Below are 144,179 nucleotides of genomic sequence, written 5' to 3' on the forward strand. Positions count from 1 at the left end.
TGTTTTTTTTCTCCAACTAGACAACTCCTAGTGAAACTCCTAGATAATAAAAGGAGGATAAAGCAGAGAAAAGAAGAGGGGAAATAGAAAGGTCTCTACAGATGGTTAAATTTTATACAGAAAGGTTAATGACTTGCTAAGAAAAATTATATTTAATATTTCAACTAATTTTTAACTGTCCAAAAGTGTGAAGATTGAACAGCACCTATAATCCTGTTGAATTGGCCAAAGAGAATGGGATCTCTCTAGAACAAGTCAGTTCAACTCAGTAAATACGTATTGATACCTGCCCTGTGCCACTCAGTGTGCCAGATGCTGAAGACAAGGGATCCTTGTGTGCACAGAGTTTATAATCCCGGGAGCAGGCAGAATAAGAGAACCACTGATAAAGCAGCAATTAGTGCGAGTTTTCACTTGATAATATAACTCTAAGTTAAATAATATACTGACAGACCTGCAGCATGATGATTTCTCAAGTAATATTTACGTAAGAGTGATCATCTTCTGGCTCTTTTTTTCTTGCATCTAGGGAAAAGGAGATAATAAAGAAAGCTATCATTGTTACCTGCATCTTACTGTGTTCTCATAATTTGTCGTGCTTAATGACCAGATTCAAGTTCTTTCCTGAATAGCTCTCATCTGTTCCCTCAAAGAACATGCCTCAGATGCATTTGGAACACGATTTTGTGTCCGACGCCTGCGATTTCTCAAGATGCTGCCATTAGAAGTTAATAGAGCAGTGGTCTTTCAACGTTTTAGATGGTGTACTTCTTCAGGGGAAAAAAAAGCATTTTTGAGAAACATCCTCAACATATGTTTTGTTGTTTCTTTATTTCCTTATGAAACATATGTATATGTGTGTATACATGTACACACACACATGCACACACAAATATATCAATTAAATTTTAAATGAGATAAAGAGCAAAATACATTTTTGAAAGTATTGATTTATTAACAAAATTAAAAGCCTTCCTTCTCACTAAAAAGTATAGAAAAATCCATGAATTATGCAAGGTTGTTATAACATTTGGTTATAAGAATCTTGTTATTCCTGATATCACTTGTCATTTTAAATTAATGAGAAGCTGCTGCATTTTTGTATTTTTTAACAAATGGTTTCAAAATTCACTGAACTGCTCAATTAAAAGATTGAAACAAAATAGCAAATTGTTTTCAAGTTTTTAAAAGTATTTTCTGTAGATGACAATCATATATTCTTTAGTAAGAAAAACACACTTTAATGGCAACACTTTGAAATATTTGTTTTCAAATGGTCTCCTCTAACAACAATGTGAAAATTATCTTGAAGAAACAACAACAAATAAACCTCCAGGGTTTTTTTGTTCTACAAAAAGATCTTTTAGATAACATATACTGAGAGCCCTATATCAATACAGAAAGGATCAGCAAATTTAGGATATTTGTGGGGTTTTTTTGGTAAAAATAGATAAAATGTCTCACTTTAAGACAACTTTTAAAAACTTTGTTACAAATGATTTTTACCATTATGGATCATCTCGTTACAAAGTAACATTAAGATTCTAGAGTCTACAATTTAAAATATTTCAGTTAAATTATTTATGTAAATTACTAAAGCATGTAAACTACAATGTGTCACAATCCCATAAAGACAATCTACTGTACATTGTTGATTTTAAGATGTACATTTTTCACATTTAACACCTCAAACGTTGGGAGCGGTTTTAAGGTGATGCCCAGAAGTATGTCTGTAGTTATCTGCTTGTTCGGGCTCAGCAAACCTGGATTGGGCTCAGTGGACTAGAAGAAAATTCCAGAGACAAGTGAGCGTGGGGAGGGTCTTACCAAAAAAATTCTATAGATAATACACATGTGTCTAAAATCTAAAAGATATCTCTAAATAAAATTTTAGTGAAAAGGATTCTAAATGTTGAGAAAGCATTGCCATTGTTTACCTGGCAGTTCTTTTTATTTCTTAGTAACGCATAAATAATGGTATGTCTTATAATTAAGGAAGTCTCAGAATTAAAGAAATATTGTTGGCGGGGCACCGAGGCTCAGGCTTGTAATCCCTGCACTTTGGGAGGCCAAGGCAGGAGGATCGCTTGAGGCCAGGAGTTTGAGACCAGCCTGGGCAACAGAGTGAGATTCTGTCTCTATAAATACTTTTTAAAGTAATATTGTCATAAATAAGGGCACAGCTGCCAACCCCTCTGCACTGTGGGCAGTTTTCCCTCTTCCCTGAGAACATCACTTCTAACACGGGATCTATGTGGACTGGTGACACGCCATCTGTTCAAATTTCACTTCTTTCTCATTTTTTAGATAGCAAATACAAAGGTTAGTTCCAGTATGTTCTGTCCGCACTCCAGTGGGTGGTCTTGTGCGCAGCCCACTTTGGAGGGCTAGGCGCTCAGGTGTGGTAAGAGCTGGGCGGTGCAGAGCACAGAGAATGGACATCTGCGAGGAACGTTCCCCGATGGCTGTCAGCAAAGTGCCACTTCTCTGTGGCTGTGAGCGCTGAGAACCTGATCCTGTGGCGTGTATCTTACCTTGGTGCATAACGCAGCTCACCTCGGTCAACCCTTGCTCCGTCTTATGAGACAGGCTTTATTATCCGCATTTTATATGAGGGGAAACTGAGGGTGGAGAGAGAATTACCTTGCTCAAGGCGACACAGCAGAGCGCAAAGGTGGCAGAATCCCACCCGAGCCCGCTTCGACCCCCGGCGTGAAAACCACAGGCGTCCGCCCGGCTGCGTGTCTAGCGCTGAACTAGAGAGCGAGTCCTTTCCGCCTGGTGGCGGCCACTGCCCAGCACAGGCTCCTGCCCCGGCCCGACCCCCACTCGTTGCCAGCTCTGCGCGCCCCGGCGCTGCCGCGCCCACCCCGGGGTTGGTGGCGCGGGGGTGGAGGGCGTGGAGGCGGGAGGGCTGGCGCTGGCACCGGGAAGGGCAGAGCGGCGGAGAGCGCGACACGTGCGGCCCGAGCACCGGGGCCGCCAGGTCCCCGCAGGCCCCGACCGCGCCCGCGGGCGGGCGACAAGCGGTGAGTGCCCAGTGGCTTGGGTTGGGATCCGACTCCCAGGATCCCGGGCCAGCGGGGTGTCTGCGTGCCCGGGCTTCCGTGCCTTAAGACTTCCAATATGATCTAATATGACTTCTCTTCATCACGATCCTAACGTTCTGTGCACAGATGTTCGCTTGGAGGTGCTGGGTTGTAGTCTGGCTAGATGGAGGGGAGGGAGCGGGCGGACTGAGCCTCTAAAGTACTCTTTCAGCCCGGGCAAGGAGTAGTGGGCGCACGCGGAAGGGAGGGGGCGACGAGTGGAAAAGGGCAGAGCACACCCCTGAGGGTCCAGCCTTGGTACAGGCCCACAGTCTTGGCTCCCGTTGCCTGAAAATGGATCTAATGTGAGTAATATATTGCCGGGGGTGGCGGCGGCAGGGGGGTCTTCCATTGTCTTGGATGAGGGTGAACTATCCCTGTCTCAGCAGGCTTTTCTGTGGCCTCTGGACTGACCAGGAGTCCCTGCGTGGCCAGTTACCAGTAGGAAGCTCTGGTGCAAGCCAACTGTCCAGCCTCAGTTTTCTCTTCTGTGAAATGCCTCTTCATTTGTGAAATATGAGGCCCATCTCACCTCCCTGGGACATGCTAAATATCAGCATTGTACGGGATTATGTATCTGTACCATTAGATCCAGGTCTTAGGAATAGTAACCTAAAAGCATACAAATAGACCTGATCTAAGAACAGGGACCCAGCGCGGTGGCTCACGCCTGTAATCTCAGCACTTTGGGAGGCTGAGGTGGGTAGATCACTTGAGGTCAGGGGTTCAAGACAAGCCTGGCCAACTTGGTGAAACACAGTCTCTACTAAAAATACAAAAATTAGCTGGGCATGGTGGCCACGCCTGTAATCCCAGCTACTCCGGAGGCTGAGGCAGGAGAATTGCTTGAATTAGGGAGGTGGAGGTTACAGTGAGCTAAGGTGGAGCCATGGCACTCCAGCCTGGGCAACAGAGTGAGACTTTGTCTTAAACAGATGTGTGTGTGTGTGTGTGTGTGTGTGTGTGTGTGTGTGTGTATCAGGACAAAATTAGTCCCTTTATTCCCATTTTTAAAACTCTAGATAATTGTTATAATCTGCTGTAGAATATGTAGATGAGCATCTTTGTTGAGCACCTACCATGTACTTGGTTCTTGGATATATATTATCTAATTCTTTTAAAACATAGTGAAATTGTTAATTAGTATTCCCATTTTACAGATGTGGAAACTTACATGTTTCACACAGAGTTACAGGTTTCTGGCTCGAAACTGTGTTCCTTCTGTTTCCATCTCTGGCACAGAACCTTGTAACCACCTCTACGTGAGCAAACAAGTGTTGGATTCTTATTCTCCATTAATAGGTGTGGTACAGTGCCCTATTTCTCTGTCTGACACTTAACTGGAAGGGCCTTAGTGGCTAAGAGCTAATACTTTCCTTCCCTATTTTAATGTGAAATCCTCAATACGTTACACTCTGTCTTTGTTAGACACAACAGGTGCTAGAAAAGTTTGCAATATGCTCTTTCCATGTCATGCTTCTTGAATGTTATGATGGTTATATAGGCTGATAAATTCCCAAACTTTGACAAATGTAAGCTTTCCTGTATTAGAATGAGTTTTAGTGTGGAAAAACATTCTAAAGCACACATATAGTTTTTAAGGTGGAATAATCCTCCAATACAGTAGGTATTGGGCCTCATTTCTCAGTTGTGGATTTATTTTTGTAATGCTGCACCTGCTTTGTTCTCTGCCAAATTATTTTTCATCTTTATAATCACACTCACAGCACCGCCATCTACTCCTATGTATAAATTTGTGCAGACTAGCCAGGTGGGGTGGCTCACATCTGTAATCCCGGCACTTTGGGAGGCTGAGGCGGGCAGATCACCTGAGGTCAGGAGTTCAAGACTAGCCTGGCCAACATTGTGAAACCCCATCTCTACTAAAAATATAAAATTAGCCAATTGTGGTGGTGCATGCCTATAATTTCAGCTTCTCAGGAGGCAGGAGAATCGCTTAAACCCAGGAGGCAGAGGTTGCAGTGAGCTGAGATGTTGCCCGCTGCCTGGGTGACAAGAGTAAAACTTCGTCTCAAAAAAAGAAGAAAAAAAATTGTGCAGAGTAACCTAAAAAGAAAGCCAAATTCCAAAAGAAGTCTTGCTCTTGGAAGTTTCTAGTGCTCTTTGCTAGTGTAACAGTGGTTTTGTTTGTTTTGTTTTTTTCCAAGTAAGTATTGAACATGTACATTATGGTCCATGCATTTGCTGGACTTAGACTTAGTGAATATAAAGAAATGTAAGACCCAGTTCATGACCTACGAAGTCAAAATCATTGGGGAAAATGCTGAGAATACTTAATATGTCTTAAATGACACATGGCATGAAGTTAGGAGGTATGGAATCTAGTTTTAATTAAATCAGTCTTTTAGTGGTAAACCAGATGAATGGGCAAAGAGAATCAAAAGCAAGGCCATCTAACGTAATTCTCATAGTGTCACTGAAAAGAAGTGATACTGCCTTTTTTCTTATCATAATCATAATAGCAGGTGGCATTGATTGAGCTCTTGCTACATACCAGGCACTCTGCTAACAGTTTGTCATTTAACCCCCACAACAATTCTGAAAGGTAGGTGCTGTTTTTATTCCCACTTTATAGATGAAGAAACTTAAGCTGAGTGGTCAACTGATTTTTCACAGGCCACACAGTTAGAATTATCCAAGCCAAGCCTTAGGTGTCCTGAGCAGATCCACTGCTCATTTCATTACCACTCTAGTTGCACAGGAGGCTCTCCTAGGAGTTTGGACTGAAGTGATGAGAGTAAACATGGTTCAATTCCTCTTGGAGGTAGTAGCGTTGTGGCTTCAACACGGAAGCCCCGAGGCTTGCTGAGAATAAATGAGGGGGGTAAGCCTGTTCCTGCAGAATTGAAACCAATAGAAAGGGGAACGCAGTTAGATGAATGAGACCATCAAGCATGGGTTTTTATTTCTCAGGTGTTCATGGAGTTAGAAGAAAAGCATAGAATGTAACTCTAATCCAATTGTGGATTTATGTGTTGTTTTCTTGGGCTATCTGGGTCAACTTGCAGATTTTTCTATATGTAGAATAGGATGCTGATTATTACTTTATGTACTTGATCAAATATTAACAACGAAATTATATGCTTTCATAATGATAAATTGCTAAGTAAATGCCTACAAAAAATTATTAAAATTAGAATCTTAACCTCTATTTCATAATGACAAGCAGGAAAAGCAACACATTAAGTAAAATATCAGCAGATACTGAGATGGAAGGTTGTTAGTGTAGAGACTTCAGTTAATTCTTAATTTATATGAGAAACCTTGAGAAACATTGTGGAATAGTTGTCACTACTTTTAGTTTTTTAATTCCCCTCCCAGGTGTGCCTCTAATTATCTTAAAATAATTGTGACATTCTTAGAAAACTCTCAAAACAATGTAATTATTTTAATATGATAATGCCTCATAGTACTTTATGAAAATACTCAGTGGTTGCTTACAGGGTGAAGCAAAACGTGGTAAGAACTTCACCATACCCAAGATCCAAAGGTAAACCTCCTGCCATTATCCACCAACAGAGTCTTCCAGACTGAGGATGTCAAAGAAAAAACCTTTCCAATAAACTAAGGAAGAAAAGTTCGTGAGAGTGGCTTAATTTTCTCAATAAGGGTCAATTGCTTTCCTTTTTCTTTTGCTTTTTTTTTATTTTATTTTGAGATGGGAGTTTCGCTCTTGTTGCCCAGGCTGGAGTGCAATGGAGCAATCTCGATTCACTGCAGCCTCTGCCTCCCAGTTCAAGTGATTCTCCTGCCTCAGCCTCCTGAGCAGCTGAGATTACAGGCATGTGCCACCATGCCTGGCTAATTTTGTATTTTTAGTAGAGACAGGTTTTCTCCATGTTGGTCAGGCTGGTCTAGAACTTCTGACCTCAGGTGATCCACCCACCTTGGCCTCCCAAAGTGCTGGGATTACAGGTGTGAGCCACCGTGCCTGGCCCAATTGCTGTTTTCAAAACAAGGAAAGAAGGCTTTGGAGTATGAAGTTACCTGCCATGGTGACAGAGGCAGAAGTGGAGGAACAAAGGATGGCGCCCGGGGCCTCTTTCCAGAACATCATCCCTCCCAGTGGAAGACAGCTTATTTTATCTGTAGATCTAGCAGCACGCAGAGAGTGAATCAGAGAAGGTTGGAGTTTTTAAAACTTTATCGAACATTTGCCATGAGAGTTTTAGGCTTATAGGAACTATTCAAAGAAAGAAAAGAGGTTTGAAAGTGTCTTGTTTCTCCAAGACTCTATCCATGTCTTGTTTATTTCTTTTTACTGTTATATTGTAGAAATGCTTGTTCAATTTATAGGATAAAATAGTTCTCAGTGCAGATGATTGAGGGGTTGGAGTTGGGTAATTCATTTCAAGTGTGATTTGTTTACACACAGCATTTCAGGAGCCTATTATGTCAAATGGGATCTATCTAAAATGGAAATAAAGACAAACAGAATTGACAGAAACAACATTCCAGAAAAAAATCAAAAAGGAGAGAAATGAATAAAGGAACTTTTAAAAAATATATAAATAGGTCACAAAGAGGGAAAGGAGAAAACACATTGAATTAAAAAAAAAAAAGGAACAAAAATTCAGAAGTCTTGAATTTGAGCAAGAAAACAAAGTTCCTGTACTTGGGTGAAATTAAAGAGGAGCCAAAAGAAAAGCAATTGACCCTTATTGAGAAAATTAAACCCCTTTCACGAACTTTTCTTCCTTAGTTTATTGGAAAGTTTCATTGTTTCATCCTCTTTTGAGGGAGGTGGGCATCAGAAGTAATGAGTCAACCTGCTGACGAGTAAAACATTAGGCATTATAAATGCATTACTAGAGAGGTATCATAAAGATTGTATGTAAGGTGCCTAGCATCATAACTGAAACATAGTAAGAGATTAAATAACCGCAGTGTTAATATTAGTATAGTGTTAAGATTAGCATTATTATTAGTATTATGCTGCTACTGTTGCTGCTGATTACAAGCAATCTTACATCTAAAAGTAATGTTGGATTAGAAATCAGGAGGCTGGCTGGGCGCAGTGGCTTACACCTGTAATCTCAGCACTGTGGGAGGCCGAGGCAGGTGGATCACCTGAGGTCAGGAGTTCAAGATCAGCCTGGCCAACATGGTAAAATCCTGTCTCTACTAAAAATCCAAAAATTAGCCAGGCATGGTGACGCACACCTGTATTCCCAGCTATTCGGGAGGCTGAGGCAGGAGAATTGCTTGAACCTGGGAGGCGGAGGTTGCAGTGAGCTGAGATTGCATCATTGTTCTCCAGCCTGGGCGACAGAATGAGACTGCATTTCAAAAAAAAAAAAGAAAGAAAGAAAGAAAAGAAATCTGCTATTACTGTTTACTTGAATAAATCCCCCCCTTTTTTTAGGCCATGGTTACCAATTTGTAAAGTAGGGAAGATGTAATAAATGATCTCTGAAGTGTTGTCTGTGTGCTGATTTGCTACCAGTAAAACATCTCTGTAAGTAGCTTTGCAGGCAGAAGGGAAGAATTCTGTTCTTTGCCTCGTTCAGTCACCTGATCATTAACAGCATGCATTTATATGACGTTGAGACACACTTGAAACAGCTATTTGGTTGTCTGTGGTAGCCCAGACTGAAATGTCAGCTGTTGGAGGGAAGGGAGGGGCAGGACACAGTAGTTATTAGTAACTTGTATGGCTCCTTCCTCCCCTGATGTTTTATTTGATAGCCTTAAGAATTAAGATTTGTTCATCTGGCCTAACAAAACGAACACTTCCAGTATATTGACAATCATCCACTATTTAGCGAAGAAATACAAATGAGGGAATCAACAGGGGAAATAGGAACTAGCCTCAGTGGGGTTCCTACTTTGTGCTAAGTATTCTTATGAATCCATGATGCCATGAACTGTTCACAATAACTTTGTCTTAATCGTCACAGTAACTTTGTCCGGCTAGGTATTACTGCACCTACTGTAAGGGATGAGGAAATGGAGCTCTCACAGTCAATAGCATACAGCAGAGCTGAGATCCATTCACCTTTTTCTTAATATCACTATTTTTTGACCTTAATTCAGTGATACAGAAGAAAAATTTGGAAGTAGAAAGTGTTCCTGCCAACATGAGATTATCACCTGTGAAAGGAAACTTAAGCATTTCATTTTTCCTAGCCTAGCACAATACAACTTGGAAGTAGCTGCATGCTTTGTGCTTCTCTCTAGAGCAATGGGGAAAGAGGTTGGTCGGGGAGTAATTGTTTCTTCTGACTTTCTGCTGGTTGGTGTATTTCTGGTTTGTTCCCGCCTACCCACTCCCCTACCCACCATGTGAGACGTTGTTTTCACCATCTGGAAACTGTCACAACTTGAGTGATGAGTCAATGACATAGCACGCTCTTTGATTTTCTGATTCAAGACAGAGTTGTTGTTTCAATATTGACCCTCTAGACAGGGTATGTGAAGGATGTTTACAGCTGACAGGAGGTTTCATTTTATTGGAAGATACCTCATTTACTTGAAGGTCGTTGGGGATTCTGAACTTCTCATAAATGGAGAAGCTATTTTTACCTGGTAGTCAGAGAAAATGAGCAAGTTTGTGTTTGGATCGATATACCACTGTATAAACTCAAATTTATCTTTCATCTTACCTATTTCATATAAATATAGATGTTTATATAATATACACATATATTTTAACCTATTTAATATATAGGACATAATATATAAAAATATATTTCATATGTATCCATTTTTTAAATCCTTATAATTACCATCTGAGTTTTTTACTATTTGGAGAATGTTAGAGCTTCACAAATTGTGATGCATGTTGACAATTTCTACTGAGGGGTGCTGCAGATATCTTGTATCCATTCATTCAATTATCTTCCAGTTCAATCCATAATTTTATCTTGCATAAGACTATTCCAAATTTTAATACAACAGCTAATATAGCTACTATAGGGGTAGAAAAACTCCCCTCCATCCTTCTAGTGTCTTGGTTGAGTCTGAAAATTAAATTGACATTAGATTAACAGGAAAAAAATAATACAAATTTACTCATCAAATATTATGGGACACGGAAGCACATGAAGAAATGAAGACCTGAAGAAATAGTTAGTTACTTAAATACTGGATTAAACAAAGAATAGTAAACTATAAATATGTGACTAAATTATGTGGGGATGCTAAAGTCTGTACAGAATTCTTTTGTTCTCATCTTCTCATCCCTGAAGATAAGGAGCTTGCAAGGTAATGAAGGAGACAGACAGGTATCTAAGTAAATTAGTTCCCTTTACGGTATGTGCTAAGACAGGAAGATGCCAGGGTGCTCTGAGGATACTGGTAGGAGGGGCCACTCTGACCTGAAGACTTCCTGAAATCTGACCATTTCTATCGCCACTACTGCACCTGAGGTCCACATCATCATCATCACCTGTGTCTCTGGAGTCGTTTCCTGACTGGCCTGTCTGCATCCACCCTAGTCCCCAGAGAATAGTGTGTGTGTGTGTGTGTGTGTGTGTGTGTGTGTGTGTGTATGTGTTTTAATGTAACGTGTATCTTGTTACACCCTCAATTAAAACTCAATTAAATCAGTAAAATTCCTAATTAAACACCAGTGGTTTCTCATATATTTAAGAGTAAAATCTAGGCTCCCTTTTTGGCAAACAAGTCCATAGTACATCTGGCTCCTGCCTTCTCTAATTTCATCTCATACCATCTCCCTGCAGTCACTTTCTCCAGCCACCCTGCCCTTATTTCTGTACCTCTCCCTTGGCAAGCTCAGTCCTCTGCCACTAGGCTGTGCATTCACCATTCCTCTGTCAGGAAAAAGTGTTCCCACATCTTCAGTTGGCCAGCACCAATCTTAGCCCACGTTTCGCTTCCTACAAATGCCTTCGTTGACCAGCTTCTATCCTCCCTAGGATCTCTCCTCTTTTATATCCTTCTTTTATTATCACCAGAACTCACCAGTTTGTTGCTTATATTTTGTTTTCTGCCTCCATACTCCAGGATGTTGTTTCCATGAGAGCTAAAATCCCTTGTCTTGTTCTCTATTGTATCCCAAGGCCTCGGCACTAGCAGCTGCTTAACACATATTTACTGAATGAATAACTGAATGAAAGGTGTCTGAATTGAGCTTAGATGGATGAGTAAGACTCACCCAGTGTAAGAATAGTGGGAAAGTAAAGAGAATAGCATGAAGGAAAGACACAGAGGCATGACTCAGCATGGAACGGGCAGGGGTATAAGCAGCTCAGTGTCACTAGAGAGTGGTGTCAGCAGAGAATGGTGGCAGATGTGGCTGGTGACAGACAGAAATTAGCTCACAGAGGCCATTGTACTCCATGATCTTAGACTTTTTTGGTTTAGAGGCAGGGAGACCTACAGATTTTGGGTTAAATCTGTGCTTCTCAAACGTTTTAACAACAACTCACAAGAAATACATTTCATGTATCTGTGAACTGAGATCCATCCCCACCTTTTAGAGGCTGTCATATTCATTGGCTCCTGGCTCCTCCAGGAGCCACTTCAAAGCCAGCAGCAGCAGAGTTGAGTCCTTAGTACATCGTATCTCTCTGACCCACTTTCTTGCCTTTCTTTTACACTTTTAAGGACTCCTGTGATTACACTGGGGCCACTTGGTTAATCCAGAATAATCTTCCCATCTCAAGGTCCTTAACTTTAATCACATCTCCAAAGTGTTTTTGCCATTTGAATATGTTCACAGATTCTGGGGATTAGAGCATGGACATCTTTGTTGGGCCACTTTCCTGCCTACCACAGGGATATTTGTAGGGAATTTTCTAAAGATCATATTCCTTTCCCTCCTTCGCATCTTTCTTTCAATAGACATTTATTGAATACTCAGTGTTTCCCAGTGTTCATTGCTGATATTCAGTGGTGAGCAAGATAGTCAATGTTCCTGCTTTTATGGGGTTTATATGCTAGTATAAAAGACAGATGACAAACAAGTAATTAAGTAAAGAAATAAGGTAGTTACAGATTGTGCCATAAAGACAATAATAAGGTGATGAGTAAAAATCAACTGGGGAAGACCACATTGGTCAGGGAGGGTGTGGGAAGGATAGAGACAGCAGTCACGGAGGCGCTCTCTGGGCAAGTAACACATGAGCTGCAATCTAAAGGATACATCAGCCACATGAAGAAACAGGGGAAAATGATTCTAGCAGAGGACATCGAAAACGCAAAGTCCCCTGGGCAGCAAAGATCATGACTGCATTGTTCAAGGAACAGTGAAGGCCAGTGTGAATGGAGCAGAATGAGCCAGGCAAAAATATAAAGTGATGATGACAAGATGGGAAGAAGTGAGGCCATGCAGTGGCTGAGAGATTGTGTGTGGTATGGGCTGTGGATATTTTACTAACTGCAGTAGGTACCTGTTGAAGGGTTTCAAACAGTGGTGGTGTGCAGCAGGTTACAAGATCTGATTCATGTTTTTAAAAGGGAGTCGGCTATGTGAAAATGGCTTAGAAAGGGCAAGGCTGGATTGGAAGGACATGTTGGGGACTAGTGTAGACTAGGGGAGAGATGATAGTGGTTTGAACAAGGGTGAGGAGACAGTTGGAATGGAGAGAAGTGCATTGATCTGTAACATGTTTTGGGGGTAAAGTTCACAGGACTAGAGATGGTTTTGCTGTAGAAGATGAGAAAGAGGTTGGAGTCAAAGATTACTTCTAGATGTTTTTAACAACTTAGGGGTAAGAATGTCATTCACTGGGATAGAAAAGGCTGAAGAAGAACCAGTTTGGATAAGGGGTGCTAAGAATTCAAACTGAACACCTTAATATTGAGAAGCCTGTTAGACATTCAAGAGGTGATGCCAAGGAGACAGATGGATGAGACTGGAGCTCAGGGGCATGTGTGAGTTGAAGATCTGTGTCTGAAATCTTTAGCTTGCAGATGACATCTAGAGCCAGGGGACCAGGTGAGATCCCTCAGGAGAAAGTAGAAATAGAAAAAAGAAACCTTGAGTGTGTTAAGGTCCTCCAAGAGTTAAAAATCAAGAGGAAAAGAAAGAGCAGCCAGCAAAGACTTAGGCTAATATTATTTAGGGTTTTCCTGAATGATGACTAGGCTAGAGATAGAGGAATCAAAGGGTACTTTCCTAGAACCCCACAGGGACAAGACTGCTGTGTCTCCAGCACTTAGTGTGCCTAGCACATGAAAGGCAGCCATCCATATTGAACACATAAGTGACATTGTCCGAAGCTCTTCAATATCTTCTGCATATGTCTAGGTATGGGGTTAAGAGGTAAACTTGTGCTTTGCATTGGCTACCTTTTAGTGGCCTGACATCACAGAACTTCCCAGCCTACTTTATGAATTTTTGGCCTATCTGTAATAGAAATTAAAAAATTTGTTACTGACCAATGGAGCCATTTCTTAGGTTTGAATTAGAAACAAATCAGATATTGCCAGCTTATGTTTTCTGACATATTCAAGATAAAAATCACCGTGTAAAAAAAATAACTAATTAAAAAACAAATAAGTAAATGAGCTTCTCTAGAAAATGCAAACAACCCTTGGAATTCCTTTTTTACTGCCAAAGAGATCAATCTTTTACTACTAAGTTCCAGATGGGTTATGAACCATTTTTCAATATATATTTCCAGAATCACATGACTGGATCAGAAACTCTAATTAGTCAAACTACTCTGTCTGATATGATGATGAAGACTTGTTTGGAAGAAAAAGTAAAAGAAAAAGTGTTGTGTGGGACTAAGGTTCAGACAGGTTAAGTAACTTGCAGATAGTCTCAAGCATTTAAACCCAGTTCTAAAGGACCCCAAAGCCCATTGCTATGGTCTGAATGTTTATGCCTCCCCTCCCAAATTCATATGTTAAAATCCTAACTCTCAAGGCGATGATATTAGGAAGTGGGGTCTTTGGGAGGTGATTGGGTCATGAAGGTAGAATTTTCACGAATGGGACTAGTGCCCGTGAGAGCTCTGTTGTCCCTTCCACCACATGAGGTCACAGCAAGAAGGCCCCATCTATGAACGGTCTATGAAGTGGGCCCTCACCAGACACCACATCTGCTGACCTCTTGATCTTGGACTTGCCAGCCTCCAGAACTGTGAAAAATAATTTTCTGATGTTTATAATCTACCCAGTTTATGCGTATTTTGTTATAACAGCCCAAATGGACTAAGACTTCCAGTTCCTTCTCTAATCCTTTGCTGACCCCAAGAAGTTTCACTGAGATGGGGGTTGGAAGGTGGCTAAGATATTGGATTTACTAGTTTTAAAGGTATATATCATTTTTTAAAATAAGAAACAAAATTTCAACAAAGTGGAGAAAAATAAGGTGACACTTGAAGCTCTTCTGAACTATTTTGGTTCTGGTATTTTCTAAACGTATTTAACATGAATGAATTTGTCTTCTTTTGCAAGGAAGAATACAAAGTTCTATACCAGAATTGATTGTTGATGGCACATAGAGGCTGCTCATTGGCACTTATTTTTATAATCATGTGGCTGTTGATTAAAGCAAAAATAGGTAAGATATTTCTGTAAGTTACTCTGTGGAAGAATTTGTGGTTTAAATTTTCAGTTACAGATGAAGTATTTATTTGTAGTAAATGTTTAGGTAGTTGGCCTTTTGTAGTCAATTCTCTGTCATTTAAATGGATAAGTCTGGTTCTGTCTGTAACTAATAGTTCTATTTAATTTGCACCAATGATTAATATAGGGGTCCAATTATTTTATTTTCTCCTAAGAAAGTGGCTTGGTAATCCAGCTAGGCATCACAAATACATGTTTCACATTTCAGCACATTTTTCTTCCTGCCTCTCACCCCCACAAGTTCTTCTTCTTTTTTTTTTTTTTTCTGAGACAGGATCTGGCTCTGTTGTCCAGGCGAAGTGCAGTAGCACAATGTTTGTAATACTCTTTTAATGCTCCTTTAAAACTGTTTCTTTTTCTTGGTACAAGTATTTAAGTAAAAATTATACATCATAAATGGTGATGGAAACAAATGTGATTTATTCTGGGAAGACTTTAGTAGTCTGGTAAATAATTTGCCTATAAGAGAGGCTGGTTTTTCCCAGAACTGTGTTCCTGAATGTTCTTTCAATCCTGCTTTCTCACCACTTTCCTGGTTATAGGTCTCATTATAGTTCTGATTGTAGTAATACTGTTATGAGAAGGATGCATATTTTCATTCAAATACAGTTAGACTTCAGTATGTTTACCTTCTGTTCTCATTACACATCACCATTATAACCAAAGACATGTAGGTTATTTATATTTGCATAATCCGATGGGGCTAATTTTATCCTGTTTTGGGGAATTACATAAACTCTTCATTTTGAAATGGGTTTATTATCACAAACTAAATATTGCATTTGTACCTTATTGCAGATGAGTGCAGGAGGGGCGATGTGACTGTGAAGCCTTCCCGTGTAATTTTACTTGGATCCACTGTCAATATTTCATGCACTTTGAAGCCCAGACAAGGCTGCTTGAACAATTCCAGACATAACAAGTTAATCCTGTACAAGTTTGACAGAAGAATCAATTTTCACCATGGTCACTCCCTCAATTCTCAAGTCACAGGTCTTCCCCTTGGTACAACCTTGTTTGTCTGCAAATTGGCCTGTATCAATAGTGATGAAATTCAAATATGTGGAGCAGAGATCTTAGTTGGGGGTGAGCATTCCATTTTGAATTTTTAGAACTTGGCAATCTTTTAGTATTTTTCATGTGTTAAGCAGAAACCCAGATACAGGTCCATGTTCTTTCTTTCCCACCACATTGAAGTATTTTATGTTGATAGCGACATGAGAGCTTCAATGTGTGAAGTTCAGAAATTGAAATCTTATTTGGCAAATCTCTCTCCCCCGCCACCCATTAAAACCATTTATCTGTTGTCCTTAACTTTAGTGGCAGAAAAAAATGGATCTCTGCAGTTGGGTCTTTATGCCTTCTTGACTTACAAGAATGTGTTTAAAGCTACAGCCTCTTAAAAAGAAGAAAAGGATGTCTTTTTAGACTTATGCAGCCCAGGATGACTACACAGAGTTGAGCAGCACGTCTCGCCCTCCCTAACTTAATGCCTCCCAAAATAGTTCTTCCATCCATGCTCACCTAGACCACTGGTTCTCACACTGCACAGAAGTTAAAAGAAAACATTGGTCATACTTGTTGTGTTTTCCTCAGTTCTCTAGAAAACTGACTGCAGAAAACAACAACAATGACAAAAAACAAACAAACAAAAAACCTGACCTGTCTAACAATTCATGGGAAGGGGGTGTTGGGTCAGGGGAGTTACACAGCCCCAAGGAGGGAAGAGGGAAGGAGTGAGCCAGGAAAGGGACAAAAGCAAATATTAGGTGGTAACATGACTGAGTTGGCCACAGCTTCAACATAAAATACAGCTGGTTGTTTGTACACTTAGGGACATTACCAGAAAGAGCATATAGAAATCTCATGACAGTAGAAAGAAAGAAGAATTTAACTATCTCCCATTGGTCAAAGTTCACCTGACAGGGGATCAGTTTCCCACACTGCTGGCTTGCATCGCTGGTCCCTTCCGGCAGCTGCTGGGGGATTAGAACTAAAGTGTCAGAGTGGACATCTGCAGCATGAGCCACAGTGCACAGGATGAACCAGCAGCACACCTACTGCAGTTCCCAACCTGCAGCCCACAGCCTTGCACGTCCTACCAGGCAAGCCCATGGGCAAGCATGGGCCCTGAGGGATTCCATGGCACCCTGTGCCTCAGGAGTTCCAGGGAATCTTTGGAGTGGCAGACAAGAGGCATGAAGAGACTAGGAAGAATTGCTATAGCAGGCTGGCTGACCAAGCCTCATAGACATGGTATCTATCAGAAAGGATGTGATACAGAGCCCAGTGAGACTCTGTCCAGGAAAGATGGAAACCTGTTCTCTGTGACCCATAAGGATATATATGTATAGCTAGTGCCAGGCAATTTTCCACCAAAAGCATGGAGCAGAAGACCAAGCAAATGCCAAGCAGATCATTGGTAGGAGGCATAAAGTAGGTCAAGTACTCACCTTCCAGCTCAGGGCCTCCTGTTCATACCACAGTGAGTCGTGTACTCAGCATTGACAGCCTGTGGTATAGCAGAAGTGCCATGGGTTTTGAATGTCAACTCTGCCAGTAGCAGTGTACCTTAGACAACTTAAACTACCTGAGCCTCAGTTTCTCTGTCTGTAAAATAAAGATAATAACATCTACCTCATAAAATGGTTGTAGTCATTAGATCCCCTCTTATATGCAAAGTGCGTAATCCCATGCAAGGCACATGGGAGGGATTTAGGTGATGGCTTCAGGCTTCTCAACAGCAACCTGGAATGTGGAAGGCAACAGAGGCCTGACTAAAAATTCTTTTCGACTTAGAATTCTATACTCAGTCAAAGTATCAGTCAAACGTGAGGGTAGAATAAAGACATTTTAAACCATGCTCAAAATATTTCCTCCCATGCACCCTTTCCCAGGGAACTCCTGGAGGCTATGCCCCACCAACACAAGTCATTCAACAAGAAGGAAAAAAACATTAAATCTAAGAAACAAGAGCCAAAGGAAAACGAGAAAGAACTTAGGAAACACCAAGGATGAGCAGTCCCAGAATGACAGCTGGTTGCCAGGCATGGAGGCAACCGGTCTTACACCGGAAAGTACACAAGCCTCCAGGAGAGCAGTCCTCAAATGAAATGGATAGAAGTCCCAATATATTGCAGTATATTGAACAGTGATTCAGATAATTGACTTGGAAGTTTGAAATTGTATTAACAAGAAAACTAAACAAATGGAAAAGCAAGATAATTACTAATTCTAATATTAAAAGTTGTATAGAAAATGTAAAGTTAACATAGTATTCTATTGGCTCAGTCATGAGTAGTTTGTGTATATGCATAAGTATACACTGTATAAATATATATATATATATAAATATGTCTAAATGTATATATGTATGCAGGTACATATGTATACAAGGAAGAGACTTTTTTGTTTGTAAGATGGAGTCTCACACTGACCCCCAGGCTGGAGTGCAGTGGTGCAGTCTCAGCTCACTGCAACTTCTGCCTCCTGGCCTCAAGCAATTCTTCTGCCTCAGCCTCCCAAGTAGCTGGGATCACAGGCATGCACCACCATGCCCAGCTAATTTTTGTATTTTTAGTAGAGATGGGGTTTCATCATGTTGGCCAGACTGGTCTCCAATTCCTAAACTCCCTGATCCGCCGCCCTCAGCCTCCTGAGTAGCTGAAATTATAGACATGCACCACCATGTCTGGCTAATTTTTTTATTTTCTATTTTATTGAAGAAATTAGATTTAGATGGTATAGCCCAGGAGGACATGATTAGGGTGGGTGGATATAAGTGTCTTGACAGCAAATGTCAGGTGAAGAAAGCAAATAAGTCTGTCTTTTTTTTTTTGAGACAAGGTCTTACTCTGTCGCCCAGGCTGGAGTGCAGTGGCACGATCTCAGCTCACTGCAACCTCCTGCCTCCTTGGTTCAAGCAATTCTCCTGCCTCAGCCTCCCTAGTAGCCAGAATTACAGGCACCCACCACCGTGCCCAACTAAGTTTTATATTTTGAGTAGAGACAGGGTTTCACCATGTTGTCCAAGCTGGTCTTGAACTCCTGACATCAGGTGATCCACCCACCTCGGCCTCCCAAAGTGCTGGGATTATGGGCTTGAGCCACCAAACCCAACCAAGTCTCTCATTTTTAATGGTTTCTAATATTTGAATGGGCATCACTCTAAAAAAAAGTTAATTTATTATTCCCAGGGGTAATGGAGCTAACATCAATAATGGAGCTAACATCGATGCTCACCTGTCAGGGAAAATGGTAAAATATGGAGTAAAAGGCTTGGACTTGAGTTAGCCATGCCTGAGCTGGAGCCTTGATTCTGCCGCTTCATTATTTTATAATCTTGGGCCAGATATTTCACCTCTCTTAGTTTCCCCTCTGAAAAAATAAAGATAATAATGGTATCTACCTCATGGGGTTCTATGCTGTCTAATTTGGAAAAACTGCACATAGCACTGGGCTAGGTGTATAGTAAGTATTTGATCCATATTTACTACTATTATTACTGTTTCTAGAAGAAATTTATGCCTTAATGGCAAACTGGGACTTGGATGGAATCTAAAAAGCTTCTTGTTTACCTGGGTTTATGGCATGTGGGGGAGGTATTGTCATGTTGTTGGCAGATAATAACAATTTGGTTGAAGTATCACCTGTGTGATATATAAAGTTTTGTCTTTTCTTTTTAAAGTTGCTCCAGAACAGCCTCAAAACTTGTCCTGCATACAGAAGGGAGAACAAGGGACTGTGGCCTGCACCTGGGATAGAGGACGAGACACCCACCTATACACTGAGTATACTCTACAGTGAGTGAGAGGCTGTATTTTTGCAGCTGTTTTGTAGATCGTCTCTTAAATGATATTTAGAAATATCTGTTTTATTTATTTATTTTGAGATGGAGTTTTGCTATGTCACCAGGCTGGAGTGCAGTGGCACATTCTCAGCTCACTGCAACCTCTGCCTCCCAGATTCAAGCAATTCTGCCTCAGCCTCCTGAGTAGCTGGGACTACAGGCATGAGTCACCACACCCAGCTAACTTTTGTATTTTTAGTAGAGACAGGGTTTCACCATGTAGGCCAGGGTGGTCTTGATCTCTAGACCTCATGATCTGCCCTTCTCTGCCTCCCAAAATGCTGGGATTATAGAGGTGAACCACCATGCCTGGCCTATCTGTTTTATTTTTACCAGAAAGAAGAAACAATAGATATCTCTAGATAATTAAATACTTTTAAAAAAAAGTTTCTAGTGTTTATAGTTAAAACTGGTTCATTCATCTACAGTATGAGAGACCTAATATCTTGGGTTTTAGTTCTAACTCTGAGTTCTCTTCAGGGCATCCAAGACCCAAGTTATAGCTGTTCTTTCCCACTCTAGTAGGGTTAAACTGACTGCATAAGATCTCTTCTTTTATTTGCAACTGCAGATTCTTGGGGTCATGATACATAAATAAACTCTTCCTTGTGGTAGTTTTCCATTCCCTTGGAGAAGTTTCTTTTTAAAGCACATTGGCTGGCCTAAGAGTCCATGAGAAGAAAGAGTCTGGGAGATTCTGTTCCTTGAAGTAAATTTCATGATCCCATTAAAGATCCAGCTGATTTGTGCTATTCTTGAGTGAGGAGGAGATGGAGGAAAGGAGGGGTTCTGTAGTACATTTGTGTTGTTTTAACCTAAAGGAAATAACTACCTACATGCAAGTCTCAGTATTAGGGTAAAATAGCCCAGGATTCTACTTTGGCCACTGTTGTACTAGGAACTGACACTTCTGTGCCATAGATGTTAAGGTGGCCATGGTCCTTAGGATGATGTTTGGAACTGCCGCAGGGAGCCAAGATGACAGCAAGGTTTGGGGAATTTCAGCAGCATAGGCTTGGTTACCTATCTATCTACCCGAATATGAAGAAACATCTCAGTTCTACCAAAAAAGGGAGTTGGGTGAAGTGTAGTCTTATTTATGACCATATAACACAAATATTCCTGGGGTGTATTCCCTAGTCATAGATTGACCTTTAAAAATTGTCTAGAATTCTAAATATTTAAACATTTTGTTCTTTTGTACTAAAAGTAGAAAGTAGTACATAAAACATCTTGCTACCCATGTTTGTGTTTTGTTTACAGGTTAAGTGGACCAAAAAATTTAACCTGGCAGAAGCAATGTAAAGATCATTATTGTGACTATTTGGACTTTGGAATCAACCTCACCCCTGAATCACCTGAGTCCAGTTTCACAGCCAAGGTCACTGCTGTCAATAGTCTTGGAAGCTCCTCTTCATTTCCATCCACATTCACATTCCTAGACATAGGTACATTTTATTTCACGTTTTGTAAGTGTCATTCATTGGTACTTCATAATTATTTTTAAAATCACTCAAGTCTTTTTTATATGGTTGTTTCAAGAAAGAGATTGATGGAAACTGGCCAACAGGTATAGGCAAAAGATAGAAGTTACTTTGACACAAGCTAAAGCGTGCATGATTCTAGAGCTGTGTAAAGATGGCTATACAAAGTGGGATGTTCAACATTATTCTCTCTATCAGAGAAATTAGTCCCTGGATTCAAATCCTATGAAAGAACCAGCTAGTAATGATCTGACTAGGGAGGGTCCTGTGAGGTCATTCAAGATGCTCAGTGCAAGCCCTTCTTGGAGGACGTGTCCTTTCACCCCCATGGCTACTCCCATTGTGAGATAGGCTATCTGTGGGCCTACTAGGCTAGAGCATTGAGGTGCAAACTATAAATTGTGTTAAGTCACAAATGCATCTTGCTCTGAGAATACTTACCTCCATCCCTGGGACTGAGAAATGCCAGTCCCAGTACATTTCTGCGCAAATGTAATTGGTCCAGTTGAATCAGAGCCCAGTCTAAAGCATTCCAAGTTCTGATCATCCAGGTAGAACTGGGCTGCCTGAAGTTCCGACCTCACACTGTGTGCTTCTCTCCTCTTTTCCTACAGCACTTCCTTGCATACTTCTTTGCATACATACCATGAGTCTGATCATTGGTATTTACTACACACTTTTCCACCACATTTCCTTTCAGGCTTCCTCTCAGTTTTTTCAAAGACTGTTCATCTCTAGGCCACCTCCTTGCCCCACTATTATTTTCCTCTGTCCCTTTGCTGTGTATTTTCCTGCCAACATTTCTTCTCCTCCTGAGGCAATCATCACTAGCCACCTCTGGCTTCTCAGTCATTGGAACTCTTGGGTTTGGCACAGTGGTTTTTTAAAAACCACTGGATTAAGTGGAGTTGAATTTACCACTAACATTGGTAGTAGTGATGTGGTAAGAATGATATTTGATTGGGGGGATTACTTTAAAGACCCAGAAGTGAATCCAACTTTTTAAAAAATTTTTTCAGTTTTGTATATTTGGTGAAATATACAAAATATACAAACTCCCTTGTATATTTTACCAAGCTGATGGTTGTACATCTCAGAACTGAGTTTTACCAAACTCTTTAGAGCTCATGCCAGACAACTGCTGATCACAGATCCTGAACTACACTTGTTTGTTTGTCCTGGTTACTAGTGAGGCCTCTTCCTCCGTGGGACATCAGAATCAGCTTTCAAAAGGCTTCTGTGAGCAGATGTACCCTTTATTGGAGAGATGAGGGACTGGTACTGCTTAATCGACTCAGATATCGACCCAATAACAGCAGGCTCTGGAATATGGTAATGATCTTTAGAGTGAAGTTAAGAACATTGTGGGGTTCTTAATATTGCTGCGCAGGCCTCTGTGTTTTCATACAGCAAAATATGGAGTTTAAGAATATTTATCCCAAAAGTACACACTTGAGAACTATCAGAAAGTTATGTACATCCTCTATTGATTAAGAAATATCTTGGGCTGGGCGCCTGTAATCCCAGCACTTTGGGAGACTGAGGCAGATGGATCGTGAGGTCAAAATAGCAAGACTATCTGGCCAACATGGTGAAACCTAATCTCTGCTAAAAAAAAAAAAATTAGCTGGGCATGGTGATGCATGTCTGTAGTCCCAGCTACTCAGGAGGCTGAGGCAGGAGACTCCTGGGAGGCAGAGGTTGCAGTGAGCCGAGATCATGCCACAGCACTCCAGACTGGGCAACAGTCTCAAAAAAAAAAAAAGAAATATCTTGAATTTTGATCTCTGATTCTGAAATTTTTAAAGCATTTGTAAACCAATATTAATTTTCTGTAGTTTATTTCTAGTAGAGGATTCATTTCTCCTTATTATTTACCCCCTGTCCTGTTATTACTTGTTAGCATTTTCAAAAGATATTGAAAAGAGAAATATTAAGGAATGTCCACAGAGATTTATATAGAATTTAATATTCCAAAGGAAAGGCCTATATGTTAATATAATATTAAACATTACATGTTTTAAAATAAAAGGTATAGGATTATGATTCTTTCCAGGATTTTTATAAAATTCAATGGCTTATAATAACAAAGGATCAGGTCTACATATAGTCTATATTTAAGAGAGTGTAACTAATTAAAGGGTTTTTTTTAAAAAGCCAGTTCTATGTTTGTGTTAAAACATTCATCACATTCTAATTGTAATCAAATACAAAAATAATCTCTAGTGTAGAAACCTCTCCAAGGCATTTTGAAACTTGATAGTTTTCTATTTTTTACTTGTTTTTCAGCTGGTTTCAGGATCCCTGCTGAGAACCTTCATAGATGGGTTCTTTCCCAGGAGATTTTATTTTACTTTTAATGAGAAGCTATTATTTCAGATTAATATCATATCTACTTAGTAAGACAGTCATTGAAATTTCTTCTCATTGAATGGTAGGTCTGAAAAACAAATAGGATCAAATGGCCTGGGTTTTTTTTTTTCATTTTATGTTAAAATTATTTAAATTAGCAATCTAGTACTGATAGGCACTTAAAAAAATGTCTCTTTCAAGGTTAATGTTACAAAGGCCAAAGGAAGACATGATTTGCTGGATCTGAAACCATTTACAGAATATGAATTTCAGATTTCCTCTAAACTGCATCTTTTTAAGGGAAGTTGGAGTGATTGGAGTGAATCATTGAGAGCACAAACGCCAGAAGAAGGTATGTGTCCAAAATACACATACATAGCAGGGAGGAATTGAGGAAGAGAGCGGGAAGATGTAATGATTTCCTCGGAATAGAATCTTTAAAATACTGGTGCTCAATCAAAAAGTATGATTGCATTAGGTAACAAGTTAATTTTTATATTAACTTAAGTATTGCTAGGACATTTTTAACATTGGGTAAGTTCTTCTCCTGTTTGCTCTCAGCGATGTGGGTTACAGTGGTTGGTTATGACTCTTATCTCTCTTACTATCTCAGTAACTTATTTCACAGAGTTATAACCAGTAATTGATCTCATTTCTTTGTAGTTAAAGCTTCATATTTTTTTTATTTTTGATTCTTTGAAAAGTAATGTGGCTCAGTAAGCCAGATGAGAAAGAAAGTAGGCTCTGGAGACATATATTTCAAAAGAAAATTTAGCATCCAGCAATCCTCTCTTCTCCAAATATTATGACATCATACTTCAAGCGTTTGCTATTCACTGCTCAGATGAGAACCACCTGACCATCCAAAGCTACGAAAAGGATATCAAATGTATTTTTCAGTCTGATGAATTTTTCTTTTTTGGTAATTATTCAGAAAGGAATGTTACTGAAGTATAAGAAAATATTTTATTGAAGCAAAAATGCCTATATAAACTTTATGCCAATATTAAATCTTTGGAGACACAAGAAATAGCCATCTGAATATTAGTTTTTAAAAGCACTCATTTAGTAATACAGTTGAGAGCTTTTCATAAGTTATATAAATTTGGCTCAGAGGAAAAATTTTTGGCATAAAAATTTATGGTCAGGAGGTCTCAAACTCCTGACCTCAGGTGATCCACCTATCTCAGTCTCACAAAGTGCTGGAATTACAGAACTGCATTTCTTTATATTAAAACATTATCTAAAAGTGAATTTATTCAACAAATGATAATTTATTACCGCTTGTTTTATAATAAAATCTCTTAAATTAATGTTGAACGACTTGTTCTCTGGTTGTCACTTTTATAATCCAGAGCTTACTCATCATGTCCTTTTATTATACATAGTCAAAGTAATTTTTTAAAGACTATCTCATGAATTATATTTCGTTTATATATGTGATACAGATAAAATTTCTGAAAATGGACTATATTTTATATCCAAGTTCAACATAGTAAGTAGGCTGGGAAATATTTAAGTTATATCACATTAAGGTAAACTATAAACTAGGGAAATGCTGTGCTTATGAATTCTTGTCGTTCTCACTCACATATGATAATGACCTAGTTAGAGATGTGTGAAAATGTTTTTCTTTTCTTTTCCTTAAAGTGTTTTTCTGTTGAATTAAATATCCTTCAAGGCAGCACAGTAACTTTCTCATTTCCTATAAAATAAACCATCACAACAATGATGCAACTCATTATGGTTATGAACGCATGGATAATTATGACTTGAACCTAGGAAGCTGGCTTATTCAGTCATTGCAGGTATTCATAAGGAAAGAAACCCATACTCTGAGACACACCGCCTTTACCAAGCTCTGCTGGCTTCCTTTCTATGTCTGAATCTCCCTTTTCTATATTTGATTTTTCTGTGGGCTGTCATAGGTCTTTTTTTCTCTTACTCTAAGCTGCTTGGTTTTCACCCCTTACCCGCTATTTCTGTCATCAGTTTCTTTATGAAACACCAACTGATGTAAACCTAAAAGGTGTGAATTTTTTTTAGCATGTCTTCCTTTAACTCTTTCAATATATACTCATATGTAGCTTGGCATTTAAAAAATTACTAGTGAGCTTTTTTTTTTTTTTTAGGCACTCTTTAAAACTGTGAATGATTCTATAATAGAGCTCTTTTTTTTGCAGCCTTTACTTCTCAAACTTGAGAGGAACATACATCTCTGGATGGATCGGGTGCAGTTGTTTATATCATTTGAACAGTGGGCGAGGGCTTCCTTTACTCCACAGGGCCCTTTCCTATGTCATTAAATTCAGCTCCTATCACTGAAAAACACTTTTTAAATGACTGCAAAATGAGGGGTAGGAGGAAAGAAGCTACGTTGCTGTGTTTAAGAGGACAGTCTTGAAATCAAATCCATCAAAGGCAGGCCTGAAAGTGACACTGGGAAGAGAGCAGCCACATTTTTCTTCTAGTGGGAAAACATCCTTGAATTTGGGCTTAAGGTGCCCAGACATGCTTGAGAATATGCACAGGTATTAAGGGAAGGTGATCTCTCACCACTTAAAACACCAAGAAGAGATACAAAAATACCCATGAATCAGCTGTTCCTTAGCACTCTCTTACCAATATGTGTCTCTGTTCATTCCGCATTTTAAAAAGTCTTATTTGCAGTTTTTGATCTTGCTCAACGCTAATACAGCTAATAAAAGAAGTGTTGCATGTTCATTCATACTTGGAGCAGAGTAGTAAGGGAGAAACCCTCCCCCATCGTGGCAAAGGCAGAGGTGAGGGGTGAAGGTTCCCTGAAGTGGAGAGAAAATGAAGAGTTACCAGCTGCAGCCACCTCTTCCCACATTGAGAAGCTAGGAAATTCATGCACTCATTTGTAATTTAAAAATATTTATTGCCGAGATAAGACAGGTGGGAACAATGAAATATTAAAGGTTATTTTGGCATTTAAAAAAATTACTAGTGAGTTGGTTTTTTTTAAGGTACTCTTTAAAACTGAATGATTCTGTAGTAGAGCTCCTTTTTGGCAGCCTTTTTAAATGACCACAAACATCTCATAACAGTCTAGCTTGGGGGATCGGCAAACCTTTTCCCTACAGGTCCAGACAGTAAATATTTTCAGCTTTGCAGATCACATGATCTGCTACAACTACTAAAATGTGCTGTTGTCATACACAAGCAGCCATTGACAATACCTAAACAAATAGGCATAGCTATGTGCTAACGAAACTTTATTTATGGATGCTGAAACTGGAATTTTATGTAATCTTCACATGTCACTAAAAAGGATCTTTTGATTTCTTTTCAACCATTATCAGACCATTTGCTTACAGGATGTATTAAAACAGGCAGAGGGCCAGATATGACCCATGGGCCATAGTTTGCTGATCCCTAAGTTAGCTATACGTGAAAGCATCATATCTGTGTCATTTTGCTTAAGGCTTGAAAATGAATGATTCTTTTCTCTTCTAAAGAGACTTATATCAAACACTTTCACTAACAAGTAAATGTTATGTTTGAGATTCAGTAACAGTCCCCACTTCCTTCTCTCCTTCATTTGTTCTCCTCTAAGCTCAACACCTATCTTGGAAGAAAGGAATGATTGAGAACTCTTTTCAAGGAGTTATCTCAAGAAGAGCAGAGATATCAAACAATCTTTTGTTGTTTTTGTTTTTAGGATCTGAGATAATAGTGTCTTTGCAAAGGGATGAAAAGGGTCCAGCAGGGAAGCACAGGAAAGGTGGGGATGATGGCTTGTGATGGATCTTTGATAAAGCGAGAGGGAGTGCACCCAGAACTCTAAAGAGCTGGACCATGATGGAAGATGGTTCATCCACTGGGACATCAGTGGCAGTGCTATGTTAGGGAATTGGTTAGGGTAGTTTGAACGTTTTTATAATAGAAAGAAGCAGGAATTTCCATCTGATTTCTTCCTTTTGCTCAGTGCAATCTGAGGCAAGGTTGTCTCTTTTTCATATTGGTGACTTCTTCCACTTCAACCCTGCAGTTTTTTTCTTTACAGACAAAGTAGTTTCATCTGACTTCCATTTCTCATATTTGTATGTTTAGTCATTTGTACTCATTTTTTTTTAAATCACTTGAACATATTGGCCTTTGGCTTTTTTTTTTTCTCTCACATGCCTATAATAGTTTTATCTGTATTTTGCCAGATAACATTGAGGTTAGAACTTTCAGTGATTCCGTGACAGCTGAATGTCAAAGATTCTCCTCACTATTAGCCCTTATGTTGCTTTAAGCAGCAGTGATTTGACACCTCTGGTCATGAAATGTTACACTTTGCAGATTCAACTAATGGTGTCTCCCCCATAGAGTATACGCTGCTCTATGGGGTTAATATATGCCCCATAGAGGGCACAATTAACATTTCAGTTTACTTGCAATTTACCTTGTGAAAAGAGTATAATTCTAGAATTTCATTCTTAACTCTGTAATGATCTGTTAGGTTGTGGATTTTTAATGAGTCAATGAGTGTTCCCTTTAGATTTCTTACCAATATGTAATTAACTGAAAACATGTACTGCTGTGGTTCAAGTCAGCTGGCTTTGACACTGAGCACACCCAGGTTTCCAAACCCTGACTGTGCAGATGTCTGGATTATCTAGTTTATGGAGTATTCAGAGCTCTGGTCAATGTAGTGAACTGTAATAGGAAAAGCAGAGTCTTTGGAGAGAGCAAGACCTGGCTCAGTCCTCAGCTTTGCCATTTACCAAACCCAAGTCTTTTGTAACTCATTTAACCTTTGCCAGCCTCCTTGTCCTCCCTTATAAGGCAGATGTAATCATAGCACCCTCGTGTTGTATGAGGGTTAAATGAGATGATGGATATAAAGCGTCCAGACACCACCTGATAGTAGGTGGTTAGTGAATGTCACATCCTCTTTCCTTTGTTGCCTGTGCTTTTTTTCTTTTTACATCTAAGCTAGCAGATAGAAGTCCCCGGCTTGACTCCTGGGCCACTTTTAATACTCCTGGAGAATTTAGAGCATTTTCAAAATGTTTTACATAAGCATTTCTTACCTCTAAGTCCTCACTGCAAAGGTAAACACTACCACTACTGGAAAAAGAGAGGAAATAAAAGAAGTGAATGTTTAGAAAAAGCAAAAAAGAAAGGAGAGCAAGAGAGGCAGGAAAAGGAAGTGAGGAAGGAAGAGGACAGAACAAAAAGGCCCACCTGATGGGGATGGAAGTACTGCAGAGAAACCATCAGCCTTCTCAGAGCCAGGCACCTGAAAGGTACAGAGCCAAGGCTATGGGCTCTGGGATAAAACTGATTTGTGTTCAAGGCCTGGCATCTCTGATGATGAGTTCTGGGACCTTAGCAAGTTCCTTAACCTTTCAGCACTTCAGTTTTCAAATGCGGGCAACAACAAGAGCTACATGTGCTGAGCACTCACCGGGTGTCAGCACGCTCCCCTTAAATTCCCACTCCGCCCATGTGATGTGTGGAATTCTCACCCTCATCTGACAGATGAGGGACTAGCAGAAGGACGTGGTTAGCATTTGTTCAAAGTCATAGAGCTGGGTTTACCCCGCAGACCTGGCTCTGAAGCTCACACTGACTACTGCACTGAAGTGGCATCCTGGGTTTGAGGAGGGCAGGAGTCGGAGCTGTGGATGGGCCCACACAGCACCTGCTCCCTTTCTTTCTCTTTTGCTCTTATCTCCTATTATTCAGGTGGTGGGACTTAACTTTTTAGAAATTTCTATCTGGTTAGATGGAAATTTCTTTTTTTTTCTGAGATGGAGTCTCGTCTCACCAGGCTGGAGTGCGGTGGTGCAATCTCGCTTACTGCAGCCTCCGCCTCCCAGGTTCAAGTGATTTTCCTGCCTCAGCCTCCTGAGTAGCTGGGACTACAGGCACGTGCCACACACCCAGCTAATTTTTGCATTTTTAGTAGAGACGGGGTTTCACCATTAGGCCAGGATGGCCTCCATCTCTTGACCTCTTGATCCGCCCACCTCGGCCTCCCAAAGTATTGGGATTACAGGCGGGAACCACCTCACCTGGCCTAGACAGAACTTTCTTATCCAAAAAATAACCCAGTGCAGCCTCACCTCAAATACACTCTAAGTTTCACTATTGAGGAAATTAGCTTGGCACAGCTGAAGCCTGTTTTCAGGAGTTGTTTCTATTGGGGCCACTCCTGGCTGTAAATCAAAACAAATCTAAGTGACTTGAGAGTAGATAAAATTACATCACCCACTCACATGAGCATATGCACACACACATGCTCACACACAGGAGTTGATTATTTAGTCTCTTTGCAAGTATGTTTGGTTGAAATTAAGCTGGGCCATATTTGACCATTGTCTTATAGATTGGTGGTTATTTATTATCAGTTCAACCCGGGTTTTGGCATGAAATAGATAATATCACCTGATATGCATTCACTATTAAACAATTATTAGGAGCCCATTATATTCTAAGCACCGCACTGGGTGTGTGGCCTATTAAATGAAATAGGCCTTCCCTTTAAGTAGATCATAGTCTAATGATCGCACATGAAATAATTATAACTACAACATGATAAGTCCAGGAATGGAGATGAACACAAGGTTTGTCATATGTATTAGTGTATTTTTTGAAGACCAAAAAGTGTTTTTCTATATGAGTTGTATCTTTCTCTGTTGAGAATTCTTTCTGCATTTTAGTTAAAAAAAAGAACCACATATACTTTATTTACTTATTTATTGCTCTGTCTTATGGTGCTAAAGCCACTTTCCTTGGGTCACTTTAATAATACATGTTTTAAGAGTAAGTTAAGTTCAGGGGCAGTGGCTTAAGCCTTGGGAGGCAAAGGTGTGTGGATCACTTGTGCTCAAGAGTTCGAGACCAGCCTTGGCAACATGATAAAACCCTGTCTGTACAAAAAATACAGAAATTAGCCAGGCATGGTGGCACACACCTGTAGTCCCAGCTACGCAGGAGGCTGAGGCAGGAGGATTGCTTGAGCCTGGGAGGCAGAGGTTGCAGTGAGCCGAGATTATGCCACTGCACTCCAGCCTGAGCAAAGAGTGAAATCCTGTCACCCCAAAAAAGTAAATTAAGAAACAAATTCCTCATCAGTTTTTTAGAAATTTGTTTTTAAGGTAACCTTGTTTTTTTTTGACTTTTTGGCCAAAGATATATATGTTCATTGTTAAACAAGAAAAAGAAAAAATACTGGAACACACAGACAAAAATTGAAATTGTCCTCTAATGCTACTCTTTCAGAATCATTTAAAAACGTTTAAAGCTTTTCTACTGAGTAAATATGTAAAAATGTCTTTTTTTCTCCTTTGAAACAGAGCCTACTGGGATGTTAGATGTCTGGTACGTGAAACGGCACTTGGACTATAGTAGACAACAGATTTCTCTTCTCTGGAAGGTAAGTTCTCAGTGTCAACTTAAAACTCAAGGGATTAATATTAGTTTCAAGGCAGAAAAATACCTGTTTGCACAGTGGCTTGATAGGAGGCTTCAGTGACTGCTAGAGCCCATTTTCTCAGACATATTCGTGACACAGCACACAGTTTCATGTGCCCTTGGTGGATAAGGATGAGAGCTGAGTTCCTTCCTCCACACAGTCACAACGTTTCAATCCCACTTGCTATAAGATCAAGGTCTCTTTCCATCCTCAGCATTTCCACCTTCTGGCCCCAGCTGCATCATCTCTTCTGACTCTTGTCCCTTCTCTGCCCACTCCCATCTCTCCTACATAAATATACCCAGCAGTGACCACGTCATCTTACTCATTCACTCTTTGGGAAATAAAAGATGAGAAAGCTGTGGATGGGGATATTTAATAATAGTTTTAAGTCATTGAATAAGGAGAAAGAGGAAAGGAAGCTACCCTACTGTAGGAATACTAATAGTGGTAGAAAATAATACAAAGAGGCCAGGTGCGGTGGCTCACGTCTGTAATCCCAACACTTTGGGAGGCTGAGGCAGGTGAATCATTTGAGGTCAGGAGTTAGAGACCAGCCTGGCCAACATGGTGAAACCCCATCTCCACTAAAAATACAAAAATCAGCCGGGCGGGGTGGGTACCTGTAATCCCACCTACTGGGGAGGCTGAGGCAGGAGAATCACTTGAACCCAGAAGGCAGGGGTTGCAGTGAGCTGAGATGGTGCCACTGCCCTTGAGCCTCGGTGACAGAGTGAGATTCTGTTTCAAAAAATAAAAAGAGAAAATAATATAAACAGGAGTAGAAAGCAGCCCTTTCTCAGGAATGGTAGTAAAACAGTAGTAAATTAAACAACCTTCCAGAAGACAGTGAAGCCTGACGTTATAGAATGTGCAAGTTTCACAAAGCACTGAAAGCTGGCATTGCCATTTTATTTAATCTTCACAAAAACCCCCTGAGGTAAGTACTGTTATTCCCACTTATCAGTAAATGAGAAAACAAATGAATGAATGAAAAAAACGAGTATCAAAGAAAGGAAGTTCTTGCCCAAAGTCACCCAGCTACTAAGCACAGACCTGAGACTGAAACCTTATCCAGAACTGCTGCATCGTGACTCATCTTTGTTGAAAGAAAAGGCTGTGCGATTTGAACTCAGCTACTGATTGGCAATGCTCATAGGAGGTTTCCAGGTTGACTGCCCTCCTCTTTATTTCTCAAAACTCACATCCTCTTCACTACACCTCTTCAGTTAAGGATAGAAAGTAAGTTTTGGAATTAAGAATCTGAATGAGCACAAAACCAGAAGAGTAGGAACAGCAATTGTAAAGTCCTCTGATGAGGTTCGCATGATGGATTTTGATTACTGCAGTCTTCTTCAGTTTTAAAAAAATGAGTTATTTTTTTCTTCTTTTTCTCCCTGTCTCTCTCTCACACACATAAAATGTCTGGTATAAGAGAGGACTACTATAAATAGCTTGGTGAACCATAATCAAGCTCTCCACTTTGAAACTAACACTGCAGCTCAAAGTTTATTTTAAAATAAATCTACTTTTAATAGCAAGACAATTCTCAAAATAGGACATTTAGAACAGCCATAATTTGTGAATATTATAGAAAAACCTAGCTCAATTATTTCCTTTTCATTAGCAAGTGGCTAGTTAAAATCAAAATTCCTCCTCTCGTGTAAAGATGTCTCCTCCAAAAGTGTCCTCAACAGGGATCTGGAAAGATATGCTACGTGCTAATCTATGCCACGCCCCTCAACTCAAGGGTTTCTCTCAGTAGAATGAGGGTAATGATACTGGTATCTGCAAAGCTGACGAAACCATTGTGGGGATCAGCAAATGAGACGACACAAATGTACAAATCACAAGGGCCACCAGTGTAAAAATCAGCAGTGCTGCATGATGCATGCTTATCCTAATGGTGAAAGCTCCATGCCTGCATGATTCTCACTGTAACAAAGCGAGTTTATAGCAGATGTCATCTTGGTTCTCTGAAACCAGCATCAGAGTGAAGTCAAAATAAGTATTTGCTAGCCACAAGTGATGCTTGGTAAATGTGAGTATGCGATTTCTTCTCTGCTGCCCTGATTTTATTTCTAGCTTCACAAAGCTTAAGTTCTAAAATGAGGTCTTGGAATTTGGAGGGACTTCAAGGCTCTTCTAGTTCAGCCTTCCTTTCATTATAAACATGGCTCCTACTCCTGCCAGGACAGACAGATGTCTCAGTGGGGACATTCTGGGACAGGGAGAATCTCACTTTGTAGTCTGCCCATGCCATGGTTGAACATCTCTTATTGTTTAGAAAATATTTCCTTCTATGTAGCCAGGATTGTGGGCCCAAGAAGAATGCTTAGGGTTGGAACTGGCTTCCAAACCTAAGAAACCAAAAAGATAAGAAACCAAAAAGACCAGGTGCAGTGGCTCACACCTGTAATCCCAGTACTTTGGGAGGTCAAGGTGGGCAGATCACTTAAGGCCAGGAGTTCGAGACCATCCTGGCCAACATGGTGAAACCCCATCCCATGGTGATGCCCAGCTAATCTCAGATACTTGAAAGGCTAAAGGTAGGAGAATCCCTTGAACTTAGGGGCAGAGGTTGCAGTGAGCTGAGATGGCACCACTGCCTGGGCAACAGAGCAAGACTCTATCAAGAAAGAAAGAAAGGAAGGGAGCAGAAGGGGAAAGGAAGGGAAAGAGCAAAAAGGTAAGCGCTAGAAGCTTCTACAACTTGATGTCAGATGGTGGTCATCACAAGTGAACCTCAAAACCTTCAGTGACTCTCTAGTCTCAGAGGCTCCCCAACGAAAGTTGGATCCAGTCCTAAACTGTCACAGGATTCAGTCCTTTCTGTAAAACCTGGGCTTCTTCAGTGGCCCCAAACAGGCCACTCAACTGGAGATAGGGGAATGGAAACACTAACCAGAATTAATGAGCAGTTGTGCTTTGGACCACAGAAGCACACAGTTATAGACCTCTAGAGCCAAAGGATTTAACTGGCATGTAGTCTCACTCCACATTTTAAAATACAGAAACTCAAGTGTTAAGAGGTGATTTCCAATGAGGGGATTTCAGGTGATTTGAGTCCGCTCTCATCCCAGCCTCTAACAGGGATTCCTCATGCCGGCTTGGGAAGTCAAGGGAGTGCCCGTGTACAAGGGACTAAATGTTAGGCTAGCAGGAAAGCTCTGCAGCCAGATCGCTTTGTGATAGGGCCCAAGTCATATCTCACTGCAGAAAGGGAGCAAGGACATGTGTGGTGGGTTTTGTGGTTTTTTTTTAATTTGAGCAACTCTGGGAAACCAAATGTAAGAAACACCCACCACTGCAAGGAAGAGAATTTCATGTCTTGGCATCAAAGGAAGCCCTAAGTAAAACCCCATTTGCCTGTGAACAAAGTGAGAGCACGTTTCTTTTACATATGGGGAAATGTGAGACGACCTTTCACTTTTGAAGGATGTTGACATTAGAGGAGAACAACTCTATGTTGACAGGCACAGCCCCCGGGTTGGGGGTGGGAGTGGGGAAGTGTGGGTGTGAATGGATGTGAGTGTAAGGATGTGTGTGTGTGGAAGGTGTGGGAGGATGGGTGTATGTGAGGAGGCTGTGAATGTGTGTGTGTGTGTGTATGAATGGAGCAGGTGTCAGTGTGTGAGGGTGTTGGTGAAGGAGACCTTTGCTTCGTTATGGTTTGTCATTCCTTTTCCCATGCCGTAGTTTCTCCTAAAAGTACCATTTTCTCAAAAATATCTTGTACTACTTTTTAAAATCTAGCTTTTTTGTTTGTTTGTTTGAGATAGGTCTCTCAGGGTGGAGTGCAGTGGCACAATCTCTACTCACTGCAGCCTTCACCTCCTGTGCTCAAGTGATCCTTCCACCTCAGCCTCCTGAGTGGCTAGGACTACAGACCCGCCTCACCATGCCCAGCTAATCTTTGTTTGTCACAGAGACAGGGTTTCACCATGTTGCCCAGGCTGATCACACACTCCTGGGTTCAAGCAATCTGACCACCTCAACCTCCCAAAATGCTGGGACTACAGGTGTGAGCCACCACACCTGGCCCACAGATATTTTTAAGAGGACAAATACTTTCAATGTTGAAGCCAAAAAGTACAGCCTAATCTATGAAGTGAAACAAAGACACCTGAGTATTGTTAAAACCACAAATGCAATAAAAGCAAAAAATGTTGCTTGGTCACAAACAGCCCCAGGATTAGACCCCTTTACAAAAGGGGGCTTTTAGCAATTCTCTCCCTCAAACTTCCTTTCTCCTCTCCTATACTGTTTTAATTTGTGTCCTTTGCTTTAATTAAGCATCTCAGTCCATGATTCCAACATACTTCTTTTCTAATTAAAACATCATGTATCTTCTAAGAAAACCACCTTTCCTATGTATATGAAAAAGATATAAGAACCAGGTAAAAGCCACATGAACCTTTCTATAATTTATTGAGTGTCCTCTCATTATCTTGATCATAGCAAATAACAAACTTTCTGAAATTTGTTTGAGGTCATGAGTCTGGAAGAGAAACATTCATGTTAAGCTCATTCATTCATTCAAGCAAATAGATGAAAGCTCGTGTGTAGCTGGGATATGAAAGTGAATAAGACAAAATCCAGTCCTCGTGTCCTGGAGCTTGCAGTCCAGCAAGAGGACAGGAGTAGGAGCAGGATGCTGAGGACACTTGGGTGTTAGGGGGCAGTTCCAGGTTCAGCTGAAGGGATGATGGTTGGGCTCACCCAGTGGAGTCGGGGAGTGGTGAGCAATCAGAGAGGGCCCTTTCTATGGATTTGGTATGGAAAGGATTACTTTAGTGAAGCACTGTTCCATCGAAATAGAAGCAAGCCACAAACCTGAGCCATATGCATGATTAAAAATTTTTATATAGCCAAATTTTAAAATGTAAAAAGAAACAGGTGAAATTAATTTTAATAATTTTTCTTTGAGATGGAGGCTCCCTCTGTTGCCCAGGCTGCAGTGCAGTGGTGTAATCTCAGCTCACTGCAACCTCTGCCTCCTAAGTTCTAGTGATTCAGAAGCCTCAGCCTCCCATGTTACTAGGATTACAGGCATGCACTACCATGACTGGCTAATTTTTGTATTTTTAGTAAAGAAAATATTTTGCCATGTTGGCCAGGCTGGTCTCAAACTCCTGGCTTCAAGTGATCCACCCGCCTTGGACTCCCAAAGTGCTGGGATTACAGGCATGAGCCATGGCTCTCCGTCTAATAATACATTTTATCTAACCCAGTAGATCCAAAATATTGTCATTTCACCATGTATTCAATTTTTTAAATTATTTAGATATTTTATAACCTTTTTATCCTACTAAGTCTTCAAAAACTGGTGTGTCTACTCAGTGCCAATAAGGGCACACTGGTTAAGAGTTCAGCCTCCAGAGAGTAGCACATCCTGGTTTGGAGCTATGTTTCAAGAGCTCCCTGGCTTCCTGCAGCTAGGGGCTCCCTCCCACATTTAACAGTGCAGCTCCTGTGTTCTGAGAGCAATACAGAGAGAGTTAAGAAATCTCAGGCCAAGCCTAGGGCTCACGCCTGTAACCTCAGCACTTCGGGAGGCTGAGGTGGGTGGATCACCTGAGGTCAGGAGTTCAAGACCAGCCTGGCCAACTTGGTGAAACCCTGTCTCTACTAAAAATACAAAAAAATTAGCTGGGCATGGTGGTGTACACCTGTAAATCCAACTATTTGGGAGGCTGAGGCAGGAGAATTGCTTAAACCTGGAAAGCAGAGGTTGCAGTGAGCAGAGATCGTGCCACTGCACTCCAGCCTGGACAACAGTGTGAGACTCCATTTTGAGAAAAAAAAAGAAAGAAAACTCTTGGTAACAAAAGTGGGGAAAAGATTTGATGTTTTTTATTTGTTATATGGGGTAATTCATTTTGACAAACAGCTACCCTCAAACCACAGAAGATAGAAAGAAAGAGATGATAGCAAGCCCCGTATACCAATTTACGGCACAGCCTCAGAGCGACTGCTGTGAAAGGAACAGCTGATTCAGCACATTTGGTTTGTCTCTTTCTCCTTGCATTTCTCTTTGATATAAAGAATATTCCAACCTATATCACATTGCACCGAAGTGATAAATTCTTTGGCCTCCCCATATGAAAAACGTATTAAAAGTGGAAAGTATTATTTGGGACCTGATTTATATTAATGTAGGACAACGGTCTATTGTAAATCCATAGTGAGGATTAGCTGCCTCGCGCTTGGGGCATTTATATAATTGTAGGAGCTATCCAATCTCAGAATCAATATTTAAATACAAAAGCAGCAGATGGTACAATTTAGATTGTTTTGTTGTAATATTCAACTCTATCTCCCCCTTCCCAATCCTGGCCCATCACCGGCTGGCACAGCTTTGCCAAAGATATTTTCAGAAAGAAAGGGCTGCTTTTCCTTGCTTACTAGTCACACATGTTACGCCAGCTGGAAGTAGGGAATTTGGGTTGGATAGCAGAATGTGGCCAGTGCGAAACACAAGAGAGTAGGTAGCCAAGAATCAAGAGAAGATAGAAAGCAGAGATGGGAAGGGCATTTTAAAGTTTTGCTTTCATGAAAGTTTCTCTTATTATTCTGTTTTTCCAGCTGCCAAACAAAATAGAAATCATTATGCCTATCGGAGAGGTCTATCAATTAAATCAGCTCAGTATAGCAGAACACTGGGGAGTATCTAGGAAGTGCTAGCACGCTGCAGCAGTTAAGAGCTCACCTCTTGGCAGAGCTGTGCCACCTGGGTTCAAGTTCCAGCTTCACTACTTACTGACCAGGTGTTCTTGGGCAAAATACTTATATACTCTCTGTCCTTATTTTACTCATGAGTAAAGTGCAGATCACATGAAGGTGTTGTGAAGATCAGTGAGATCGTTGTGAAAAGTTATTGTTATGAGGCAAACATTGTGCATGACATTGAGGGTGCTAGTGGGAAAATAGATCCTGAGATAGACAATTTCAATGAAGTGTTTTTTAAAATGTCTTTTTTAAAAAAAGACATTTGAGTGAAAGTTGTCTTCTTTTTTTTTTTTTTGAGACAGGTTCTCACTCTGTCACCCAGGTTGGAGTGCAGTGGTGCCATCTTAGCTCACTGCAACCTCTGCCTCCTGGGTTCAAGCAATTCTTCCACCTCAGCCTCCTGAGTAGCTGTAATTACAGGCATACACCATCATGCCCAGCTAGTTTTTGTATTTTAAGTAGAAAAGGGGTTTCACCATATTGGCCGGGCTGGTCTTGAACTCCTTACTTCAAGTGATTTGCCCACCTTGGCCTCCCGAAGTGCTGGGATTACAGGTGTGAGCCACTGTGCATGGTTGAGGGTTGTCTTTTGAATCAGTTCTTCATTTTGGACTGGAGTTGCAGAAGGCAGTCATGAGTTCTAAAATCAAGATGCCCCCAAAAAGCTCACATTACATGTATTTTGTAACCAACCAAATGGCATTGGTGAGACTTCCATACAGAACTGGAGAGTAAGCCAGGAGTCAAGGTAACCTAGCTCTTCACAGACTGGTAGAAGAGTCATGTAAGTATATCAGCAAAAGTGCCAGTCATGATGATGTCTATATTACTTTAGAGTAACTGAGAGAAGGGAAGTCGCCAAGAGTCTTAACATGTGCCAGCACTCTTTAAAGCAGTTTACCTCCCTTAACTCATTGAAGGCTCCAATAAGCCTACATTTTATAGATAATGGCACTGAGGCTCAAAGAGGGAAAATAATTTGCCCAAGGTCATACAGCTGCCATGTGGTAGAGCAAGAAAGCAAAAGATCTGTTCTAATAAGAAAAAATCAAAGTCAGCAGTATTCCAAAGCCAAAATCAAAAGAAAGAGAAGCTGTGGTTAATAGCGTTCAGATTCCCCTAGCATTCTAAGGTCTAAATTATAGGCCCTCTTTGATATAGGCTAAGCGCTGACAGTTTTTTTCTTGATTATTTGCATCAGGGAAGTTCAGAAGTCGAATATTGCTTTATGACAAATCAGTACTTTTTTAAAAATCTTAAAAGGAAATGTTGTATCAATTCATGGAGACACCCCTCCTCTAATAGATCTTTAATTAAAAATAAAAGAAGATGCATTGCATTCTGAAATGTGCTGGATTTTGTCCTGCCATGGCTTTGATTTACCATATTTTTTAATGCTGAAAGCTTTTTCAGGCAGCAGAATTCTTACAGTAGGTTTACTGAGAGAGCTGTTCACTCTTCAGTTCTCAGACAAAGCTAAGTCCGAAAAGCTTTCCGTAAGAAGTTTAAATCCTTTTCCACAGGACAGAGCAGAAAGAAAACTGAAGGAGAGAGGCAATGGGACAGTGGTTCCTTTGTAGCATACTCTTACCAATAGGAGAAGGTGACAATGACAGTAGGAACGCTGGCCTGAGACCCATTCTCAGCACTGCCAGGGAAGGTACAAGACATTGCAGGTCTTGTCTTGGAGACACTCCCAGGGATACCAGGCACGTTCTGGAGAGCGTGCACCTCTCTCACATCCACCAGAGGGCACTCTAAAATCTTACAGGACTTTTCTGTGGGGACTATTTGAAACAGTTCCTTAACTTCCCCAAGCTTCAACATCCTCATCAGAATGGAGAGTTATAAGAGCTAAATGCAACATTGAACATAAAGCTCCTGGCTCACGGTATGGCCCAATAAATGTTGGTCTCTCCTTTATCACTCACCCAAACCAACAGCACCAGCATACAAATAAGTTGGTCTGGGAAGAGTCGGTAGGCTCCTCCTATCTGCAGTTCTGAGCTTGTCTCCTGTGAGTCAGAACCTGCTAGCTCTAGAAAAAAAGGGATTCTCCGTCTCCACCCTCCCCAAACTGATGAACTCATGCTGACTGTTGGTGCTGCATGTCAGAATGTATCAAACCTCACAAGTAGAGAAGTTGCTTTGCAATTTTTGGCTGGAAGGGTGGCTGGGTATTTCGACTATCAAACGCAGCTGCCCACACCTGCCAGTTCACTGTTTCCGGCTTGTCTATATAGGGAGCAACATCATAACAGAGGGAACACAGGCCTAGAAGTCGAGAACTCTGGATTCTGTGCCTACCTTCTTCATCTGTCCATGGCCTTGAGCAAGTCACTTCATGTCCCTGAGCCAGTTTTCCCACTTATAAAATGAGTCATTGAATTAACTGTTAATCTGTAGACTTACTTCCAGTTTGGAGGGTTCCTTGATATTCCCTTCCATCAGGGCAAGGCATATTCCAGGAGAGATGGACTACATACACCATTTGCAAACTTTATGTTGCCTTAAAAAAAAAAACAAAAAAAAAAACCTGAACTGATTATACTGTTTTCAGTTGCTCAGGAGACTAAGTGGCTAAATATCTGTTTTCCTATTGGCTCATTGAAGTTTTTGTCCCATGGACCCTGTTGGACCAGTTAGGCTTGTTTTTCAGTTTGGTTAAGGAGACCAATTACCTAAGAAAGGATAATCCTCGTTCCAAAACCTGAGTTCTACATCTTATATCAGCCTAACCCATGGGATACCATGTTTACTTCTCCAACTACTTCCATCCCACTCCCACCTTTTCACTGATATTTTCAACTCTAAAATATGAGGTGCAAAAGGGAAAATGTAAGAGTCTGGGTCCATGCCCTGTGGAAATCTTCGTGATCCTTCAGAGCCACACCCCTATTTACTAGCTTGCTGTGATCGGCTAGATTTTCATAGCAATCACTGTGCACAGTCATTGGATCCAAGATGACATTTCACCCCTTTCTTCAGCACTTCACTATTGTATTAAATGAGATTTCTGGGAGGTCTATGAAGGACAGTGAGAGCAAGGTGATGAAGACTGCTTTGCAATGTTAGAGCAGGACTAAAGCCTCTTGGGTCCCTGGCCAGAAAGAAGACTTTTGTGAGCTCAGATAACTCTTGGGAAGTACTTTAGAGCTGGAAAACTTGGGGTGTGAGTGGAGTAACAGTCCTATCTCTGGACTTGCAGAAGAGACAGATAGGGAAGGATGGAGTGAGAGATCGCTGAGGGGATGGCCTTCCTTCACCAGAATCTGCTTTCATGTATTGTTTTTCTCCTCTGACAAAGGGCATATTTAATAATAATAGTTTAGAACATCATACTCTAAAAAGCACTTGCTTATTCTAATCCATACAACAGGCCTGAGATCAGCTGTGACAGACGTTTGAAAAGCTGACTTTAGAGAAGGGCAGGATGTCCACACAAACGCCCACAGCAACGTGGCATCCTCCTGGGGCACTGACCATGGTTTAAGATCTAGTTTTGGGCCTTTTGGATCCAGAAGGTCACCAGAATGGACCTGCATTAACCAAGCTTCCAGAAATGGAAATATAAAAAACTAGATGCTCATGGATTAATTTCAGCAAAAAATGCAGCTGTGGGGCCAACCAGAAAGCTTGAGTCAGCAGATTGGAACCTTCTCTCCCAGTATGCTACTTGTTTCAGAAGCCAAATTATAATCAGAAGGCCAATTTATTCACTTCTGTGAACCAGATGTTCATGTTAGCCCAGCCTTTCCTGACAGATAAACGACATAGGAAACCAAATTATTAGAAGAGTGCTTGGTGAACAAGGGACCCAAGCAAAGGGCATTTGCTGACTACAGGGTGTCTTTCAGCAAAGGCAGCTGGAGGTCCCCACTCATGGAAGGGACAGCCTTGCCAAGAAAACTGTAGTGCTTAAGTCTGGTGAGCAAGCCTTCCTCTCCTTGCATTACGCATGGACGGCAACTACCAGTGCTAGACTTGGCAACTCTTCGTATTCTATGCTTCTGTTTCCCATGGTCCTTGTCAAAACAGGGTTATAATACAAATAATTAGTTCTCTGCTTACTTTCTGGGATTGCTCCCAAATGATCTCAATTGAAATTTTTGCAGTTCCAAAAGTTGTTAGACACACGTTTATGAACAGAGTCTCAGTTTCCCAGTACAGATGGCTAATTCAATTCAGCAAGTGAAAATTTTACTAGTTTAGCTCTTGAAAATCTTCTGTTTGATGTCTTGAGCAGCAGTGCACTTTCTGTAGAAAAGGTTATCTGTGCATGTGTGATCTACAAATTTAGAAATGGAGACTCAGGGGCTGCGTGCCTTGCCGTTGGGCTGTGTTATCAGTGGAGCTGGTACTCAAATCTAGATCTTCTGAGTTGAGATTCTACACTTGTTCTATTGGATGTGACCAAGTTGTCTATTATTAGTAAGTTTCATTTTAAAGCAAAAAAGGAAAATCAATGTGTTCTTAAGAATTATCTTTAAAAACATTAAGTGAGTTTTTTATTTCCTAAATGGCAGGGAGAGAAGGGTGGGTGTTGCATAAATGTGTGTAACGGGGCACTTGAGATGATATGAATAAGAAGGTCACTCGGTGTAGCTGCCTGCTACATCTGGACCCATGAGGTCCAGGCACAGAGTATCAGAGATCTTGTCTGGGAGTAGACAGTGAATAAATGTGTCTTGTTACAGAATCTGAGTGTCTCAGAGGCAAGAGGAAAAATTCTCCACTATGAGGTGATCTTGCAGGAACTGACAGGCGGGAAAGCCATGATACAGAACATCACAGGACACACCTTCTGGTCCACAGTCATTCCTAGAACTGGAAATTGGACTGTGGCTGTGTCTGCAGCAAATTCAAAAGGCAGTTCTCGGCCCACTCGTGTTAACATAACAAACCTCTGTGGGGCAGGTAAGTTCTAATTTTTTCTTTGATATTGCCTGTGGAAAACTGTGTCTTACTCATCTCTTAAGTCCTGCAGGCCCAACCCAGGGCCAAAAATGAGTAGCTAGGAGTTCAGACTTTGGAGTCAATAATACATGTTGTTAAGTTTTGACAGCGCCATGATGCCATTGGGACTCTAGGCTCCTTCTTTCTGTTCCCTCTGCCAAGTCTGGCTTTCATCCTCATGATGGAAATGGTCCAAGATGGCTGCCAAGGCTCTAGCTATTTCCTTCTAGACAGCAGAAAAGGAAAAGAAGGGCTCAGCCCTTACTCTTAAGGAGCTTCACCCCGGGTCTCACAACAACACTTGCATTCATCAGCCTACTGGTAACCTGATCACACCCAGCTGCAAAGGAGGCTCAAAAATATACTAAGCCTTTCAGAGGCTTTTTTTTCCCCCAATCAGCCTATGAGTAGCCTTGGACAAGTGAATGAACACCTCTGAGCTTCAGTGCCTCCTCTCTAAAATAGGAATTATATTACCTGTCTCGTAGGTCATTTTGAAACTAAATATTAATACATAGCAGGTATTTAATACATTGTAGTTAAGGAAGTAGTAGTTACATTAAATTGAACACCAATACCTGACCAACTTTTATAGAAGCAGGAATAATACATGTTGTTAAGTTTTAGAAAACATTTTACACCTACAGTCAAAACCTATTTTAAAACCAAAGCTGGGCATGGTGGTGTGTACCTATAGTCCCAGCTACTCAGGAGCATGAGTGGGGAGGGTTGCTTAAGCCCAGGAGTTCCATGCCAGTCTAGGCCTCACAGTGAGACCCTCGTCCACTTCATGAAAAACAAATAAATATAACCAATAATATTGAAATTCTGACTCTAAACTATAGTAAAATTGTGTTTTACCATCGCCCTTTATTGTACAAGTTTAGACATGTATCCAATTACTTTTATCAAAAAATTCCCAACTAGATATAGAGTCTCACATTTTATAGTCAAATTCTCTGAAAATTAATTTCTCAGGATAAAAGCTCATGATTAGGCAAGGAAATTGATATTAATCCTATTTCTCAAGATCTGTATTATGAAAGAATTCCATATCAGGTTCATTGGCCTAACTTCAAAAAATGCCTAACAGAGTAAAACTCTATAATTAGATCCGTCCTTAAAATTCAGTATAATGATTTATCTACCAGTGGGTTTAGTAATCTTCATTTTGAAAAAGTCTCTACCAAAATACTATTATATAATATACACTGTTAAATCTTGGTTATATATCTTTTCAGTCATATATCTGTACACATAGAGATAAAGTAGTAGATAAAATACTTAGAAGAAAATACAGGTAAATATTAATGTGTGTATATATATATATACAAGTAAACAGTATATATATTATATGCATATAACCTTGGGTTGATGTATGAGTTAGGAATTTCTCTTGGAATTAGGGTTGTTCTTACCAAAGGCCCGACTATAGGAACTTATTTAATCTCTCAAAAAAAGAGAAGTCCAGAGGTAGACAGCATAGGTCTGGTGTGACAGCGCCATGATGCCATTGGGACTCTAGGCTCCTTCTTTCTGTTCCCTCTGCCAAGTCTGGCTTTCATCCTCATGATGGAAATGGTCCAAGATGGCTGCCAAGGCTCTAGCTATTTCCTTCTAGACAGCAGAAAAGGAAAAGAAGGGCTCAGCCCTTACTCTTAAGGAGCTTCACCCCAGGTCTCACAACAACACTTGCATTCATCAGCCTACTGGTAACCTGATCACACCCAGCTGCAAAGGAGGCTCAAAAATATACTAAGGCAGCAATGTTCCCTTGCTAAAAATGATGAGGAGAAGGTGTTTGTAGGCAACTGGTAATCTCTATCTCATGTAGGGAAGACACCTAAAGCAGGAACCTTGAAGGAAAAAAAGTATTAACTAAAGAGAAAAACACTTTGACTTCATGCATAGAAAATAGGTTTTTTAAAAGCCACCATAAATAAAGCTTTAAAATACAAATAGCAATGTAAAAAAACTGTATGTCACATTTTTAGCAGAGGGAGGGTTGATTTCTATATATCTATATATTTATGTATATATCTATTTATATAACTTTTTCAAATATATGAGACTAGGGAATATAAACAGGCAACTCAAAAAAAGTATAAAAGGAGCAATAAAGATATGAAAATATGTTTATCAGCAATCAATGAGATACAAATTTTGAGAAAACCTGAGAAACCAAATCAGATGAGAAAGAGTAGGTAGAATGAGCATACCCTATGTTGGTGATGGTGTGGGGAAAATGATACTCTTGTATACTGCTAGTGTGTAAATTGGTACAACTTACTGGAGAGCAACTGGCAATATGTAACAAACTTTAAATGTAAACTTGTATCTTTCACTTTTTTTGGGGGGGGATAGAGTCTCGCTCTGTCACCCTGGCTGGAGTGCAGTGGCACGATCTCAGCTAACTGCAACCTCCTGCCTCCCATTTTCAAGCAATTCTCCTGTCTCAGCCTCCAGAGTAGGTGGGATTACAAGCGCGCCTGCCACCACACCAGGCTAATTTTTGTATTTTTTATAGAGACAGGGTTTCACCATATTGATCAGGCTGTTCTTGAACTCCTGACCTCAGGTGATCTGCCCGCCTCAGCCTCCCAAAGTGCTGGGATTACAGGCATGAACCACCACACCTGGGCAACTTGTATCTTTTGACCAGGAAATTTTAGCCTTAGAAATGTATACTGAGCATATCATAGGATAAGTGCTTAAAAATATAAGTACAAAGATATTTGCTGAAAAATTGTTTGAAATAGTGAAACATCATAAACAACCTAAGTGTATAAGAGTAAAGAATGGACTGATTAAACTCATCATGACCCTCACCTGCCTTAATTTTATACCAACAATAAAGGGATGTTATAGCTATGTTTTTATTCACATGGACAGATATACATTACAAGTAAAAAGGTAAGATTTTAAAAGTGTATATGAGATTATGCCATTTTAAATATATATTTACACCCAGTGCAGTGGCTCACAGCTCTAATCCCAGCACTTTGGGAGGCCTAGGTGAGAGAATTGCTTGAGCCCAGAATTTTGAGACCAGCCTGGCCAATATATGGAAAAAGATACAAAAAAATAAAAAGATTAGGGTCAGGCACAGTGGCTCATGCCTATAATCCCAGCACTTTGGGAGGCTGAGGCAGGCAGATCACCTGACATTGGGAGTTTGAGACCAGCCTAACCAACATAAGAGAAACCCCATCTCTACTGAAAATACAAAATTAGCCAGGCCTAGTGACACATGCCTGTAATCCCAGCTACTCTGGATGCTGAGGCAGGAGAATCACTTGAACCCAGGAGGCGGAGGTTGTGGTGAGCTGAGATTGCACCACTGCTCTCCAGCCTGGGCAACAAGAGGGAAATTCTAGCTCAAAAAAAAATTAACAAGAAGAAGAAAAAGAAGAAGAAGAGGAAGAGGAAGAAGAAGGAGAAGAGGAAGAAGAAGAAGAAGAAGAAGTAGTAGTAGTAGTAGTTTAGTCAGGTGTGGTGGCTCACACCTGTGGTCCCAGCTACTTGGGAGGATGAGGTGGAAAGATTTCTTGAGGCCGGAGGTTGAGATTGCAGTGAGCTGTGATCGTGCCCGGCACTCCAGCCTGGGTGACAAAGTGAGACTCTGTCTCAAAAGCAAATGAATACATAAACATTTACATGAGCACATATTTTTTGAAGGGTTATAAAGAAAGTCTAGTTGAATATAGATGGAAATGTTAACAGAGATCACTCTACATCTGGAATTACAAGTTATTTTTCTTCCCTTTTGCATTTTATATTTAAAAATTTGTTCTTCAGTAGCTAAGTACTGTATATGTAACCTTTAAAGTGAATTCTGTGGTTCTATTCTGCTGTTTTTAAAATGAAATGACTTATTTCTTCAAACGTCACTGTAGATGGGTCTTGAGGTTTTAAATCTCATGAATGCTATGGTCCCATTCCAGGTTCGTTAGTTAGATTTGGTAACAACTTCTCAAATGCCACATTCATCATGTTAGAGTTCACTTCTACTTTATTCATTCAACAGTCATTTTTGAGCATCTACTATATAAGACAATTGGAATCCGCCTGTAGGTAAAAGATACAGTCGAGGTCCTCAACTTATATTTAGTCAAGGAGGAGGGTCAGACATATAAACAAGTGCAGTACAGTAGAATAAGCGTAAGGTTGGAGGTATGCATGGGGGCTCTAAGAACAGAGAAAAGCCAAAACATGCACTTGGAAGGGAGGCCAGGAGGGGTGGCGGCATGCTTACCAAGTATGGAGAGAGAAAGTGGTGTTAGCCAGGTGAAGGAGAGCAGGTGTGCAGGCACGAGGATTATAATAAAGTCCCTGGGGAGATGGGAGATGATGAGGAGCCAGTGACCCAGAGAGGCAAGAGAAACAATTTATCCTCTGAGAGTGGACAGAGGACCATTGGTCACGAAATGGTAAGAATGGGATTGATGTATAGATCATGTGGGAAGGGAAGGAGGGACATGAGGCAATTCTTTAGAGTCGAGCTATAGGAAGAGGGTCTTAGAAGTGCTGGAATCTCAAGGGTCTCTTGCCTCTCCTAAGATCACACCTGAGCCATTCTGTACAAGTAGTTGTGTGTCCCAGAAGGACCTGGAGAGCAAACTGGCAAACTGTATGGTCCTGTCTTTGAGGACTTTGTCTCACACATGCTCTGAATGGTCTGTAGAGGTAGAAGAACAGGACTTTGGGCCTCCTCCTCTTTCAGAATGCATTCATACCATTTACATATGCATCTTTCTTTTAAGAAAAGGATAAAATAATTTATAAAATTTTTATAATAAAGGGAAAATTTATAAAATTTATAATAAAGGGAAAAAACCAGCCTAAGAAGGCCGAGCATACCCAAAATCAGAACCCCTCTTTCTCTACAGTGGATTGCAGTTCCTCATCAGCAATGGAACAAGCCCTGATGGAAAAGGACTGTGTTCCATTATCTGAAGTAGGCTTCAGAAGGTGGATGATAAGAAACTTCTGGGAATTAAAAGAACTTGTTCTAACCCAATGTAAAGAAACTAAGAACTTTGAAAAAAGGTTTGACAAAATGCTGAAAAGAATAGACAACATAGATAGGAATATAAATGAACTAACAGAGTTGAAAAATACAACATGAGAACTTAGTGAAATATGCACAAGTTTAAATAGCAGAATGGATCAAGCAGAAGAAAGGATATCAGAGGTCGAAGACCAACTTAATGAAATAAAACAACAAGACAAGAATAGAGAAAAAAGGATGAAAAGGAATGAGCAAAGTCTCCAAGAAATATGGGACTATGTGAAAAGACCCAATCTATGTTTGATTGGTGTACCTGAATGTGATGGAGAGAATGAATCCAAGCTGGAAAATACTTTTCAGGATATTATCCAGGAAAATTTTCCCAATCTAGCAAAGCAGGACACTATTCAACCCCAGGTAATACAGAGAACACCACAAAGATATTCCTCAAGAAGAGCAACCCCAAGGCACATAATTGTTAGATTCACCAGGATCGAAACAAAGGAGAAAATACTAAGGGCAGCCAGAGAGAAAGGCCAGGTTACCCATAAAGGGAAGCCTATTAGACTTACAGCAGATCTCTCAGCAGAAACCCTACAAGCCAGAAGAGAGTGGGGGCCAATATTCAACATACTTAAAGAACAGAACTTTCAGCCTAGAATCTCATATCCTGCCAAACTAAGCTTCACAATTGAAGGAAAAATAAAATCTTTTATGAACAAGCAAGTACTCAGAGATTTTATTACCACCAGGCCTGCTTTACGAGAACTTCTGAAAGAAGCATTATACATAGAAAGGAACAACCAGTATGAGCCTTTCTAAAAATATACCAAAAAGTAAAGAGCATCAACATAAAGAAGAATTTACATCAACGAATGGATAAAATAGCCAGTTAACATCAAATGGCAGTAACCCTAAATTTAAATCGACTAAATCCCCCAATCAAAAGATACAGCCAAAGCCTAACGGTATATCCAAAGATACACAAAGACTCAAAACAAAGGGTTGGAGAAAAATTTACCAACCAAATGGAGAGCAAAAATAAATAAATAAACAAAAAGCAGGAGTTGCAATTCTCACATTTGATAAAATAGATTTCAAAGCAACAAAGATACAGTGGTAAAAGGATCAATGCAACAATAAGAGATCTTAATACCCAGATACATAAGACCCATAACGAGATTTAGACTCAACGAGACAGAAAATTAATAAGGATATCCAGGACTTCAACTCAGATCCGGAACAAGTAAACTCAATAAATATTTATAGAGTTCTCAATTTTAAATACACAAAATATTGATCAGCCATTATTAATACCCATTTTTAGAATGAAGCAATATTCCTGTTCTCTCTCCCTCTTTTTCTTCCTCTTTCTTCCTCTCCTTCTCTCCTTTTTTTACTTTTCAACATCCTAGTTCCTCACCTCTACTCAATACATTCCTCTGAACACGATTCCTTGTGATTCTCCCATCCCACTGAAACCTCCAATCCAAAAAAGAAAAAAAAAAAAATATTGTGAGGTTCTCTAGAAAAAATAAATAAATAAATAAATACATTAAGTTCTATTAAAGCACATTAAAAATTATATCATGAGGAAATATGTTTCTAAAATTATAAAACGGTTCTCATCTATAAAAACTGATAATTGCCACAGTTCAAATTGCTTTTTAAAAATTAAGGTTGCTGAATGGTAAAACATGAATATAAATATATAAATATAAATGATGTGCATCAAAAGATAATGTGTGTTTATGACTGTAAAAAATATTTAAAAGGCATAAAAAGGATTTCTTTTTGGTGAAAAATAATATTTTACAATTTAAAGGTCAAAGTCTTTCAGAATATAGATTTAAGAAGAAAATGAAAACATGGTAAAAATATAGCAGTAATTAGAAAATAAAAATTGGTAAGAAAAATTTTAAAAAGGGAATAATTTTGTATAAATTAATATTATGTGGTTGTTTTTTATCATAAAGGAAAATGCTGATTTAAGAAAGAGAAAATATAGAACAAGTACAGGACAAAGTAGAGAGTTGGAGAGTGCGATCAAAGGAATGGCATCTTTGGCAGGCCGTCCTATGGTCAAAATTCTGAATTGTCTTTCTGACTTAAAATAAACTTTGAGATTTTTTAGTTGGACCCTGGAAAGCTTTAAAAAAGAAAAGGATAAAATAATGCATCAACATTATTTAGGCTGATTTATGTTAACTTTGAGAGGCAAGAGACAAATTTATTGTAAAAAGCACCTGTCACAGCATTGTACATCAAGAGGCACAAGAGTGATTTTGTTAGCTTATGATAAAAATTACATGCTAGCCAGGCATGGTGGCTAGCATGTAATTTTCTCAGCTACTTGGGAGGCTGAGGCAGGAGGATTGCTTGACCCCAGGAGTTAGAGGCTTGACCCCAGGAGTTAGTGAGCCACGATCATGCCACTGTACTTCAGAGCAAGGCATTATCTAAGGAAAAAAAAAAAAAAGGCAGGAGCCAAGCACGGTGGCTCATACTTGTAATCCCAGCACTTTGGGAGGCTGAGTGGGCAGATCACTTGAGGCCATGAGTTCAAAACCAGCCTAGCCAGCACAGTGAAACCCTGTCTCTATTAAATAGAGGGTTTGGTAGGCATGGTAGTGTGTGCCTATAGTTTCAGCCACGCAAGAGGCTGAGGCAGAAGAATCTCTTGAACCTGGGAGGTGAAGGTTGCAGTGAGCCAAGATCATACTGCACTTCAGCCTGGGCAATAGAGTGAGAGAACCTGTCTCAAAAAAAAAAAAAAAAGAAAGAAAGAAAGAAAAAGAAAAAGAAAAAAAGGAATGTGTGCTAAACCTACCAATCAATAAGTAAAATCTATTAAATATTTCAAAGACCCAGCTCTTCTACTCAAGAGCTCTTGAAACTATAGGAAGAGTCAGAAGCCAATACAGTCATAAACAGGCTCATAGAGGTGGCAGAGACTGGGGCCCTAGAAGGCGAAGTAACTGAGCCAAGATCATACATCCAATAGTGGCAGAACTACACGGAAAACCAGACCAGCCTTGGGTGAGGACTTTTTCCAAATGCCTTACGAACTTTATAAATTCATATAGAAGCTCTCAGTGAAAATGGACATGAAATGATTGAGGCTGAAGAAATAATTTTGAAAGGTGACAGGAAGAAGGTGCGTTGTTAGCAGACTTTTAAAGGAGAGAACACGCCCAGCAAACATCATGAAAGAAGAAATTCTAGGTTGGTTCCTGGCAAGTGTGGTGACTCAGAGACTGACAAACCCTCGGCAATGCCAAGTTGATTTGCTTAGCTAATTCCAGAGAAAGCAGTGGTTAGAAAGGCTCTTTGGCTATTTTACCTCAATACTTGGCAAAGGATCTTGCAGACCATAGTATTCAATAAATACTTGCTGAAAGAGTACATTTTATCCTCAAAAACAACAAAAAACAAAAAGCCCATAGCATAACCAGGACATCAAATACCAAGGCAAGTGAAGCGAAGGAACCATTGCTGGGAATTCCAATTCCTGACAAGATGGCCAGGACAGAGTCTACAGGCTCTACCACCAAACCTGGCCCTGAAGATGCTGCTGAGAGGTAGGGTATGGATGGCTGAGTTCCCCCTGGTGGGGAAGAGTGACAAAGCCAGGAGGACCAAGGGAGCTTTCTGCTTGTTTTTTATTCTTTTCCTTGTTGTCCTGTGGTGATCACTGCCCAGGTATCTCCCTGATGGGGTAGGAAATTCTGGAGAGCAGAGCAGAGACACTGTCAAGGAATCCCTGGAAGCCCACTGGGGAGGAGAGCCAGCAGCAGGGTACCTGTGAGCTGGCTGGGCCATCAGCACTTTTTCCTGCTACCCATCCCATGGGCCTGGCAGTTTCAAACAAGAATAGTAGCCGAATTCCCTCATGAAAAGCAGTCCCTACCATAGAGGTACTAGTTTGATTCTGGAGGTACATGTATGCCTAAGGGGCACCTGGGGACAGGAAGAGCTCAGGTTGTATCACTGCAGGATCTCTGACTGGAGCTTTCCAGCTGAAAAGCCCCTCCTCCCTACCCTAAACATACGTGGAGGACCATGAGCTACAGCTGAACTTAGACTCCTCTCCCCATAGAAAAAGAGAAGCCAAGGTTGTTGACCAATCAAAGAAAATAAAACATGATCCCAAAAGAAAATATCAGGACAAATGTGAAGACCACAAGCCCTAGGAATGACAGGCAACAAACCAGTATCACAGGAAACAGAACTAATCCAACAGATAGTACAAAAGATTAGAATAAATTTAAAAAGTGTCCTTAGAAAGATAAGAGAGAATACCAAACATGAATCAGAAACAGGTAGTTATGAAGAAAACCCAGACAGAGTCAGATGGAATGTTTAGGAGTTTTTTATGTGAACTTAAACAGATTGCTTATTCACTCTTAAATATGCATGTTTTAGCCCAAGTGTGGTGACTCATGCCTGTAATTCTAGCACTTTGGAGGCCAAGATAGGCAGATCACTTGGTGCCAGGAGTTTGAGACCAACCTGGCCAACATGGCAAAACCCTGTCTTTATTAAAAAAAAAAAAAAATATATATATATATATATATATACAAAAATTAGCTGAGTATAATGGTACATGCCTATAATCCCAGCTATTCAGGATGCTGAGGCATGAGAATTGTTTGAACCTAGAAAGTGGAGGTTGCAGTGAGCCAAGATCATGCCACTTCACTCCAGCCTGTGTGACAGAGTGAAACTCTGTCTCAAGAAAAAAGAAAAGGAAAAAAAGCATGTTTTATTAGAATAACCTCAAAGGGCCATTAAAGAAAATGACTTCAGTATTTTATAGCAACAAATAATAGAGGCTAGCAAAATTGTTTTTTTTTAACCTTTGAAGTTTCTAATATACTTTGTCTTTTTAGAAAACAAATTCATTTAGTTGTTTCCATCTCTTAAACTCCAGTTGCACTGCATTCTTCAAACATCATTTCATATTAGGGCTTAATGTACTTTGAACATTTTGCTAGAATAGTATTCTACTTTGTCTGAGAGTGGTCAATTACATGTATCTTTTCCAGCATACAAACTCCAATATATTTAAAAGGACGCAAGAAAAGTTTAGTTATTGAAACGACTAACTCAGCCAGTGGGTTGAATAGCAGAGTGGACTGATGTGAAGATTACATTAGTGAGAGGAAGACTCAGGGAGGAATTCTTCCAGAATGTGTTAAAAATGGGTAAAGAGATTAAAAGATGAGAAAAATTAAAACACTAAAGGGACAGAAATAGAAGTTATATCAATCATCTAAAAGGAATGAGAGGAGAGGAAAAAAATGGAAGGGAACAAATATTTGAAGACTAGTGATCAAGAATATTACAGAAAGAAAGAAAGACATAAGGTCTCATGTGGAAAGGCCTGAGAGGGCTACAGTGCTAAACTCAACAGCACTTTTCCTTTTATTGTAGTGTAAGGATCTTAAAGCCAAAGAAAAAAGTAGAACAATATTTAGAGGGAAAAAAGAAAATCACCTATGAAGGAACGAGAATCAGAAGGATACTAGATATGTCAATAACAAAACATATAAAAATGTAATAAAGTAATATATTCAAATAGAAGAAAGAAAATAACTTTAAATCTGGAAATGTTCATCCAGCTAAACTATCATTTAAAAATGAAAGAGAACTGGTTGGGCACAGTGGCTGATACCTATTATCCCAGTACTTTGGGAGGCCGAGACAGGTGGATCACCTGAGGTCAGAAGTTCGAGACCAGCTTTCCCAACATGGTGAAGCCCCATTTCTACTAAAAATACAAATATTAGCCGAGTGTGGTGGTGTGGGCCTAGCTACTTGGGAGGCTAAGGCAGGAGAATCTCTTGAAGCCAGGAGGCAGAGGTTGCAGTGGGCTGAGATTGTGGCACTGTACTCCAGCTTGGGCAACAAGAGCAAGACTCCATCTCAAAATTAATTAATTAATTAAAATTAAAATTAAAAAATTAAAATGAGAGAGAACTTAGGTAATAGAGTAAATTCAGAGGAACAAGATGTAAGGAAACAATAAAGGTAAAGATAGAAATTAATAAAGTAGGCAATAGCAATATTTAAAATCCAATACAAATGATTGATAAAACCTAAAGTTCATTTGCTAAAAGCTTAATATAATAAATAAGCCTCTGATCAGCACAACTAGGATAAAAGAGAGAAAGAAGATGCAAATAAAATACCAAGCACAACAAGAGGAATATTTTCCCCTAGTAAAAGTAAACTTTAAAACCTAGATGAACTAAACCCACAGACAAAAATTTTTTAAGGTAAAATTGACACAAAAATATTTTTAAAACTTAAATAGGCCAGGCGTGGTGGCTCACATCTGTAATCCCAGCCCTTTTGGGAGGCCCAGGTGGGTGGATCCTGAGGTCAGGAGTTCAAGACCAGGCTGGCCAAGATGGTGAAACCCCATCTCTACTAAAAATACAAGAATTAGCTGGGCATAGTGGTGGGTGCCTGTAATCCCAGCTACTGGGGAGGCTGAGGCAGAGAATTGCCTGAACCAAGGAACCGAGATGGCACCACTGCACTCCAGCCTGGGCGACAGAGCGAGACTTTGTCTAAAAAACAAAGAAACAAACAAACCACTTAAATAATAACTATTAAAGAAGTTGAAATAAGAATTAAAAACTTAGGCCAGGCGCAGTGGCTCATGCCCATAATCCCAGGACTTTGGGAGGCCAATGCAGGCAGATCATTTGAGGTCAGGAATTCTAGACTAGCCTGGCCAATATGGTGAAACCGTGTCTCTACAAAATACAAAAAATTAGCCAGGCATGGTGGTGCATGCCTGTAGTCCCAATGACTCGGGAGGCTGAGGCATAAGAATGGCTTCACCCCAGGAGGCAGAGATTGCAGTGAGCCAAGATCATGCCACTGAACTCCAGCCTGGGTGACAGAGCAAGATTCTGTCTCAAAAAAGAAGAAGAAAAAAAAGAATAAAAAATGTATTTCCATACAATCCGACCTCCAAAAAGCCCCAGTTCCAAATTGTTTACAAATTCAATGTTAATTCAAGTTGCTATGGAAAATATAAAATAAATAAAGCTGTCCAACCTATTTTCTAAAGCTAATTTAACTTTGATATTAAAACCAGATAAAGATAGTACAATAAAAGTTATTGCCTAAATCACTTATAAACATTGACACATAACCTGAATAATGAGAGATTTGAATTCAACACATGTATTAAAAATTAGTGGAGGTAGGCACAGTGGCTCATGCCTCCCAGCACTTTGGGAGGCTGAGATGGGTGGATCACTTGAGGTCAGGAGTTCAAGACCAACCTGGCCAACATGGCAAAACCCTGTCTCTACTAAAAATACAAAAATTAGCCAGGCAGCATGGCACGTGCCTGCAATCCTAGCTACTCAGGAGGCTGAGGCAGGAAAATCACTTGAACCTGGGAGGCGGCAGTTTCAGTGAGCTGAGATCACACATTGCACACCAGCCTGGGCAACAGAGTGAGATTCTATCTCGAAAGAAAAAAAAAAAAAATTAGTGGTCATACTTTCAGTTTCCAGTCTAGTATCTAAGGCACCTTGGAGGTCATCATTCTATCATAATAGCAAGTAAAACTCAACAAACTGGAAAATCAGCACTTTTTCTTTGACCTATGAGAAAAGTGAGGCTGTATGGCAAGCCACTGGCTGGAAAATTGAAGGGATAGACAAGCAAATACAGAGAATCATGAATTACCATAGCAAAAATCCCCAAGCAGAAAACTTCATGGGAACCAGCACTGAGATAGGAAAACCTGAACTGTAACTCACAAACTGCTGGAGGCTCCGAACAGACACATCTGAGAGTTCAAATCTCCACTGGGGATCAGTCATAGGAGGTCTTCACAGTTTTATGAGTTTTACCTTAAGGAACTTGAGCAGGGGCTGGGCGTGGTGGCTTATACCTGTAATCCCAACAACATTTTGGGAGGCCAAGACAGGCGGATCACTAGAGGTCAGGAGTACAAAACCAGCCTGGCCAACATGGTAAAACCCCATCTCTACTAAAAATACAAAAATTAGTCGGTGTGGTGGTGCGTGCCTGTAATCTCAGCTACTTGGAAGGCCGAGGCAGGAAAATCACTTGAACCTGGGAGGCGGAGGTTGAGGTGGGCTAAGAGGACAAAACTGCACTCTAGCCTGGGTGACAGAGTGAGACTGTCTCAAAACCAAAAATAAAGAGGGGAGCTTCACCAGGTTCTCACAGTGAATATAAGAAAAATTCCTCATGTTTCTCTCAGGGGAAGGGAAAAGGGAACTGTTACAAAATACATCAGAGTTGGCCAAACACAGTGACTCACATCTGTAATCCCAGAACTTTGGGAGGCCAAGGTGGGCAGATCATTTGAGGTCAAGAGTTTGAGACCAGCCTGGCGAAACCCCATCTCTACTGAAAACACAAAAATTATCTGGGCATGGTGGTGTATACCTGTAATCCCAGCTACCCGGGAGGCTAAGGCAAGAGAGTCACTTGAACCGGGGAGGCAGAGGTTGCAGTGAACCAAGATCACACCACTGCACTTCAGCCTGGGCAAGACTGTCTAAAAAAAAAAAAAAAACACCAGAGCATTCTGTTCTTAACTTTGCCTGCCCTCCAAAGAAACTGTTTTAAAAGGGCTAAACTATTGGAGTTTTATCAGAGCCTCACTAACCTGAGGAGAGGAACACATCCAATTCCATCCTGGTCTGGTCTTCTATGTGGAGGGAAAGGAAATACTCAATCCAACCCCCTCTAGCCTTCTAGTTGGGAGAAAGAAAATACCCATTCCAGCTCCCTGTAGCCATCCTATCCCACTTAAGCAGGGGAAGAACTGATAAGCACTGTGGAGTTCCCAGTCCAGGGGCAAAGGCTCACAAAAAAACTGGGATCTAATCATAGGGTTATAGAATGCTTTCTCTCCCTCACACTTTTCTACCACATTACTAAAGCCCATTTACTGCGGATTCTTTTACTCAGTCAATTATATCCACCTTACAAGAAAAAATTGTAGGGCATACAAAAAGGCAAAAACAACAACGAAACAACAGTTTGTTGAGACACAGCAAGCATCAGAACCACACTTGGATACGTCAGGGAGGTTGGAATTCTTGGACCAGGAATTTAAAACTACTATGATTCATATGCTAAGGGTTCTGATAGATAAAGTAGAAAACATGCAAAAAACAAAGGACAGGTAATCAGAGAGATGTGATTCCTAAGAAAGAATCAAAAAAGAAATGTTAGAGATCAAAAACAGTGTAACAGAAATGAAGAATGTCTTTGATGGGTGATTCATGAAATAGACATATCTGGGGAGGAGTTTTTGAACTTGAAGATACGTCAATAGAAACTGCTAAAACTGAAAAGCAAAGAGAACAAAGACTGAAAAAACATACAGCATAGACGAAATCTGGGGGAAAACTGCAAAAGATGTAATGTACACATAATGGAAATACCAGAAGATAATAAAAAATAAAAGAAAGAAAAGAAATATTTGAAACAATAATGAATGAGAATTTCTTAAATTAATGTCAGACACCAAACTGCAGACCCAGGAAGCTTAAAGAACATCAAACAGGGTAAATGCCACTCTCCAGCCACAAAAAAAAAACTATACCTATGTACATCATTCAAACTGCAGAAAATCAAAGATAAAGAAAACTCTTGAAAGAAGCCACAGGAAAAAGAAAACTTATTTATATGAGAGCAAAGATAAGAATGACATCTAACTTCTTCAAAGAAATCATTCAGGCCGGGCACGCTGGCTCACGCCTGTAATCCCAGCACTTTGGGAGGCCAAGGCAGGTGGATCACCTGAGGTCAGGAATTCGAGACCAGCCTGACCAACATGGTGAAACCCTGAGTCTAATAAAAGTACAAAAATTAGCTGGGCATGGTGGCATGAGCCTTGTAATGCCAGCTACTTAGGAGGCTGAGGCTGGAGAATCCCTTGAACCTGGAAGGCGGAGGTTGCAGTGAGCTGAAATTATACCACTGCACTCCAGCCTGGGCAACAAAGTTAGACTCCGTCTCAAAAAGAAACCATGCAAGCAAGAAGAGAGTAGAGTAAAATCTTTAAGATATTGAGAGAAAAGAGCCCACCAACATAGCAGTCTATACCCTGTGAAATTATCCTTCAAAAGTGAGGGAAAAATAAGGACCTTTTTCAGACAAAAATTGAAGAAATTTGTTGCCAGCAGACCTGCCTAGAGAAAAATGTGAAATGAAGTTTTTCAGAGAGAAGGAAAACGAGATAGGTCAGATATTGGGAACTACATAGAAAAAGGAAGAACATCCACAAAGAAATAAGTGAAGGTAAAATGCAAACTTTAATTATTCTTATTCTTAATTGATCAAACAAGTAGCAGTTTATTCAAAACAATAATGGTAACAATGTATTTGATTACATATGTTTATGTATTATAAATGCCTATGCATGCTTATATATAAGTGAAATGAATGACAGCAATGAATCCCAGCAAGGGATAGGAGGGAGGAATTTGGATTCTTTTGCTATTTTAAGGTATTTCTGCTACCCATGAAGCAGTATGTTGTTATTTGAAAGGGAATTTGAATTAGTTGTAAATGTAGATTGCAAACAGTAGAGAAAGCACTAAAAAAATTTTAAAGGAATATAACTAACATACTAAAAAAAAGCAGAAAATGGAATAATATAAACTGATCAATTAAAATCACAAATGTCAGAAAAAGAATGAAAAACAAAACAAGGGACAAATGACAAAGGCAACAAATAGAAAACAGTAACACGTAGTACACATTACTGCAGCTCCATCAAGTTTTCCTGAACATCATCGGACTAAAAACACCAATTACAAAACAAAGTCAAAGTAGATAAAAAATAAGACCCAATTCTAGCTGTCTATAAGAAACCAACTTTAAATATATAGACATATGGGCCAGCACAGTGGCTCACACCTATAATCCCAGCAATTTGGGAGGCTGAGGTGGGCGGATCACTTGAGGTCAGGAATTCAAGACCAGTCTGGTTAACATAGTGAAACTCTATCTCTCCTAAAAATACAAAAAATAGCTGGGCATGGCGGGGCACACCTATAATCTCAGCTACTTGGGAGGCTGAGGCAGGAGAATCACCTGAACCTAAGAGGTGAAGGCTGCGGTGAGCTGAGATCACGCCGCTGCACTCCAGCCAGCGAGACAGCGGGAGACTATGTTTCAAACATAAATCAATAAATACACAAATAAATTTTAAAATAGACACATATAGAGCAAATATAAAGGGATAGAGAAAGATATGCCACGTTAATGTTAATCAAAAGGAAGCTGGAGTAGCTGTATTAATTTCAGACAGAACAGACTTCAAAGCAGAGAAAGTTATCAGTGGTAATGAAGAGCATTACATAATGATAATGGAGTCTTACTCTCAAAGAAAACATAACAATCTTTAATGTGTATGGACCTAACAACAATCGAAATGCATGAGTAAAAAGCTGACAGAACTGCAAGGAGAAATAGATGAATCCACTATCACAGTCAGACTTCAAGACCACTGTGTCAGAAATGGACAGACCCCGCAGACAGGACAAAGGCTGCAGACAGAAAATCATTAAAGACATAGTTGACATCAACTAAACATAATTGACATCTGTAGCCAACTTCATCTAACAACAGCATAATACACATTCTTCTCATGCTCACGTGGAACCTTCACCAAGACTGACCATATTCTAGGCCATAAAATATGCCTTAACAAATTAAAAAAAAAAGATATCATGCAAGTCTGCTTCCAGACCACAAGGGAAATAAACTGGAAATCAATACAGAAAGATAGCTGTAAAATCCCAAAATAGATATTAAACAACACACTTCTAAACAACACATTGGTCAAAGAATAGGTCTCAAGAAAAATTTTAAAATATTTTGAACTAAATGAAAATAAATATAAAACATCAGAATTTATGGAATGCAGCAAATCAGTGCTTAGAGGAAAATTTATAAGATTGAACGAATACATTAGAAAAAAAGAGAGGTCTAAAATCAATAATCTAAGCTTTCACCTTAGGAAACTAAAAAAAAAAGGAATTGAACAACCCCAAATTTAGCAAATAGAAATCATAATAAAAATTAGAGCAGAAATCAATGAAATTCAAAACTGGAATATAATTAATGAAACCAAAAGCTGATTCTTTAAAAAGATCAGTAAAATTGATAAAATTTCTAGCCAGGGGTCAGGCACATGGCTCATGCCTGTAATCTCAGCACTTTGGAAGGCCAAGGCAGGTGGGTCACGAGGTCAAGAGATGAAGACCATCCTGGCCAACATGGTGAAACCTGTCTCTACTAAAAAAAACAAACAAACAAAAAATTACCTGGATGTGGTGTTGTGTGCCTGTAGTCCCAGCTATTCATGAGGCTGAGGCAGAAGAATCACTTGAACCCAGGAGGTAGATGTTGCAGTGAGTCAAGATTGTGCCACTGCACTCCAGCCTGGGCAATAGAGCAAGACTCCTCTTCAAAAAAAAAAAAAAAAAAAAATTCTAGCCAAGTTAACTAAAAACAAGAGAGAAAGAGGATGAAAATTACCAATATCATAAATAAAAAGGGGCTATCATCACTGATCTCGTGGACATCAAAAGGATAATAATTAAATACTATGAACAACTCTATACCCACAAATTCGATAATCTAAATGAAATGGACCAATTCATTGAAAGACACAATCTGCCAAAATTAACACAAAAAGAAATAGACAATTTGAATAGGTCTATACCTATTAACAAAATTGAATCAATAATTAATAACTTTCCAAAGCAGAAGGAACTAGCCTCAGATGAGTTCACTGGTGAAGTCTACCAAACATTTAAGGAAAAAAAAAACCGTACTAATTATCTACTATCTCTTCCAGAAGATAGAGCCAGAGAAAACACTTCCAAACTCATTCTATTAGGCCAGCATTACCCAAGTACCAAAACTAAAAATATTACAAGAAGAGAAACTGCAGCCCAGTATCTCACATGAACATAAATGCAAAAATCTTCAACAAAACATTAGCAAATCAAATCAAGCCATATATGAAAAAAAATTATACATCAAGATGTAATGGGATTTACCCCAGGTATGCAAGGCTGGTTCAATATTTAAAAATCAATTAATGTGACTGCTCATGGTGGCTTATGCCTGTAATCCCAGCACCTTGGGGGGCTGAGGTGGGTAGATTGCTTGAGTCCAAGAGTTTGAAACCAGCCTGGGCAACATAGCAAGACCTTGTCTCTATTTTTTTAATTAAAAAAAAGAAAAAGAAAAAATCAATTAATGCAATTCATTATATCAACAGGCTAAAGAAGAAAATCAGATGATTATATCAATAGATAACAAAAAAGGCATTTTACAAAATCTAATATGAATTCATGATTAAAAACTTTTGGCAAACTAGGAAGCGAAGGTAATTTCATGTACTTGATAAAAAAAAAATCTGCAAAAGCCCTACAGCTAACATCATATTTATTGGTGAGAAACTGGAAGTTTTTCCACTAAGATGAAGAACAAACCAAGGATGTCTTCTCTCACCCACTGTATTGGTGAAACAACAGATAAATAAATCAACTATATAGAATAGATAATCCAGAAATAGGCCAACATAATTATATTCAAGTGATCTTTACAAATGAACAAAGGTAATACCACGGAACAAAGATTGTCTTTTCAGCAAATGGTGCTGGAACAACTGGGCATTCAGATGCAAAAATAAATGAATCATAAACCTTAACTCTTCACAATAAATTAACTCAAAGTGCATCACAGACCTAACTATAAAGTGAAAAACTATATAACTTTCAAAAGATAATATAGGAGAAAATGTAGATGACATTGGGTATGGCGATGACTTTTTAGATACAAGACCAAGGACACAATCTATGAAAGAAAGAATTGATAAGCTGAACTTCATTAGAATTTAAAATGTCTGCTCTGTGACAGACACTATCGAGAGAGGAAGAAGACACAGACTACAGAAAATATTTACAAAAGACATACTTGGTAAAGCACTGTTATCCCAAGTATACAAAGAACACTTAAAACTTAACAAGAAAATTGGACAACCAATCAAAAATGAGCAAAAGATGCAACTGACACCTCACCAAAGAAGATGGCAAATAAACATGTAAAATGATCGACATCATATGTTATTAGAGAATTGCAAATTAAAGCAACAATGAGATATCACTATACACCTACTACAATGGCCAGCATCTAAAACACTGACAACAGAAAATGCTGGCAAGGATGCGGAGTAGCAGAAACCCTCATTCAATGCTAATGGAAATGCAAAATGAAACAGCCACTTTGGAGAAATTGGAAGTTTCTTACAAAACTAAACATACTCTTACCATATGATCTAGCAATCCCACTCCTTGGTACTTACCCAAATGAGCGCAAAACTTGTATCCACACAAAAATCTGCACGTGAATGTTTATGCGTTTTGTCTACAATTGCCAAAACTTGGAGAAAAAAATACAAGATATTATTCAGTAGATGAATAGATATACCAGCGGTGGTGGTCTTTTTAGATAATTAAATATTACTTGGTAGTAAAAACAAATGAGTTCTCAAACCCTGAAAAGATATGAAGGGCTGATAGATGCATATTACTAAGTGAAAGAAACCAATCTGAAAAGGCTACATACTGTATAATTCCAGATATACTGACGTTGTGGAAAAGGCAAAACTACAGCTAGTATAAAGGGTTCAGTGGTTGCCAAGGGTTGGGGAAGGGAGCAATGAATAAATGAAGCACTGAGGACTTTTAGGGCAGTGAAACAACTCCGTATGATACTATAATAGTGAATACATGTTATTATACATTTGCCTAAACCCACAGAGTGTACAACACCAGGAATAAACCCTGATGTAAATCATGGACTTTGGTGATAATGATGTGTCAATGTAGGTTCATCGATTGTAACCAATGTTCCACTTTGTTACAGAATTTTATTATCAGGAGAAGCTGTGCACATGTAGGGAGAGAAGTATATGTGATATATCTATATCTTTGCTCAATTTTGTTGAGAACCTAAAACTGTTTCTGCTACTAAAAAAAAAGTTTGTTTTTGAAAGTCTCAGCCAAAAAAGAAAACTACAGAATGATCAAGTAAGGGTTGATCCCAAGAACACAAGGATGGGTCAATATCAGAAAAATGTATCCGTGTAATTTATGACATTAGAATTGAAAGAGAAAGAAAAAATGATATGTTTTTACCAGATGTAAAAAAAAAAATTTAGTTAAAAAAAGCTTTAATAAATAAATAAATGTATTTCATAAAAATAAAAACTTTGAAAACTATGAATAAAAGAAAACTTTTTAGTAATTTTAAAGACTTTCTTCCAAAAACATGCAGCATACATGATCTTAATAAAATGATATATGCACATTCTCTTTAAAACTTGCAATAAGAACCAAAAATGGAAATAAGAAATTTAATTCAAAATTGAAAGGAGGAGATGTTTTCAGTGTGTTGCTAATAAAATTATTTACATGGAACATTCAGCAAGGCCAGCAGACAAATTATCAGTTTAGTAGTTTGCCAGAATAACACACACAGATTAACAGTAGAAAAAGTAGTGGAAAATAAGATGCCATTTAAATTACAAACCAAAAGTACTGGCCAGGCACGGTGGCTCACGCCTGTAATCCCAGCCCTTTGGGAGGCCAAGATGGATGGGATCGCTTGAGGTCAGGAGTTTCAAGACCAGCCTGGCCAACAGGGCGAAACCCCTCTCTCTCTCTTTCTAATAATAGCAAATAAATTTTCTATTATGAAAATAGAAAAACTAGCTGGGCATGATAGCAGTTGCCTGTAATCCCAGCTACTTGGGAGGCTGAGATGAGAGAATTGCTTGAACCTGGGAGACCGTGGTTGCAGTGAACTGAGACTATGCCATTGCACTGTAGCCTGGGCAGCTGAGCAAAACTCCGTCTCAAAAATAAAAAAATAAAAAAAATAAAGGAAAAAAGAAAAGTATAAAGTGTTTAGGAATTCACCTAACAAAACACATAGAAACTTTAAGGAGGAATTTTTTAAACTCCATTAAATGATATAGAAGATGACTCTGACAAACTGATACTAAAAGCTATATGGAAGAATAAAGTTTCATGAATATCTTACCATTTTGAAAAAAAGAATGCTAGGTGTGGTGACTCACCACTATATTCCCAGCACTATGAAAGGCTGAGGTGGACGGATCACTTGAGGTCAGGAGTTGGAGACCAGCCTGGCCAACATGGTGAAATCTTGTCTCTACTAAAAATACAAAAAATTAGCCCGGCATGGTGGCAGGCACCTGTAATCCCAGCTACACAGGAGACTGAGGCAGGAGAATCACTTGAATCCAGGAGATGGAGGTTGCAGTGAGCCAAGATCGCACCACGGCACACCAGCCTAGACAACAGAGGGAGACTCTGTCTCTAAATAAATAAAATTAAATAAAATAAAGAAGAGCAAAAAGGAAATGACTTTACTGACCAAATAGACATTACAAAGTCTAGTAACATGAATAGTGTTTTCTGGTAAAGTGGCCTACCCAGACACAGACCCATGATGATATGAAACTTGGTACATGATAGGGATGAGATGCCAAATGTGATGACATTGGGAAAAACTGACTCACCTTGTGGAAAAGATAGTAAAATTTATTCTCTCTCCCAAAAAAACCCTTTTGTTGGATTTGAATTTAAAAACCTAAATGTGAAAAGGAAAACTAAAAACCAATAAGAGAAAATGTAGCTGAGTATTTTCATGACCCTAGGATAGAAGGATTTCATAAATACTATGGAAAGTACACAAATCATGGATAAATTTACCAACTTCAAAGTAGCTATATATGTGCAACAGTAGCTATAAATGTGTCATAAAGTTATCAGAGAATTGACAGGCTAGCTTAAGATACTGTTGAAAACTGGTGACTAAAATCTAGAATATAAGAAGCTATCTCCAAATCAGACAGAAGGCAGGAAACCCAATGGAAATGAGTGAAGTATATGAACTGGCAATTCACAGAAGGGAAAAGCCAAATAGCTAGTAATATACGAAAAGAAGCTTAGCCTCATAAGAAATCAGAAAAATGAAAATAAAACCACAATTCTATACCACTTTACACATACCAGATTGATAAAAATTAGAAAAATCAGAAAATACCAAGTATTGGTGAAGAAATGAGAACCCTCGTGCTTTTCTTGCTGGAGTGTTGGCTGGCTATTTTAGAGAACAATCTGGCAGTATTTAGTAAAATAATATGTGAATTTGCTCTATAATCAAGCAATTCTATGCATATATATCCAGAAACATTCTTGTACAGGCACACAAGAGAATATGCAAGAGAATATTCATTGCATCCTTGTTGGTATTTGCAAACACTCCAAAAGAACTTCCTGCCACTCAAAGACTGGACAAGTAAAGGGTTTAGGCAATGAGTCGGATTTACAGACAGCAGCAGGATGTATGTGTCCCGGAAACATAATGTTGAGAGAAAAAAAGAAAAAGCATTAGATTTATCTCCCAACACATCTCATGAAAATTCAACACATACGCACAAAATAACACTAGTTTTCAAGAACAGGAATTTGTCTAAATAAATATATGAAAAATGGATTAGAAAGATGCCTAATATGTTCACTAGATTAGGCCCCTTTGAGGCTATAGAAATGGAAAAAGGAATGGGTCTGGGCGTGTTGGCTCATGCCTGTAATCCAAGCACTTTGAGAGGCTGAGGCAGGATGATCACTTGAGCCCAGGAGTTTGAGATCAGCCTGAGCAACATAGCAAGACCTCGTCTCTCTCTAATAAAAAAAAATTAGCTCTGTGTGCTGTCATGGGCCTGTGGTCACAGCTAATCAGGAAGCTAAGGTGGGAGAATCACTTGCATCTGAGAGGTCAAGGCTGCAGTGATCTGTGCTTACACCACTGCACTCCAGCCTGGGTGACAGAGCCAGACCCTGTCTCAAGAAAAAAATTAATAGAGAGAGAGAGAGAGAGAGCGAAAGGGGAAAGAGAAAGAAAGAAGGAAGGAAGGAAGGGAGAGGAAGGAAGGAAGGAAAGGGAGGAAGGAAAAGAGAGACAGAAAGGAATGGAAGGTGAAGGGGAAAATAATTCTACACATAACATTTTACATAATGTTTGAACAAGCTGATGTTAGTTCTCCATGAACTGAAAAATTGAATGAACTTAAATCTGTGACTCCAAAGTCTTTAAAAGTAAATAGATTCTTCCTAAAACTTTGTTGGGATAAGCTGTTTGGTTTTTGTTGTTGTTGTTTTTTAAATCTTTATCCTTCCTCTTTTTTTAAATTTTGTTTCTTCTCTTTCTGACTGATAAAGGGTTGCTGGCCCCTCGCCCGGTCTCTGCATACTCAGAGGGCAAGGACGGCATTCGGGTGATCTGGCAGCCTCCCAGGAAAGCTCCCTCTGCTGTTCAAGAGTACGTGGTGGAATGGAGAGAGCTCCATCCAAAGGGCGACACACAGGTCCCTCTGAACTGGCTGCGGAGTCCCCCCTACAATGTGTCTGCTCTGATTTCAGGTACCTAATTGTTCATCTTCGTTCTGGAGGGTTACTAAGTTCACATTTGTTTGGGGAAATTGCAGGCAAGAGCCAGAACCCTGCCTTCAATTACAGGTGGCTAAATATAGGAGAGACTGATGACTAGAGTCTATCCAGTGGCACTTTAGAATACTCCACTGCAGACATAAATGACCAACTGGTTAACTAAAAACTCTATTATTTATGAAAAATCCATATCTCCTTAGCACAGTGCGAAAAAAAGATGAGTGAATAATTGAACCAAACAAGTATGGCTGAGAGCTAAGTTAACCGACCAGTGTAATAGACACCTTTATTCTGGGGAATTCATTTACTTAATAACTCTCAAAGCAATCATGTTCAGTAAGAGTCAGTATGGGCTGGGCGTGGTGGCTCACACCTGTAATCCCAGCACTTTGGGAGCCCAAGGCAGGTGCATCATGAGGTCAAAAGATTGAGACCATCCTGGCCAACGTGGTGAAACCCTGTCTCTACTAAAAATACAAAAATTAGCTGGTCGTGGTGGCACATGCCTGTAGTGCCAGCTACTCGGGAGGCTGAGGCAGAAGAATCACTTGAACTCAGGAGGCTGAGATTGCAGCGAGCTAAGATTGTGCCACTTCACTCCAGCCTGGCAACAGAGAGAGACTCAATCTCAAAATTAAAAAAAATAAGAGTCCGCATGGCCATTGTATAAATGAAGAAACCAGGAAATCTTTCATTCCCAATTCTGCTACTTATTAATTGTGTAATAATAAATCCAGAATTATCTATATGACGATTGGTATTTCTAATCCCCAGTTTCCTAATCTGTCAGTGGTTAGAATCAAGTAAGAGAACCCATCTGAGAATATATTAAAATTACTGGACAGAACTTAGTCAATGTCGTTGTTAAACATAAATTCAGCACTGAATTGAATCAGTGGTTTAAAGTTTTGACTCTGCAGCCATACTACCTGGGTTTGAGTCTTGGCTCTGTGCGATCTAGGGCAAGTTACTTAACCCCTTTGTGCCTCAATTTTCTCATCTGAAAAATGGGGATAATAATATTACCTACTGCATTGGGTTATTATGAAGACGAACTGAATTACTTCAAGGAAAACGTTTTGAACAGTGCCTAATACATTTTAAGGGGTCAGTAATTTAGCTATCATCTTCATTATTATTTTTACATGAGACAGAGCTAATAATTTAAGGTTTTCAAGCTCTAAATCCTAGAATGTTTCCATCACACCATAATAATCATTACACCTGTCTAGGAGGATATACACACCCTGCGTAAGGTGACAAGATTTACACAAATGAAATAAACAGCACACTGCATGAGAATACCTGAGTCCATCCTTAACTGTGTACCCCTTTTATAGTCTGCCTACTCAGACTTCTAGCAGGTTCATTTTTAATCACTACCCTTAAAAAAATGCTGCCTAGATAACCTAGTAAGCATCCAGAGGAAGATGGGCAGGTTATTAGGAGCCTGGAACTTTGAATCTGGAAACCATTTAATCCAGAAAAGAGAATTCTAGATGGGCATGGGAATGGGACGACTTGATGGCTGTTGCTGGCTTTGACATTACACACAAGACAGTATGTTTCCTTTGTTGCTCTGGAGAGAAAAATTAAAGCCCTGTGTGGAAATTATAAAAGTAGCTATCAGCTCAATTTTGAAAAAGAACTTTCCTGCCTTTGATGGTCTCTAATGGGACAATCAATGACCTCTCAAGGCAGTGTGTTCCCTGTAGAACCAGTTTTCTTCAGGGCTATTATGCCCACCAAATCAGGTGAAAGAGTGAATAGAAAAGCATTTGCCAAACTTGAAGCTGCTATGAAATTGGAAACATTATTATAAGCTGTATTAGGACTTACTCCTGTGGGATAGCTTGAATTATATGGCAAGAGAGATGTTTTCCCTACTTAGTAAGTGTCTTTATACACTTTAGTTATAATATTCATTGAATAAAATCAATATACTAGGCTGGGTGCGGTGGCTCATGCCTGTAATCTCAGCACTTTGGGAGGCCGAGGCAGCCCAATCACTTGAGAACAGGAGTTCAATACCAGCCTGACCAACATGGTGAAACCCTGTCTCTACTAAAAATACAACAATTAGCCAGCTGTGGTGGTGTACACCTGTAATCTCAGCTACTCAGGAGGCTGAGGCAGGCGAATCACTGGAGCTCGGGAGGTGGAGGTTGCAGTGAGCTGAGATCATGCCACTGTATCTAGCCTGGGTGACAGAGTGAAACTCCATATCCGAAAAAAAAAATTAATGTACTAATGAATACAATAACTTTAAAGTTGTTCTCCTGCTTGGAAACACTTGGTTAGCTATTAGTGTATGTTGATGTTACAGTCTGGAATAAACACTTAAAAAATAAGCAATTCATGCTTATCATGAGTTCAAAATGGCCCCCTCTAGTCAGTAAGATCACTCATTGTTACTGATTTTCACCAGCCTGGGGCAGGTGTGGGCGTTTGGAGTGGGCCAGAATATAGCCCGGCTCCTGGTTTATAGGTTGGTGGAGGCTAGGCTAGAGGCTAGTTCTGTCCTGTCTGGATGAAAATGCTTCTGACCACATACAGCCACTCCTTTTACAAATGCATAACATCACGGTGTCTACAAAACCTTCCCTGATGCCTAGAGTTGTTGGGCACCCTTTTCCGCCCTCTTCTTCCCCGTTACTGGTCATTTAATGTTTTGCCTTCTCCCACACTTAAGAGGTGAAATTAGCTTTCTGCAGAAAGACCACTTAAGCAATGGTCTATAAACATGGGGACAGGGATTTTGCTGAAGGATACTAGGTACATATGTATGTATGGGAATGGTGGGAAATGAGCCTAGAAATTGGGGTCAGACTCTAGAAAGGAAATAAAAGCCTTAGGAATATGGGCTTCATCCACTGAAGGTTTTGAGGTGGGGAGCAGGTATTGTTAGAGAGTGTTCATACAAGAATCAGCCAGTCAAACAGGAGTTCTTGAGGCCAGAACTGAGCAACAAACTTGCTAGGAAGGCTCTAGTCTTGGTGGAAAGGGAAATGTCCGCTGAGTTACGGGCCACATTGTCTTCTCTCCTCCATTAAAGGTAAGCCATTCACAAGAAGAAAACACAGCTTCTAATGCAGCAGTTGCCAAGGCCTCTGCCCTGAACTCGCATTTTGCAAGGCAAAACACAATGGAACTGTCTGCCTAATGGGCTCATCTGGAACTCCCATGCCTCCACAAGGCAGTGGTTGGTTGGCCCCTTTCACCACTAGGGGCTGAAAGCTACTCACATGAAATATAATTTCACATTCTGTGTTGCCCTTTGGGCTTCTTGGTGTCAATGCCACCTATGAGGAATCTTTGGATTACCGTACCAAGCCGACTGTGTCCTTTTCTCCACTTCACTTGGTTCATGAACTCGAATTGGAATTTACCCATGGCATGTGCTTTGATCTTGTCATGGTCTCTTGTCATGGTTGCACAACTGAGCTTTATGTGCTATTTCCTGGGATATTTAACAGGCAATGGATTTTCATATATAATACACATAATTTAATAGATTATTCTATGATACAAAATTATTCTTCCTGAAAAAAAAGCTAAACCCTAATAAATGGTCAGTGTAGAGGACACTGGCTACCTATCAGCAGGGCATTAATCAATACTGGAGAGGGTGCTTACTTTGAGTCCCTGATACTATAGTTACCTAGTAGGAGTTATTTCTCTTTTTCCTTTAAATGTTCATTTGAAATGTAAAAGTATATCATGAGAGATATCTATGAAAGAGGCCTTTTATTCACAAGCAGTAGAAATCTGAGATTCATGAAAATAAGGAATTTTGGCGGGGAAGAAAGACTTGCCAATAGATGAAGAAAAACCTGCTGAGTGACTAATTGCAAGTAGCGCTTTAAAAGCCAGGAAGGTGCATTAACATTCCCAAGTACCTTTTAAATCTTCCAGGCTGTGAAGCAACTGAAATCTAACTGGAATATAGAGGGAGAGGAGGTAGAGTAACAAAGGGTCAAATTGGACCCAGAGCACCCTGGTTAGTCATGCCTGAGTGTGTCATCTACCCTGTCAGACCTTGATAAGCATCACGGAATTAGAAAAGCCATTCAGGTTCTATGCCTGCAAAATTTCAGCCTCACTTTCCTGTAAAAAGCAAATGCTTTATTTGCAGAAATCAAATTTCTTTTTTCTTGAGTGCAAGTTGTTTTGTTTGTTTAAAAAGCAGTCTGAATGCATGTGTGTGTATGGTTATATTTAAATCCGTGTTGGAACTCAAATAGCTTTTGTCTCCTTATTCACGGCGACCTCGTTTGTTTATATGGAAAGAAACTCAGGTTCATTGGTTGGTTGGCTGATCTCATCCTTTGAAGTTGGGAGCGGTGACTTCCAGAAGCCAACATCATGGCAAATCAGATGCTGAGAATTTGTAACATAGGTCATCAGTCCAGACTGTGCTTGAACCACATTTAAACTAGGAAAAGACAAGAAACACGCTGAAGGCATTTGTATCAGATATTAAAATGGCTCCTTTTCACTAAAGGGAATGGCTTCCTTTCACCGGTAAATGGTGCAGCTGTTACAGGAACTCCCTTTTCCTTGCAGAGAATGTAAAGCCCTACATCTGTTATGAAATCCATGTGTATGCACTCTCAGGGTATCAAGGAGGATGCACTTCCACGCTGGGTAACTCTAAGCACGAAGGTGAGTCTTGGGACCTTTTGCCAAATTTTGCTTTAGTTTAATGATTTGGATTTGTAGGGTGACAGAAGCCTCCTGTGCTACTTTACAGCTCCACGGAGCGGCCCCCATGTTAATGCCATCACAGAGGAAAAGGGGAGCGTTTTAATTTCATGGAACAGCATTCCAGTCCAGGAACAAATGGGCTGCCTCCTCCATTACAGGATATATTGGAAGGAACGGGACTCCAACTCCCAGCCTCAGTTCTGTGGTATGTGTGAGAACCAAATGCAGTGGGTGGGACCTTCTTGTTTGGATGTCAGGAAAACACAAGGAGGTGTGCATGTATATCTACATAGAAGTACTAGTGTCATGCCTGGCCCATAGGAAGTACTCAATAAATTCTTGTGAAGTTAGCTGAGTGAAGAATTAGAAAAGACATCTAAACACACACACAGAAAGTTATTGAATATGTGTTATATGCCAAGCAATTTGCTAAGGATAGAGAAATGAAGTAAATGGACTAGCTCGTAAGGTGCTTACTCAGATGGAGAGACAGCATTTCAATAAATAATAATGATATTTCAATACTGTATAGACTTCTTTGTTTTTTTAGACAGTGCCTCACTCTGTAGCGTAGGCTGAGTGCAGTGGTACAATCACAGCTCACTGCAGCCTCGACCTCCCTGGGTTCGAGCAATCCTCCTGCCTCTGCCTCCTGAGTAGTGGGAACTACAGGTGCATGCCACCACGTCCAGCTAATTTTTAAATTTTTTTGTAGAGACAGGGTCTCCCTATGTTGTCCAGGCTGGTCTCCAACTCCTGGGCTCAGGTGATCTGCCTACCTCGGCCTCCCAAAGTGCTGGGGTTACAGGTGTGGACCGCAGCACCCCACCAATCCTGTACAGACCTTGAGGTTCACAAGAAATACATCTGGAGAACTTTTAAATACGCACATTTGCAATTACTATTATAGCATATTATTTTCTTCTTAAAATGGAAAAAAATATGATACAGATTAAGTAACCCTTTATAGCCCAAAATGATTCTGTAAGTATAAAACTAAAGCAATTAGAGTCAAGTCTAGCTAGAGTGCTGTCTGAAATGATGTCATGGGTCACTTATTCACGTACACTCCGAGTCACTTGCCATGCTTGATGTTTCAATCTTTGACTTATTCGGAGTTTTTGTTTTTCTGGATTTGACCTTCTCTTTATTTTGTAAGCAACTAGCTTTCAGGAGCATTTATCATAACGAAGAAACATTTTTATTTCTTTGTGACAGTTAGTAGGTCCAAGAAGAACGGAATAAAGCCACCCTGAAATGCAGCTGCCAGAGAGCTGCCTGCAAGGGGATTTCCACCTGGGAAGGTTTAGGAGCTGGTCTTCTCTCTTGACCTTTAGAGGTCCACAGTGTGACTTTAAAAGCTGGTTAATTTTTATTATATAAATAATACTGCACATGGTAAAAACAGTAAAGGAGTTCAGAAAGACATAAAAAGAAAATTTGTCTTCCCTTCACACTTAGGCTGTTAACAGTCCCTTGTGTATTCTTCCAGAACAAAACAATTAATGCATATACAAGAATATAGTTGAGATCTTTTTAAATTTTCTGATCTACACCTTGCTTTTACCTCTCAATGATTCATGCTGGAGAGCCTTCTACATCCGTCCATGTGAACTTACATCATTCTTTTCTATTGGCTCTGTAGTATGCCATCATAAGGCCTTACGGTCATTTGTTGAACAAGTCCACCATTGATAAACAGAACATATCACTGATCAGAACTGCTTCCCCCTGGGCTTGACAGGGTAAGTCAGTTCTGAAGTACACCCCAAGAGGTAAGGAATCAATTGATCTCTTCTTGAGCCATCTAGAATTTCTCATGTGAAATTTGTCCCCCAAATAATTTTCATTTTGGCAGAGTTTAAATTGAGATACCTGTTTACAACCACAAAGATCAACATGGTCTATATGGTCCGCTGATTTTTTTTTTTTTTTTTTTTTGAGACGCAGTCTTGCTCTGTCACCCAGGCTGGAGTGCAATGGCATTATCTTGGCTCACTGCAACTTCTGCCTCCCTGGTTCAAGTGATTCTCCTGCCTCAGCCTCCTGGGTTGCTGGGATTACAGGCATGCGCCATGATGCCCTGCTAATTTTTGTGGTTTTAGTAGAAGAGAGGTTTCTCAATATTGGCCGGGCTGGTCTTGAACGCTCGACCTCAGGTGATCTGCCCATCTTGGCCTCCCACAGTGCTAGGATTACAGGTGTGAGCCACTGAGCCTAGCCTCTTTTTTTTTAAACAGTAAACTATTTAACTTAATAGTCGGAGTCTCTTGAGTCTGTTGATTCTTTTTTTTTGAGACAGTTTTACTCTGTCACCTAGGCTGGAGTCCAGTGGCACAACCTCAGCTCACTGCAATTCTCCCGGATTCAAGTGATTCTTCTACCTCAGCCTCCTGGGTAGCTTGGACTACAGGCACCCACCACCATGCTCGGCTAATTTTTTTTTTTTTTTTTTTTTTTTAGTAGAGACGGGGTTTCACTGTATTGGCCAGGCTGGTCTTGAACTCCTGACCTTGTGATCCACCTGCCTTGGCCTCCTATAATGCTGGGATTACAGATGTGAATCACACGCCTGGCGAGTCTGTTGATTCTTAAAGCTGCTCTTGTGGATGTTGAAGAAATGCCTTCCTTATTTTGTCATAAATCTGATGACTCTAAAGCCTGCATTGGGTATTTAAAAATAAGTTAAAAGGGGAGGGAGAGTACAGATTCACAGTCTTATTTTATACTAGTTTAGGTTAAATTTCCATTTAATTCAGTAAGCATCTGTTGATGGATAACACGTACTCCCTATCTTTGACAAGCTCACAGTCTATGACGGAGATAGAAAAGTACACAAAAGGAGGCTGGGCGCGGTGGTTCATGCCTGTAATCACAACACTTTGGGAGACCGAGGTGGGCAGATTGTTTGAGCCCAATAGGTTGAGACCAGCCTGGGCAACATGATGAAACCCTGCCTCTACAAAAAAAAATTTTAAAAATTAGCCAGGCGTGGTGGTGTGCACCTGCAGTCTCAGCTACTCAGGAGGCTGAGGTGGGAGGATCACTGAGCCAAGAGGCAGAGCTCCCAGGAAGCTGAAATCGCACCATTGCACTCCAGCCTGGGTGACAGAGCTAGACTCTGACTCAAAAACTAAAAAAAAAAAGGGGGGACGGGGAAGAAAAGTACACAAAGGGGATATAACGTCATAATCAAGGGCTGACAACTACCTATTGCATTTGGCAACCAGAAGTCAATGGTGAATTCACAAGGGCACTTTCTAGAGAACAGTAGGAGGTGGTAGGTTGAGGAGGAGGGAGAAACACTTCACAATAGCAAAGCAGGAGGGTGTTCTGCTTTGATGGCCCCATCTTACTGCTGTCTCAGACCACTGACCAGGTAGCAGAATGAAGGGCACATGTGGAGCACAGTAGGGGAAAAAAATGAAGGGCCTGCCTGGGCAGAAGAGGTAAGGTGTAGAGCCAGGGAGGGGCCTGAGTAACTGCACTGCAGTGAGTCACATGGGTGGTTCTGTGCACAGCCACTCCTTTGGACACGTGTCCATATTGCTGTGTGCACCAGTAGTGCCATGGCCAGCACACTGCTCTACTGCAGAATACGTTAGACTTTGCTGCTACCTAGTAGTCTTTCCAACAGTCTCTAAGCATCTTAAGGGAAGAAGCCATGGCAATTTGCTCACCATTGTCTCCTCATACCTAGAATACAGCCAGACACATGGTAGGTGCTTCATAAAAACAAACAGCTGAATACCAGTCCACCCTTTGTTAAATCCAATGGAGACTGATAGATAAAAATTTGTTTCCAACAGCAGTGTAGCTGTTTTGCCTAGCACCACTTGACCTTCCTATCGACAGCCTTTCCAATGACTGGCAACTATCACATCTTCCTACACTGGTACCTTTATCATTGAGCCATCCTGAGTCTAAGTTTTCAGACTGCCAAGGATTGAATGGCCTCTTTTATCTCTGCAGAAGATCACAGCCCAGAGGGAGCAGGACCAGTATTTCCTGCTTTACTTCTTGACTTCTTTCTCCTGTTACACAACTCAGCCTATTTTGCCAACCAAACTGCTGACATCATCATCCTCCTCACTGCCTCTTCCCCCACAGAGCTTCTATTTCTGTTCTTCTAATATGTGTGCATATGTATGTATATAAACTTTATTGGCCCAGCAACCCATACAAATCCCTTCCCTTCTGTTCCAATGTCTCATTTCACTCCCGGAGTTAAGGATGCCCTCACACAGTTGGACAGTTGATTCCCTAATGCTTGCTGATGTTTTGCTGCAGCAAGACGAACAGAAGGTCTCTCTAAAATTAATTTTTTAATCCCCTGCTTTAGGACTAGAGAAGGGCTTTTTGAGCTCAATCATATAGCTTAAGACTATGCAAGCAATTCCACCAGCCTAGAGTATATTTGAGAAATTTCCACAAGGAGTTTTCTCAACAGAATGTAAGATACAGAAACTGCTCTGATAGTCCTGGTGAATAAATTATCTGCATGGGCCTCAACCCCTCTGGGTGGAGTAGAGGTAATAGTATAGGACTTCATCTTGCTGATTCCCGATAGTAAGCAGGGATGGCATAATGGAAGGGGTCTTTTCCCCATTAGATAGTGGACTCTTTGAGGCAGATTCTATGCTTTTTGCATTGTCAGTGCCTTGTCCAGTGTAGGCACTCATATTTATGACTGTTGAAATAACTTCAGCATGCAGGACATCCCTGACTTGCCCTGCAGTTTGTGAGCCAGTATATGTTGAGCGTATGATGCTGAGTTCTAGTTTTCCCTTTCACCAGCATAGATGAGGTCATCTCAATGAGCAGGCAGGTATGAAAGGAAAATAAAATCTCAAGACCCCAAACTCACTATGCCAAAAGGAAAGATAAACTTGGGAACTGAGTCACGAAGAAACTTCCTTTCTTTTGTTACCAAACAGATAGCTGTAACTTCACATGCTTACTTTATGTCAAATGTAGATTTACTGAGCTCCAGAGGAATGCATAATTGACCATTTCTCTACCCCTCCTTTCACATGTAAAATGTAGATTCACTGCGTGCTAATCAAAGCCTCACGAGACCACCTGCCTCACTGCCTATCTTCCTCACCCCGTACCCATTTTTTTTCCTTTCCACTTTCCCCTCTCTTTCCTTTTTAAATATTGAAGTCCTCAGCACAAGTCACAGATCCAACTGTTAAGTGTTTCTTTTCAACCTCAACCTCAACTTTGGCAAAATGAACCTCAAAACCAGTTGAAACTTGGCAGGGTGCAGTGGCTCATGCCTATAATCCCAGCACTTTGGAAGGCCGAGGCAGGTGAATCACCTGAGGTCAGGAGTTCAAGACCAGCCTGGCAAACATGGTGAAACCCTGTCTCTACAAAAATACAAAAATCAGCCGGGTATGATAGTGGGTGCCTGTAGTCCCAGCTACTCAGGAGGCTACTGCAGTAGAATCGCTTGAACCCAGAAAGCGGAGGTTGCAGTCAGCCGAGATCGTGCCACTGCACACCAGTCTGGGTGACAGAGTGAGACTCTGTCTCAAAAAAAATATGAAAAAAAGAAACTTGTCTCAGTATTTATTTTTTTCTAGTTGACACAGGCTACTTCTGCCAAAGTGCTGGCCTTGACTCTGCCATCCGCCCCAGATTTTGAAAGGTCACTACAAAATCCACACCCAGCAGGTCACTGGAAAAGTTTGCCTATTTACTAAAGACTACCTATATTCACAATTCTTAGATTAAAAAAATAGCATCAGTGCATTACTCAAAACACAAAATCTTCCCTACAAAGAAAACTGCAGTGGTATTAAGAACATAAGGAACTGGTAATCTAGGTTTACAGTTGCCAAATAAATCTAATGTAAGTAGCATTGCTCTAGTTTTTAGTGATTTTACGTCAAATTGAAGAAGATCCTCATGTTATACCCTATAAGCTCAGGGCCCAGAGCCTACAAATGGAAAAGTTCAAAATCAGAGTTTAAAAATGTCAAGTGAATGTCTGTTTCATTAATTGCTAAACTTTCCATTCTTAAAAATTCCATAGGCTGGGTGTGGTGGCTCATGCCTGTAATCCCAGCACATTAGGAAGCCAAGGTGGGTGGATCACTTGAGGCCAGGAGTTGGAGACAAGCCTGGCCAGCATGGCGAAACCCCATCTCCACTAAAAATACAAAAATTAGCCAGGCATGATGGCACACACCTGTAGTCCCACCTACTTGGGAGACTGAGGCAGGAGAATCACTTGAACCCAGCAGGCAGAGGTTGCAGTGAGCAGAGATCAGGTCACTGCACTCCAGCCTGGGAGACAGCACAAGACTCCATCTCGAAAAAATACAAAATACAAACTTCTATAACCGACTAGAGGCAGTGGCTCATGCCTGTAATCCCAGCATTTTGGGAAGCTGAGGCAGGCAGATAACTTGAGGCCAGGAGTTCAAGACCAGCCTGGGCAACATGGTGAAACCCCATTGCTACTAAAAATACAAAAATTAGCTGGGCATGTTGGCACATACCTGTAGTCCCAGCTGCTTGGGAAGCGGAGGCAGGAGAACTGCTTGAACCCAGAAAGCAGAGGTTGCAGTGAGCCAAGATTGCATCACTGCACTCCAGCCTGGGCGACAGAACAAGACCGTGTCAAAAAAAAAAAATTCCATGGCCTCAAAAACAATTTGTACATTTAACTTTTCTCCTCCAGAATTCCCAAATAAGCCTGATAAATACTAGAAATATTATCATCATTGGAAATAAAGGGAGGGAGTTAGCTATAGCTAAATAATTTCAAAAGCAAAACAACAAAAAATGTATTCAAAAGATTTTACCACAAAACACACACAAAAAAGAAAAAACAAAGTAAAAAAAAAATTTACCACCAAAAAATAATTTATTTGATATGCTGTGGAGTGAGAAGTCCATAAATGACAATGTCAAGGGCCTATTAAAGTATTAAGTACTGAGGAATTTGGACTATTTTAAAATAGCAAAATGCTTTTTCCTTCTAAATTAAATGAAGCATTAAAGAATAAAAATGAGTAAAAGCCTATATTAAAAGTCATATCCTTTAATATGTGCCTTTCTTCCTTTTTCTTTATCTTCCTTTCAGAAATTCCTTATAGAGTTTCCCAAAATTCACATCCAATAAACAGCCTGCAGCCCCGAGTGACATATGTCCTGTGGATGACAGCTCTGACAGCTGCTGGTGAAAGTTCCCCAGGAAATGAGAGGGAAATTTGTTTGCAAGGTGAGAGGCAATGTTAAAGATGGCGAGTCCACCATGGATTCTTGCACAGGCAAGCATTCCCACTACATTTGGCATAGAGATGATCAGATTTTCTTTAATTCACTAATAACTTTCTTGCTCTCACTTTGTACTTGCTGTTGCTTCTAAATAGAATGTTTTACCACTCTACTATCTTCTTCTTGGAGACAGTGTCTATTCAGGTTTCAAAATTCACCAGAAATGCTTTCTCCTTCAGGAAGCCTTTCCAAATGCTCCTCCATAATGCACTTACATTTAACTCCTACTCAAAACTCTGAATCCAGTAGGCAGGGACTGAGATCTGTTTATCTCTGTCTTTAAGGCCTAGCATGGTGCCCAGCAGATAGTACTTTCTCACTAAGTATCTGTTCCATGAATGATGAGAATCACATCAACAATAATAATAGCAGCTATTGCATATGCAACAGTCATTCTGTTAAGTGCTTGATGTACTACATTAATTTGCTGGGGCTGCTGTAATGCAGCACCATAAACTGCGTGGCCTAATCAACAGAAGTCTATTGTCTCATAGTTCTAGAGGCTAGAAGTCCAAGACCAAAGTGTCAGCAGGGATGGTTCCTTCGGAGCTCTATGAGAGAGAATATTCCAGGCCCTCTCCTCTCTTCCAGTAGTTTGCAGGCAGTCATTGATATTACTTGCTTGTAGGTCTCTGCTTTCATCTGGCATTCTCTATGTGTCCAAATTTTCTCCTTCTTATAAGGACACCAGTCATATTGGATTAGGGGCCCACTCTACTCCAGTATGACCTCATCTTAACTAATTATATCTGCAATGACCCTATTTTCAAACGAGGTCACATTCTGAGGCTGGGGGTTTAGAACTTCGACATATAAATTTGAGGATCACACAGTTCAACCCATAACATATACTTTTGCTAATTTTTCCTTACCAAAATTACATGGTTACACCTATCCCATCCTACCAGACACTATGAAATGAATGAAAAAAATGAAGGATTATCATGTCTTTTTTAAAGTGAGGTGACTAAGGTACAGAAAGATTATCCAAGGTCATGGAAGTGGTAAGTGGCAGAACTACAAATTAAACCCAGATTTTAGTTGCTTAAATTAAGTTAAATTTGAGTCTGTTGAATAAGTGACCCAGCTAGCATCGGCCTCCACCAGCTAAGTTACACTGTTCCCTCTAGCAATGCTCATTTACATCTGCTCTAAGCATAAAACAAGCTGTCCTTGCTTTGTGACATGAAGCATCAGGTTAATCATTCAAGAGACTTTGCTGTTCTATGCCAGGAAACTCTCCATTGGGAAACTGACAAGACTTTAATCTCTCCAGCACTCCCATGAAAGTTAACTTGCTCGATTGATGTAGATTAAGGACTCAGACAAAACTTAGCCCAAGTGGTGGTGCACACCTGTGATCCCAACTACTCAGGAGGCTGAGGCAGGAGAATCGCTTGAATCCAGGAGGCAGAGGTTGCAGGGAGCTGAGATCACACCACTGGCACTCTAGCCTGGGTGATAGAGCAAGACTTTGTCTCAAAAAGAAAAAGGACTTAGCATCCTTCTACTGGTCCTATTCCAAACCTGTTCCATCTACCCAGAAAGAAAAGCAGATGCTGAAGAAACGTGAGATTTGGCCAAGTGCTGTGGCTCACCCTATAATCCCAGCAATTGGGGAGACTGAAGTGGGAGGACTGATTGAGCACAGGAGTTCAACACCAGCCTGGGCAACATAGCAAGACCCCATCTCAATTAAAAAGAAAGAAAGGCCAGATCCTCCTGATTGTATGGGGTAGAAAAAAGGTTGCCTCCATTAACTTCTCTATTCAGCCCTTTGACACTTCTCATGGGACCTAACAAGTCTCTGGCCTCTAGCTCCTCCTGCTCACTCTCCCTCCCAACCTGTTTTTCATTCAATAGGAAGATGCTGGCATTACTTCTCTTGTTATAACTCCTCAGTGTTTCCCCAAGGCCTTCAAGCTAGAACTCAGACTCCATATTTGCCAGGTCCACATGGTCCTGTTTACCCATCTAGTTTGATCCTTTGCCACACACTTCAGCATTCGTTACAGAGCAAGACCAGACTTCCTGCAGTTGCCTGAAAGCACTGGCTGTTCCCTCCTTCCATGCCTTTGCATAGTTCTTTTTATCTGGGCTGGTCTTATCCTATCTAACTAGGATAAGACCAGCCCAGATAAAAAGAACTATATGTATAAAAATTCGCTTATCAATTTAGCTGACTCCTATTCATCCTCCAACTCTACTTTTTTTTTTTTTTGAGATGGTCTTACTCTGTTGCCAAGGCTGGAATATAGTGGCATGACCACAGCTCACTGCATCCTTGAAATCCTGGGCTAGGCCAGGCGTGAAGGCTCATGCCTGTAATCCCAGTACTTTCAGAGGCTGAGGCAGGTGGATCCCAAGGTCAAGAGTTTGAAAACAGCTTGACCAACATGGTGAAACCCTGTCTCTACTAAAAACACAAAACAAATTAGCCAGGTGTGGTGGCACATGCCTGTAATCCCAGCTACTCAGGAGGCTGAGATAGGAGAATCGCTTGAAACTGGGAAGCGGAGGTTGCAGTGAGCTGAGATGGCACCACTGCACTCCAGCCTGGGTGAAAGAGTGAGATTCTGTCTCAAAAAAAAAAAAATCCTGGGCTCAAGTGATCCCCGTGCCTCAGCCTCACAAGTAGTTGAGACTATAGGTTCATGCCACCATGCCCAGCTCATCACCTCTAAACTTTTGACATTGTGCCTTTTGCAAAACCTTCCTCCACTACTTGTGAGCCAGTTTTCCATACTGATCTCTGCTACACTGCTGTGGACATTGCATACACCCTTGTTTTCATATATATCCCATGTGAATTAGTCCGTTCTCACACTGCTATAACGATGTACCCAAGACTGGATAATTTATAGAGGAAAGAGGTTTAATTGACTCACATTTCCACAGGGCTGGGGAAGCCTCGGGAAACTTACAATCATGGCAGAAGGGAAAGCAAACACGTCCTTCTTCACAAGGTGGCAGGAAAGAGAAGAATGAAAGCCAAGTCGGGGAAAGGCCTCTTATAAAACCATCAGATTCTCGTGATACTTCACTCACTATCATGAGAACTGCATGGAGTTAACTGCCCCCATGATTGAATTACCTCCCAGTGGGTCCCTCCCACCACATATGGGTATCATGAGAACTACAATTCAAGATGAGATTTGGGTTGGGACACAGCCAAACCATATCATTTCACCCCTGACACCTCCCAAATCTCATGTCCTCACATTTCAAAACACAATCATGCCTTTTCAACAGTCCCCCAAAGTCTTAGCATATTCCAGTAAGAGTCCAAAAGTTCAAGTCCAAAGTCTCATCTGAGACAAGTCCCTTCCACCTATGAGCCTGTAAAATCAAAAACAACCTAGTTACTTCCTAGATACAAAGAGGGTACAGGCATTGGGTAAATAGACTCCTTCCAAATGGGAGAAATTGGCCAAAACAAAGGGGCTACAGGCCCCGGGGAAGTCCAAAATCCAATAGGGATTTCATTAAACATTAAAGCTCCAAAATGATCTCCTGCCTAGACCCATTTATGCCTAGTGTTCCATTACTGGAACACTAAGCATGTGGGAGTTATTTATATCCTACTGCTCAAGGTCATCACCAAGGTCTAATTTTTCACTCATGCAAAAATTCAAAAAATTGCAACCTTTGATGTCTCATATCAGGTCATGCTGATGCAAGAGGTGGGCTTCCACATCCTTGGGCAGCTCCACCCCTGTGGCTTTGCAGTGTACAGCCCCCTCCTAACTGCCTTCATGGCTTGCATTTTCATATGCATAGTGCAAGCTGTCAGTGGATCTACCATTCCAGGGTCTGGAGGATGGTGGCCCTCTTTTCACAGCTCTATTAGTGAAAATGGACTCTGTGTAGGGGCTTGCACCCCACATTTCCCTTCCACACTGCCCTAGTAGAGGTTCTCCATGAGGGCTCTGCCCCTGCAGCAAACTTCTGCCTGGGCATCCAGGCACTTCCATACTTCCTCTGAAATCTAGGTGAAGTTCTCCAAACCTCAATTCTTGACCTCTGTGCACCCACAGGCCCAACACCACATAGAAGCTGTCAAGGCCCAGGGCTTGCACCCTCTGAAGCATCAGCCTGAGCTGTATGTTGGCCACTTTCAGCCAAAGCTGAAGCAGCTGGGATGCAGGGTACCAAGTCCCAGGGCTGTACACAGAAGGGGGATCCTGGACCTGGCCCTGAAGACCATTTTTCTCTCCTAAGCCTTCAGGGTTATGATGGGAGGGGCTGTCATAAAGGTCCCTGACATGCTCTGGAGACATGTTCCCATTGTCTTAGTGATTAACATTTGGCTCCTCGTTACTTATGCAAATTTCTGCTGCCAGCTTGACTTTCTCCCCAGAAAATAGGGTTTTCTGTCCTATTGCATCATCAGGCTGCAAATTTTTCAAACTTATGCTCTGCTTCCTCTTGAATGCTTTGCTTCTTAGAAATTTCTTAGAATACCCTAAATCATCTCTCTCAAGTTCAAAGTTCCACAGATCTCTGGGGAAGGTACAAAATACCACCAGTTTCTTTCCATAGCAAGAGTAACCTTTACTCCAGTAAAATGTTCCTCATCTCCAACAAGTTCCTCATCTCCATCTGAGACCACTTCAGCCTGGACTTTATTGTCCATTTCACTATCAGCTTTTTGGTCAAAGCCATTCAACAAGTCTCTAGGACTCTCCAAACTCCCACATTTTCCTGTCTTCTGAGCCCTCCAAGTCTCTAGGAAATTCCAAACTTTCTCACATTTTCCTGTTTCTTCTGAGCCCTCCAAACTGTTTCAACCTCTGCTTCCAAAATTGCTTCCACATCCTCAGGTATCTTTACAGCAGTGCCCCACTCTCTATGGTACCAATTTACTTACTGTATTAATCTGTCCTCATGCTGCTATAAGGACATACCTGAGACTAAATATGTTTCCTGAGGGAGGCCTCAGGCAACATACAATCATGGCTGAAAGGAAAGTAAACACATCCTTCTTAACAAGGCAGCAGGAAAGAGAAGAATGAGAGCAAAGCAGGGGTAAAGCCCCTTATAAAACCATCAGATTCTTGTGAGAACTCACTCATATCATGAGAACAGTGGCATGGAGTAGATGCCCCCATGATTCAATTACCTCCCATCAGGTCCCTCCCACCACATGTGGGGATTATGGGGACTACAATTCAAGATGAGATTTGGGTGGGGACACAGCCAAACCATATCACCATGGCATTGTGGCTTATTGTTTACATGTTCACACAACTGTGTCCTACACTATATTCATGACTTCTTTAGACAGCAGAGCTGATGTCCTATTTATCTTTGTATCCCAGCACCCAACAGAGCCTGTTACATGGCTAGTACTCAGCAAGTGCTGGATGAATTAATGGACAATTCCAACAAGTAGTAAACTGCAGTAGTTCTTTTCATAGGAAGGAACAGGCACAATTTCAGATATTTCAAAAATTTCACAATCACCCTAGCTAGCTAAAGGCTTATCCCATACTTTGCTAAAATTAATAGCTACTCTTTCTTGAGGACCTCCTATCTTCAGACATACTGCCATGTGCTTTAAATATACCATCTCTGATCTTCATAACAACCAGCAAGGTACATGTCACCGTTCACATGTTATAGATCAAGAAACGGAAGTCCACAGATTACACATCTGTTAGTGGCAGAGCTGGGACCAGGGCAGGGTTCCCAATTCACAATGTGCTTTGCATTCTGTACCTCCTTTCTTTCTGCCCCTGTGAGTGGAAGGAGCCCTGTAGGGCCAGAGCTCCTCTTAGAATCATAGAATTGGCCCCCTTAGGGTCCCATTTCTCATACTGCATAGACAGAAATGAACTGATCTTGTTCCTGAGTACAGCTGCCCAGGAGCTGTCGGTAAAACCCAGAGAGCTCATACACCAAACAGGATTTTGAAATGTTCACTGACAATAACTCACTTTACAGGTAAAGCCAATTGGATGGCGTTTGTGGCACCAAGCATTTGCATTGCTATCATCATGGTGGGCATTTTCTCGACACATTACTTCCAGCAAAAGTGAGTTGGTTACACCTGCCAATTTGGTAAATGAGGTTTTTAAAAAATGATAATAGCCGTTGCTGCCATGGATCAGGGAAAGGGACACTCTCACACATTCCTGTTGAAAGACTAAATGTATTTAACCATTTTGGGTGACAGTATGTGTCAAATCCTTAAAAATATACCTTTTTGATCTAATAATCTCTAACTAGAAATGTATTCTGAATATATATATATATGAGATATATATATATATAATTTTTTTTTAGATGGAGTTTTCTTCTTGTCACCCAGGCTGGAGTGCAGTGGTGCAATCTCAGCTCACTGCAACCTCCACTTCCCAGGTTCAAGCGATTCTCCTACCTCAGCCTCCCAAGTAGCTGGGATTACAGGTGCCCGCCACCATGCCTGGCTAATTTTTTTATTTTTTATTAGAGATGGGGTTTCATCATGTTGGCCAGGCTGGTCCCGAACACCTAATCTCAAGTGATCTGTCCCCCTAAGCTTCCCAAAGTGCTGGGATTACAGGTGTGAGCCACCTAGCCTATTCTAAGTATATTACAAATGTCTGCAGATATTTAATGGCAAATATGTTCACTGAAATAATTTTCAGAAAGGGAAAATATTTGAGACAACCTAAATGTCCAATGATAAGGGATTTTGTTAACAAAATCCTGATATATTTTGTACTATAACATATTATGCATCCATGAAATATGATGTAGAAATTAAATGGTATGAACAATATTTACTGTGTTCCATTTAAAAGGCAGCCTGCCAAACAATATGTACTTTCATTTCTTAAAAATAGTGCATACACATACATGCAAATGTAAGATATATCAATTAGCATTAAATTTGGTTATATATAATATGAAAGTAAAAATAACATGACTGAGGCTGGGCACAGTGGCTCATGTCTGTAGTCTCAGCACTTTGGGAGGATGAGGCAGGCAGATCACCTCAGGTCAGGAGTTTGAGCCCAGCCTGGCCAATGTGGTGAAACCCTGTCTCTACTGAAAATACAAAAATTAGCCAGCTAGGGTGGTGCACACCTGTAGTCCCAGCTACTCGGGAGGCTGAGGCATAAGAATCACTTGAACCCAGGAGGGAGAGGTTGTAGTCAGTTGAGACTGTGTCAATGTACTCCAGCCTAAAACAGTGACAACAACAAAAAAACCACTGTGGTCTTTCCTTTGAGGTAGAGCTGCAAGAAAAGAAAACAAAACTGTGGTCCTTTAGCCAAGTGCATTGTCATCCTAATAAATCTGGGTCCTCTTCCTAAGAAGGAGGGGAAAATGACTATTGAGTGGCAATTACTCTCTGCCCCAAGGATATAAATCACAGTATTAATGATGTTTATATCTGGGGATAGAATTGTACGTGATTTTAGTTTTTCTTGTTTAACTATATTTTCTAAAATTTCCTTAGTAAACACATATTATGTTTCAAAGAAAAGATTTTTAATGAGTTGGTTATTCAATACAAAGTTTTCTTCAAATGCTGTGTGAAGTAAGAGAAGAGGTCAAAAGAAAACTAACTCAAAGGCATTCTACCAGCCACTGAACTTGTCTAACAGGCTGCACATTTATTGAAGATCTAATGTGTGATAGATACCTCAAAGCAGAGCTCTCTTTAGAAGACTTTGAAAAGTTTAACTCAAAAGGAGTCAACTAGGATCACATGCGTCCTCTTCATGGAAATTATGAAGATCAGTTACAGTGCAGGCTACTACCTTTAAAAACAAAAGAGAGAGAGGGCTGGGCGTGGTGGCTCACGCCTGTAATCCCAACACTTTGGGAGGCTAAGGCAGGCAGATCACAAGGTCAGGAGATCGAGACCATTCTGGCCAATATGGTGAAGCCCCATTTCTACTAAAATACAAAAAATTAGCCAGGTGTGGTGGCATGCACCTGTAGTCCTAGCTACTTGGGAGGCTGAGGCAGGGGGATCACTTGAACCCAGGAGGTGGAGGTTGCAGTGAGCCGAGATTACGCCACTGCAGTCCATCCTGGAGACAGAGCAAGACTCCACTCCATCTCAAAAAAAAAAAAAAAAAGAGAACCCAAAATGCAGTAGCTTAAATAATACTTTATTTCTCTTCCATATGACGGTCCTGAGGTAATATATCCAGATTGGTGGGCAGCTGTGCTCCACAGTCATTTGGGGATCCGGTTTTCTTCCATCTTTTTGGCATACCACACCTTGGGCATTGTCTTCATCCTCATCTGCATGATGTCTATGAGATCACAGACACTGCTGCTCATATTTCTCTGGAGTAAACCTAGTCACATGGCCACATCTCTTACTTCAAAAGGTTAGACAAATTGTAAAGCACACTTAAAAAAAAACCAAAGCTTATTTAAGCCAAGTCTTTAAAAATGTTTCATATTAGTCTTGAACTTAAAAAAAAAAAAAAAGCTACGTCACATGCATTTATAAGAAATGTTTTTAGGATTTTTCCTTCTACATCATAAAAGACCTGTATTTCCTCTTGCTGCCAGATACAACCACTGTTAATAGATATTTCAGATATTTCCCTATAATACTTTTCCTTGGCATTTTTAACATGGTTGTGTTCAAGCTATTTATACCACTCTGAATCCTCTTTTTTTAAAAACTGTTTGCATAATTTACCTGTCATTACAAACTCTTTGTAAATAATCTAATTAACTAAGTAGCAAGGGTAGGGAACATGTCATCTTCAATGCTCAGCAGGTAGCATTGCGCTGGTCACATATTAAGGGTTCAATCAATGTTTGTTGAATGAAGGCATAGCTGGATACTGATAGAGTGCTATCAGGTTGATCAAAAGTTCCATAGTTTATTTAGCAAACCCCAAGTGGCTGTGTTGTAACTTCACAGAAAACTACTGTAGCCTTGGATGATAAATCACCTTTGTCTTTCAGTGTTTACATTTTACTTATTTACATACGGAAGCAGCCCTTACACTGAAATTACTGCACTGAGAACCTGTGCTTCCATGCCACTGTGTCACACTTAAGCAAATGTCACTGTTTTCTTTATCTATAGGGTATTTGTTCTCCTAGAGGCCCTCAGACCTCAGTGGTGTAGCAGAGAAATTCCAGATCCAGCAAACAGCACTTGCACTAAGAAATATCCCATCGCGGAGGTAAGGTATAATGCCTCTGTGGTCAGTCAGTGGGGTTCTGGTGATCACCACATCTAAGTTTTCCATTGTAGTTACAAGGAAGCCCACGTGCTGAGATCCTACGGTTGAGCTTAAATTATTCATGCTAAGCTACCACTGAGTCATCACTCTCATTTTTTTCCCCGAACTTAAGAGCAACCATACGCAGGAATCTTCTGAAGTTTATAATCATAAGACTAAAAGCCCCCTAGCTTTTGATTCCTCAGGATGCCTCACATTCCCCTTCTCACCAAACTGCTCTCCTGTTCTCCTCACCTAACTTATTTCAAAAGAAGAAAGCAAGATTTTTTTTTTTTTGGCCATTTGTTGAATACTAGCCTGAGCATTGACTCATCCAAAATTCAAGAGAATTGGAGCTTTTGATTTTCCTATCTGAGCATAGAACAGATAAATAGAACCCACACTATGTTGGTTTGGGCAGGAAGCCAGTATATCATTCCATTGTGCAAAGAAAAGGTTTTAAAGGATAGGCAGCTCAGCTGGCAGATGAGAGAGCAGAGAGTAAAGGAAATGAAGGAAGCTGCTGCGGCCCAGGAAAGGAGGTAAAAAAGCTCACAGTGGGCAAGATGGGCCATCCCTGGTGGAGGGTCTGGAAGTTAAAAGCATCTGAATATCAAGACTACATTTTTTTTTTTGAGACAGAGTCTCTCTATGTTACCCAAGCTGGAGTTCAGTGGCACAATCTCAGCTCACTGCAACCTCTGCCTCCCAGGTTCAAGCAATTCTCTTGCCTCAGCCTCCCCAGTAGCTGGAATTACAGGTGCTCACCACAACACCAGGCTAATTTTTTTTTTGCATTTTTAGTATAGACAGGGTTTCACTATGTTGGCCAGGCTGGTCTTGAACCCCTGACCTTGTAATCTGCCCAAGTGCTGGGATTACAGGAGTGAGCCACCGTGCCCTGCCATGAAGACTACATTTAAGGGGAGAAATAGGAAAGAGAAGTGGCAAACCAATATTCCTCCCATTGTCTGGGGCTTTGACGGCTCCAGACTCCCTTTCCAAGAACTTATAACGCTTCTCGCCCAAGATGCTTCTCTTTAACTACCCAGTGTGTTCTGTCACCCACACCCTTCCTTGGGCCCGAAGCCAGTGGTCCATAGTTCCAGCCTCTGCTCAAAATAGATAGATAGATAGATAGATAGATAGATAGATAGATAGATAGACAGATAGATAGATGATAGATAGATAGCGGATCCCAGCCGGGCACAGTGACTCACACCTATAAATCCAGCATTTTGGGAGGCGGAGGCAGGTCAAGATATCGAGACCATCCTGGTATAAGGTGAAACACCGTCTCTACTAAAAATACAAAAATTAGCTGGGCATGGTGGCGTGCACCTGTAGTCCCAGCTACTCAGGAGGCTGAGGCAGGAGAATTGCTTGAACCCAGGAGGTGGAGGTTGCAGTGAGCCGAGATTGTGCCATTGCACTCCAGCCTGGGTAACAAAAGCGAAACTCCGTCTCAAAAAAACAAAAAACAAAAAACAAAAGAGCGGATCCCAGTCACAGCTTCCTTAGGAATTTAAGTCACTACAGTTTAGTGCCTTTGAAATCAAGTCTGGAGGCCACCCCTGCCTCTGCTGCTTACTATGTGTGTGACTCTTGGGCAACTTGCCCAACTATCTGAGCCCAAGTTTCAGCCTCCATAAAACAGGAGTTGACAATATCATTCTTACATACCACCGTGAGGATCAAATAAGATGCTATGTAAAATACATGGGTCACACAAGACAAAGGTCATTCACCTTCTTCCCAGGAAGACACATAATTTAAGTCTCCTCTGAGGGATTTTGTCCCTGTCAAGTTACAACTGCAGGAATAGTGATAATAACAGCAGTTTGTGTATATATATAATGCACAGGTTATATATTTATATATTTTATATATTCTATGTCATATAATTATATAATATTATATATTCATTATTATAATTTAGATATATTACCTTCTATGTATCAGGCACTTTTGAAAATTTTTTTATGTTAACATTTAACCCATGCAACAGCGTTATAAGGTTATATGATTATTATCATTTTTTTATATGAGGAAACTAAGGCACAGAGGACTACGTAACTTGCCCAAGTAAATGGTGGATCCTGGACTCAAAACCAAGCCAGATCACTGCATTATACATTGTAAAGGATCTTTTATCACGGGCGAGGAGAGTGTTCCTAGCAGTCTACACCTCTGAGATGAACAGACTTATTAGAGAAAGACAGGAGGAGGTGATAGAATTGGTACACATACACCTGAAGTTGTGTAGCATAAGAATGTTCATTGCAGCATTATCAACAGAAGCAAAAATAGAGCATAATGGAAAGGTCCACCAGGGGGCAGATTAAACATTTTGGATACATTCATACAACAGGATATTAGGCAACTACTAAAAAAATGAGATGGATCTATATTGCCTAAAGATCTCAAAGACACTTACAAAGAAAAAGAGCAACATTTGTAACAATTGTCTAAAGTGGGTTCATTTATATAAAAATGAGGGCGATTTTATAAACACTCATACATCTGCAGCATGGGCACAGGATATTTCTGGAAGCCCACTGATACATATGAAATGGGTAAAGGGAGGGGTCTGAGAGTATGAGGGCCACTTAATTTTCATTACACAGTTCTTTGAACTTTTAGAATATCTTTTTTTTTCTTTCCTTTTTTGAAACGAAGTCTCACTCTGTCGCCCAGGCTGAAGTGCAATGGCGTGATCTCATCTCACTGCAACCTCTGCCTCCCAGGTTCAAGCGATTCTCCTGCTTCAGCCTCCTAAGTAGCTGGGATTACAGGCACCTGCCACCATGCCTGGCTAATTTTTGTATTTTTAGTAGAGATGGGGTTTCACCGTGCTGGCCACGCTGGTTTTGAACCCTTGACCTCAAGTGATCCACCTCCCTCAGCCTCCCAAAGTGCTGGGATTACAGGCATAAGCCACCACGCTCAGCCTAGAACATCTTAAGAAAACTATGGACATATAATTTTTTTGCAAAAATAACCAGTGAATTAGAAAATTTTTCAAATTAAGCGGCTTAAATATGGCCTTCAGGATGAAGGCCTTGAGATGGCCAGTGTGCTTTGACCCTTGAAGGAGGTGGACTGTTTTTAGAAACCAAACTGCTAGGTGGAGGCAGACAACAGAAACACAATAGTGTGTCCTTTCCTTCCAGAAAATGTGCTTTGAGCTTTCAGGCCTTCCATCCCCTACTGTTTCTTAAGATACGGCTACAAAACCATGTGCCCTAAAGCTCTGGAGGAAAAGGCCAAATCATAAAGGGGATCGCTGGGGTGTCATCCAGCTTGTAAAAGCTTAAAACAGTGGCATGAGGTTCCTGAACTGATAGTGGTTTAAGAGGCCTGCCTCCAAGGACTTGGCAGCCAGAGGGCCTGCTTTGTAAAAGACGGGAGAAGCAGCCTCTCAGTGTTGCTGTCGCTCTCATGATGGCAGAGCAAACACCTCACCTTGTGAAAACAACAAGCCATTTCCGCAAACCATGTAATCTCTCCCACATCTGCGGTAGCAGCACTTTGGCAGCTCAGCTTCCCAGAGCTGCCAGCTGTGTTCCGAGCCAGACCAATGTGCCAGGGCCAGTTTGAGCAGTGATCAGAAAAGAGCAGGCTCCCCAAAGTGAAACATGCACATCCTCTAGCTTGGTGGGGCCCTAAGTGGAAATCTGTTCTGAGACAGTTCACCTTCCCGACACTTGTCTTGCCCAAGGCAAGGGAGAGGGTGTCAGAAGATCCAGACCAACCCCCTCTTGCACAATTTGTCATTGGACAAATCAGAGAACTGAGGTCCCAGAGAGGTTGATTGGGTATTCCCAGGCATACCCAATGTGTCAGAGTTGGGACTAGTCCCCAGGGTGTGCCTTGTCCCAAGGCTATTTTTTGTCGTCATACTCCTCCTGTAAGAGATGGTCCCGGTGCACACATGACTTACAGGCATGTAAAGAAAGCGACAGCACAAAGCACAACATGCCAAGAATCTAATGGTGGGTTGCTTCATTGAATAGGCATCCAAGGGAAGGGACAGTCACCAGGGGTCTCATGGAACACGAAGGTGCCAAGCCGGGGACAATGGAAGACACACAAAAAGAAGGCTGGGGGCTGGCGGTGGAAGCAAAAGTGTGTGGGGCACTGAGAGAAGGGCGTGATAGTAAAACTGGGACAGTGGCTGAAAGAGCAGCTTCTGAAGAGGACCGGGAGGTGGAGAAGCGCAGGAACCAACTGCAGGGCCAATGTAGAATCCTGACTGTGCATGGAGGCCAAGTCGATCGAGGTTCTGGACCTCTGCTTGGGAAATATCAAGCAGCCAGTGTGTAGGATTCTTTCTAGGATACAAGGAGACCCCAATTAAAGCCCAGTTTTTAAAAATGTTAATAAAGTGCCGAGGACTTAGAATCAGGAATTGGCAGCAAGTTCGGAAAGGAAAGAGATACTACATTGAAGAGCTGGTCACTGGCAGGATGCTAAGAGAAAACAAGGAAGAGAATTCATTAATTAACAAAAGTATAAGCTAATTCTGTCTGTTACAAACAAAATTAGCTAAAGGCAAAAATGGATGAAAATTTATTCTAAAAATGTTACTCCAAAGTAGTCTTTCTTTTTTTTTATTTTTATTTTTACTTATCTGTTAAATAGGACAAAGTAGTCTTTCTTAAAAGCAGATATAACAAGGATATTACCTTGCCTGAAATCTTTCAGTAGTTCTCCCAAGGTCTAAACCCTCTTGCATAACGTAAAAGGCACCATGTGATGTGATCACTTCTTATTTCTGAAGCCTCGGGTTATCAGTCATAAGAAATAATGAGCAGGTTCCAGAATACACCTATCCTCCTTGCCAGCACCTTCCTACCTGGAAAATACCACACATCTCTTAGGACTCAGCTCTTGTGTCCCCTCATCACCTGTTTAGTGTGACCCTAAAGGCTTCCTGGCCTCCTACCCCAGACAGAAGTCTCAGCCTTTCCTTTGCATCTCTGGTGCCCTCTGTCCTCGAGGAAAAGCAAGTAGTACAGCTTGGTTGACATTAGAAATGGGGCCGGGCATGGTGGCTCACACCTGTAATTCCAGCACTTTGGGAGGCCAAGTCAGGCACTTGGGGTCAGGAGTTCGAGACAAGCCAGGCCAACATGGTGAAGCCTCGTCTCTACTAAAAATATAAAAATTAGCCGGACATGGGAGCATATGCCTATAATCCCAGCCACTCAGGAGGCTGAGGCACAAGAATCACTTGAACCTGGGAGGCGGAGGTTACAATGAGCCAAGATTGCGCCACTGCACTCGAGCCTGGGTGACAAAAAAAGAAACAGGTTGAAGGTTGAATGGGGTAGTGAATCACTCACTGGCTGGGGGTTGAGAGGAGTCTCTGACTCCTGTTCCTCTGCCTCCTTGACACTGTTAACTGTTTCTCTTACTTCACAAACTCCAGTGCCCACCATGTTCCTCAGCCAGGGCTGAGGAGGCAGTGCAGTTTGTGAGGCCTTTGGGAATCTTGGAGAAATAGTTTGCTAAGGTCGCTTCTATACCAGTATAAGCCTCTTCCTCCTCCTTTCTCTCAGGAGAAGACACAGCTGCCCTTGGACAGGCTCCTGACAGACTGGCCCACTCCTGAAGACCCTGAACCCCTTGTCATCAGTGAAGTCCTTCATCAAGTGACCCCAGTCTTCAGACATCCCCATTGCTCCAACTGGCTACAAAGGGGAAAAGGAATCCAAAGTCACCAGACCTCTGAGAAAGACATGATGCCCAGTGCCTCAAGCCCACCATCTTCAAGAGCTCTCCCAGCTGAGAGGAGACAACTGGTAGATCTGTACAAGGTGCTGGAGAGCAGGGGCCCTGACTCAAAGCCAGAAAACCCAGCCGGTCCCTGGACAGTGCTCCCAGCGGGCGACCTTCCCACCCATCACGGCTACTTACCCTCCAACATAGATGATCTCCCTGCACATGAGGTGCCTCTCTCTGACTCTCTGGAAGAACTGGAGCCTCAGCATATCTCCCTTTCTGTTTTCCCCTCAAGTTCTCTTCACCCACTCACCTTTTCCTATGGTGATAAGCTGACTCTGGATCAGTTAAAGATGGGGTGTGACTCCCTCATGCTCTGAGTGGTGAAGCTTAAAGCCTGGAAAGTCAGTGTGCCCACAACCAGCACAGCCTGCCATAATTCTCCCAGCCCCAATGCCAGCGGCTGTCATCTCTGGGTGCCACCATCAGTCTGCCTGTAGCTAGAGGACAGGCAAGCCAGCTCTGGGAGGTTCTTAGGAACTGGGAGTTGGTCTTCACACAGATATCTCATCTTGCCTTTCCCAGGGCCTTAAGATTACATCCTTCACCATGTGGACTTAGAGACTCCAACTTGAATTCCTGGTAACTTTCTTGGCTATGCTGGCCAGAAAGGGAAAAGAGGAGAGTAGAAACCACAGCTCCTAGGAGTAATGGCAAACAGTCCAGAGGACCATTCATGCAAAGACTATTTCTAAAAGCACCTGCTACATAGAAGACCATACACAGCAGATCAGTACTGTTCAACAGAACTTCCTGAGATGATGGAAACGTTCTACCTCTGCACTCACTGGCCAATACAGTAAACACTAGGGACACTGGATGTTTATCACTTGAAATGTGTTTAGCTTGACTAAGGAATTATATTTTGATTGTAAATTTAAATCATCACATGTGGCTAGTGGCTACTGTTTTGGAGAGCACAGCTCTAGATGGCTCCTAGATTACTGGGAGCCACCATAACAAATCAGCCTAGTTCTATGGACGAGGACATAAAAGACACTGGTAAACACCAGTGTCAAAGGGCCCCCAAGGTGGTCATGACTGGTTTTATTTGTAGAAGTCTAAGAATGTACCTTTTTTCTAGTTATGCTGGTTTATTGTTTTATTTTGGCTTCAACCCTTTCAGTGTGTCAAGGGCAGCTGGATGGTGAAGAGCTACCATAAACTCACTATAGTACTCACTTGGGTGTCTTGTAAAGGGCTGAACCAAAGGCTCTCTGACCCCTTGTTTCCTCTCCTTTTTGCTGCCTTCAGGACCAGGGCTGTCTCAGGGTCTAAGACCCCAACCTCCAAGGTTACCCTCAGAAGTTGTCTGTCCCCTGTTCCCAGAGGCACAGCTTTCATGCCCCAAGAAGATTTTGAGCTGGTCCTCTGACAGCTCAAGTTGAGCCTGGAAGATAACTCTCTTTTCCACAGCATGGACTTGGAACCTGATCCATGTTTTGCTCTTTAAAGCTATGGTCCCTAGCTTGTCACCCTCCCTGGCACATTGCTGCCTCTGGCTCTTCACCACAGGCACTTCTACCAAGCTGGTGGAGAAAAGTCTTTGTCTAAACTGCTAATAGTGCTCTTCCCAAAAGAACAGGATAAAAGATCCAAAAAACTTTTTCTTAAATTCCTGTCAAGCCTGGGGTCTAACACCCACCCCTTCCCACACAAACACTGGAACAGAGATGGCTTTGCTATCATCCTCTAGATTTTCTTTTTTTTGAGATGGAGTCTTGACCTGTTGCCAGGCTGGAGTGCAAGGGTGCAGTCTTGGCTCACTGCAACCTCCGACTCCCTGGTTCAAGCAATTCTCCTGCCTCAGCCTCCCAAGTAGCTGGGATTACAGGAACACACCACCACGCCCAGCTAATTTTTATATTTTTAGTAGAGTTAAGGTTTCTCCATGTTGGCCAGGATGGTCTCGATCTCCTGACCTCGTGATCTACTCACCTAGGCCTCCCAAAGTGCTGGGATTACAGACATGAGCCACTGCGCCCAGCCTCTGGATTTTCATTTAACAAAATACCTGTTGCAAATGTGTACTTCTTCCCTAATGTGCAGCACTAGAAACTTGTCCATACAGAGCCCAGTCCTGTATAAATAACTGTTCTTGCACTTTAGGTTTACCAGATTTCCCCCGGAGATCTAAAAATTGAGCAATGGACAGTTGCTCTGCTTCATGTTGAAACTCTTGATACATCCTTGTTTCCTGCAATTCCAAATTTCACATCGATAGTTTTCTCAGGCCTTTTTTTTTTTTTTTTTGAAAAGTTCCTTCCTTTCTATTACTATTCTACTTTATTTAGCTATTATTGTGGGGCACCCCCAAGGGTTCCTTTCCTCTCAGCATCGCTGTAGCTTGCCTGCACCCAGGACGTGCCCTTGACTGACAAAAACCATGCCAGACAAGGCCACCGCCTCAGAAATGGACCAACAAATGATCTTTTGGCAATGGGAGCTAACTTCACTGTTTTCTTACAATAACTGGTTTTTCCTATCGTTGGCTTCCTTTTGATGACCTGTTGCCCATCTCAGCCACTCTTCTCCCCTCTCTTGTGTCCACAACATCCCATTTAACCTCCCCACACTTTTTTCCCTTACAGTCTCAGATTATACTGCAACTCTCATTTGTCTTCCCCCAAAAAATTTTTTTTTAAGAAATCCTTCCTTGACTCCTAAAGACTCCTAAGGATGCTGAGGCCTCCTCAGCATGAATTCCAATACTTACTTTCTCTGTTGGACTGCAAACAACTTGAAAGCAGGCACTTTGGCAGTGTTTCTCCAGCACCAGCATCAGGCCTGGTCCATAGTAGCTAGCAATGAAAAGGTAAGCATCATGAACCTGCAAGTATCTGTAAAAGGTCTCAATTAATTTAAAAAGTTTTTATTTTGCCAAGGTTAAGGACACACACTGACACAGCCTCAGGAGGTCTGGAGGACATGTGCCCAAAGTGGTTGAGGCACAGCTTGGTTTTATACATTTTAGGGAGACATAAGACATCAATCAACATATGGAAGATGTACATTGGTTGGGTCTGGAAAGGCGGGACAACTCAAAGTGGGGGCTTCCAGGTCATAGGTAAATAAGAGACAAAAAGTTGCATTCTTTTGGTGTTTAGATCAGCCTTTCATTAAATACACAATTTACATGTGAGAAAGAGGTAGCTCAGGTGAGCAGAGGGATGATGCTGAGTTCTGTCTATACTTTGTCCCACACCTGTGAAGATCAGCTATGGTGAAGTTCAACAGAACAGTTTTAGGCTAAAGATCCTGAAGCCCTCGAAGGCAAATTTTGATGAAAGTAGACAGTTTCTTTTTGAGGTGGGAGATATGATGGGAGGCGGGTTGGCCTGATGCAGTTCCCAGCTTGACTTTTCCCTTTAGCTTAGATTGATTTTCTTTTCACAACAGTGTCACCTGCCACTGCTTTGTCTTATTCTTTCGAGTCCAGAAGCTAGCCCAGCTGTGCCCACTTCCTCATTCTTGGAACAATTATTTGCATTTGCTCATTTTCCTTCCCAAACCTCATTCTACCCCACTGTTTGTTGACAGCACCGCTGTGAATGCAGAGGAGTGTTTCTCGTTTTCAAGACATATTTGAGCATGTCTTTGGCAGTCACTCTGCCAGATAAGGTGTCCTCTTTCCATGAATGACAGAGGATGGGTAACTCTGTTCTGCCATTGTCCCAAGTGTTTTTCACAATCTGCTCTTCTCCCTCCTGCCCCTTCAACACTAGTAAAATCCCCAAGCCAAGTTGCTAGATTCACCAGGTTTAGGTGGAACTCACCAATGTAGAGTCAGGCTTTCATTTCTTAGAAAAATTGTCAGTAATTTCATGGTGTGATAATATTGGAAATAGGTTTATAACGTTGGGAAGAATCCACACCGAGACAATGGATCGCTCAGCAAGGCTACTTTTACTACCTGCAGGAAGGGTGCAACTCGCCGGCAGTCCTGCCACGAGAGCACATCTGAACCAAGAAGACAGGGATATTTATAACTTTCGTAACCTGATGCAGTCACCCTACTGCTGTGTCAGTTTTCATTGGCCAGAACGGGACCCCACATTCTATATTTTACCTGATTGGCTAAAAACTTGAAAATTTCCTGAATAGTTAAGGGGGGGAAAGAAGACAAGGAAGAAGATGAGGAAAAAGAGGAAGCTAGTCAAGAGAAAGTCAGGAGGGTTTCCAAATAAGGAATGGCATGGACCAGGGTTTGGAGCTTGCCCAGTTCTGTTCAGACATGCCAGAGTGAGTCAAGGTGGCTGATTTGGAGAATATACATACATGAATATATGTTTATACTAATAGCAGATAATGGACATAGAGCAAGAGATTGTAACTCCTTATAATGTAGTCTAAGATAAAACTTTGAAGAACTTTCCCATCTCTCACATATAATGATATATATTGGTTTTCATCTATGGTTGCTGGCTCATAATGTCAGAGGTGTTTGAACTAGAGTGACTCCATCTTGAATAGAGGATGGGTAAAATAAGGCTGAGACCTACTGGGCTGCATTCCTAGGAGGTTAGGCATTCTTAGTCACAGGATGAGCTAGGTCAGCACAAGACACAAGTCACAAAGACCCTGCATATAAAAGAAGTTGTGGTAAAGAAGGCAGACAAAACCCACCAAAACCAAGATGGGGACCCACCAAAACCAAGCTGGTCATCCTCACTGCTCCTTATATGCTAAATATAATGCATTAGCATGTTAACAGACACTCCCTCCAGTGCCATGACCCAATAGGGTCTAAAAGGGGAAGAAACTCACAGCTCTGGGAATTGCCCACCTTTCTTGGAAAACTAATAAATAATTCACCTCTTGTTTAGCATATCAAGAAAAACTTGGCAATAATCCCAGCAATTTGGGAGGCTGAGGCAGGTGAATCACCTGAGGTCAGGAGTTCGAGACCAGCCTGGCCAATATGGTAAAACCCCATCTCTACTAAAAATACAAAATTAGCCAGGCACGGTGGACTGTGCCTGTAATCCCAGCTACTCAGGTGGCTGAGGCAGAATTGCTTAGAAGCCGGGAGGCGGAGCTTGAGGAGAACCAAGGTTGAGCCATTGCACTCTAGCCTGGGTGACATAGTAAGACTGTCTCAAAAAAAAAAAAAAAAAAAGAAATGTAAGTGTACTCAATCAAGCAGCCCATGTTGCTGCTCTATGTATGGAGTAGCCATTATTTTACTCCTTTACTTTCTTAATAAACTTACTTTCACTTTACTCATTTACCTCAAATTCTTTCTTGCTCAAGATCAAGATCCCTGTCCCATAACAGTAACTCCCATAGCCCTCCTTAGTGTTTTGAGATAATATTGTGTCTGTCAGGCCCCAGTGGCTGGCCTTTAACCTTCTCCTACCCTCCTTTCACTCTAACATTCCCCTGCCTTTCTGATTGTGGGTCTTAAGACCCTTCCATGAGAGGGTCCCACCCTATACCCTGGGAGAAGAAATGCTGATGTCATGAAGCTTTCATAAAAACCCAAGTGGTTACATTTCGGGCTGGATGAAAAAAAAAAAAAACGAAAAACAAGAGGGCCAGGTACAATTGACTCATACCTGTAATCCCAGCACTTTGGGAGGCCAAGGCGGGTGGATGACTGGAGGCCAGGGGTTTGAGACTAGCCTGGCCAATTTGGCGAAAACCCCATCTCCACTCAAAATACAAAAATTAACCAAGCGTGGTGGCACATGCCTATAATTCTGGCTACTTGGAAGGCTGAGCCATGAGAATCGCTTGAACTCGGGAGACGAAGGTTGCGGTGAGCCAAGATCATGCCACTGCACTCCAGCAGGACAAGACTGTCTAAAAAACAAAACAAAACACAACAAAAAAAGCAAAACCCAAGAGGACTGGATTCAGAGAGCTTCCAAATAGCTAAACATGTGGAGATTCCTGAAAGGTGGCGCATGGAAGCTCCATGCCCCTTCCCCCATTCCTTGCACTACACATCTCATCTGCATCCTTTGTAATAAACCAATAAAGCTTGTTTCCCTGAGTTCTGTGAGCTGCTCAGCAAATTAATCAAACCCAAAGAGGGGGTTGTGGGAACCTCAACTTAAAGCTGATTGGTCAGAAGTTCCGGGGCTGGACTTGTAACTGGTGGGGTTGGGACAGTCTAGGGGACTCAGCCCGCAACTTGTGGGATCTGACACTATCTCTGTGTTCCCAATACCCAGAACAGTATTGGCACTGAATCAGAGGACACCCAGATGATGTCTGCTGCTTGGTGTGTGGGGAAACACCCCGACGTCCACCATCTGGTCACAGAAGTTGCTTCTGCATTTAGTTGTGGTCTGCGGGTAGAGCCTGGCTAATTTTTATATTTTTTGTAGAGACAGGGTTTCGCAGTGTTGCTCAGGCTGGTCTAAAATTCCTGAATTCAAGTGATTGGCCCACTTCAGCCTCCTCAAGTGCTGGGATTACAGGTGTGAGCCACTGCGCCCAGCACTTGAGTTCACTCTTAATGAATTCATGGAAATCCTCACCATGAGAATCTTTGAAAGACTCCTCTCTTTCCCTAGAGCCAGAGATTCTATTTTCTAGGTTTCTGTATACCCCACAGGCAATACGAAAATTAAACTAGTGTTAGATTTTTCTCTTCCTTCTTCTTTCCACACTGTCACACTTTTTCAGCTTCTGTTAATAGCCTTTCAGCTTCGGCTTTAATTCACCAATCCTCTGAGACCTGTGAAAGCAATGCCAAACTAGGCACATTATGTAATAGCTCCCAGTGTTCGATTTTTGGTTTTTCTCCACCAGGTTCTGCTCTTTTCAGTCATCTAATGCAGTTGTCACCTGTCCCAATAGCACCACTCAAGCCCTCCAAAGGAGGCATGTTTTCCTCTTTCTAACTTGCCTGACTCATGGAAGTTCACATTATCCACCTTTATGAAAAGCTGATAGGTGAACCCTCAGGAGTAAAGCACCTCTCAAGAGATCAGAGGGTCTTCTTCCCAACCTAGAAAAAGATAAGCAATTCAATCAATCTGCTGGCTGATGGAAACAAATTGGATCATTAGATCACAGCCTAACTAGAATGAATTTTCAAAATAGATTAAAGCCTTGCAAAACTCTCTTGCTCTTTCACACACGCACACAGATAAAAATATTTGCAACAGGTCAGGCATGGTAGCTCATGCCTATAATCCCAGGACTTTGGGAGGCTGAGGTGGGTGGATCACTTGAGATTAGGAGTAGAGACCATCCTAGCCAACATGACAAAACCCCGTCTCTACTAAAAGAAAAAAAAATTAGCTGGGCATGGTGGCGGGCACCTGTAATCCCAGCTACTCAGGAAGCTGAGGCATGAGAATCGCTTGAACCTGGGAGATGGAGGTTGTAGTGAGCCAAGATTGTGCCACTACATTCCATCCTGGGCAAGAGTGAGACTCCATCTCATGAAAAAGAAAACAAAAATAAGTTGGCTCCTTTGTAGAAGGCAGATGGACAATATTCAATAAAATTTGAATACACAACTCCACTCCTACACTATAACCTAAGGAACAGTATAAATATATTAAATTGAATGCAGGATTCCTCAGCAGCATTCATTTTATAAAATGGTGAGGAGCAGGGAGAGGGAAAAGTCTTAAATGCCCTTCAGTAGAGACCTGGTTAAATCATGATATATGGGTACAATTAAATACTGAATTTCAAGGAATCTAAGACTCCAGCAGTTTTAAGACATCTCATTAGCCAGGTGCCGTGGCTCACACCTGTAATCCCAGAACTTTGGGAAGCCGAGGCGGATGGATCCCCTGAGGTTGGGAGTTCGAGACCAGCCTGACAACATGGAGAAACCCCGGCTCTACTAAAAGTACAAAATTAGCCACGTTTGGTGGTGCATGCCTGTAATCCCAGCTACTCAGGAGGATGAGGCAGAAGAATCTCTTGAACCCAGGAGGTGGAGGTTGCAGTGAGCCACGATGTCGCCATTGCACTCCAGCCTGGGCAACAAGAGCAAAACTCCATCTCAAAAAAAAAAAAAAAAAAAAAAAAAGACATCATTAGTTTATGTTTTAACTACAAAAAAAAAAAGCCAATAAAACTGTAATAGGCTATTAATATCTATGATGCACAATTTTTTTAACATGTTAATATGCCTAAAATTTGAGATATATCTTAGAATTGATAAAAAGCATTCTATGCAGTGATTTTTTTTTTTTTTTTTTTGGTTTATGTTTTTTTAAGTATAAGGAAGGCTGGGTAGAGTGGCTTATACCTGTATTCCCAGCTCTTTGGGAGCCAGGGCCAGAGGATCACTTAAAGCCAGGAGTTCAAGACCAGCCTGCGCAACAACATAGCAAGACCCCATCTCTATCAATTTTTTTTTTTTTTTAATTAACAGGGCATGGTGGCTTATGCCTGTAGTCCCACCTTCTTGGGAGGCGGAGGCAGGAGGATCACCTGGGCAACAGTGTTATACTTAAAAAAGTATATCGATATTTGACATGGAAATGGTCATTTACAAAAGGCTGAATATTTGTAATGACGTCTGGAAAAAAATAATAAAAAGGAAAGAAAGGCTGAATAGAATCATTTCACTTTTACAAATCAATGCAAAAAATCATAAAGAATATACACCAAAATGCTAACTATGGTTATCTCTAGCCATAGTTTTTAGATTTTTTTACATTCTTCTAATCATACCTGCTCAATACTCTTGTAATTGGATACTCAATAAAATATTACCAATTTCTTTTCAAAGACCTGGGTCTAGAGACATACTACTGACCACTCTCTTTGTGGCCCTAGCCCATGTTTCTTTCCCCCTCCACCTTCTGTGTTTGGCACTTGCATTGATCCTTAGTGCTTCTGTCAGACAAAGAAAAGGCAAAGCACATGACACAATCAAGTAACTGGGGGTAGGAGCGTTAAGGTAGTATTTGAGATAATCAGTCTTTGAAATCCAATTTATATATAGGCCAAGCAGTGGCTCATGCTATAATCCCAGCACTTTGGGAGGCAGAGGTGGGCAGATCACTTGAGGTCAGGAGTTTGAGACTAGCCTGGCCAACATGGTAAAACCCCGTCTCAATTAAAAAAAAGGCTGGTCTCAGTGGCTCATGCTTGTAATCCCAGCACTTTGGGAGGCCAAGGTGGGCAGATTACCTGAGGTCGAGACAAGACCAGCCTGGACAACACAGTGAAACTCGGTCTCTACCAAAAATACCAAAATTAGCTGGGTGTGGTAGCAGGCGCCTGTAATCCCAGCTACTCAGGAGGCTGAGGCAGGAGAATCGCTTGAACTGGGGAGGCAGAAGTTGCAGTGAGCTTAAATTGTGCCACTGCACTCCAGCCTGGGCAACAGAATCAGACTCCATCTCAAAATCAATACATATAATAAGCCAACTTTTGCCAATTCCTATTCTAATAGGAATTGTTAATTATACTCAGTAACACTAACAGTACTTTGTGCATAGTTTTTAAGGAGTGTAAATCAGTTCTTACCACCAAACAGATGAAGAAACAGATACAAAGGTCAAATAACAATGGAATTCATACAATACCTTATACCAGCTAGTCTAGTTTCAAACTTTTAAATACTAATTCCATTCTATGCAAATGTTGTACGAGTTTACATTGAGATTCTGACTGTAGTTAACTGTAACTGTGATTCTGTACAAATCTGTGAAGTCTCCAAAAAACCTTTGAAATAAATTCAGACCAAAGAAAGTTTTTATGGGGCAACCACAAACTGGTGTTTCCATACTTCCGAAGTTCTGGTTCATTCTTGGTTCTTGAGAAATAAACTAAAAACTATATAAATTTAAAATCAAAGAACACAGGGACAAATCTGGCACTGCTGAATTGGCTAATTTATCTACCCAGCTAGTCTAAATCCTGTAATAGAAGAAGGAACAGATAGGCCACAAAAAGTAAAGTACCACGCCTCGAAAAGAACAATTTGAAGTAAACTGATTAATGGAGTATCTTAAGCCATTAATAGGAACATTGTCTTTTAAACAGGAAGTAACCAGAAAATATGCTCTTCCTTCTTTAATTGAAATATCTAGAATTCCACCCAATTTACCTGACTTTTTCTAAAAATAAAGACTATTTCCTGCTGTTGTTTTGGAGTCTCGGTCTGTTGCCCAGTCTGGAGTGCAATGATGCAGTCTCCGCTCCCTACAACATCCACCTCCTGGACTCAAGTGAGATTCTCCTGCCTCAGTGTCCCAAGTAGCTGGGATTACAGGTGCCTGCCACCAGGCCTGGCTAATTTTTGTGTTTTTAGTAGAGATGGGGTTTCGCCATGTTGGCCAGTCTGGTCTTAAACTCTTGACCTTGTGATCTGCCCGCCTCAACCTCCCAAAGCGTTGGGATTACCGGTGTGAGACACCACACCCCACCAATAAAGACTATTTCTTAAACAAAAAGGAATTAGGGTTGTATTTAACTCAATTTTTGTCACTATGAGCTGTTGAAACACAAATAAGTGCCCTTCTTTCATGCTGTGGTAATTAGCTCCATACTTTGCTAGTGGTCACTTTTCATGTTTCAAGCCTCAAAACTATTCTAAAGTTGGCTCCTCTGAGACTTCAATCACATCAGTAAGATATACAAACCTATTATATGCTGCCAAAAGGTCCCTTTAAGTCAATTCAGATCTCTTTTCAAGTTCCACAACTTTAAGAAATTCTTCCATCAAGAGACCTTGGCTTACCTATGCAAGACTATGGCAGGTGAGGTTTAAAATACCTTCCAATTTCAGATGTTTTACCACCTACAGGTAACGGGACCTAAGAAAACACTTCAAGGAAAGGCAGAATATCCACTCACCCTCAGGGCATTTTCACTAGTTAGAAAAAGTGTAAAAACACTTCCAAAATTGGATGAAAATTAAGAACAAAGAGCATTCCCTTCTTTTCACAACACTTGTTTCCAAAGTCTTTTCCCCTGCTCCTCAACTCTCATACTTAAATTGACTAGATTCCTTTGCATTCCTGTAAACACTTCAGAATCTCTTTAGTTGACCGACTCTAATCTGTCAGAGTAGCTTTCAGAGTAGCTGTAGAGATGGTTTAAAAAGAATTACACCCACTTTTAACCTGCTTGTGAGATTAAAATATTTTGCAATGATAATCAGCCAGTAAGTCATTTCATCAGCTACCACTGCAATCTTCAATTCAAAAGTTTTCATCTAAAAATCTGCAGTTATTTTTACGGCTTAATAACCCTAAGTAGCAAGAGATTGATAATCTTAAAAAGAGGAAACATCCACACTCTCCTGTAACTGAGAAGTGCTGGTTAAATTCTTCAATCAACAGTTTATTTGAAGTTTTCTCTTAATAAACTGTCCATTTTCTCCTGAAGAAAACCTCTCATGTTGTTTGTATTTTCACTTAGAATTACTCAGCATCCAAAGCAGACTTCTAGCTCTAGCATTTGACTAAAGTTGCAAGAGGTCAGTCCAATCGTTAATATTGGATTGCATATCAACAAAATCTACTAAATTTTGTTGATACACTGTGACTAAGTGCCACTCTATCTTCAACGTATACTGTTATGAACAAAATACAGAGGTCTGAGGCAAACACAATATAACTGCCATGTGTATTGATTTGCTTGTGACTACTGACCAGTGAACATCTGCCTTAAGAAAAGCTTCATCCAATCCAGGCTTCCCATACATTCTTCAGAACCTCCTAATTTAGGCTTTAGTACCTAAGTAAAGGCCTGGAAAATATGCAAGAAATATACTACAAAGCTTAAAACACAAAATCAAATTAAAACCAAATTATCTGTAGTTAATGAAAGTTTTCTTTTAAAAAAAAAAATCATGGAAGTTTCATTAGAAATTCTGAATTTTGATTGGGTTTGGTGGCTCATGCCTGTAATCCCAGCACTTTGGGAAGCTGAAACGGGTGAATTACCTAAAGCCAGGAGTTCCAGACCAGCCTGGCCAACAAGACGAAACACCCCCTCTACCAAAAATACAACTTAGCGGGGCATGGTTGTGCATGTCTGTAATCCCAGCTACTTGGGAGGCTGAAGGATGAGAATTGCTTGAACCCAGAAGACAGAGGTTGCAGTGAGCCAAGATCACACCACTGCACTCCAGCCTGAGAGACAGAGCAAGATCCTGTCTCAAAAAACAAAACAGGAAGGCACAGTGGCTCATGCCTGTAATCCCAGAACTTTGGGAGGCCGAGGCAGGTGGATCACCTGAGGTTCAGGAGTTTGAGACCAGCCTGGCCAACACGGTGAAAGCCCTGTCCCTATTAAAAATACAAAAAATGAGCCAGGTGTGGTGGCGGGCACCTGTAATTCCAGCTACTCACGAGGCTGAGCCAGGACAATTGCTTGAACCCAGGAGGCGGAGGTGGCAGTGAGCTGAAATCATGCCACTGCACTCCAGCCTGGGTGAGAGAAAGAAGACTCCATCTCAAAATAAAAACACGAAGTTCAAAAATTTCAGGGAAAGTACACAAACCAACTGCCTAACTCTAAACAAAGACGTGTTTAGTTTACCAATCATGAAGGCCTAAACATGTTCAATCATGTAATAGGGAAAATACAAAACCCACCCATTTTCGGTCCATTTCTTTCCCAAAGAACCCCAGCAGCCTGAGCACTCTGACAATGTTATCTTAGTACTCTCAGAGTGTAGCTGCCATATGAAGCAACATTTCTTTGTGGGTTATTATGTCCAAAGTGTAAAACAAAGAATATGCAAAGTTCCCAAAATAAAACAAAAATGTTCTTGGACGTTACTCATTGGCTAACAGAACATTTTAGTCCCAATTCAACAAAATTCTAGGCAACTGTCAAGAACCAGGACCACTTTACGGAATTTTCATTCTAGGTATATAAAAACTGTTTCTTTAAATTGGATCTTTCTGGTCCTAAAATCTAGAACTGAATCAGCTATAAGTGCAAATAAACTGATTAGTTCAAAGTAATACAACTGTCCAAGGATAAGCTACTTCACATTTTCCCTACTCAGTAACACATTAACAAAATCCTTAAATATTAGCCCTTCACCTTCCATACTTCTATCCCAGTAACACCTAAAATGACTATTTAAGGAATAAAGCCACACAAGGTCGGTTCAGAGTTAACTGATCACCTGCTGTGAACCAATTATCTAAATAGATTTCTAAAAGTCCACAATGAATCAGAACTCAGATATAAAGTTACCACCAGGTATCTTTTATATACTTTCTTGCACATACAAGTCTCAGGAGTAATGTCACACAAGTGCACTAGGCATTGCCACATACTCCCAAATGGACAGCAAAAGGAACAAACATTACTGATTTAAAACACTAAATACATACACATCACCTCAAAATACAACTTGGTAAAATCATTTTCTGACTTGTGTGAGTTTTTTCCCTTCCATTTAGAAGTGAACAATTGACTACCAGTTTAGTACAGAAGTAATCAATAGCACAAAAGCTAAATTCTGTCCAAATGGGCATTCTAAGCTCTTTAAAAAAAAAAAAAGGCAGTCTCCAGGAGTCATTAAATTTCTGCCCCAGCTCAACCTATGGAGTTTACTTACCTATATAAAATGTTCATAATTCCTATCCCATGGAAAAAATCTTTGTACAACACAAAGGACTTATACAAAGTGATCTGAAGTGTCACTGTAAAATACTAAACTATAATCATAGTATTTTTGTAATACATTTATACTCAACAGCTTTCAGAATATATTTTAAGCTGCAGACTACATATTGAAAAAATAACGTTTTACTAATAAGTCACGATATCTTGCCCTTATTCTGATTACAGAGGTGTAAAGTTTGCTTTAAAATTACTTCTGATTTCACAACTTCCTATCGGATAGGAAGTTGTGAAATCAGAAATAATTTTAGTTACAGGTAACCACTCAAATTTGTTACCTGTAACTAAAACTTTATTTTCTGAGACGGAGTGTCACTATCACCCAAGCTGGAGTACAGTGGTGCCGTCTCAGCTCACTGCAACCTCTGCCTCCTGGGTTCAAGCAGTTCTCCTCCTCAGCCTCCCAGGTAGCTAGGACTACAGGTGTGTGCCACCACGCCTGGCTAATTTTTTTGTATTCTTAGTAGAGACGGGGTTTCACCATGTTGGCCAGGCTGGTTTTGAACTCCTGACCTCAGGGTCTTGAAACCCTGCCTTGGCCTCCCAAAGCACTGGGATTACAAGTGTAAGTCACCAAGCCCAGCCCTAATTTTTATTTTGAAAGAAACTTTATGCTGGGCTAGGTAGCTCACACCTATAATCCCAGCACTTTGGGAGGCCCAGAGGTTCAAGACCTGCCTTGCCAACATAGTGAAACGCCATCTCTACTAAATATAAAAAATTAGCAGGGGACGGTGGTGCAAACTTGTAATCCCAACCATCTGGGAGGCGGAGGTTTCAGTGACCTGAGATCATGCCACTGCACTCCAGCCTGGGCAACAGAGCAAGAATTGTTTCCAAAAAAACAAAGAAAAACAAAACCTCTTGTAACCTGGGGGTGACAATTTAAATCAGGGGTCAGCGAACATTTCTGTGTAGAGCAGTATCTTACTCTGGGCTGCCTACATTTTCTGTGGGAGTTTTTTAATCCTATACAAACATAAAAACCATTCTTAGCTCAGGGAAGTACAAAAACAGATCACAGGCTTTACTTTGCTGACCCCTGGCTTATATATTTAGTGTTTTATTTAAATGACACTCATTTTTAATGTTCCTATTTCCACCTGTGGCCAAAATCTTGGATTCAACAAGATTTTATATTCTAATTATTTCCTAAATTTAAGCTTCTCATGTTTAGATCACAACCTTGCTTTTTCTATATTCTTGAAATTACCAACTTCCTCAGCCTACTTATTTCAATCACTTCACATAACCTCCAAATTTGAACTTAAAAATCAAGGAAGATTCCTAAATTGAGGAAACATGCCTAGAAACATGCTGAGGATAAAAGGTAATCCCAGGGCACAGCTAAACCAAACAATTTCTGGGAAGCAACCACTTACTATTAATCTCAACCTGACAGTTATCTTACAAATGATATTGATAAATCACTTAATTACTATGGTCCAAGTCAAATATGTATCATTTTACAGCCTTGTTAACATGCCATACAATGTACAGTAAATAATGAAGTTTCTGGGCTTTTCTTAAGTTAACCTGATGATCTGGCTTGCCAGTAGTCAAGACTTGCAAATACTTATTTACATATTTATCTCAATATAATCCAAATGTCTGGGTTAGAATCTATTTTCTAAGTGTTTACTTATTTTAGTAAGTAGAATTGCATGCACCTGAGACCCCTGGAATTTGCTATAGCATTGGACTAGATGTCCACTAATATACCTGAACAATCTTACCTCTAAAGCCAACATCAGTTAGGTTCTAGCAATTTCCTATTTCTCATTCCTTTAAATCATTTAATACCTGTTTTCTTCTACATGCTAGTACTTCTCTAAAGACATATTAGGTTGTTGCAATTACTTTTGCACCAACCTAGTATTTTCAAAATCCAATGCACATTTAGGCTTTGTATGCAATTCCCTGTTCTTGAATTTCAGTGCAACCATCTCTGGCAATTAGAAAAATAACAAAATTAGAATGAATATACTTAATATCCTCCTTCCAAACCCAAGCCAAAGACAAGCCCCAAATGTATTTACAACCCTGGAAATAATGTGTCCTACTTCCACTTAAAAAATAAGCGTAAAGGAACTAACTAGATATATAGTACCTGGTGCAACATTTAAAAAATCTTGCATAACTCCACAGGTTTCAAAATAGCTAATAAACCATGTCTCCAATCATTTCAATACAAGCTATAAAAGCCTTAAAAATTTCAGCTCTGGCATTTCTATTTAAACACATCAAAATATAAATTCACTGAAATATCAGCTGCCAGTATTACTGTAGGAATCTGTATCCATTCAGGAATTTTCTCCCCAGAGTATTATAGACAGTTTTTCAATAAAAGGTAGCATTCAGTATGCTTAACTATCAGAAAGTGATCTGCTAAAAAGTGACAACTGGTTTAAATCCCAGAGGTCCTTGGATTTTGTATTTTACAAGAACTCAACTTTCCCAATTAAGTCTTTAAGATAGGTACCCTTCCCAAATGTGATCAACAGCCTGGTTTTTAGCAAATAAAAATCCCATATAAAATTCAATTTAAAACATAAGCACACAGGGGTGTCCAGGAAACACAAGACGATAAACAGGATCCTATGTGATTGTTTTTATGACTTTTAAGAAGTGAGCATGAAAATAAATCTTTATTTTCAGTTATTACCCACCAGTAAGAGAAAGTTAGGTTCACAGTTTTAGCTCTTGACACAAAGTCAACTAGGAGGCAAATTTATATCCATCAGATACAACTAATGGACCAACTTTTTAAGTTCAGGCTATCTTGAAAGCTTGCAACATACCAGATATTGCTGTGTTGTCTCTCACAACAGCAATGGGTGACACTGAGTAGAAGTTGTGAAGTGTTTTTAATAGCAGGTGTTTTCTATAGTATGTTGCTGGAAATCAAGATGTTTATAAACATGGTACATGTTCAGAAATGAGTTAGATACTTGAAAAGTCTCAACATACTGATTCAGGAGTGCGTATGTTGCAGTCTCAAGAGGGGTCAACAGTCAACATGGACTAAATTAATCTCTGGGTAGCAGGTACGTTTGTAAATATAAAATTATATTAGACATTAGCACCAGTGCAGAACATGTTCAGCATCATAAGATCCAAAACACCAGCACAAATTTATCCATCATTAAAAAGTTACCTCCTTCCTAAAATGTCAGAATAGTAGGTAACTGAGATTAAGAAATTTAATCCAAATGAGTAACTCTCGTAATGTACAATTTCTCTTTTAGAAGTATAAGTGAGAACCAATCAGCTAAACAGAAATGTTTAAGATTGAAGAGGTCCACTATTTTAACAACTGGACATTACCACATACAGGTACAACATTTCTAAAAATGAAGTGACAATTCTTACAACTTAAAAAAAAATTTCAGTAAATGTGGCAGAATAAAAGACAATCCTAGAAAACTTTTTTAATTCATCACTCTCCATGTATGTTTTAATAAGTGGTGATGTTCCCATTAAAGGAATCCAGTATAATTTAATTTTCTAATGGAGGTAGAGGGAAAAGGTAATTACCACTTTTTGCGGAACAAATACTCAACTTAGGACTAAATAATGGCAATTTAGGAAATTTAGAAACATCAAAGAATTTTGGTCTATATATGATGGATGCTGCTGCTGTCGAACCTTATAAAGTAAAGTGGTCTGCTTCCCAAATTCCAAAAATTAAAATACTTCCCCACCTCACCCTACCACCAGTGCCCTTTGGTTTGTTTTAGAACAAGGAAAGATAAATGGTTGCTGATTATGGATGTACCATTTTGATCTGGGGACCTTTCACACACAGAAATCATATCAAATGGCCAGACACTTATTTTACAGAAGAGTTTAACTATTACACATTGGCCAAATCAACTTATTCCACCCACCCTGGTGGAGCGGGGGGAAAACCCATACCTATAAAACTACTTCACTCGACAGGATGTGTCTACCAACAAGTAGTTTAAATAACTTTCACCAATAAGATGTCTAGTTTAGATTTTAAAATGGGAAAGTCACGCATTTAAAAGTAAATATAGTTGAAAATGTAATTCAGTTATAATTTGAACCTAATGAACCGTGCAAGGAGCAAGGGTTAATAAACCAATGTGCTTTGAATTTGTTCAAGTACTGATATTTCTGTATATAAAGATTTAGCATATATATATAACAGCTATTATGAGAAGTGAAAAAAGACTTTTCCCCAAAAATGAAAATATTAAAACTAAGTTAAAATACATATAGTTAGTATTCCACACAGCATAAAATTTGACAAATCAAAGTTTAACATGTCCCAGTTGACCATGTGTGAAAATGCAAAGCAGGTATTAAAACCAATATGTCCAATATTTAAAACCAGTTTGTATTGGGGGAACTTCTAAATCCTTAATTAAAAAACACAAATGAAGTGAAAGCTTTAAACTGGTACACACTGTTCACACCTATATTTCAAGTTTGGAAATGCATATTTGCAAGCAGCAATACAAAAGTATTCATGAAGAATGCATAATCTCTGAAAATTATGAAAACATCCCTGCTACCAATACATTTCTAAATACAAAACTGACTACCATATTTGTTACTTCTGTGTAGCGAGAGAAGTTCATTTTTAAAACAGATAAAATTCAGTCTTTAGGTGTGAATGGTATGAATGACAGTCTCTCTTTTTTTTAAATTTCTTAGTCGTTTGGAATCCTTAAGCATGCAAAAGCTTTGAACAGAAGGGTTCACAAAGGAACCAGGGTTGTCTTATGGCATCCAGTTAAGCCAGAGCTGGGAATGCCTCTGGGTCATCCACATCAGGAGCAGAAGCACTTGACTAAAAAAGAAAAACCAAAATTAACCACAGTTCTCAATTCTTCAAAATTACATTCATTGCTAGCTAGTATCTACATTTAGACAGAACTCTAAAAAAATCTTACTGTTGGCCGGGCATGGTGGCTCACACCTATATCCCAGCGCTTTGGGAGGCCAAGGTGGGCAGATCATGAGGTCAGGAGCTCGAGACCAGCCTGACCAACGCGGTGAAACCCTGTCTCTACTAAAAATACAAAAAATTAGCTGGGTGTCGTGCCAGGTGCCTGTAATCCCAGCTACTCAGGAGTCTGAAGCAGGGTAATCACTTGAACCCAGAAGGGAGAGGTTGCTGTGAGCTGAGACCAAATCACTACACTCCAATTTGGGCAAACAGGGTGAGACTTGGTCTCAAAAAAAAAAAAAAAAAAAAAAAAAAAAAAACCTAATTGTTAAAATTCTAGGTAAAATGTATCAAGACAAAATTATAGGTCAGAAAAGGAATACAGAGACTTGCAATGAGCCCTGTCCTGAATTTCTACCAAGACCTATTTTCATTCCAGAGTTAACAGTATGGGTTTTCTTTTTGTGGTTTTTCTTTTCTTTTTTTCTCTTTGGGAGGAGATAGTCTTACTCTGTTGCCCAGGCTGGAGTAGCAGCAACCTCCCTGCCTGCCTGCTGGGTTCAGTGATTCTCATGGCTACATTTTCTGTTAATGTAGCTGGGAATGCCACCACACCTGGCTAATGAAACAGGTTTCACGATTTTTACCAGGCTGGTCTCAAACTCCAAACCTCAGGTGATTTTCACCCAGGCTTCACAAAGTACTAAGATCACAGGCGTGAGCCACTGTGCCCAGCCAGTTACTTTATTTTTCCAATAAACCACACAAGTAGATTCACATGCAATTATGTATGTGAATTCACACTGCTGTTCAGTAATTCCTCTTTTTATTCTTTTTGAGACAGTCTCGCTCTGCAGCCCAGGCTGGGGTGCAGTGGCGCGATCTCAGCTCACTGCAACCTCTGCTTCCAAGGTTCAAGCAATTCTCCTGCCTCAGCCTCCCAAGTAGCTGGGACTACAGGCATGCACCACCGTGCCCAGCTAATGTTTGCATTTTTAGTAGAGACGGGATTTCACCAAGTTAGCCAGGATGGTCTCGATCTCCTGAGCTTATGATCCCCCCACCTCAGTCTCCCAAAGTGCTGGGATTACACGCATTAGCCACTGTGCCCGGCCTGTTGTTCAGTATTCTTATACTTTTTCCACTTGCTAAGTAAGAATGGCATAAATGTGAAAAAGCATGCTAAGAAACTAATATTTAAGTAGCAACAATCAACAAGGTAATAAGTCTGAAAAAAGGAGTCCAAACTGCTTTTTACAGCCACAGAACTAAAAAAGGTATGGGAAAAACCCATCAACCTAATTGCTGCCTTAAAAAAAAAAAAAAGCAGATTGGTCTTAGAGGTAGAAACAAAGTATCATTACACTGGCAGTAAAGACCACAAAATCTATACTATTAAGTTATCCTTATAATCAAAGACAGACTGAATCAAGCAGGTGGGTCCCTGAATTTGTGTATCAGGTGCTGAGAATTTAGGTGGACATTATGGTTGTTTCCAAGCATCAGATCTGAGTTCATATCTATCAATTACTTGGGAATTCATCAAAATATTTAGCTAAGAACTTATTTTGTGACACGCACTGTTCAAGGCATTGGAGAGATTATAGAAAATAAGACAAAAATGAATTCCAGATTTCACAGTAGAGTCTAGTAAAAGAAAAAGTGTCAACAATCATGAGTGTCACAAAAGAAGTTATACAGGGAACACAACGGTTATTAAGCGGAGACCTAAAAAGCAGTTAGGAATTATCAAAGTGAACAACTGGTTTTCAGGTAAACCTTAGCAAAGGCCAAGAGTTAACTTGATTCACTCTATCAGTTTCCTCATGTGGAAAATGAGAATGTCATCATAGTAACAAGAATTAAATGACATTAAGCACACAAAATGCCTAGCCCAGCACCAGGACCGGCACCTAACAGGAACTCTAAAGTGTGGCAATTAAACATTACTAACTTTATACAAAAAGGCATTTAAGTGCTTTAAACAAAAATATAACCTAACATGTGTTTTCCTGAAGACATGGCTACTACTTCTACTTACGTTCACAAAAAGACCCAGTCAGTGACTTATAAGAGGTCCTTAAATTACTTAAAAGGAAAAGAAGGACTTAAATTACCTTGTCGGTCCTGCTGCCACGGTTTGGGCGTCCACCACGCCCACGTCCACCTCGTCCTCCCCTGCCACCACGTCCTGGGCGGCCAAGGTCTCCAAAATTGATCTCTAGCTGAGACGTTATATCATTTGCTGGCTTCCGGAAATGATGGTCCATAACCGAATCTTCAGCATGAGCCTAAAAATATAAGTGAAGACGACTGAGTAAGTAGTAGAAAAGCAATGTTGCAAAATTCCTAAATAATAAGCTTTCTTCTAAAATGACCAAAACTCCAAAAACTGTACTTTCTGTCAACAAACGTCTCCACAGGTAACAAGCTATACTCAGCTATAGTGATCTTGAAGAAAGAATTTCCTTCACTTCTCTCTATCTCAAAATTGCAGGTAATACCAGCAGTCCTCAACTAAAGTCATATATGTTATCACAATCAACGCAAATAGCTGAAACCCATCCCAGACCTACTGAATCATAATCTTTAGCAGTGAAATCTGGACAAATACATTTTAAATATGCCCTTCAGTTTAGGACTCCAATGTGAATCCTTGATGTAGACCTTTGGATAGAAGACATATAAGGTTATTTTACTAGTACTAACATTGAAGTTAAAAAGAACACTCAAGTTAAAAAGAAAACCTCTGTTCTACACTCTTCCAACTACAACTTGGGTAAAGACAGTATTACATATAAACTTCTTAGAAGCATTTTCTGTTAATATACAACTATTATGTTTTTCTATACAAATTAGAGCTACAAATTCAAGTAAAACACTACACACTTTACATTAAGAGGGAAACACTGGAAAGCTATGCACAAAGATAACCACACACATTGGAAAGCTATGCACAAAGAGGACCAAATGTTAAATATGTCAGGAACCTTTTTTTTTTTTTTCTTTTAAGACAAAAATCTCACTCTGTCACCCAGACTGGAGTGCAGTGGCATGATCTGGGCTCACTGCAACCTCTACCTCCCAGGCTCAAGCAATCCTCCCACCTCAGCCTCCCAAGTAGCTGGGACTACAGGCACATTCCATGACAACTGGCTAATTTTTTAAAAATTTTTTATGGAGACAGGTTTTTGCAGTGTTGCTCAGGCTGGTCTCAAAACCCTGGGCTTAAGAGATCCATTGGCCTTGGCCTTTCAAAGTGCCGGGACTACAGGCATGAGCCACAGTGCCCAATTAGAACCTTCTTAAAAATGTAGTCATGTTTGTGAAATCCAGTTTTTCTATTTATATAAAGATACATGACCCAGTCCGGGGGAAAAAAGCAAAAGGTCAGACAATTCTACACTGCTCGATGCCTGTTGTCTTCTTGTATGCTTGGGATGGGTTTTATCTTCTAAAATCTTTGCTTATTTGACTTTAAAGTACAGTTTTTCCTAAATACATGTAAAAAAAAAAATCCTTCTCTTTAAGGGATAATAAACATTTTATTCTTTCAGTAGAACCTGTACTATTACAACTCCATTAGATTCAACTTACAATATTACAGCTGTTAATAACTACCCTCTGAAGTGCAAATAAACTTGTTTTAATCTATGTTTTCAACCCTTACATCATCTCATAATAGTATTCAATGTCATCCCATTGTGCCACATCAATACACTGTAAGGCAACAGAAAGTTCTAATACTAATTTAAGTGGAGCCCAGAAACTTAAAAACAAATTCACAAAAACATCAGTAAATTAAAGTCAATTATATATGCTGTCTGATTTTTAAATGTTTTCTATTTCAAACCAATGCTTTCAATTCATTACAAACCACAGATCAAAAATATTCAGAAAAAAAATAAAACCAACCAACCACATAAAAATAAAAAATAAAGTCAGGTGTGGTGGCTCACACCTGTAATCCCAGCACTCTGGGAGGCAGAGGCAGTAAGACTGCTTGAGCCCAGGAGTTCAAGATCAGCCTGGGTGATACCTAACATGGTGAGACCCTTCTCTATAAAAAATAAAATTAGCTGGCCTTGGTGGCACAGGCATGAGTTCCCCAGCTACTCAGGAGGCTGAGCTAGAATTGCTTAAGCACAGGGAGGTTGAGGCTGCAGTGAGCTGCGACCATGCTACTGCACTCAATAAAAGAACAACCCCATCCCCCTCCCTTTTTTTTTTTGAGACAGTCTCACTCTGTCACCCAGGTTGGAATGCAGTGATGCCATCTCAGTTAACTGTAACTTCTGCCTCCTGGGCTCAAGTGATCCTCTCCCCTCAACCTCTCAAGTAGCTGAGACCACAGTTGCATGCAACCACACACAGCTAATTTTTCTATTCTTTTTGTAGAAACAGGGTTTTACCATGTTGCCCAGACTGGTCTTTAACTATAAACTCAACAAGCTTCCCACCTCAGCCTCCCAAAGTGCTGGGATTACAGGTAATTCACTGTGCCCAGCCTCCTTTTTCTCGAGCACTGAGACAAAGAGGAGAAGAAAACACAAATTCTGAGCCCTGTCAATACATGGTAACACACTTCTCCATGTATAGTTTCTTCCTTCCCCTTAACTACCTCATATTTGTCACAAGGATGAAGATATGTGAAAATTAAAGAGTTCCATTGTGGGTTTTTTGTTTGTTTGTTTTGAGACAGAGTCTCTCTCTGTTGCCCAGGCTGGAGTGCAGTGGTGCGATCTCAGCTCAATGTAACCTCTGCCTCCCGGGTTCAGGGGATTCTGGTGCCTGAGCCTCCCGAATAGCTGGGATTACAGGTGCTTGCCACTGTGCCTGGCTAATTTTTTGTATTTTCAGTTGAGACTGGGTTTCACCATGTTGCCCAGGCTGGTCTTGAACTCCTGAACTCAGGTAATCCAACCACCTCAGCAAAATGCTAGGATTACAGGTGTGAGCCACTGCACCCAGCTAAAGAGCTCTTAAAATGTTATAGACAACAAACTTTTAAGACTTTATTCAAATGATAAGGCCATATATGCCAACACTGAAACATTTAAATTGCATAATACAGAGACATAATAATTATAAGGCTCCAAACCTGTCAAATTTGGCTTGATGAATTAGGCATAAAAATGTCCTAATTTCAAAGTTATTCATCACCAATTTCACATTTTATATATTTTTCAAAAATCTCTAACTCATATACATTACCTTGTTTATGATAGTTATCTGTAAAAAGTTCGGTGTAAAAAAATTAAATTGAGCTATCTAACATGCTGTCTATAAAATGCGTCAAGAGAATTCAGGGTATTCAAAGATCACCTAAAGTTACAACTAGAATTTTGTATGTATTTTACTTTGGGAAGAAGTCCAGTCAGGACCCAAAAAAGTTACAAATAATTGTTTAAAAAAGTCTAGGTAAATCATTTTTCATATTAACCTAAGTAGTATACTAATTAGTTCAAATAATCTCCCCAAGATGAACTTTCTTGGTTCTTAGATCAGGAATTCCATTTGCTTTGCTCAGATATACCAGTTGATAAACAACAACATAAGAACAAAAACCCAAGTATTGCTTTTTTTTTTTGGAGACGGAGTTTCACTCTTGTTGCCCGGGCTGGAGTGCAACGGCGCCATCTCAGCTCACCACAACCTCCACCTCCAAGCAACTCAGCCTCCCAAGTAGCTGAAATTACACACATGCACCACCACGCCCGGCTAATTTTGTATTTTTAGTAGAGATGGGGTTTCTCTATGTTGATCAGGCTGGTCTCAAACTTCCGATCTCAGGTGATCCACCCACTTCAGCCTCCCAAAGTGTTGGAATTACAGGTGTAAGCCACTGAGCCCAGCCAAAACCAAGGGTTCTAATGCATTTTTTTCCCCCACGGGACTTAAAAAAGACAATGTCCTCATTTACTACTTACATGGAGTAAATATTAAAAATCATGCCCAAACCTCAAAAGAAAAAATTTAAGTATTTTTAACATCAATTTGAAAATGTTTCCGAGTCTGTCTTATAGCCATTTTTCAGTTAAAAAAATTAAGTTTATCGGCTGGGTATGTTGGCACATGCCTATAATCCCCAGCACTTTGGGAGACCCAGGCAGGCAGATCACCTGAGGCCAACAGTTCGAGACCGGACTGGCCAACATGGTGAAACCCCATCTCCACTAAAAATACAAAATTTAGCTGGGCATGGTGGCATGCACCTGTAGTCCCAGCTACTCAGGAGGCTGAGACAGGAGAATCGCTTGAACCTGGGAGGTGGAGGTTGCAGTAAGCCAAGATCACACCATTACACTCTAGCTGGGCAACAGAGCGAGACTATGTCTCAAACAGAACAAAACAAAACACACAAAAATTACTCAGGCACGGTGGCGAGCACCTGTAATCCCAGCTACTGGGGAGGCTGAGGCACAAGAATTGTTTGAACCCAGGAGGCAGAGGATGCAGATGATGGCACTGCACTCCAGCCTGAGTGACAGAGCCAGACTCTGTATCAAAAAAAAAATAATAATAATAACTCAATTTATTAACATCTTCTTGAATGGGTTTGCCCTCACAATATTTTCATTTAACTTTACCTTAGGATGAGAGAACTTGCAGTCTGGATTTCTGGCACAGCCCAATTTATGACACAAATCAAACATAAATTTTAAAAGGTTAAAGGAAGCTGATGGAGAAAAAAAAAATTTAGGAGAAGAAAGAATATAGTTTGGCTTTAAAAACTCAAACAAGCCCTAACAGGAAGCAGCACTGAAATATTCCTCTAAGAACACACCCCAAGGCTTAAATGGAAGCTCCCAAATCAAAAGCCATTAATGTGACTTTCTCCAATACAGTTGACTCTTGAAGAATTTGAACTTGGGTTTGAACATTCTGCCTGTCAGCCTTGAGATAAGCAAGACCAAACCCTCTTCTTCCTATCAAAAATAAAGACCTTTGTGATGATCCAGTTCCACTTAATGAACAGTAAATATATTTTCTCTGTATTTTCTATAGCTTTACTGTAAAAATACAGTATATAATACATAACATACAAAACATGTTAACTGGTTATCAGTAAGACTTTCAGTCAACAGTAGGTTATTTGTAGTTAAGTTTTGGGGAAGTCAAAGGTAACATGCATTGATCTGCAGGGTCAGTGCCCCTAACACCCCCATTTTGTTCAAGCAGTCAACTGTATTTTCACTAGTTTCCACATTTCCTAAGTAAGACCCATATATTCTTTGGTTTTTAAAGCCATCATTCCTTTAACAAGATGTATACTGCCATTTACTGAGAGTCCTGGCCATTATACATGGTACAGGCAGACAATTTCAAAAGCTGAATACTAAATGAAGTCACTTACATTTTATGTTAAACTATACAAAAATGTCAGCATTTCAACCTAACACCATAATACCACACAGCCTTTTAATGATCCCCAGTTTGGCAAGATTTCAAAAATATAACCACAACTTTGAAAAGAACTATCATTTCTGAACACTAATTACACAATATACGAGTAACAGCTTTTTAGGAAAAAGCAACACTACCACATAAAACATAATCATGAATTGATCAAAAGACTAAATTTCTTAGAACATGTAATAGTTTATTTTCCTTATAAAGCAAATTATCTGCCCCATATGATCCTATGTAAAGTTTTTTTTTTATAGACAAATCATCAATGTGAAATTTTAAAACAAAAATTGTAAATACAATTCAACTCACACGTGAACATTTTCAAACAAACAAAACTTAATTTTACCTCTTCACTCTTTGATTTATGAAGAACAAATCCCTTCTTCCACTGCCCATCTGCACCTTCATTTGGTTTTCGGATATTAAATTCTACTTTTGCCCGGTCCTTATTTTGAATAGCCTTCCACTCATCCAAAGTCATCTCTTTTGGACCCTCCTCTTTTACCTCTTCAACTTCATTCTCCCTGTGAAAAGGTTTTCAAGTTTTATACCTGGTAAAGAGCTGGTATAACTTATTAAAAGTATTTCAAACTTATGATTTTAATTAAGAAAGTTAACTTTGTAATCTTCTAGAGAAAGATTACCCAGGGATGAGGGTATCCTAGTTTACTGTGTAAATAAGCAAACTTGGTAGAGACCAGGAATTCAGTATTTGCTGATTAAAGTATAGACAAGTAAGGAATATGAAATTCATCCTCATAAACTCTTTAATGATCATTTATCAGTCATACAATCTAAAACTGACTTTACTAACTCTAAAACATGCATTTCTCACTATCTTATTTAAAAACTACCCTCTTAGGAAAAATCCTGTCTATCTACTCCTAAACCACATTTTCAATTTCCGTAATTCCCGTAACATAACTCTTAATAACATTCTCTTGTTCTCTATGCACTATCCAGATGCTTAGAAAAAAAAAAAAATCCTCTAGGTTACCTTAAGATAATCCTCTAGGTTGTGTCAGCAACCAGGGTTCAAATTTTGGAACACAAAAGAACTGTTCCGCTAGCACTTAAAGCAAATCAAAACAATAGCCATGTGTCTACAAATTCTAAAATCCATATACTCCAATTTTCAAACCAACCTGGAAAGGTTGGAGGCCACAGATTCACTACTTATAGAACTATCCACAAACACACACTGGTTTAATACTAAACATGTATTTCCAAATATAATTCTCAGATCGTAACTACTGAATATAATCCTTTCCTTTTTACAGAAACAATGTACAGGCCTAGGGATCCATTATTTTAGTAAAATCTCAATTTGCAATTGTCACCAAACAAGTCATTTGCTATTTGGGGAGCACTGCTTCTTTCCAAAGATAGAAGGTGATTCAGTTAGCCTTAGAGCTCAAATATCTCCCTGGATGCTGCCCCTTACTGTTTGACAAATCCTATCTTAAAACTTCCTCCAGCTACATCTATGCTGGGGGAAAAAAAAAAAAAAACCTTCCTATTGCAAGTTTACATTGAACTGACAAGATCTTGGGTACTAAGTCCACTTAATCATTTTACAGATGAGAAATCTAAGAATATTAAAAAAGTCCTGGTTACTCATATGTTATGACACAGCCAGGAATAGAACTTAGCATACCTTTTATATCATGGAGGCATGACACCTACCTTTCAGGAATTACTGCAAGGATTAAATGAAAACCAAACAGAAGCTCTGGAAGCTATATATAAGCTAGTTAATCAAAGTCAGCCAATGTTGTGTTTCTTAAATATATACTTCCATATGCTATGCCCAGATTCTCTCCTACTCTGGAGTAAGATTAGAGACAGTTCTAATGTGATGGATAACTATTTTCTTTAAACCAAACACCCTCAATTTCATTACTGGGCACTGAACTAAGGATCTGCTACCAATATCCTATCACTACATTATTACCCTTTGGTAAACAGCTTTCATCTTTGCAGATCACTCTGCGTGATTTGAACATGGGCTCTATTAAACAAACAGTTGTGGTTAGATGTGGTGGCTCACGCCTGTAATCCCAGCATTTTGGGAGGCCAAGGCAGGAGGATCACTTGAGTCCAGGAGTTCAAGACTAGCCTGGCCAACATGTTGAAATCTTGTCTACCAAAACTACAAAAATTAGCTGGGCATGGTGGTGCATGCCTCTAGTCCCAGGTACTCAGGAGGCTGAGACAGAAGAATAACCTAAACCCCCGAGGCAAAGACTGCAGTGAGTCGAAATCAAGCCACTGAACTCTAGCATGGGTGACAGAAGGAGACTATGTCTCAAAGAAGAAAAAAAGACAAAAAAGTTGTGTTGACCACTGTGAGAAACTTAACGTTGCATAGGGTTCATTTGTTAAGTCACCAATCACAATTTCATTATCGTGCAAAATTATGACTCCATTATAGTTTGCATAAATTTATATCACCAAGTTCAAAACATCGCCCAACACCCAACATGTACTTTTATCTACTCCCTCCAATAGCGTATCATTTTTTTTATTCCAACAAATCCATGTAGTGATACTCCCATCATTAACAGTGCTTCACCATAAGAGCAATTCTTCCTGAAGAAAAGAAAAAGTTTAGAAAGCATCTGCCCAGCACCGCTCAACTAACTTGAACATGCTTCTGGTTAGGAATCACTGCCCTAAATAATCTGTAATCCAAGACTTTAAACCACAATACTGTAACAAACAACTGGCGAAATAAACATAATTTTAGGCTTGGGTTCGGTGGCTCACACCCACGATCCCAGCACTTTGGGAGGCCAAGGCAGATGGATCACCTGAGGTCAGGATGTTAGAGACCATCACAGCCAACAAGGTGAAACCCTGTCTCAACTAAAAGTACAAAAAATTAGATGGGCGTGTTGCATGCCTGTAATCCCAGCTACTCGGGAGGCTGAGGCAGGGGAATTGCTTGAACCCAGGAGGCGGAGGTTGTAGTGAGCTGAGATCATGCCACTGCACTTCAGCCTGGGCTACAATGAGACTCTGTCTTTTAAAAAACAAACAAATATAATTTAATTGTAAAAGCTAGTGAAGGGCCGGGCTCAGTGGCTCACACCTGTAATCCCAGCACTTTGGGAGGTCGAGGTGGGCAGCTTGCCTGAGCCCAGGAGTAAAGACCAGCCTGGGAAAATGGTGAAACCCTATCTCTACTAAAATTACGAAAATTAGCCGGGGCCTGGTGGCACACACCTGTAGTCCCAGCTACTCAGGAGGCTGAGGTGGGAGGATCACTTGGGCCCAGGAGGCGGAGGGTAGTGAGCCAAGATCATTCCACGGCACTCCAGCCTGGGCAACAGAATGAGACCTTGTCTCAAAAAAAGAAAAAAAATGCTAGTGAATAACATACTCTGATCTTTGCTCTCTTTATATACTTAAAAACAGGCCAGTAATTCTATATTCAAAATTCTATGTTGGAAAAAACTTCAAGATAGAACTAACCTTAAAATGGCCACATTTTCTAGTTTTAACTGTCTCAAAGTAAAATTTGTACAGTTGTATGACAATGGTAAAATGACTAACCAAACAGAAAGAATCACATTAAAATATTCTATTTTCCAAAGCATTAGAGTCAAATACATACAAGTACTCTTTCAGGGCTGGGTGCAATGGTTCATGCCTATAACCCCAGCACTCTGGGAGGCCAAGGCAGGAGGAACATGTTTGAGCCCAGGAATTGGAGACCTGGGTAATACAGTGAGACCTTGTCTCTATTCCCTGCCCCCCCCCCAAAAAACATTCTTTTAAATACTCTTTTAGGGATGAGAGTACAACCTCTCTTCCCAAAAACAAAAAGCCATCAACAACAACATTAAATCTATGGGTTATCTTACTGGATAAGTGCTTTCAATTCTGGGTCATTACTATTACACGCAAAACCACTTACTTATTTTCAGTGTCTGCCACTGGATGATGTTCTTCACCTTCAGGTGTTTCCTCAGTCACATTTGATTGCTCCAAGTCACTGTAATTATAAGATATTTGTTTCTGAATGTATTTGGGAGACTCTCTAAGGAAAGAAAAGAAAAAGAAAGGCATCTAGGTCCATTTACATGTAGTGGAAGAGTTCTTCATACAAAAATACCATAAGCCCTCACTTTCTCTAACTCCTTTCCTACTAAATATACTCCCCAGTAGACCTCCAAGGGGAAACAATATAAACTATTGGTTAAGTTAATTCATATACTTCATACTTAAAAAGTAACAGAACATAAACTGGTTATTCTAGTTGGGGAAAAATAAAAGGTAACAGAACAAGGCAGTTATTTCTAAAACAAAGCTTTAGTAGCTTATCAAATTATGTAATGATAACAAAGTCGAAAGCTAAAATAAGAACTATTAACGACACTAGAAAAATCAGAATACCCAAATAACCTTATTGTGGGGTTTCAAGAAAAGCTACAAATACACATTGAAAAAATGAGTAACGAATATATTAAAGTATAGAAAAACTGGCCATTCAATGCACTAGAACCCAAACCCATCCCATAAGACATTATCCTGTAATATAATAGCTCTCAGAAGAGAGGATTCATTCTTATCTCAGAGATAAGTAAAATTTAACACAGGTATGGATTAACCTTTAGTTAGGTACAGAATTTTATTAAAGTTAGCTTTGTTTTAAAAAATCAGAATACCAACGTTAATTCGTCTTTGACAGTTCCCCAGTTGTGAGATCCGCTACCTCCACGTTTGTCCTCGTGCTTCAGGCCACTGTAATGTGAAAAAGAACTAACAAAACTGAGTTAACATAATACTCTTTTGTTCTAGAAATTCAAAGTTTGTTTATTAAATAAATAGATTAAAATATTGAAATAAAATAAAAACCAGTAAGACTTACGATCTATCACTTCCACTATGCCTATCAAATTCACGTTTGCCACGAGAATCAAATCCATCTCCTCGGCCCATTCCACGTCCACGGCCCCCTCGACCTCTTCCAAGACCACCACGACCTCGAATAGGTCGGTCAATAATCGGTCTATAATATAAATAAATAAATTATACTTCCATAGTTTCCAGAAGAAATGAGGGAAATCCATTCAAAAGATCAAAAATACACAACATATTTACTGGCTCATAAACCAATAGTTTATGATTATCAATTCAACTAAAGTGTTTCCATTACCAGAGACCTAAGTTTGACAATGCACACATTCAGCTGTTTCTGTGAAAAACTAGTAGACACAACTAGACAGACTGCCACCTGGCAATTATGCCCAATTTATAGCTTAACATTAATATGTGACTCCATAGACTAACAAAATATGAGGACTTTTTTGGCTCATGCCCCAATGCTGCAGGAAGATAGCTTGAGCACAGGAACTCAAGACCAACCCATGCAATAAAATGACATCTCAGCTCTACAAAAAATTTTTTAAAATTAAGCTTTGTGGGCTGGGCGCGGTGGCTCAAGACTGTAATCCCAGCACTTTGGGAGGCCGAGGCGGGTGGATCCCAAGGTCAAGAGATTGAAACCATCCTGGTCAACATGGTGAAACCCCGTCTCTACTAAAAATACAAAAAATTAGCTGGGCATGGTGGCGCGTGCCTGTAATCCCAGCTACTCAGGAGGCTGAGGCAGGAGAATTGCCTGAACCCAGGAGGCGGATGTTGCGGTGAGCCGAGATAGCGCCATTGCACTCCAGCCTGGGTAGCAAGAGCGAAACTCCATCTCAAAAAAAAAAATTAAGCTTTGTGGCAGCGTTACCCTGTAGTCTGAGTTACTCAGGAGAAGGCTGACATGGTAAGATAGCTTGGGCCCAGGAAGCAGAGGCTGTAGTGAGTTGAGCTTGTACCACTGCACTCCAGCCTAGGCGACAGACCAAGACCCTGGCTCAAAAACAAAAAAAAAAAACACAACTTACCTATCAACTGAAAATTCACCCCCTTCACCCTTTTCTTCAAGTGGCTTTTCAAATCTTCGTTCACGAGGTGGTCGCCTTTCTGGTCTTCTATCAATTATTTTCCCTTCACCCTGAAGTTGTTGATCAGGTCTTCTTCCAACTCGTCTTATTCCTAAAACGATAGATAACCTGCATAAGCAAATTATTTTTGCAATACAAAAAGTTTAGGCCTGGACTATCAAAATCCACTTCTCTACCAATCCACTATCACTTCCTGTCGGAAAAAAGCTAACACTGGGCATCTCTAATGTCAACGAAGTACCTTAGCCAAACTGCCACTTAAAAGACAATGAACCTTGCAATCCATACCACTGACTAAATACATAAATAAAATTAAGACAATAAACTTGTTTTAAACTTCTATTCAGTTTGCCAAGTTATTCTCTCCCCAAAAGAATTTTCTATAACTGACTTGAAAGTCATTTGGGCAGCCATTTTTCCCATCACTTTCCAAGATATCAGCAGTCTCTTAATTAAGTTTTAAATTAAAAAAAATCTTAGGCAAGCAATACACTTTGGCTTTTAAAATGCCAAAGAAAATACGAGCAGCCATTCATAAATAACAAAGCAAATCATACACTCTCACTAGATATGGCCCCTCACAAAAGTGAAGGCCCCAATGTTATCCTACCTAATCTGAACAAAAATGCAATTAAGACTAATAATTCTATAAAATTACAAATCTGAAAGGAAAATATGGCATTTAGCATTATTAGAGAACATCACCTCAGTTTAAAACAGCCATTTAACCAGAAAAGGTGTCATCTTTTACAGTACTGTTAACTATAGGCACACAATAAGGGCCATCTTCCCCTATTAAATAGTTTAAAAATGCACAGCATATAAAGTGTATATATGTTTGTACACAGTATCACATCCCTAAGTACTTCCAAGTTAGGAAACATTTACTTACTATGGATGGAGAGTCCTCTTAAAAATGTGCCCTAACAACTATCTTTATTTTCAAAGAATCTTTAAAAACCAAATACACACACATAAGACCCCTTTTAAGCAATATGTAGAAAATAAGAAACTTGTGACACTCAGTGATAGCTGAAGCATTTATTAATTTCCCCCCCTTAACTGCTTTTTTCCTATAATATCTGAAACCCCACAATGGCAACCAATGTTATTAAATTATTGGTGGCCTTAAGGATCAATAGAGTGATGGTTAAATTAATGACTGTAAGATTGCCAGTATGCTGTAATTCCCAATTTCTAACAAAATCATAAAGCAGCCGAGGAATTGGTTTTACAAGACTTTAAGCTGCTTTACTTTGGTTCTTTCTAAGAAAGTAGAACAGCATCAGGATACACTCAATTGTCCAATTGGCTTCCCTGTAACTGAAGCCAAACAGTAACTATCAATCTCTTCAATAGAATTTTGAAGTTCATTCCCGGCAAACCCTCAAAAAGACTACAAATGTTAGACCTTACACCAAGGTATTTAAATAAATGTCAGTAAAAAAAAGTGTACTGGGTGGAGCTACGGAGCCAGTCCTTGCAATAATATCCAAGCCAAACACACCCAAGTGAACAATAGTTGGTGTCCCCACCCAATATCCAATATTAGGCTTACAGAATCTTAAAAAACACTTATTAAGCTCACCTAATGAAAAAGATTGATACTGAAAACTGCATGCTTATTTTGATATACTTATCTATAACTTGCAAGCTCACTAACTGCACTAGATTCGAAGCATTCATTCTTTTTAAGAAAATGTCTGTTCCACTCTCAATGACATTCTGCTGTCAATTCTTAAGTTCTTCAAATGGACAAGAGTAGCTACAAATTTAATTCATAAAACATTATATATCTGCCTATACTTTGTTAAGCATTGTGTCACAATGTGTTACCAAAATCACAGAACACAAACAGGTTAACCTTCCTACTCTATGCAGGGATTTTCCTTAGATTTATTCCCAGTGAACCAAACGGTAGAATCTCAAAACGAGTATTTTCCATTCATCATGTTTCCTATATTTATATGCTTGTATTTTATGCAACTTATTAAGAATGCTCTGAAATAATGACCTAAGAAAAATGCTGATTGCTACCTGCAAGAGGCTGGGGGGAAAGAATAAGTAAATGAATTTTAAAAAGAAAGAAAGAAAGAAAAATGCTGATTGCTAATATGAAATAGTTTTCCCATGGATTTACTGAATGGTGAACTTTAAGTCCTGGTTCTAACTTCATGAAACCATTCCCCACATTTGCAACTTATAAAAACATTACTTTTCAGGTAAGAGCTTATTTCATAGACGGGATTCATGATCAAAACTCAGGCATTTAAACCATGCTTCATGCTTTGAGCATTCAAAATGAGTGAACACATCTAGCTGGTACATTTTAGATTTATTCGTCAGACTCAACTTTTTCATGTACTTTCTTGAGGTGAGCTTAAGCATAGTTTCAGCGTTTCTTAACACGGGAACTAAATGATTTATTTAATTGTGCTAGAGTCCCATAAAGCTTAACTAGCTAAAGAGATACTTGGCCTAAGTGACGTACATGCCTTCTAATACTCCCGTTTTTCCCCAACCTACAATTTTACCACAAGAATTAATTATTTTCCTTTACGCACCACCTAGGACCGAGGTTCATTACAAGCCTCACAAAAGTCCTCAAAAAAAAAAAAAAAAAAAAATTCCTAAAACAAATCCTACCACGAGTAAACTTTTGATTTTGAAAATTAGTTGAATGTTATAGAATTCAACTAAAGCTAATGAGAAACAACTTTCTGAAGCACGTGGTAAGGGGTAATTTCCACTTTCAACATAAAAATACAACTTTAAAGATTCAGAGCTGAAGTCCGACACCTGCTTGCTACTAACCACGCATGTTCTTATCCCCAAACCGTTTGCTTTTTCATCCATAACGAACCGGTAATGAGTGCAAAAATCAAGACAATCCTATGAAACTCAGTGCCCTGGAAACAACTATTAACCGCCAGTGAAACCGATCATGCTTCACACACATGTGGGGTGGAAGAAAAAACTGCAGACTCTAAAGAGCTTTGCTGCGATTAATGCTGTGACAGCCTCTGCACTGACTTCACCCACGAGACCCAGACCACACCAAGTTAAAGATTCAGTCTGGGGAGTCGAGAGAGAGGATCGCGACTCGAGGACGTTCCTCGGGATGTCCTGCAATCACCGGTCTTCATTCGTAATTCCCGCTTCTGCTTAATCGAGTGTGGCAAACTCCTCCATTTCCCGACAGCTCAACTCACCCCAGCAAGTTATGAGAAGGCTCCTAACAGTTGAGAGGGAGAGGGGAAACAATAAAACATATGCGGCACCCCAACCAGCAGCTTATTCCACACGTCTGATGGCCTGGAACGACCCCCGCTTTTCAGTGGGGGTACTCCGCTCCGTCGTGGGACAAGATGGCAGGACGGGAGCCCGAAACATCATCATCTCAAAGGTGCAGCTCTGGCAGTAAGCAGCGGTGGACCCAAGCTCCTCCATAACTACGGGAAGCTTCAGTGAGCGGCCGGCTTCCCCGCACCTCAGTCCACGCGCTCGCCCGCCAAGGAATCCGGCGGGAAGGCAACAGCCTCCCAGTACGTCGAGCGCGCTCGAGGAGCAGCTCATCTGCAACCACGCTCCTCTGCTCACAACCTGAGGCGGGAAGGAGGTGGCTCCGGGAACCTAGCCGGCGGTGGCTTGAACTTGGGGCTACCACGCTCCCGGCACCTTTGCAGGACCTGGCTTTGGTCGCGTGAAGAAACGTGAGGAAATCGGCTACAAAGTCTCCCGGGGACCCTCGGAGCTCCAGAAACAAGTGGCAGCCGGCAGCCCCCTAGCTCCTTCCCTCCATCTCAATCTCCCCCACATTCTGCCCCTGCTTTACCTTCTTTCTTAAGCGCCACGGGCGGCTGCGTCTCCTCTTTCTTGTCAACCACGCCAACGCTGGGGGGCAGCGGGTTCTTGCGGTCTTTCTGGGACTCCTTGCGCAGCTGCTTGCCTGCCGCGTTGGAGTTGGTCTGCGCCGCGGCCTGAGCTGCGCTCTTGGCCCCAGGGCCCCCAACGCCGCCCCCGCCGGCTTCTTTTTTCTTGTTCTCCGCTGCCTTTAACACCTCGAAAGGGTCCGATTCGTCGTCAAATAACTGGTCGAATCGGTTGGTGACCACGCAGCCGAAGCCTTCCTGTAAGTGCCCTGGCATGATGGTGGCTCGGCGGCGCGTTCCTCCACGGATTGCAGCGGGCCGCGCCGAGCCAAGAGCGCCTGCTTCAGCTCTTCCCACAAGATGGCCGGGCCGAGAGAGGGGGGCCGTCTTCTCTTCCGGCGCCAGGCACACATCCGGGAGCGGCCTGCGCCGCAAGGCACTGTGGGTTATGTAGGCCAGAGTCGTTTCTCCTGAGGCGACTCCCCGCGTAGAGACTACAATTCCCAGGATGCACCTCGCGACAACTCTTCGCGCGCGCCTGAGAGGCGGGACCTCACGAAGGGAGTGAAGCGTACGAGCTGAAGGAGGGGAAGCGTGGTGGTGGTGGTGGGCGGAGTCCTGCCACCTGCTCTACCCACCCTCAAACTCTCTAGGTCTTCAGCTACCCTGAAACCAGAAAAACGTGACGGTGTAATTGACTCGCGAAAGTGCTCTCTGGTTTCACTCACGCCCCCTCGGGCCCAGGGCTAACTTTCCCCACCGCTCCGGGAGGGTCAAGGTGACTCCCAGACCTTACAGCTGGAGACCCACAAACTTCCGGGGGAGGGGGTGTTGCTGAGGTGCCGCGCCGGCCGCGGGTAGGCTGCAGCCCGCCTGTGATAAGTCCGAGGTGCTCAGTTGCCAGAGTCCCCCTCCGTCAGCCTCCACGGTGAATCGAGGCTCTTCTGTCTAATGTGAGGTGGAATACGTTTCTTCTAGTGGGGACGTGAACTAGGGTAGCAGAACTAAGCAAAAACACAAGTGGAGCTATCACATGGGAGTGTGGCGCGCCTTTCCCGGGCTTCTCGCCGTGTGGCGGTCGGATAACTCCTGACCGTGCAGCGCTAGACGCGGGGGAATCCTCCAGAAAGACTGGAGAAACGCTTGCTACAGTCATTCCATTTAATTGTCCGTTCGTGTCCTGCAAGCCGGGGCTTCGGTGGCTGTAGTGTTGGTCACATGGGCTCAATAAATACCATGTTAGAGCATTTCGAGTGCGTGTGTGCTAGGAGTTGCGATGAGGAGAGGGAACTACTGAAATCAATGATGACTAAAAGCGTTGATACTAATTAAGTTAATTAAGAGAATACAACTTCATTGCATTTTTAAGCACATTTCGTAGCGCCGTCTTTAAATATATCATGATTTTAAATCGCTTTCCGTTAATATAAAATAGCAAATGCATCTCTTGTCAGTAGCTTTGAATAACCTTGAAGTCAACATCTCGTTAGGCAAATAGTTTGCCTCTTCTCACAAATGCTGAAACCATTTCACAGATGAAATTATTTACCAAATTCACACCTCTGTAAATGCTAGTGACAGGCATTAGCCCAGTCTTCTACCTCCGCTATGAGACTGGACATGAACTCTTTAATTCAGACTCTGCCCTGATAGAAACCAATCCAATTTTTATATTTCCGGTATGATTTAAACATTGTTGCATGTCAGGGTATGTAACATGGCAGAATGTAATCATCAATTTCTGAGCAGATTTTAAATCAATTCCTTAGCAGGGAAAATAGAAGACAAGAGTCATATTACATACATGTGGCAGCAAGCCTGGTTGTCTTCTCAATCCTCCCCAACTCAGTCACTTATTTCCCTGCTGCCTCAGTCGTAAACTCCCAACCTCAAACACATCCCCTACCTCACCCTGCCTTCCTCAGTCCCTGGCTTTGTGGCACCTACCAAGACAAAGAGCTTTTAAGCATACTCTCCCACCCTTTCGAAATAGCTCAAGTGCAATGTGGAATATCTCCACATTTTGATAGATCCTTCCTCTTCACCAGGGGCTGTTGCATCTTTGAGACATCTGTGAAAGCACCTCTTGTTACCTCTTTCTGGCCATGCCAGCAATAACAATATTCATAGCTAAAATATCATGTTTTAGTATATGCTTGCTGCACTTTACATATGTGACCTCCCCTAGTCCTTACATCAACTCTATAAGAAAGTTATTACTCCATGCCCCCAGAAAAAGTTATTACTCATGTTTTAAGATGAAGAAAATGAAAACAAAGAGCTTAAGTAAGTTAACTACTCCTGCCACAATGTAGGGTGTGGGGCAGGCCTGTTGTTAGTCATTTTTCTCCTCCATTACAGATTGCTGGTTTGCTCTAACAGATCTTCATGACCACCAAGCATTATTACAATAAGAATATTTGAAAATAAGCTACACATAGGGGAATTTTCTGGCTATGAATTGGTGAGGTTTATTTATGCTCCTCAGAGAACTTACCTATTAAATATTACATAAAAACGTTATGAATAAGCATTTGGAGAAAAAGGGAGAATCTTCTATATTTCAGAAGTTTTAAAGCCCATTTTTAAAGTACACAAAGTTCAAGATGGTCTTTTACATCTCTCAATCAATTGTTATTTTATAACTAATATTATAAATGTTTCACTGTTTCCTTTATTATACAAAATTGAAATATTAATTTCTTAATATTAAATATTAAAATATCTAAAAGTTATTGCTACACTCAATAGGAGAACATCAGCCAAATAAACCTCCAGGGAAGAGAGATTTCCTGGCAGACACTATTATTCAAATTAAAGGCATGATTTATAAAAGCAACAAGTGTCAGATGATGTCACTGATTAGACATGTGGCCTAAAACGTCATCTCTCTAGCAATATTTGAATCACATCTTCTCTGAAAAATACTCATGTAACTTCACAGTCTTATCTACAACAAGCCTCTCTAAAGAATTTTTTGGCAATAAATGCTGAAAACCATGATTAAATATCCAATATAGTTGCCTAATGTTAATGAAATGGAGAAACAATATTACATCTTCCTTCCTGCCTTCATTTACTTTCAGGATGCTACTATAGTACTCAGTTCTCAGCCACATTGCAACTTGCTTCCATTTCTTAATAATCTTGACCCCTGTTATTGTTGCTATAAATAGTGATAATAACTAACAACTGCTATGCTACATTTTTTTGTACCCATGTTCAAGCATTCCTCCTGCCTTAGTCTCTAGAGTAGCTGGGATTACAGGTGTGTGCCACCACGCCTGGCTAATTTTTTGTATTTTTAGTGGAGATGGGGTTTCACCATGTTGGCCAGGCTGGGTTTTTTTTTTTGAGACACAGTCTTGCACTGTCACCCAGGCTGGAGTGCAGTGGTGCAATCTTGGCTCACTGCCACCTCCATCTCCCGGGTTCAAGCAATTCTCCCTGTCTCAGCCTCTGGAATAGCTGGGATTACAGGCACCTGCACCCTGCTAATTTTTCTTTCTTTAGTAGAGAGGGGGTTTCAACATGTTGACCAGGCTGGTCTTGAATTCCTGACTTAGGTAAACTGTGCGCCTCAGTCTCCCAAAGTGCTGGGATTACTGATGTGAACCACTGCGCCTGGCCTACTGTACTATAATTTTAGCATTTACTGTGTGCTAGACACTGCTAAGTATTAAATACCTTACATGCATTATTTTCTTTAATTTTCAGAATAACATTATGAAGTAAAAAGTATTACTACCTCTATACCCCTGTTATAGATAGGGAACCTGAGGCTAAGTGCCCCTCCCAAATTCACACTGACTGAAAGAATCTGGCAGTCTGATCTTACAGCCTGGACACCCAGTAGTAACCTGGTAGGGGGAAAAGTCCTTCATCTTTGCATTGCCACCACATGTAGCAAAATCAAACTATTCTAACAGTTTGGGGACACTGGATATAGGCATCGCATCAATGTAAATAGGCTGATTTTTAGTGTATTTAATATATAATGTATTTTTAAAACAAAACCAGTAAAGGTGGTTCTTGTTAAGAAAAGGACAGATCCCCTATGTCTGACAATGGAATGCTAAGTATAATATTGCAAGTCTAGGCTTGTGCTAAAGTTAGAATATCAAAGCTAAAAATAGAAACATTACACTCCTTTTGCTACCTCAAACTCACTTTGAAGGTTGAGCTTCTTGGTTTTAAACTTCCTTTTTTTTTCTTTTTTTGTATTATGCTCTTCAAAACATAAAATAAAACAAAAAACTAAGCAGAAAAATATCTATATTGAGATATAATTCATGTTCTATATAATTCACCCACTTAAAAGACACCAGTTAATGGTTTTTAGTATATTCATAGAGTTGTGCAACTATCACCATTATCTAATTTTAGAGCATTTTTACACTTGAGAGAAACCTATACCCATTAGCAGTCATTTCTTATTTTTCTACCCTCAGCCCTAGGTAACCACTAATTTACTTTCTGTCTCATACATTTGCCTATTCTGGACATTTCATGTAAGTAGACTCTTACAATGTGTGGTCATTCGTAACTGGCTTATTTCAGTTACCACAATGTTTTCAAGTTTCATGTATGTTGTAGCATGTATCACTACTTCATTTTTTTTTTTGTAACTGAATAATATTCCAGTGAATAAATAGACTACATTTTATTTATCCATTCATCAGTTGATGGGAATTTGGTTTGTTTCCACCTTTTGGATATCATGGATAATACTGTTATGAATATTTATTTATAGGGTTTTTGTGGACATATGTTTTCGATTCTCTTGGAATGGAATTGTTGGGGTCATATGGTAACTCTCTGTTAACATTTTGAGGAACGGCCAAACTGTTTTCCAAATGGGCTGCACAATTTAACAATCCTACCAATTATGTGAGTTCCAAGTTCTCCAAATCCTCACTAATGTTTGTTGTTGTCTGTCTTTTTGATTATAACCATTCTACTGGGTGTGAAGTGTGGTTCTCTTTGTGGTTTTCTGATTGCATTTCCCTAGTGGCTACTGATGTTGGAAATCTTTTTACATGTTCAGTAGCCATTTTTGGATCTTCTTTGGAGAAGTGTCTATTTGGATCCTTTGCCTTTTTAAAAACTGATGTACTTATCTTTTTATTATTGCATTGTAAGAGTTTTCCATATATTCTAGAGGCAAGTTTCTTATCAGATATATGATTTGCAAATTTTTTCCCCCATTTTTGGGATTGACTTTTCGCTTTCTTTTTTTGTTTTTCTTTTTTTTTAATTATTTTATCGTTTTGTTTTTTCCCCACAGCCAACATCATTAAGACTTTTTACTTTCTTGATAGTATCTTCTGGGGCATAAAAGTTTTTAATTTGATGTGATCTTTACGAAAAATTCTCAATTTATCTTTTCGGTTGGTGGTGGTGGTCACTTGTGCTTCTATTGTCTTGTTTTGTTTTGTTTGTTATTTGTTTGGTTTTGAGATAGGGTTGCACTGTGTCACCCAGGCTGAAGTGCAGTGACTGATGAAATCTCACTGTAACCTTGAACTCCTGAGCTCAAGCCACCCTCCCTCTTCAGTCTCCCAAGTAGGTGGGACTACAGGTGCACACCAGCACACCCAGCTAATTTTTTTGTTTTTTTTGAGAGATGGGATGGCACTATGTTGCCCAGGCTGGTTTCAAACTCCTGAGCTCCACCTCGGCCTCCCAAAGTGCTGGGATTACAGGCGTGAGCCACTGCACCCACCCCTCTATTGTCATATCTGACAAGCTTTTGCCCAATCTAAGGTCACAAAGATTTACTTCTATGTTTTCTTCTAAAAGTTTTATAGATTTAAAAAAAATAGTTTTAGGGCTTACAGATAGGTCTTAATCTATTTAAAATTAATTTTCTGTTGAGCGTATTCATTCCCCTTCTTTTTAATTTAAATTAATTTTGAATATGTAAAACCAAAAAGAAAAAACTTCAAAAGTAAGAGATACTGTTATTTATCTTATGCTTCTTTTAAAAACATTTTATTTTAGACATTATGATAGAGCTCAAGGTTTTAAATTTAAATACATCCAATAACATTCTGAATGTAGAAAATATATTTTACGCTTATTACTATTTATCCACCCTGATAATAAACATGTAGTTTAATAAGTATTTATTGAACATCCACCTGTGTGTCGAGCACTGTTCTGTGCCCTGAGGATTCTGTGGTAAACAAAACAAGCAACACCTCTGCTTTCATGGAGTTTACAAACTGGCAGAGAGAAGCAAAGAATAAGCAAGTAAATAAATATAAGTAAACAAGATCATTTTCAGAGTCACAAGTACTAGAGAATGTGCTGTGAAGAGGAAACAGCTTTTTAGACTGTATGGTCAGAAATCCTTAGAGCAGAGTGAGGCCTGAATCATGAGAAGGACCAGTCTTACAAAGATTTGAAGAAACAGTAAGCAAGAGAGCATGAGGTAGGAAGTAGCTTACAGGTTCCAAGACAAAAGACAAAACTAAACCCAAAGATCTCTGTATGTCCAGCACTGTTATAAAAATAAATAAATAAATAGCCAAATGAGCATGAAGTAGGGGAGTGGGCCGACAGAACCTGTGTTGAATGCAAAAGTAATTAAGTCTGTGTGTGCTTTCATGTTGCTTCTAGTTTTCCTTTTAAAGAAGGATCATGGCCGGGCATGGTGGCACACACCTATAATCCCAGCACTTTGGGAGGCTAAGGCAGGTGGATCACCTGAGGTCAGGAGATTGAGACCAGCATAACATGGTGAAACCTCTTCTCTACTAAATACAGAAACAAATTAGCCGGGCATGGTGGCATGCGCCTGTAATCTCAGGCTGAGGCAGGAGAATCGCTTGAATCCCGGAGGCAGAGATTGCAGTGAGCCAAGATCACGCCATTGCACTCCAGCCTAGGCAACAAGAGTGAAACTCCATCTCAAAAAATAAAATAATTAATTATCTGACATTAATAATGTTTAAAATTTTATTTCAACCAATAAACTATTCTGTAAGCAAAATTCTCATGTTATTCTGAGAGGCCAGATCAACCTATTCTTGAAGCTCTAACCTGACACCTTAAATATTGAGAGGGCAAAGCCATTTCTATTTGCTCTAATGGGAGCTCAAATATTGCTTTTTCTTTTTTTATAGAGAGAAAGCCTTGCTATGTTGCCCTGGCTGGTCTCGAACTCCTGGGCTTAAGTGATCCTCCTGCCTTCTGACTTCAAACATTTTTTTTTTTTTTTACTATCTAAGAAAATAGTTTCCTCTTCATACTCTGTTTTCTGGCTTCTGCGAAGTGGATTAGAAGGAATAACAAATAGTGATGACAGAAGCCTTCTTTGTGGTGATAACATATTATTTACTAGAAGCGACCACAGTGCTGAGACAAAACATGTCCAGGTGGTGTCCCTAGAACTGAAAAATTGAGAGAGATAATTCTAAGCACAGTTTTCAGCCATAGCAAGTACTTAATAAATGGTAGCCATTATCTCAGTAGCACTGACTAATCCCCAGAGATATTGCTCTTGATTGCTGGCTTGAATCTCTTAGGTTTCCACTGCTTCCAGAAGAAACAAATGGTAAGCTTAATAGTAGAGATGGAGCTTCCAGGACAGGCATTCATGGTAGAGATTATCTGTAGAAATTTTAGAGTAAATTGTGTGTTTACAGAGAGATAGGTCAAAACAGAGATACAGGAATGACGGCCACAAGATCCTGCTGTCCAGCACCACCAATGGGAGTTTCTCCCCTTAGTGCCAACTTTGTAGAGACTGGGTTGAGTTTATGAAGGATATTCCTTTATACAATTTAATCTGGCATCTCTGACTTCCTAGAAATTGCATGCAAAATTTGTGCATATTTCCAGAGTAGAAGTTTCTTTCATCAGATCATCAAAAGAATCTAAGAGCAAATCAACAGAGACAGAAAGTAGATAGGAGTTATCTAGGACTGTGGAGGGGCGGTGGGGAAGAACAGCTAGTGATTACTAATGGTTTCTTTTAGGGTTGATGAAAATGTTCCAAAATTAGATTGTAATAATGGTTGCACAACATTGAGAATATATTAAAAAGCATTGCATTGTAAACTTTCAGTGAGTATGATATATGAATTATATCTCAAGGTGTTTTTTTTTTTTTTTTTTTTTTTTAAAAAAAAGCCTGTAAGACATTTAAAGAAACTAAAATCCACTGCTGTTTGGTATTAACCTCTGATCATATTCTATCACAACCTCCACTTCCCAAGTTCAAGCTATTCTCTTGCCTCAGCCTCCCGAGTAGCTGGAATTACAGGCATGTGCCACCAATCCTGGCTAATTTTGTGTTTTTAGTAGAGACGGGGTTTCTCCATGTTGGTCAGGCTGGTCTCAAACTCCTGACCTCAGGTAATCTGCCCTCCTCAGCCTCCCAAAGTGCTGGGATTACAGGTGTATCCACAGCGCCCAGCTCTTTCTTTCTTTCTTTCTTTCTTTCTTTCTTTCTTTCTTTCTTTCTTTCTTTCTTTCTTTCTCTCTCTCTCTCTCTCTCTTTCTTTCTTTCTTTCTTTCTTTCTTCTTTCTTTCTCTCTCCCTCCTTCCTTCCTTCCTTCCTTCCTTCCTTCCTTCCTTCCTTCCTTCTCTCTCTCTCTTTCTTTCTTTCTTTCTTTTTTTGAGACAGAGTATCGTTCTATTGCTCAGGCTGGAGCTCAGTGGCATGATCTTGGCTCACTGCAATCTCCACCTCCCTGGTTCAGGCAGTTCTCCTGCCTCAGCCTCCCGAGTAGCTAGGATTACAAGTGAGCGCCACCACACCTGGCTAATTTTTGTATTTTTAGTGCAGTCGGGGTTTCACCATGTTGGCCAGGCTGGTCTCAACCTCCTGACCTCAGGTGATCCAACTGCCTCAGCCTCCCAAAGTACTAGGATTAGAGGTGTGAACCACTGGGCCTGGTCTATGTTCTATTTTCTTTTTTTAATTTTTAAAATTACTTTTATTATTTTTTAATTACTTTTGTTTTTAGAGATGGGGTATCGCTGTGTTGCTCAGGCTGGAGTGCAGTGGCTATTCACAGGTGTGATCCCACTACTGATCCTCCTACTGACCTGCTCTGTTTCAGACCTGGCTTGCGTCATCCCTCCTCCCCGCTCCTGGGAGGCCACCATATTGATGCCGAACTTAGTGTGGACACCTGATCGGCATAGCGCACTACAGCCCAGAACTCCTGGCTCAAGCGATCCTCCCACCTCAGCCTCCAGAGTAGCTGGGACTACAGGCACGTGCCACCTCGCTCAGCTTTATGTTCTATTTTCTAATCCCACAACACTCATAATTATCTATACTGAGTGTTTACTATGTGCTAAGCCCAATACTAGGCACTCTACATGTATTTTTAATATATTACTAATCCTAACAAGCTATGATGAAGATTTATTAGCAATACTAACTGAAACCAACAAATAGTAGAGACTGGATTTGAATTCAATTGCAAGGAGCTCCAAAAACTCATGTCCAGAGACTGGGCTGGCTCACGCCTGTAATCCCAGCACTTTGGAAGGCCAACGCAGGTAGATTGCCTGAGGTCAGGTGTTTGAGACCAGGCTGGCCAACATGATGAAACCTAGTCTCTACTAAAAACATAAAAAATTAGGCGGGTGTGGTGGTACATGCCTGTAATCCCAGCTACTTGGGAGGCGGAGGCAGGAGAATTGCTTGAACCCAGGAGGCAGAGGTTGCAGTGAGCCGAGATGGTGCCATTGCACTTCAGCCTGGGCAACAGAGCAAGACTCTGTCTCAAACAAAACAAAACAAAACTCATGTGCTTTCCATTATGCTATCCATACTTCTTAAACGTTTCCAACAAAGTACCCATAATGGCTAGAAGGTTACAACCTGTGAAATCAGTGTAGGCTATTACTGCCCTTTCATCTGCTCTAATCAGTCATCACATTCTAATAATTCTTCTTCCTCTTATCTCTCAAACTTCGGCATTCCAATGGCCAGCAAACCACTGCAGGCCTTTATTTCTTACCAGAGGTTACTGTAACTGGAGCCCTGACTCCAGCATTCCTCTGATCTGGATTATGTGATCATATCTTTGCTAGAGGTAAAGTGTCCATGGCTCCCACTGCATAAAGATCAAGTCCAAAATCCTCTACAAAGCACCGCAGGCCTTTGACAAGCTGGTGCCGTTTTTTTTCCAGCCTCCTCATCCTCTTCCTACCCTTGTCCCATGCACCCTAACCCTCAAGCCATACAGGACTACTTGCTCTACCTCTTCTTGCTTCCGCATGTGCCCCATGCACAGGCACATGCTCCACGACATTACAAACATTATAATTCACATTCTGTTCTAGTAATTCATGTGGCAAATTTCTTCTCATCCATCAGGTTTCACCTTGGGCTCCCTTCCTCTGAGATGCCGTCTCCTGATTCCTACACTTCCCTGCCCCCGTGTGCCCTAACATTACCCGCTTCTAATGCTGGGCGCAGTGGCTCATGCCTATAATCCCAGCACTGTGGAAGGCTGAGGCAGGCAGATCACAAGGCCAGGAAATCGAGACCATCCTGGCCAACATGGTGAAACCCCATCTCTGCTAAAAATACAAAAATTAGCTGGGCGTGGTGGCATGTGCCTGTAATCCCAGCTACTCTGGAGGCTGAGACAGGAGAATTGCTTGAACCAGGGAGTTGGATGTTGCTCTGAGCCAAGATCACACCACTGCACTCCAGCCTGGCGACCGAGCGGGACTCCATTTAAAAAAAAAAAGAAAAAAAACCATTCCCCACTTCCACCCTAGTTGCAGTATTTATCACACTGCATTGCCATTGTTTGTTCCTCCATTACCTCTTCTAGTAGGTTATAAATATTTGTAGTGGGGTGGTTTTTTTTTATAGCTGTTATACTCCTAGGACTGAGTGCTTAGCACATAAACGTATCTATTGAAGGAATGAATATCCTGTACTTCCTACTGGAATATGAGTCCTTTTGTTTCCCCATGCGTAGTATACTTCTATTTCCTAAATATCTGTTTGATGATATCTCATGCTTATTGACCATTTACTATGTGCTAGGCAGTGTTTTAAGTGTTTCGCATGGATTAACTCATTTAAAATAATACTTATGCAAGGTTAGTGTCATCATTAATACATTTTACACGTGGGGTCTGAGGCACAGAAAGTTTAAACAACACGCTGTATGACCTTGAGCAAGTAACTGGCAAAACCACAATTCAAAAAAAGCAGTCTGATTCCTCTGTCTGCTCTCTTAACATTATGCCCTATTGCCTGTGTGTCTGTAAATGCTTGTCAAATGAAGAAATGAAGAAATAGAATTCTTTCCTACTTTGACAGAAGTAGAAGTCCTGAGACTATTTATGGAAGGAGGAAAGAAGGTGTATTAGGAACTGGAATGCACTTCATGTCTCATTGGAGTAATGTCATGAATATCCTTGGCAAGGGTTGGAGATGTGAGTTGGCCAATCATTCTGAAAGGTGACAGAACCCGGCTTTGATCTGGGGGCTGTGTGAACCTGTCTCTATGTGCTGCTGTAGAATAAAAGCTCTCCTGTCAAACTATCACCCTACTTCATGGCAACGGGACCTAGGGCACATTTGTTACCCTCTATAAGCCTCAGGTTCCTTAACTGTTGAATAGGAATATAGTTATTAGAAATCTCTTAGGACGGAGGATTCCATGACTTAACACATGTACAACACTTAAAACAGGGCAGGGCATGCAGTTAAGTGCTCAAAAAATAATGAAAAAGTTTTTCCCTTTGGGAAGGGGCATCAGAGTAAAACAATCACATTAGTGGTTTGTAAATAGCTGCCAGCACCTTTTCCAAATGAGTAGAAGTGGGAAGAGAAAGTCTCCAAACTTAAATCACTTGTGCTACTTCTCCAAAAGTTTGGGAACTCAACATTAGGAAAGAAAAGGCCATTGTAAATGTTTGCTAAAAGGAAATGTTGGGGACAACACAAATAATAACTTTAGCGATTCTCCACAGCTCCTGAAGAGTGTCTGATTATATATTTATACTTAGAGAACACCTCTCTTTTGAGGAATCTAAGTAGCTTTTTAAAATTAGGCAGAAGCTGCATAGCTTAAGAGCATTCTGAATTCCGTGAACAATTTCAAGAGCCTGTTTCCTCCTTTCTCTCAGTCATCTTTTTCCCTCCTTTCCCCTCCAGCTATGAACTTTCCCTCACAAACAACATTATTTAAATTCGCTAGTAAAGTCCTTGAGTTCCTTTTTGTTTGAGAGGAAGACAGTTAAGGATGAAAGTAGAAGAAAGCAGAAATACTCAGTCCCTTGGCTGCCTGCCAGGAAAAATGCCAAATGTCAGAGGCTTTGCTGAAAGCTACCCAGACACGCTGGAGGGACTAGCTCACCACTAGATAACTCTCCAGGGAAATTTACACCAACAGCCTGAAAATCAGGTGATTCAGGAACTCTTCCCCAGCAAGATCCTACAGCCAGAGTTGATGGTAAAATATTAGGGACTTAAGCGCCCAAATCAGTCACTAAGCAAGAGTCTGGGATTTCAAGTTGTGTGCACAGGATTCAAAAATCTGAAGGCCAGCTAGGAGTGGTGGATCATGCCTGTAATCCCAGCACTTTGGGAACCCGAGGCAGGCGGATCATCTGAGGTCAGGAGTTCCAGACCAGCCTAGCCAATACAGTGAAACCTCGTCTCTACTAAAAATACCAACATTAGCTGTGCATGGTGGCATGCGCCTATGGTCTCAGCTACTCGGGAGGCTGAGGCAGGAGAATCACTTGAACCTGGGAGGCAGAGGTTGCAGTGAGCCAAGATCACACCACTGCACTCCATCCTGGGCAACAGAGTGAGACTTCGTCTCAAAAAAAAAAGGCCAGGCATGGTGGTTTATGCCTGTAATCCCACCACTTTGGGAGACTGAGGTGGGTAGATAGCCTGAGGTCGGGAGTTCAAGACCAGCCTGACCAAATGCAGAAACCCCATCTCTACTAAAAATACAAAATTAGCCGGGCATGGTGGTGCACACCTATAATTCCAGCTACTCAGGAGGCTGAGGCAGGAGAATTGCTTGAACCTGGGAGGCAGAGATTGTGGGGAGCTGAGATAATGCCATTGCGCTCCAGCCTGGGCAACAAGAGCAAAACTCCATCTCAAGACAAAACAAAACAAAACAAAACAAAACAAAAATCTGAAGACCATATCTCAGAATGGAGAAAGCACGGGCCCAGGGGCCAGAGAGACCTGAGTTTGGATCCTGGCTCACTACTTACCACCTTGGTGATTTTGTACAAATTGCTTATTCTCACCAAACTACCATTTATTTAACTTTAAAATTATGAATAAAACAGTACCCACCTCACAGAGTTGTGGTGGGAATCAAATCAAAAGTTACTAACCCATTTAAGTACCTGCTCAGTATATGTTAGTTACCACTACTACTAGTTTCACCAAATCTCAACATTTGTAGGTGGAAACCAATGCCTCTTCTTGTAGCTCTTAGTATAGAGGCTTCTAGACTATGTCAACCTGAGTTTATTTTCATTATGTTTCTGCTCATAAGTCACCCCAGAGAATCTGGGTATGTTTGATAACTCAATCATGAATTTCCAGGGCAAAAGAAACCTAAAACGGACTGTTCTCCCCTTGTACAGTTCTCTTCCCTTCACTCGTGCTTCCCATGGACAGTTCCTTTTAGGTTTACTTTCAGGTCAAGTAATCAAGGACAAGAGGTATACTTATGAATATCATAGCGCCTATCATCTTTGAGCACCTGATACACTATTCCACTGAATCATCACAGTGGCCCCTATGGAAGTATCATTAATCCTACTTTATAAATAAGAAAATGGAGGCTCCCAGAAGCTTACCCACTTAAGAAACGGTAGAACTGAGATTTATCTCTAGGATTATCAAACTCCAAACCTTCTTTCTTTTTATCTCCATTATAAGGTCTTAGAGCTGAAATCTTAAAGATTTAGCAGTGTAATCTAGAAAAGCTCAGTATTTTTACTGAATACGAACCTGTAACAAGGGCTCAAAAAGTCATTTGTTTCAGTACCGCCAACCCTATGTTGAGATCAGAGTCCTCCTTAAGCACACTTCTCATAGGCACATGCTTATTTTGAAGACCTATCTTTAATCATACTAGAAAAAAGCCAAAAGATAGGACTGATACACTGGAGCTGTCTTATTCATCCTCACATGGTAATGAACACCTACCAACAGGGTAGGGCTTGCAGGGAAGCCTGAAAGAGGCAGAGCACCCAATCCAAGCAATGATGTGCCCCAAATATCCCTGCAGCAAAATGTATTTTCTAAAGATGAACACAGATATGTCTCAGCCCTCATGCTCTTCTGTAGTGTGATCTTGCAACTCCTCCATTCAGAGGTGGAGTCTATAAGTATGTGAGGCAATGCATTTATTAATTAGCTCAATTTAACCATACCACAATGTATACCTATTTCAAAACAACATGTCTGTATACAATTAAAATATATGGCTTTTATTTGTCAATTAAAAGAAAAGAGGCCAGGCACAGTGGCTCACACCTGTGATCTCAGCACTTTGAGAAGCCGAGGTGGGTGGATCATTTGAGGTCAGAAGTTCAAGACCAGCCTGGCAAACATGGTGAAACCCCATCTCTACTAAAAACACAAAAATTAGCCAGGTATGGTGGCAGGTGCCTATAATCGCAGGTACTCTGGAGGCTGAGGCAGGAGAATCACTTGAACCCAGGAAGTGGAAGTTGCAGTGAACTGAGATCACCACATTTCATGCCAGCCTGGGTGATAGAGCAAGACTCTGTCTCAAAATACATACATAAATAAAAGAGGTGAAGTCTAATCCCCTTACCCTTGAATCTGTGCTGGCCTTACTCTCTTGCTTGACCCATAGAATGTGTTGCAAGTGACGCTCTGGGTCTCCTGAAGTAGAGTAATAGGAAGCATGCCCACTGCTTGGATCTCTTGGGACACTTGCTTTTGAGATACTCTCTTTGAGAAGCTCAGGCCAAACAGAGAAGTTAGATGTGTGGACTTCAGGTGACAGCTTTAGTGTAACTCCGTGTCAACAGCCCATCTGGTGCCAACCTTGTGCGTGAGGCATCTTGGACGTCCAGTCTAGCTAAGCCTTCAGTTGACTACAGCCTCAGCAAGCAAGAACTAGCTCCATAATTTGCAGGGCCCAGAGCCAAACAAAACTTTGAGGCTCAAAAAAAAAAAAAAAAAAGAAAAGAAAGAAAGAAAACTTTGGGCTCCATGTTGAAAAACTAAGATTGGGTGGGAGTGGGTGGGGCTGCTGCAGGCCATGCCCATGCCCATGTCCCTGCTCCCAGGTAATAATTATTTTTAAAAATTTAAATTAAAACCAAAACCAATCAAACAACAACAACCAAATAATGAAAAGTATTAGGGGTGCAAGACATCAGTTGGGTGAGATGGGTCACACCT

The 144,179-nt window shown here is 40.6% G+C and overlaps 2 protein-coding genes across 6 annotated transcripts; one reads left to right on the plus strand and one right to left on the minus strand.

Moving 5' to 3' along the window:
- Positions 1-2,937: 2,937 nt before the first annotated feature.
- IL12RB2 (interleukin 12 receptor subunit beta 2) lies at positions 2,938-94,050 on the plus strand. 2 transcript variants are annotated; one of them, XM_002750936.6, is made up of 16 exons: positions 2,938-3,029; positions 14,484-14,589; positions 15,453-15,740; positions 19,342-19,456; positions 20,767-20,951; positions 22,177-22,319; positions 23,541-23,691; positions 30,656-30,735; positions 42,204-42,423; positions 65,821-66,021; positions 70,615-70,713; positions 70,802-70,960; positions 77,855-77,992; positions 83,995-84,085; positions 87,101-87,200; positions 92,804-94,050. In XM_002750936.6, exons 2-16 carry the CDS (start codon positions 14,520-14,522, stop codon positions 93,344-93,346), a joined length of 2,583 nt encoding a protein of 860 aa, XP_002750982.3. In that variant the 5' UTR covers positions 2,938-3,029; positions 14,484-14,519; the 3' UTR covers positions 93,347-94,050. The 2 variants fall into 2 exon arrangements, with proteins under 2 accessions (XP_002750982.3, XP_078189150.1); XM_078333024.1 differs by having other exon boundaries at positions 14,488-14,589.
- A 15,183-nt stretch (positions 94,051-109,233) lies between these two features.
- SERBP1 (SERPINE1 mRNA binding protein 1) lies at positions 109,234-129,148 on the minus strand. Of its 4 annotated transcripts, none has more exons than XM_002750961.7 (8): positions 128,734-129,148; positions 124,839-124,989; positions 123,812-123,952; positions 123,613-123,684; positions 122,858-122,935; positions 119,282-119,459; positions 113,640-113,813; positions 109,234-111,423 (listed from the first exon to the last, which is right to left on the minus strand). In XM_002750961.7, the coding sequence occupies exons 1-8, from the start codon at positions 129,044-129,046 to the stop codon at positions 111,367-111,369; spliced, it is 1,164 nt and encodes a 387-aa protein (XP_002751007.2). In that variant the 5' UTR covers positions 129,047-129,148; the 3' UTR covers positions 109,234-111,366. The 4 variants fall into 4 exon arrangements, with proteins under 4 accessions (XP_002751007.2, XP_003733510.1, XP_003733508.1 ...); XM_003733462.6 differs by having other exon boundaries at positions 122,858-122,980; XM_003733460.6 differs by having other exon boundaries at positions 123,613-123,702.
- Positions 129,149-144,179: the final 15,031 nt, after the last annotated feature.

This window comes from Callithrix jacchus, chromosome 7 (assembly GCF_049354715.1).
Source record: "Callithrix jacchus isolate 240 chromosome 7, calJac240_pri, whole genome shotgun sequence".
In the NCBI taxonomy this organism is placed as follows: domain Eukaryota; kingdom Metazoa; phylum Chordata; class Mammalia; order Primates; family Cebidae; genus Callithrix; species Callithrix jacchus.

Excerpts from the sequence above, each read along its gene's own strand:
- SERBP1 (XM_003733461.6), bottom strand. The coding sequence starts at position 129,046 with ATGCCAGGGCACTTACAGGAAGGCTTCGGCTGCGTGGTCACCAACCGA. Across the intron at positions 124,990-128,733 it reads CGTGGCGCTTAAGAAAGAAG|GAATAAGACGAGTTGGAAGA; the intron begins GTAAAGCAGGGG and ends CTATCGTTTTAG. Across the intron at positions 123,953-124,838 it reads GGTGAATTTTCAGTTGATAG|ACCGATTATTGACCGACCTA; the intron begins GTAAGTTGTGTT and ends TTTATATTATAG.
- IL12RB2 (XM_002750936.6), top strand. The coding sequence starts at position 14,520 with ATGGCACATAGAGGCTGCTCATTGGCACTTATTTTTATAATCATGTGG. Across the intron at positions 20,952-22,176 it reads ATTCACATTCCTAGACATAG|TGAGGCCTCTTCCTCCGTGG; the intron begins GTACATTTTATT and ends CCTGGTTACTAG. Across the intron at positions 23,692-30,655 it reads AGCACAAACGCCAGAAGAAG|AGCCTACTGGGATGTTAGAT; the intron begins GTATGTGTCCAA and ends CCTTTGAAACAG.